General features: G+C 40.4%; 2 protein-coding genes, 3 long non-coding RNA genes and 1 pseudogene across 7 annotated transcripts; 5 read left to right on the forward strand and 1 right to left on the reverse strand.

Moving 5' to 3' along the window:
• Window positions 1–34780: 34780 nt before the first annotated feature.
• On the reverse strand, window positions 34781–113581 carry LOC146685908 (uncharacterized). 3 transcript variants are annotated; one of them, XR_014916837.1, is made up of 5 exons: window positions 113195–113581; window positions 82921–83009; window positions 35399–35502; window positions 35037–35283; window positions 34781–34960 (listed from the first exon to the last, which is right to left on the reverse strand). It is a non-coding gene; the product is annotated as an uncharacterized LOC146685908 (long non-coding RNA). The 3 variants fall into 3 exon arrangements; XR_014916834.1 differs by having other exon boundaries at window positions 34781–35283; XR_014916835.1 differs by lacking the exon at window positions 113195–113581 and adding an exon at window positions 86736–86845 and having other exon boundaries at window positions 34781–35283.
• On the forward strand, window positions 44789–52766 carry LOC146685909 (uncharacterized). Its single transcript, XM_085440612.1, has 10 exons — window positions 44789–45029; window positions 46966–47065; window positions 47365–47511; window positions 47744–47925; window positions 48169–48305; window positions 48427–48520; window positions 50159–50491; window positions 50681–50855; window positions 50945–51069; window positions 51268–52766. Exons 2-10 carry the CDS (start codon window positions 46981–46983, stop codon window positions 51592–51594), a joined length of 1605 nt encoding a protein of 534 aa, XP_085296738.1. The 5' UTR covers window positions 44789–45029; window positions 46966–46980; the 3' UTR covers window positions 51595–52766.
• On the forward strand, window positions 55331–58566 carry LOC146685910 (uncharacterized). The gene is made up of 2 exons (XM_085440611.1): window positions 55331–55593; window positions 55955–58566. The coding sequence occupies exons 1-2, from the start codon at window positions 55524–55526 to the stop codon at window positions 58060–58062; spliced, it is 2178 nt and encodes a 725-aa protein (XP_085296737.1). The 5' UTR covers window positions 55331–55523; the 3' UTR covers window positions 58063–58566.
• LOC146685911 (uncharacterized) lies at window positions 58658–62343 on the forward strand (annotated as a pseudogene).
• Window positions 76067–78292, forward strand: LOC146685912 (uncharacterized). Its single transcript, XR_014916718.1, has 3 exons — window positions 76067–76601; window positions 76857–76952; window positions 77498–78292. It is a non-coding gene; the product is annotated as an uncharacterized LOC146685912 (long non-coding RNA).
• Window positions 113582–114729: 1148 nt separating the features above from the next.
• LOC146685913 (uncharacterized) lies at window positions 114730–116859 on the forward strand. Its single transcript, XR_014916926.1, has 2 exons — window positions 114730–115872; window positions 116005–116859. It is a non-coding gene; the product is annotated as an uncharacterized LOC146685913 (long non-coding RNA).
• The last annotated feature ends 20211 nt before the right edge of the window (window positions 116860–137070 follow it).

Genomic DNA, 137070 nt, shown 5'->3' on the forward strand with positions numbered 1-137070 from the left:
GTTATGAAATTTGGTCGTCCAATCTAGGATCAGTAAAAGAATTTACCAGTGGGCTGCTGCCAGTACTTCTAGGGATGGTGGATATACAGTGGGGCAAAAAAGTATTTAGTCAGCCACCGATTGTGCAAGTTCCCCCACCTAAAATGATGACAGAGGTCAGTAATTTGCACCAGAGGTACACTTCAACTGTGAGAGACAGAATGTGAAAAAAAAATCCATGAATCCACATGGTAGGATTTGTAAAGAATTTATTCGTAAATCAGGGTGGAAAATAAGTATTTGGTCAATAACAAAAATACAACTCAATACTTTGTAACATAACCTTTGTTGGCAATAACGTTTACTATAGGTCTTTACCAGGTTTGCACACACAGTAGCTGGTATTTTGGCCCATTCCTCCATGCAGATCTTCTCGAGAGCAGTGATGTTTTGGGGCTGTCGCCGAGCAACACGGACTTTCAACTCCCGCCACAGATTTTCTATGGGGTTGAGGTCTGGAGACTGGCTAGGCCACTCCAGGACTTTCAAATGCTTCTTACGGAGCCACTCCTTTGTTGCCCGGGCGGTGTGTTTTGGATCATTGTCATGTTGGAAGACCCAGCCTCGTTTCATCTTCAAAGTTCTCACTGATGGAAGGAGGTTTTGGCTCAAAATCTCACGATACATGGCCCCATTCATTCTGTCCTTAACACAGATCAGTCGTCTTGTCCCCTTGGCAGAAAAACAGCCCCATAGCATGATGTTTCCACCCCCATGCTTCACAGTAGGTATGGTGTTCTTGGGATGCAACTCAGTATTCTTCTTCCTCCAAACACGACGAGTTGAGTTTATACCAAAAAGTTCTACTTTGGTTTCATCTGACCACATGACATTCTCCCAATCCTCTGCTGTATCATCCATGTGCTCTCTGGCAAACTTCAGACGGGCCTGGACATGCACTGGCTTCAGCAGCGGAACACGTCTGGCACTGCGGGATTTGATTCCCTGCCGTTGTAGTGTGTTACTGATGGTGACCTTTGTTACTTTGGTCCCAGCTCTCTGCAGGTCATTCACCAGGTCCCCCCGTGTGGTTCTGGGATCTTTGCTCACCGTTCTCATGATCATTTTGACCCCACGGGATGAGATCTTGCGTGGAGCCCCAGATCGAGGGAGATTATCAGTGGTCTTGTATGTCTTCCATTTTCTGATGATTGCTCCCACAGTTGATTTTTTCACACCAAGCTGCTTGCCTATTGTAGATTCACTCTTCCCAGTCTGGTGCAGGTCTACAATACTTTTCCTGGTGTCCTTCGAAAGCTCTTTGGTCTTGGCCATGGCGGAGTTTGGAGTCTGACTGTTTGAGGCTGTGGACAGGTGTCTTTTATACAGATGAGTTCAAACAGGTGCCATTCATACAGGTAACGAGTGGGGGACAGAAAAGCTTCTTACAGAAGACGTTACAGGTCTGTGAGAGCCAGAGATTTTCCATGTTTGAGGTGACCAAATACTTATTTTCCACCCTAATTTACGAATAAATTCTTTACAAATCCTACCATGTGGATTCATGGATTTTTTTTTCACATTCTGTCTCTCACAGTTGAAGTGTACCCCTGGTGCAAATTACTGACCTCTGTCATCATTTTAAGTGGGGGAACTTGCACAATCGGTGGCTGACTAAATACTTTTTTGCCCCACTGTATATATTTTACATTTTTTTTTCTTTTTTTGACCCAATTGTGCATTGCCCAGTATGTGAGATTACACAACTTGATTTCTTTCTGTTAGTCTAGGAATGTTGTTGGTATATGACCTAACTGTGTCCCACTGTGCATTATAGCCAAACATCTCAACTCTGGTCTCATTTGTCCAAAGAACATTGTTGTAGAAAACTTGTGACTTGGTCAGAAGCAACGTTGCAAACCCAAACCCTGCTATGATGTCACAAGCCAGTATTTTTTTTTTTTTTAATTTAAATTTAATGTTTTACATGGTAATTGAGGGCTGTAGAGTCTGAAATGTAGCTCTTGGGATTTCTGCTGTTTCTCTGAGCGTTGCACTGCAATGACCTTGGGGTAAAGTTGCTTGAATGTTCAGTCTTGGGAAGATTGTGATATTGTGATAACACCTTTTTGAGTGCCCCAACCAACAAACTCCTAAATGTCTGCTTTTATAAGGTGGAGAAACTTGCTAATGTTCAGTTAATCAGGTGTATTTGCTCAGCAGCCATCTCAAAGACAGGAATGGGAATAAAATTATTAAAACACACGCGCTACTGGTAATCACATGCACCAGATACCCACCTTGCGTAATAAGTCTAGCCACTGATGTCAAAACACAAAACTGACTTATGCCCTTGTATGGCGACCTTGAGTCAAGCCAGTCTTCATTGTCAGCTCAGTCTTCTGCCAGGACTGGCTCATTATATCCATACTACTCGTTATTGGTACCGCATTGGGTCAGCTGACATAGTAGCATTCTGTCAATTCCATGTTCTTAGTCCTTGTTCTATATAACTTGTTCCCACATCCCACTTCTCATCTTGTAAAGTTGATCACTTTGTTAATGTGTGTTGTTTCCACCCTGTTTTCTTAAAAAAAAAAAAAAAAAAAAAAAGTAATCATTATTGTTAATGTTCTGAAGGCATAAACAGGCAGAGTTCTGATCTGAAAATGTCAGGTGAGCCTTACAAGAAATAATATCACACTGGCTAGTTTTCAGTTTCAAGTCCTTTTTATTTCTGTTTTTGTTGTTACCTTAATTATAACCACTACTCTTTACATTATTATTTTCCAGGAAAATATGTGACCGCATTATATGAAGTCCTTTTGCCTGATTGTTCAGTTATCTGCTCTACTGAAGAACTTGCATCTGTAATTGCTGTGTGTTTGTGTATGTCAGTGTAAATGCCAACTGCATCATTCAGACTGAAGGCCAGACTTTTAAGCTGACCTTTAGAACCTCATCAACCTCTCTGTCTAAATACACACACTCTCTGTCTGTCTTTTTCACATGTATACACACAGTCTGACTGTGAAGCATCTGGAAAGCTTCTGTTAAACTGAACTGTTTTCACCTCCATTTAACCTGGAGGTAAATATCGCACAGTCCGCTAGCATCACTGGCAGCAATCTCTTGTCTTCTCTCTCTGTCTCAGGTGGGTTAATTTTTATTCAGTTCAGTTGCAAAAGCACTGAAATGTCATTCTTTGAGACAAAATACTGTTTATATTATTATAGGAGACACGTCTACATTAGTGGAGGTTCTCGAATTCCTTATTCCTGCCTTTTGTGTTGATAAATATGCTTCTGTCTAAACGGCTGACTGTAAAAATATTGGATCTATAAGGTTTAAATGGCTTAACGGTTGTTAAAGATCCTGCAGCACAGTGAACAGTAGCAGCCAGGCTGTAAAAACGACCTAAATACAAGGAGAACTAGCACATCCGCTTGACTGAGGGCAGGGTGTGGTTCATGACGTGGCTGCAGGGGAGACTGGCATACAGGAGCTCCATTGGCTCATCATGTCTTCCCTGTATTAAATGTGCAGGGACCAAGATGTTGGTTTTTTTTTTTGTGCGGGACGCAGCTGAAAAGCTGCAGCGGTGAGTTGTAAGAAGGAACAACTGGAATAAAGAAAGTGTGTAAAGTGCAAACTATGTGACCCGACCATAATCTGCTTCAATCAATGAATTTTCCTGTAGAGTCCTGGTGGAGCATAGGGCTGCAACAACACCATGCCAACGGACTCTGTTCTGGCCCATGTCATTCTGGCAGCCTTCACTTCGCTCTCGACAGATCTTCTCCACGTCTGTTTGGATCACTCCCACTCCGCCATTGCCTGGTCCCAAGTCCAGGATGAGAGAGGAGGGGGGTTGGGCGTGGGGCTAGCAACCCCACCCTCTTAAAAAAAAAAAAAAAAAAAAAAAAGAAGTTATGCTACAGAAACCGCAACATTATTCAAAAGTGAGATTAAAAAAGTTGAACTGTCTGAACTAAATTGTGACGTTAAGATTTAACCAACCATCAGTGATACACAGATTAAAAACAAATGTTAGGAGATAGATGCCACTGAGAAGGATGAGCTAACTGTGAACGGGACAGTAAATATGTCGTCCACCTCTCATGTGTGTCAGACTGCAAACCCTGATCAAACATAATGAAAACTTCTAACTGTTATAGAAAATCTTTCTGCATTTAGGAGTAATTCCTCAAGAATTAGAGAAACACATGGATGCACATATTAACAATGGGCATGGTTATCCATATCTGTTCATACATCCATGAAGTGTCTTTTATCCCCTCCTTCACCTACCCTTAGGACACATGTGTCCAAACTTGATGATCAAAACCTGAAATTGGTCCTCACTTTGTTAGCTATATAAGCTGTATACACTCACAAAGAGAAGGAGAGAAAGAATGATTTATCTGTCATCTAGCAGCTGTTGAGCTGTGAAACTGATTTCAGGGTTTGCAGTTATTTAATAAAGATCATATCCTGCATAAAAAAAATAACAGTCTTTGCATTTTTACTAATAACAGAGCCCAATGTCAAGAAAAGCAGACAATAATTCACTAAATGTAGTGGAGTCTTATGAATAAGATGATCCATGTCATTTCAGTTTTTTGCCTTTAACTTTCAGCTGTTTGTGTTTGTTTTGTTGTTTGTTTGTTTCCAATTTCCAACTAAGAGTGTCTAAGAGACAGCCACAATAATGTTACTGTTACTGAAAAAATGTTATCATAATCATAATATCAAAGGACTTTCAAAATGTCATTTGTTACCTCTTTTAGCTGTCCCATTGTGTTGTGATAGCAAAAACAAAAAGTCCAAACCATAACGTATTCTGACTGTTGTGAAAATGTATGACATCCTAACTACACTTTGGTGCAATTCACTCGTACTTCCTCTTTTGGCTGCTCCCTTTTGGGTGGTCACAGCAGATCATTTGGCTTCTTTAGTTTCCATCACTTTCTCTCACACCAACTCTCCGCATGTCCTCCTTCACTTTATCCATTATCTTCTCCTTACATTTAAACATTTATACTCTAATCTCCACACTCCTACTTTGTCTGAAGATGGCTTCCACCTCCTTTGTCTTCACCCTACAGTAACATTTTTCCAGTAGCAGCTCGGCACATCAACAGCACTGGTGGCAGTCCTTTTTGGCCTGGGCTGCAGCTGCTCCCATTTGGAAATGTCATTCTTGATGATCTTCATATTTAATTTGGCCAAGATTGTTAGGGTCATTGACCTTCCTGACACAATGTTCTCCATTTCTCTAGGCTTGGGACTGGCTTGTGATGGCTCTGTGGCTGCTTTTGTGCAAACCACCCCCAGTATCCTTTTATCTTTCGTGTCTCATGTACTGATATGAGCTGTCTGGTAATATATGCCTGCAGGCTGCAGGTTTCACAAGCATACGGTACAATCTGTCAAAGTATGGTTACACTGCGTGTGTTACTTTGGAGTAAACATCAGTACTGTGAGCTTTTTAAAGCATTTCCTTACTTGTCCAAGTTAAACAGCAGAAGAAATCAGAGATCATCTCTGGGCTTTATAACAATGTACCAGGCTTGTTTTGATACCAAAAGGAATGTAGAATCAAAGGCACAGTTACATTTCACATTTTCATGACATGCTATTGAGCAACAGATATCACAATCATTCTTTCTATATTTATTAACCCTTTAAGACCTACCATAGAACCAAGTCTGCCAGAGCTTATATTATATTTTTACATGGTGTGGAGCCATTTTTGGGAGCATTTCAAGTTGCTATACATCAATAGAACCATTATAGCCCAGATTTTAATAATATGTATTCATTAAGTGCATAGTAATTACATAAATTGCAAAAAAGTGCAATAAACTACAAAAAAATTGAAAATCGTTTTTGCTTTTTTAACATATATTTCTAGTTAGAGAAATTTAAGAGGCTTATCCCTCAAAACTGTAAATACAAAAAAGTTGCACAAAATAGTTTCCCACCACAGGAAATTTATTTTGAGTGTCTTCATAGTTTTATTTTTGAAATACACCAATTTTTATACACTGCAGGAAAAACGAAAATAAATATTATACTGCAAATTTGCAAAAAAGCAGCATATGCATCAAAATAAACTATTTCCAGCAGTGCAATATGAGTCCTAAGCATCCCAGAAACGATACAGAAAGTCATAAAGTCAAAGATAGCTTTTAAAAAGACCAGTATAGGCCCTGAGGCCCTGATGGTAAAAAAAAAAAACTACATTTCCGCGAAAATGACGTCACTTCCGGTTTCGGGCAGGTAATGGCGGAAATGCAAAAGTTCGCGCTGACGTCTATTCCAACGTAGGAAGTGTTATGAACAGCTGATCGGATCGGCAAAGCGTGTTTCTGGAATATTATGTTTTTGTTCCTGCAAGCGCTTTTTATGCAGTTTTTGCAAAGCTTTATGTGGAAGGAAACCGTGACCTAGGACAAGCTGATGGCATAAGATGTAAGTACAACTCCTCCGGTTTCATATGCAAAAGAAATTTTTGCGCTAGCTTACGTGGTTGCAGTGCTACCGGGATTTAAAAATAGTTACGCAAAACAGAGCGTGCCCGCTCCAATCGGCTGTAAAGGGTTAAACTACTCAGACTTCACTAAACCAGGTTTTTGTGGTACTTGATGTGGTGTGAAGCAAAATGAATAGTTTTGTATTTGTATTACATTCACTTTAATTTATTCCTCCTGTGTGAGCAGCAGCATTTTAATCAGCAGTACCACCATTATTGCCATTATCTAGACAATTTTGAAACTAAAGAATAAAATAATAAATCCAATAAAAAGCTCATAAATAGGACAATGTTTCATCAAATGAGAAGTTTAATTTGTGTCAGCTTGGTGAGAGGAACATTTCTGGGAACCTCTTCTTTAATTGAATTTGGTCATGTCGTGCAGTTTTAAATGCTGAATAAAAGTCTCTTCATTTGCCTTGAAAAGTTCTAAAAATAAATCATCTTTCTTCTTACTGTAGTCATCCACTTCCTCTCATGACCTCCATTTCAGTTTATCCATAACCTGCTTTATCAAAAAACAGCAAAATAAACCCCTAGTGTTAGATCTGTCTTACACACACAATCACACACACACACACACACACACACACACACACGAAGAGAGACAGACAACCCCCCCCCTGAGAGGTATTTCTAGGATTGTTATACATTCGTGGCTCAAGAGTTGGGTGTTCATCTTGTAATCGGAAGGTCGCCGGTTCGAGCCCCGGCTCAGACAGTTTCGGTCGTTGTGTCCTTGGGCAAGACACTTCACCTACCGCCTACTGATGTTGGCCAGAGGGGCCGATGGCGCGATATAGCAGCCTCGCCTCTGTCAGTCTGTCCCAGGGCAGCTGTGGCTACAACTGTAGCTGCCTCCACTAGTGTGTGAATGTGAGAGTGAATGAATAGTGGAATTGTAAAAGCGCTTTGAGGGGTCCTGAAAAGCGCTATATAAATGCAATCCATTATTATTATTGATCAGTGATATTGAAAATGGAGATTCGTGGCAAGGTTTAACAAAGGTTTAACAAGTTGAGCGCACACACACACACACACACACACACACTTATAACTTCCATTCCTTCACACATAAAGGGACACAACAGAGTTTCCAGTCCTTACAAATAAGAAATGGCTTAAGACAAGTAGATTTCTTCAGGTTTCTTCAAATGAGGGATTACTTTAATTAACACTGCAATATCCCAAACCCAAATATTGTTGAGTCAGAAATTTTTAAGATAGTTAAATTAGCATATGATAGTTCTCTGAGAAAGGCAATCTCCAAACTACTGTATATGATGTGCTCCTTCAAGCAAGGAAGGATACTACTCAAAATGTTAAGATTAAATGGGAATTGGAATCGGGGATGGGTATAACAAACGAGAACTGGGAGAGGATTTGTAATTTTCATTGGTACTCAACAAGTTCTTTATCTTGGAGAGACCACTGTTGGAAGAACATTATTAGATTTTTCAAAACCCCTCATCAAACTAAATATAAAAATGGGACAGCAGAATGCTGGAGAAGATGTGGATCAGAAGAGGCACATCATTATCATATCTTTTAGGACTGCCCTAACTTAAAAAATTACTTGCTGGGAATCCATAAAACTTTGTGTGAGGTTTTTAAGATAAAATTTGACATCAATTTTGTAAATTTGTACTTAGGCTTGGTTGCTGGCTTGGTCCGGGGAGGGGACACAAAACTCTTACAAGCGCTATTAGCGGCCAGCAAAAAAATCAATAACCAGAAAGTGGTTAAATCCAACTCCACCAACACTTGAGGATTGGTTTAATGTGGTTTTCGAAATATTTAAAATGGAAAAATTGACATTCTTTTTAAAAATTCGGAAAGACAAATTCTACAAAATATGGAATAAATGGATTAGTTTTGTGTCCCCCATCTGCCCTGAATTTAGGTAAGACCAGCCCTGAATTGGTGTAGCTTGGTGTATCTCCCATGTATCATACAATGTCAGGTTGACCCTCAAATTCATAATATGTACCTAATGTAGTTTTTGTAAATAAGTTAAACATGCTGCATTATGTAACACATTGTCAAGCCAATGAGTTAATTTTATTTTTTTGCTATCAGAATGTAAAACAAAAGGACTAAGAAAAAGGGTTTTGTTTTTTTGTTTTCTATTTTCCTTTTCTCTTTTTTTGACTAAATAATGTCAATGCACTTTATTGTAACAAGTCCCTTTTTTTTCTTCAATAAAAATATAATTAAAAAAAAAAGAAAATGGAGATTCGTGGCAAGGTTTAACAGAGGTTTAACAAGTTGAGCGCGCACACACACACACACACTTATAGCTTCCTCCACAACTCTCTCTCTCGTCCTTCTTAATATTTAACTGCTGTCGGGACATTTTTTTCTTCCACTTGTTTTTCTTCTTTAACAGATTTAAACTTATTCTTTTCAGACTTTTAAGACCCTTGAGAGATGGCAATTTCTCAGCTCTGAAGTTTCTATGATGCTGAAGGGATTCATTTTTGGCTGTGTTTGATTCATCAGAACTTTTCGGAAACAATTGCCTTAATAGTTAGAGGCCTCATTGTCTCAAGTGGAAAAATGGGAAAAATATGGAATTACTGCACAGAAATTTTTCAGCTACTGTTAGATTTGAAGCAGTGAAGAAATAATGGTGTTAAACAATACGATTGGAATGGCTACATCAGTTGAGTATCTTCTAACAACTGTTAGCTGTATTTTCTTGTTAATTATTCAAGAACATGTTGAATGAATTTGAATGTGTCTGCTGCATTATAGGTTTTATACATATGTCACTGACCACATGACATTAAGGTAGCTGCCATTTTGGACATTTGACAATCATGGTGACAATATAGGATCAAGTGAAAAAGGTCTCAGTCACACAGGCCTAGAGACTGGTCTGCAAAATTAGTATCCCCCATCTAGTTGCGATTGGTTGCTAGAGGTTGATGGCAGTTGCAAGAAAATGATTGCTAAAATCACAGTCATATTTTGAACATGTTGAAAAAGTACAACAAAATAGAATTAAAAGAGACAAATGAACAAAGGAAAACAAAAGGAAAACGAGCAACCACAACTCCAAATAACTTTCATGTTCAAAAAGGAGCAGGAAGAAGCATAAGCTTATTTAATCCCACCCCCTTTCCACAATCTAGTATCAATAGACTACAGAAATACCTCCTTGCAATTAAATTATATGTCATGTGTATTTTTTTTTTTTTTAAATATATATATATATATATATATATATGTTTCTATCTATCCATACATACGCATATACACATTTTCAATAACCCCATTAACACCTCAAGGATACACAACCTACAAATAAATAAATATATATATATATATATATATATATATATATATATATATATATATATATATATATATATATATATATAATCATTGTGGAGTTTGCATGTTCTCCCCGTGTTTGCGTGGGTTCCCTCCGGGTACTCCGGCTTCCTCCCACCGTCCAAAGACATGCAGCTTGAGGGGATAGGTTAATTGGAAAATCCAAATTGTGTGAATGTGCGAGTGAATGTGAGTGCGAATGGTTGTCTGTCCCTGTGTCCCAGACTGGCGACCTGTCCAGGGTGTACCCCGCCTCTCGCCCTATGACAGCTGGGATAGGCTCCAGCGCCCCCCGCGACCCTGAAAAGGATAAGCGGAAGCGAATGGATGGATGGATGGATATATAAATATATATTTAGGAAGACCAATTGTCACCTTTGCTACTGAAGATGAATTCATCCGAGTCACCAGCCTCACAAATCTCAAGTTTACAGTGTTGTGGGATTTCTCTTTAATGTATTGTCCTTTAATGTATTGTCTTGATGAAATGCTTTGAGGTAACTTAGTTTAGTATGTCTGGTTCACACCTCATTCACTCTGGGAAACAGACAGTGAGAAACTGGTGAATGTCTCCCAGGAGATGGAAGCCAGGAGACAGAAGCTCACACAGAAGCTTGCACAACTCTGTTGCTTGTGAAGCTCGCACACAAGAATTTCACTCACATGTACTGTACCAATGTACCTACACATGTGATGTGACAATAAAAGTGATTTGATCTGATTTGAGGAAGGCTTGACCCCAGAGTGGGGGAGATTCACACAGGTGATAGAGAGTTTTTCTGTTTAGAGCCAAGGTGTGAACTGCAACTGTAAAAGCCTTTTGTTCTGTGACTGTGTTTAAAAGGGACCTGAACTGTTCATTGTCAGAGACGACTTTCAGTGCCCCCTGACTGACGTTTCTCCTTATGCATGAGATAGCTGATCATCGTGTCTGCAGGCTTTGGTAATCAAATTTCCACAACAGCACCTCAGATTAGAGCCCAGATAAATGCCACATAGAGTTCTAGTAGCAGACACATCTCTACATCAACTGTTCAGAGGAGTCTGTGGGAATCAGTCATGGCTTCTTATCAGCTATTTGACCAGGAAAAGCAAAAAGCAGAAGAGATTTGTTTGGGCTAAGAAATACAAGGAATGGGCATTAGACCAGTGGAAATCTGTGCTTTGGTCTGACGAGACAAAATTTAAGATCTTTGGTTCCACCCACCGTGTCCTTGTGCGACGCAAAAAAAGGTGAACGGGTCTCTGCATGCATTGTTCTCATCGAGAAGCATGGAGGAGGTGGTGTGATGGTATGGGGATGCTTTGCTGGTGACACTGTTGGGGATTTATTTACATTGTAGGCACACTGAACCAGCATGGCTACCACAGCATCCTGCATTGACATGCCATCCCATCAGGTTTGTGTTTAGTTGGACCATCATTTATTTTTCAACAGGATAATGACCCCAAATACACCTCCATGCTGTGTAAGGGCTACTTAAACAAGAAGGAGAGTGATGGAGTGCTGCGCCAGATGACCTGGCCTTCAGTCACCCAATGGAGATGGTTTAGGATGAAATGATGGGATGAGAAACACCTATTTTCATTTGCTGCACAGCCTCTGGCCTGAGGGGAGAGGGAAAAACAGTCCACACAGGGTGACTAGAGTCTCTTGTGATACAGGTTGCTCTATGCTTGTATCAGCTGGTGTAAATATCAAGAAGAGGTGGGTGAGCTTTGTCGGAAGGTCCTCTGTGCAAACTTAACCACCTGCACTACCACACAATGATGCAGACAGTGAGTGTACTCTTCAATCATATATAAATACAAATATATTAATAAAATGTAATTGATTTACAGTCACATATAAGCAGTGTCCAGAGATGTGGGCTCACAATGCAGCCCTGGTGGGAGCCAGTTTTGAGGACAATGGACGAGAACGTGATGTTGTTGATCGTAACAGACAGAGTATATTAGTCAGTAAGTCCAAAATTCAGTTGAGTAATGGGGCTATTCCAAGTCCTGACAGTTTTTTCACCAGTGTGTGGGAGAGGTTAAAAGTGGAATTAAAATCCAAAAAAGAGAAGCCTCACATAAGAGTACTTGTTCTTTAGATGTGTGAGAGACTGATGGATCACAACAGGGATGGGATCCAGCGTGGAACATCTACAGGCATACTGGTGAGAGTCAGCTGTTATGTCAATGGACTTCTTTATGTGTGTCATTACCTGCCTCTTGAAGTACTTATCATTGCTGGAGTAAATGCGACTGGATGATACTCACTGACACAGGACACTGTCAAGGCCTTTGACACAGAGACAATAGTGGACACCTTGAGACACATTGGAACAGTAGTCTTAGACAGTGAGGTGTCATATGTGTTATGACCACTGATAGCTGGTATGTGTAGTTCTTCAGGACCAGGTAGGATTGGATTTATAAATCTTACTGGAACTGGCATACACACACGTGCCCTTGTTTGATAAACTAATCCAGTAAAAAAACATGAAAAACAAGGATTCACTTATAACCCTCTCAACTACAGTTTATTAGATACATCCGTTTAACTGAATCTTAACACATATACCGAATCAACCAATCACATGGCAAAAACTTTTAGGCATTTAGGCATGTAGACATGATCAAGATGACTGAGTATCAGAATGCAGAAGAAAGGTGATTTAAATGATTCTTTGGTATGGTTGTTGGTGCCAGATGGGCAGCTCTGAGGTGTTTTAGACACTCTTCATCCACTGGGATCTTTCAGGACAACCATCTCTTGGGTTGGGAGAATGGATATTTTCTGTTATTCAAACCAGACTGCTTTAAGCTGCTATGAAGGCAACATTAACTCAAATAACCATGCTATAACTGCTATTTGTTCAAAATAAAAGGTTTGAGTGATTGACTAACTGATTGACTGAACCTATTTCTGAAAGCTTAAAAAGGGTCCTACTTGTTACTGTCAAAGTGTACCTAATAAAGAGCCCCCTTTTTTACACGGTATGCAATTGTGTTTTACCGATATTATGGATTTTAGATCCATGTCCATTTGTCTGGATTTTTTTTTAATTGCTGAGTGAAAAGTTTCTTTCATAAAGTTTTAAAAGCATTCCAAAGGTGTGCAGTTATGTTTTCTGTGGTTCGTTTCCTCAGCTTCTAACAGAGAAAAAAAGTACAAAAAAATTACCCTGAAAATGCATTCAATGTCTCACTTTACCTCAAGTTACTGCAAAATATTGAAATGATGACTCTTTTCTTTTATTTACAGAAGCAGTGATTCTGATGTTGATACTGCATTAATGGCAATATAACTTTCCAAAGTTTCTAAACTTTGGAAAGTGGAATTAAATTCCTAATCATTGCTTATCAGTGTGCTCCTAGCAACTCGCAAGAATTTATTGAATATGATATTGTATATTGCAAGTGTATGCCACACTAATAAACAAGTGCTTCCATAAGGCCTTCCTACTTGGTGTCTTCTTCTTCTCTCATGGCTTTTTGCCTGCATTACATATCCCCCACCCCCTTTCTTTAGTCTTTCTTTGGTTTGTGACTCTAATGCCAATTCTATTGTGCCTTTCCCAAATCTCCATGCATTCCTTCTGTACTATGAAAACAGACAACAGTTGTAAATTTGCTCCCACTGGGCCCCCTTCTCCCCACCTTAATTACTTTCTTACATTCTATTCTACAATTCCCTACCTTCTTCCCACTCTCACTTCTTATCTCTACTCTCCACATAGTTCCCTCTTGCCTCCTTCCCACATCTCTCTCTCTCTCTCTCTCTTTCATTTTCTCTTCACCCACACCTAATACAAACTGAGGGTGTAGGAAGGTGTCGATATTGTTCTGTCATACTTCCAGGACACTCAAAATCCATTTTGGTCAGACATATGCAAGTTTGTGTATTACTAATGCTTTTTCTGTGCAGAAATATAGAGCTATCTTAATTAAGCCTGCTCTCATCTCTATAAAAGCCCAAATAAATTATGTCAAGAATGGAGGACACAGGAAAAAGAGAGACAGGATGGGTGAACAGATGATTCTTTTGAGGTAAAAGGGGGACTGAGCACAATCTGTGCTGTGCCTGATGTAGCAGGTCATGAGGTGTTGTAAATATTACTTTAGATTAAAAATCTGCAAGCAGTGGAACTAATGGGGGAATTTTCATGGAAATAGGCTGTTTTAAATTTGATGCTTGTCGCTTCCATGGTTCTCTTTCTCTTCTCTGTTGCTTGGTCAATCTCTGTACTTGTAACTAAGTAAAGTTACTAGTCTCTAAAATATATATTTTAAGCTCTTCATTTCTTATATTTGGGGATTAGACAATTTCCATTTTTATCCCGAACGATGGAAATTGAAATGATATGAAATTTTGTGCAGTCCTGTTTACCTGTTAAGCTAGCAGGTCTTCAAGTGTCTTTATAGTCCACGGTTATCCACAGTTACTCGGCAGCGTGGCAGCAGCACACAGTGGCCACTCCGGATCAGAATGGTGCCTTGTTTGTGTTTTGGTGCTTTCTATCACCTTAGCCACTTATCTGCAGAATCTCATACAGACTGTAACGGCAGTCTGGCGAGGAAGGAGTGGCTAGCAGGTCCAGCGGGCATGTGGTGTGGAGGTTAGCCGGATAACTTGAGGCCAGTAAGTTAAATCAAACAGCAGACCTTCATTTGACCTTAGCAACGTGAGACCATACAAGCCAGGTCTCAACACCTCTACTCCGTCCATACATACATGTGCTGGGATGGGTAGGTGCCGGTTCCAGCCCATTACAATGGTGAGGTCTCTCTTGGAACAGACACACGAGCAGCATGAAATGGCTGCCACTATACTCACACACCCACTAGGAGACTCCCCCAACTACTACAATAGTAGGTCAACTCCCCCTAGTGGTGCTATAACACAATAAGGGTTGTTATATCACACACGCGCACACACATAGGGCTTCATACACCAAGTGACTTTGCACAATACTCAGTCTTTTGCACATTTTACTGTCTTGTGTCTGTATTGTTCTGTTCTGTCTGGTGTTGCACTGTCTTTGTTTTGTTTTTTGTACATTGCACTTTATGTAGTTCTGTGTGGCAATTAAGCCATTTGATTCATGTTACAGCAGCTCATGAGTGAATGAACATGGTGCAACAAAAGTACTTTCAGAAGTACATTTTTCTAAACACTTAAATTTAATTGAGTAAGGTTAGGCGCTGCCACTTCAGCATGCAGTTAAGTTCTATGCTCTTGCTATTGACCTACAAATTCTATTCAGGTGTGTTGCAACAAGGACACATGGAAACATTTCAGGACACCGGCCCTTGAGGACTGGAGTTTAAGACCCCTGATCTACAGTTTATGTGACTGTGACAGCTAACATTTACTTCCTGGTTTCCGTCAGTGTATTACTGGCCTAAGCACCAAGGAAAAGTTATTGAATTTTTGTTGTTAATAATAATAATAATAATAATAATAATAATAATAATAATAATATTAATATTATTAATATTATTATTATTATTATTATTATTAAGTTAATAAATTCGTTTTTATTTGAGTTTTTATTGCTTGAACATATTTAGTTGTGGTTTATTTTCATTTGGTTTCACTGGTATTTTTTCATTTTTTTTAAATATTAGAGGATGAAGAAGATTTGTCACAGGAAAGATTTAGAAAAAGTCAGAATATGGTTGCAATAAAAACACACCACTTTGTGAAGACAAAAGACTCAGTTATATAAATAACTCAAATCTAAAGCATGTCCATCACACCCTCGTCATTCAGGTACAAGCAATTAGTTCTGGTGACTCAGACTCAGTCAGGAAATTGATAGAAATATGTTGAGAAAAAAAAACAATAAAATACACACTATTATACACACTATATTAATGCATATATTGATGTATTTTACCTTTATTGAATACTTTATATTAATTGTTATACCTTTAGTAAAAAAATGAACCATTTGTAGATTCCACTGCAAAAGTGATCCAATTACATTTGACTGTAAAAAGAGATGGAAAGAACAAAGACGATGGCCAATGGAGCAGAACATATAGAATAATGACCCAATCTTAACAAAATGTACAAATAGACACCCACAAAGGACATTTCATAGAAACCTTTGTATTGCTTTTAATTTCCCACTTTTGTGTTAGTACTTTTTGTCTCTTTGCCCTTCTTTTCAGAAGCACCACTGTCTCTGTAATTGGCTGTCATTGTCAAATCACGTCAGTGTAGTAGATAGCTGTGAATGTGTGTCCATGTGTTCATAGTAGGTGTTGCTGTGCTTGAATCCTTAACTACAGATAACCCACTAACAGTACAATACCAACAGTAACTGGGTTTATTTAAGTTATTGCAACGTAAATCTTTTTTCTTTTACTGAAAGCAGTTCTTGCAGAAACGTCTGTCTGGAAAGAATGCCCTTTTGAAAAGCTGACACTAAAATATGACACAGCTAATGAGTCTTGACAATGACACCATTGCATTTAAGTTGTCAAAAGACAACAAAGTGAACTTTTAATCACATACCGATCTGTCATTTCAAACGTGATATTTCAGACAATACAGCTGACAGCACATTTGTTTCTCCTCTGTTTATTATTTGGTAGAACTAATAGATTACATTATGGTTAAATTTGAGAGCTGCCACGCTCATGACGTTTGTTTCTGGTTCCAATTAAAGCTGTCAGGCTGTCGTTAAATAGATACAAATTTTTTTAGTTTAACAAGCAAGATTGGCAGGTGTTGGACAGGTCTATGTAAATTGATTCCAAGCGTTTTGTACATTACAGTTTTAGGGGTTGGAAATGCTGTTGGTCCACTACACTTGAACAAGAGTACTACCCAGGGCCGGCCTGTGGCATAGGCCATATAGGCAAATGCTAAGGGCGCCGTCCATCAGGGGGCGCCACGCCAGTGCCACAAATGTTGAGAAGAAAAAAAAAAAGTTGGTACTATTATTTCTAAATACAAAAAATAATCCCACGTTAATTAAAATGCAAAGTAAAGCTTATTTAATAGAAATATTATTTGTTACAACATTACGGTCTTCCTGTTGCCTCGACCTCAGCAGCACAACCCACCAGTTTTGCAGCAGCATCAAGCGGTGTTCCTGTTGCCTTATTTATATTGTATTTTTAATTTATTTTATCCAACTTGTTGACACGTTTTATTGTGTTTATGTATGTAAAATTTATTGTATTTCATATATTCATTTTTTTATTTTTTGTATTCATTTATTTATTCATATATTTTTTTATCTTGTTAATTATTCTGATTGTGAATTTGCTTTCTTTAAGTAAAAAAAAAAAAAAAAAAAAGGTCAAAGACAAAGCTATTCGGTTTCTTGTGAGTACATACACTACACTGCCGATGTAGGGGGGCGCCACCTAAAATCTTGCCTAGGGCGCCAGATTGGTTAGGGCCGGGCCTGGTACTACCGATAAACACTGGATGCATTTGCATGAAAATCATGGTTCCCTGAGAGTAAATTTTGCTAGTAGTAGTAAATCTTTGAAATTGTCTCTAGTGTCATAATTTATTAAGGGAATATATTAACAACTCTTAGATGAGTTCAATTCAATTTAATTCAATTTTATTTATATAGCGCCAAATCACAACAGTCACCTCAAGGCGCTTTATATTGTATAGTAGATTGTACAATAATAGATACAGAGAAAAACCCAACAATCATATGACCCCTATGAGCAAGCACTTTGGCGACAGTGGGAAGGAAAAACTCCCTTTTAACAGGAAGAAACCTCCAGCAGAACCAGGCTCAAGGAGGGGCGGCCATCTGCTGCGACCGGTTGGGGTGAGAGAAGGAAAAACAGGATAAAGACATGCTGTGGAAGAGAGACAGAGATTAATAACAGATATTAATCAATGCATTCAATGTCTATTAACACATAGTGAGTGAGAAGGTGACTGGAAAGGAAAAACTCAATGCATCATGGGAATCCCCGGCAGCCTGTCTATTGCAGCATAACTAAGGGAGGATTCAGGGTCACCTGGTCCAGCCCTAACTATATGCTTTAGCAAAAAGGAAAGTTTGAAGCCTAATCTTAAAAGTAGAGATAGTGTCTGTCTCCCGAATCCAAACTGGAAGCTGGTTCCACAGAAGAGGGGCCTGAAAACTGAAGGCTCTCCCTCCCATTCTACTTTTAAATACTCTAGGAACAACAAGTAGGCCTGCAGAGCGAGAGCGAAGTGCTCTAATAGGGTGATATGGTACTACAAGGTCATTAAGATAAGATGGGGCCTGATTATTTAAGACCTTGTATGTGAGGAGCAGGATTTTGAATTCAATTCTGAATTTAACAGGAAGCCAATGAAGGGAAGCCAAAACAGCAGAAATATGCTCTCTCTTTCTAGTCCCTGTCAGTACTCTTGGTGCAGCATTTTGGATTAACTGAAGGCTTTTCAGGGAGTTTTTAGGATTTCCTGATAATGATGAATTACAGTAGTCCAGCCTGGAAGTAATAAATGCATGAACTAGTTTTTCAGCGTCACTCTGAAACAGGATATTTCTAATTTTAGAGATGTTGCGCAAATGGAAGAAAGCAGTCTTACATATTTGTTTAATATGTGCATTGAAGGACATGTCCTGGTCAAAAATGACTCCAAGGTTCCTCACAGCGTTACTGGAGGCCAAGGTAATGCCATCCAGAGTAAGAATCTAGTTAGATACCATATTTCTAAGATTTTCAGGGCCGAGTACAATAACCTCAGTTTTATCTGAATTAAGAAGCAGAAAGTTAGCGACCATCCAGGTTTATGTCTTTAAGACATTCCTGCAGTAAAATTATCACATGTCATATCTAGTTCATTCCTGCAGTTTAACTAACTGATGTGTGTTACCTGGCTTCATGGACAGATAGAGTTGGGTGTCATGATGAGGTGGTGTAAAACTTTGCAATCCACATCACCTCTGTAATTCCAGCACAGTCAGTTGCTAGAAGAATAAGGTTCAATTCAAATGTTCTTGACAGCTTTTTTTTTCCTGGATCCAGGATTCTGTCACCCTCCAGTGTCACCTTTCCCTCCTTCCTTTAAATGAGTTAGGGGGTAGAGACATGAGACATAATGGTGGCCTACAAATGGAGAAGAGGTAGAGCCTGTCTTACAGTTTGACCCAGTAGCAAAAAAAGGCTTCAAGCCTTTATGGATGTCAAAAAACTTTAGCTGCATGCCACACTGTCTCCTGCAGACCTGCAAAAGATAACTGCTGATACTAGAGGTATCTTCGACAGTGTTGCAGAGAAGTTCTATTGGAGGGTCATTTATTTATATTGCTTGGAAAAATAATTTCCTCCTTGGATGAGACAATGTCTGAGATTCTGCAAATATATGGTTTTGTTTTTCAGAGGATTTACTGTAATGTTGACTGTTGTTCTCCCTCTGTAGCTCCATTTAAATACATGGTGGGGTATTGTCGTAGTCTTGGTGTTGGACATGGACACCTCAGTTTGTGAATGCGATAACTCGAGAATGAGGTGATATAGGAGATTCAAATTGATACCACAGGTGTATCTTCTAAAAATCTTGGATGAATTGAATTTTTCTGCATCCTTGTCGTAGAATCCACTACATTGAGAAGGTAGAGTAACAAAATAACATTAACCCTTTAAAACCGGTCAAAACAGGCACGCTTGAGTAACTATTTTTAAATCCCGGTAGCACTGTAACCACGTGAGCTAGCGCAATAATTTTTTTTGCATATGAAACCAGAGGAGTTGTACTTACATCTTGTGCCATCAGCTTGTCCTAGTTCACAGTTTCCTTCCACATATAGCTTTGCAAAAACTGCATAAAAAGCACTTGCAGCAACAAAAACATAATATTCCAGAAACACGCTTTGCCGATCCGATCAGCTGTTCATAACACTTCCTACGTCCATCAGCGCGAACTATCGCATGTCCGCCATGACCTGCCCGAAACCGGAAGTGGCGTCATTTTCACGGAAATGTAGTTTTTTTACCATCAAGGCCTCGTGAGCTTATACTGGTGTTTTTAAAAGTTATCTTTGACTTTATGACTTTCTGTGTCATTTCTGGGATGCTTAGGACTCATATTGCACTGCTGGAAATAGTTTATTTTGATGCATATGCTGCTTTTTTGAAAATTTGCACTATAATATTTATTTTCGTTTTTTCCTGCAGTATATAGAAATTGGTGTATTTCAAAAATAAAACTATGAAGACACTCAAAATAAATTTCCTGTGGTAGGAAACTATTTTGTGCAACTTTTTTGTATTTACAGTTTTAAGGGATAAGCCTCTTAAATTTCTCTAACTAGAAATATGTGTTAAAAAACAAAAACGATTTTCAATTTTTTTGTAGTTTATTGCACTTTTTTGCAATTTATGTAATTACTATGCACTTAATGCATGCATAATATTAGAATTTAGGCTGTAATGGTTGTATTGATGTATAGCAACTTGAAATGCTCCCAAAAATGGCTCTACAACATCCATCTATCCACCCATCTTCATCCGCTTTATCCGGGGCCGGGTCGCGGGGGCAGCAGCCTAAGCAAAGAGGCCCAGACCTCCCTCTCCCCAGCCACCTCCTCCAGCTTATCCGGGGGAATACCAAGGCGTTCCCAGGCCAGCCGAGAGATATAATCTCTCCAGCGTGTCCTGGGTCTGCCCCGGGACCTCCTCCCGGTGGGACATGCCTGGAACACCTCACCCAGGAGGCGCCGAGGGGGCATCTTTGTCAGATGCCCGAACCACCTCAGCTGGCTCCTTTCGATGTGGAGCAGCAGCTGCTCTACTCTGAGCCCCTCCCGGATGGCCGAACTTCTCACCCTATCTCTAAGGGAGAGGCCAGCCACTCTTCGGAGGAAGCTCATTTCTGCCGCTTGTATCCGCGATCTCGTTCTTTCGGTCACTACCCACAGCTCGTGGCCATAGGTGAGGGTAGGGACGTAGATCGACCGGTAAATTGAGAGCTTCGCTTTTACACTCAGCTCCCTCTTCACCACGACGGACCGGTGCAGCGTCCGCATTACTGCAGCTGCAGCCCCAATACGTCTGTCGATCTCCGGCTCCCTTCTCCCATCACTCGAGAACAAGACCCCGAGATACTTGAACTCCTCCACTTGGGGCAGGAACTCATCCCCGACCCGGAGTGGGCACTCCACCCTTTTCCGGCTGAGAACCATGGCCTCAGATTTGGAGGTGCTGATCCTCATTCCCGCTGCTTCACACTCTGCTGCGAACCGTTCCAGTGCGAGCTGGAGGCCCTCACCCGATGAAGCCAACAGAACCACGTCATCTGCAAAAATCAGAGATGAGATTCTGAGGCCACCAAAGCGAAAGCCCTCCGCCACTTGGCTGCGCCTAGAAATCCTGTCCATAAAAATTATGAACAGAACCGGAGACAAAGGGCAGCCCTGGCGGAGCCCATCACCCACCGGGAACGAGTCTGACTTATTGCCGGCAATGCGAACCAAGCTCTTGCAATGGTTATATAGGGATCGAATGGCCCGTAGCAATGGGCCAGACACCCCATATTCCCACAACACCTCCCACAGGACACCCCGAGGGACACAGTCGAATGCCTTCTCCAAGTCCACAAAACACATGTAGACTGGTTGGGCAAACTCCCATGCACCCTCAAGTATCCTGGAGAGGATAAAGAGCTGGTCCAGTGTTCCGCGACCAGGACGAAAACCGCATTGTTCCTCCTGTATCCGAGGTTCGACTAACGGACGAACTCTCCTTTCCAGCACCCTGGCATAGACTTTCCCAGGGAGGCTGAGGAGTGTGATCCCCCTGTAGTTGGAACACACCCTCCGGTCCCCCTTCTTAAAGATGGGGACCACCACCCCGGTCTGCCAGTCCACAGGTACTGCCCCTGATCTCCACGCAACATTGCAGAGGCGTGTCAACCAGGACAGCCCTACAACGTCCAGAGCCTTCAGGAACTCGGGGCGGACCTCATCAACACCAGGGGCTCTGCCACCAAGGAGTTGTTTAACTGCCTCAGTGACCTCGCCCCCGGAAATTGGCGGGTCATTCCCCTCATCCCCAGACTCTGCTTCCTCCTCGGAAGACGTGTCAGTGGGATTAAGGAGGTCCTCGAAGTATTCCTTCCACCGCCTGACAATTTTCTCAGTCGACGTCAGCAGCGCTCCGCCAGCACTATACACAGTGCAGGTAGAGCACCGCTTTCTCCTCCTGAGACGTCTGACGGTTTGCCAGAATCTCTTCGAGGCAGTCCGAAAGTCTTTTTCCATGGCCTCTCCGAACTCCTCCCACACCCGAGTTTTTGCTTCAGCCACTGCCCGAGCCGCATTCCGCTTGGCCTGTCGATACCCGTCGGCTGCCTCCGGAGTCCCACAGGCTAACCAAGCCCGATAGGACTCCTTCTTCAGCCTAGTGGCTCCCTTCACCTCTGGTGTCCACCATTTGGTTCGGGGATTACCACCACGGCAGGCACCAACCACCTTGCGGCCGCAGCTCAATGCAGCAGCTTCGGCAATGGAGACGCTGAACATGGTCCATTCGGACTCAATGTCCCCAGTCTCCCTCGGAATGCTGTTGAAGCTCTGCCGGAGGTGTGCGTTGAAGATCTCGCGGACTGGGGCCTCTGCTAGACGTTCCCAGCACACCCTCACTACGCGTTTAGGTGCACCAGGTCTGTCCAGCGTCCTCCCCCGCCACCTGATCCAACTCACCACCAGGTGGTGATCAGTTGACAGCTCAGCCCCTCTCTTTACCCGAGTGTCCAGAACATATGGTCGCAGGTCTGCTGATACGATTACAAAATCGATCATTGACCTACGGCCTAGAGCGTCTTGGTGCCATGTGCACTTATGGACACTCTTATGTTCGAACAGGGTGTACAACATGTAAAATATAATATAAGCTCTGGCGGACTTGGTTCTATGGTAGGTCTTAAAGGGTTAAAAAAAACTGAGCCATCAGTTTGTTTTTTCAGGTTTCCACCAAATATGACGTTCATTCTTTCTTACAATCTGCTGCTGAGACAGACATTGCATCTCACGCACGGCCCTTAGGCCTAAAATGAATTTCATAAGAGGGTTAAACAGATTAGAGAGAAACCATAGAATTTGCAGATGACACCGCATGGCACAAGTCAACTGCTCTTCTGATTTGTATGACCTGTTATCAGGAGTGTAAGTGGTCAGGACTTTTCAAAACCAGGTAAAAAAAATGCCATGTCAGTGTTTGATAGGTATTGGAGAATATGGTTATGTCAATGCTGTGATTTGCTGTCGACTAATTTATTATAGACTGCCCAAATTATTAGATTATGTAACAGAAAAACACATGTATCATGACTGAACCTTGTCTGAAACTCTTACGTATGCCTACAAGAGCCCTAGATGGTTTAGGCTACATGTTACATTCAATACAGTTGCAATGCAGATGTCTACATATTATGTCTGACCTGTAGCTGTGATTGAGGTTTTTTATTTTTTTCTCTTAAGTAAAGATTTCTCATGCAGGTCAGTGGTCAATTAACTGTTAAAACTAGCTTCCATGAGAAAATACAAAGTGTTTGTCCAAATGTATTTATTCATTAGGACAACGACCCTTAGCACACAGCCAAGATAACAAAGAATTCCACTCTCTGAATGTCCTTGAATGGCCCAGTCAGAGCCCAGACATGAACCTGAATGCACAAATGAGGCAAACCTTTTATAATAAAAATGAAAATTTGCAGTCAGTCACATCTTGATTGTTTGATTTAATATCCACTATGGTGGTGTACACAGGCAAAATTACAACAAATTGTAGTAATTGTAATTAATAGTTATCTAGATGAGAAACATGTTACTAGATGTACATGCACACAGTACGTGGTGGAAGTCCTGTTATAACTTCATAAAAAGCTTGTTGAAAATGCAATGAAATTACCCTTTACCAAAGGGACTGCCTTGATACAAGAGGATAGAGTGAACCTCATGACTATGTTTAACTGTGCTGGTGTACAGTCTGAATTCATGTGAACATCACTGAAGGGCATCTTGATGTTGATGAACATTGGGGACGCTCAGTTTCTTCAGTTACGACCATTTTTGGTCAAACAGGCTGTTGCACACAAGTGACTCATGAACCAGGAGCAAAATGCATCAGCAGAATAATTGGGAAAGGTGTCATGCCATTAAAACACTGCTAGCGGCCACAGCGTAAGCATCTGTTGCAAGAGTTGCAACACAGATGTTTTTAATGATTCACAGCTGCCTGCAACCAACTACTTTGCTGCATTGTTTCAGAATATAATTGCTGAGCATGACTGTAGAGGAATGACTTAAATGCTGAGTTATATCAGGGAAATTTAGATTCAATCTAATCTTTGAAAGCAAAACTGCAGAAGTGTGTGTGTGTGGGAGAGAAGTCTATTTAAATATTGCACTATTGAATAATTATCACAGGATGAGAAACATTCATGCTGAGCTGAGCTTTCTGCTGCTGATCAACCATCCTGAAGATGGAAAGAAATAGAGAAACCAGAAAACTGCAGAGGAGGAGATGAAGAGACATTGTTGGAGGGTGGCGGTGGTGGTGTGGGGGGTGTAAACAGTAAACAGAATTGAAAAAAGATTGATAGCATGAAAATCTGTCAAGACAGAAAGCAGAGTGGAAACGGAGCCGTAGTAATTAGAGTCATCTCCTCCCCTCAGCTCTTTGGTAAATAAACGAGCACCAATTAGCCACAAAGGTTTCCAGTTGCCTCACTGATGTGCCACTAATTAATTTAATCTTTTTTACTCTTGTTGCTCTTCTTTCAGTCAGCCAGTAGGGCGCTAGATGATAAGCTGACATTTGAAGTTTTGAATTAAATGTCTTGACAACTGCAGTGTTATAAAATGTATTACAAGTAATTAAGTCTGCTCTCAAACTGAATTTTAATGCCCTTGGCGACCCTTGCAAACTTGTGTGTTTTACTAAAACCAAAGTGGCCTCATTAAGGTGCTTACATTAGACAGTATACAGGTTCTTCAGAAATGATGATTCATTAATATATTTAAAAAGCAGAATATAAATGCAGAGTTGAGTTATATAATCACTGTTCTCATGATGACAAGTTTACATACAAATCGATCCATAAAAATTGGGCTGATATCAGATTTTAGATCATCTTTCAGGCATGTCCAGATAACTTGTGGTGCTGCTTCTATTTTTAGATTCCTCCCACCAAATCCAGTCCTGACTGCTTGCACTGCACACTTCCTCGATGAATCATCAATTTCTTTCAAGCTGACCTGTATTCCGTGCGAAGGATCATTGCTGGTGAGAGAGAGCTGGGCCCACAGCTACAACTGAGCAGTTTTCAAAAGGTTTCAGTTGAGAAGTAAACAATTTCCAAGCTTAAAGGCAGCACTTTGGGTGAGGAATGAGACCAGAAACACGTTCAGCTATTTTTTTTCCGAACATTTATCAGGTTGTGCAATGTTAACTTGTCCACCAGGGAGAATTCTACTCTGACGTCCCAAGGCATTGAAGGGACAAGAGTCAAAAAGCACCTAAATTGCATTGTGAACTATCATGCTATCTTTTGTCGGCTCAGAGCACAGTTAAAAAAAAAAAAAAAAAAAAAAAACATTTCTTCTTTTTCTTTTTTTAGCCTGGACCACTCAACTTTGCCCACTTCCCAAAACTGACAATATAAGATATCCACTGTATATCATGGAGACACCAGTCCAAAGTGATAGAACAGGACTTGAGGCTGACAGATCCCCAAACACTTCACTTTGTTTTTCTGCTCTTTCTCCGTACACTTGAGCAGATTTTCACCATCTTAAAAAATCTCCCTCTTGCTCCCGACAGTTAACAATTCTTCACAAGGATTTGGTTTTAACTTCTTGAAAACATCACGATTCTAAGACTTTTCTTAGAATTTCATCAGAAGCAAAACTTGGATGTTTTGTGAATATGTGCCCTAATGATTTCTCAAACAGCTGCTGGATAACGTTATAAAGTATGCGTGTGTGCTTTATTCAGAATGAGTGTCCTGAACAAACAAGTCAGACTGCGTTTAATATAAAATTTTGTGGGATGTTTATTTTTATATTTACATAATACATGTCTGACGGGGAACTTTCTGCCTTTACCAAATACAATTACCCTTTCATCAAGTCTATGCCGAGTAGTTCAGAGACCGTTTGGGTCATTTATTAATAATCAGTTCTTAGTGCCAGTTTTAGCTAATTTTAGTCTGGGATGTTAGCATCTCCAGCTCACATTTCTTAAACTCAAGCTGCACTTGGGGAATAACACGGAAGTATCAAAACCAGATGGGCTATCAGATAACTGTTTAAAGTGGGGTTGTGGCAGATGTGACCCATGCTACATCAGCTCAGTATTCCTGATTGCTGAGCTCTGGAGCTAAAGGATGAACTCCTGCTGGTTTATTGAACTCAAAGCAGGATTTCAAAAGAGGGTAAAAAGGTAATCATTACAGGTAACATGAGTTGTGACATGGAGTTAAAATATATTTTCAAGATTTTTAATGCAGAGATTTTTAGAACTATGAGTAAACACTGTGTAGCTCTATTACAGAGATATATCAGCAAACAAATCTTCTGCTGATGTTGCTTATAGCTGTATGCTTAATTGTAATATGAAGCTTTCAAGGAAAAATAAAATGACATCACACACAGGATGTGTCAATAACAAGAGTACTATAAGCATTCATTTAAGCACAGCTCTCACAAAGCTCTTGCCACAAAGTTCTGGAGTTTGATTGCATTTCCACTGCAACACCTTCTTTCCTCAGACATCCTGTTGTAGATTCAATTCTTTCCAAATGATCATGGTCCTGTTGCACGACCCAGTTTCATCCATACTTCAGCCTCTGCTTTGTTTCTACAATACTTTGGTATATAGATGAGCCACATGGTCTGTTCTCTGACTGTACAATGCCCAGGTGCTGTTGTTACCAAAACCAGAAGTAAATAATATACTGCATTTACGTTTTGTTATATGTGGCACTATGCATCCTCTTTGGTTCCATATCTCTAAATCTGAATCCGTTCCAGAAAACTTGTGATTTTATCAAATGCTTCCAGGTCTCGAGTGGGATAAAAAAAAAAAAAAAAAAAATTGGCTCAGGCATTTTTGGTCCAAGGTACCAACCATGATTGGTCAAAACACTTAAAGCAATGAAAAAGCTATACATGTGAAAAGTATATATAGTAATTAGTCACATTATTTTCTTTTTAAACGATGAATGACTAATATGCTACTGGTGGTAGTACTGCTGTTGTGATTTGGCACTATATAAACTGAATTGTGAAAAAATAAATTACTAGTTGCTGCTACTTCTGATGGTGCAGCTGCAGCAGCCCTGCCCATATGGAAAAGATATATATAAATATTATAAAGTTTTTATCTGTCTAGTATGAAACTTGTATGAAAAGCATACAAGAGTGAAAACACATATAAGATCCCTTGAAAAATTATATAATGAAACTTGTATGTTTTGTATACTTACTCAAAAAATATATGAAAGTAATGAGAAAGTGGCCACTTTCATGAGTAAATCATATATGTTTTTACTATTTCTTTTCCATATGGGTGACAGCTGACATGCTGATTATTTTTACAGATTTTGTTCTATTTCTTGTTATAGCACTTCAGCTCCACCTTTTTTATTTTATTTGTTTGTCTATCTTCATCAACCTTTTTTTCCACAATAAACTCTGTTCTACAAGTTGCATGAGTGCACAGGAAAGGTGCTGGTTAGAAGAGATTTGATTGGGCAATGTGGTGTCAGTGGTTGTAGGGCTGGTGCCCAGCAGCCCTTAAAGTCTGCCTGTAACCTGTATAATTATATTGACAAAGAAAAAAATATATATTGACCCAGATGTGTGTCACCCCACTGGGCATATTCCCAGTACTCACCAGTCCAGCCCTGCATGCTGGCATGCTTTTTTGTTTTTTGAGAAGATGCTTTACCTGGCAACGCTTCAAAATAAGCTGTGATTTTCAGTCTTTTGCTAATTCTAGTAACATGAAGTTTGACATTCAAAATGCTGTTTCCAAAATGTAGCTCTCGTGTCTTTTGCTTCTTTTTCTCTGAGCATTGCATTGACCATTTTCCTGTAATTGAGCACTGGGGTCACATTGCTGAGATGTCTGCATCTGGGAATATTGTGACAGCTAAATAAGGAGTGTGAATGTGAACGATCCGCGTCTGTTTTCATGAAGGTGGTGATACTTTGGCCTCTTAATGGAAGCAGTATGAAGTCCTGAGAAAACTTTCTTTTTCACTTTCAGCTGTGTTGATATGATTATGTTGTCTGTCTCACAAATCTGAGAGATGGGTTATACGGTATGAAATTACCCTACCTGTCATTAAAATTATTTTCAAAGTAAGCTAAAGGTTATTTTAAAGGTTTTATATTATTTGCCATTTAAATGTTTTGAAATTGTTCTCCAGTGCCTTTTGATGTAACGTATTAGTCCAGTGCACAGTCCTCCTCCCCTCAGGCCAAGTGTGCATGAGTGCGTTTCATCAATGTTGTTCCCAGTTTGCCCTTCAATGCCAAAAATGCATAAGTGATGTTTTGTGTACTCACTCATCTTTCATTTGATCCATCTGTGTGTGAGACAAACATGGCATCATAGAAACCCCACATGTCCTTGGCAAAATGTTATAAACCCACAGTGACTTTGTGCTAGCCAAGGCCTCCACACATACACAGCTGGCACAACACACATTTGGCTAACTGTCCTCTCTCATCTAGTCCTCTGACACTTCCATTGAGAGTGACTGTTTGTCTCTCCTGGTATTACATGGATTGATCAACCCTGCCATATTCAAGACTCAAAGTCTCTGTGGAATTTCCTTTTGACTGTGTTTCCTTCTTTTTAGCTCTCATTAGCTCCTTTGCCTTTTATAGTTTAATTTTCACTTTATGGTAGGAATTGAGAAAACATAACTGAACCTGGGATCAGATATGTGGCTTTTGACCTAGTAGATTTTGTGAAGCCATTTCCTTCAGAACTGACCGGGTTTGTACAATTTTAATAGCAAACAAACCCAAATGTCCTTCCCTGCCATTTGCTCACCATTTATTTACTATAAATGTTTGTGTTAAGCTGCAATGCTAAAATACAGTAAAGTCATGATTTGCAGTGCTCCTTTTTGGCATTGCACATCATAATGGCTACAGGCTCCACTAGCTTGAGGACCTGCTAAGAGAAGGATGAAAATTTGTTGTTGTTGCTTCTGATCTAATAAGAATCTGTCACTAATATCCATTTAAAAAATATATAAATAAATAAAACACTTCTCACACTGCAGTAAGCATCTGATGCTAATGGCAACTGCAGACCGTGTGGAGGGAGCACTCTGCAGGGGGCTGCCTCTCACATAAGCTTTTTTTATGCTTTTTCAACCCTGCAATTTGTTTGCTTACAAGGCTGTGAAAGCAATCCATGAGACCAACCATGTTATTCATGTCCTGTATAAACATTAGAATATACGACTCACCAAGGGATGAATCAAAGTAGTGGTATAGACAGTGTGTGCAGGTGTGTTATCAACACAGTGTTGCAGTCAGTGAGTCAACAAGTAATGAGGAACAATGACCTACACCATAAACCTCAAGTTTATTAATACACACTTATGTTTGCTCTTGGACTAACAATCGTTTAAACTGCTACAGTGTGCCGAAATCCTAAATCATAATCAGGTACAATACCTGGATCTTCAGTTAATCAATTTACTCTTACCCAGAGTCTCATCCCAAATGGGATCGGTGAAACCAGGAGGAGAGATCTCAAATTACAGTAACTTGGCTGAAAATCCGTGAAAATAATTCTTACTAATGGATGAAGGTCAGGGGAGATGCCAATCAGATCCTTTTCAGATGACTTCATTTTTGAACATGACAATGATCCCAAATGCATTGCCAGTGCAGCTTAAGCATACCTGGCTAGAAAGCATATAGTGGAATTGCCTCCGTCGAGCTGGGGCCTCAACATTATTGAAGCTGGATCTTGTAAGACAATAGAGCAAAAGGCAGTCAACAAGAAGAAAAGAAGACTACTTAAAGATATTATAAGAAAGCCTGAAATCTCTTAGGTAAGCTGTGTTGAAGAATAAAAGTGGTCATACCAAATATTGACTTTCAAGCTTGTAAGAATTACACAGACTGCTTTATATGCTTTATTTCCATGTCTGTTTGCAAATGTTTCAATGAACCACTCCACCTTCCATTTTCTTAGCAACAGAGAAATGAAGGGCTCTATGCACACAATGTTGCTTTATTTTATTTTAATTTAATTTAGTTAGACTGAACTATCAAAGCGCAGCTGTTGGTTTGGCGAGGCAGAATTGACACAAAGCTGTGGGGCAGAACTCATAGGCTTAAAAAGCAGTATGTTGCATTTGAATTCAGTACAAATTAACAATAGCCTGGTGCAGCATATCCTGGTAGAGAAACCTTGATTTAGCCTTCAGCCTGCCCTGAGGTGAGTTTATAGATATTAACAAATGAGAACTGATTGCACATGTCTTAAAGTCAGTACTTTACAAAGGTTGAGGAAATTTAGTCTACAATTCTCCTGCATGTTGTTGGCATTCAGGTCAAGCCTTTCTGTGGTTTACCTACTAACTTCAAGACAGCTCACAGAGAGGCTGGATGAAATGTTCTTTTTTTCCTACACCTCGTCCCACGGAGTACAACAAGACTTGTAATTAGAGCCCATTTTCTTTTCCCTATTTGTCCTTTCTTTGGGGTCCATTTACAGAAACTCTGCTATCTTAGACTATTGATTCCCCAGGTGTGCTTCCCACCACTTAAGTCTTGTGATCTTTGTCACAAGGATGTAAATTCCTAGAGAGAGAAAAGCATCTATAGTTTATCTATAGATAGTTCTGCCACCACAATTAAAGCTCAACCTCCTGTAATCAAATTAAGCCTAACGCAAGAAAACTTGGATTCTCATAATTTTTGATAAACAATCAAAAGAGTTTATATTTCCTTTTTAAATTTTAGATGGCCACAACTCTCCAGAGATAAAGTCAGCCCACACCATGCATGGAGCTCTGGTTCACGATTAACTACAAATTTTACCAAATTCAAAGTTTTCCCAAGCCCTATCTCTGTAAAAATTTTCATGATAATTAATTAAAAACTTACAGTAATCTTGTTAAGAAACAAACATGCAAACTGAACCATTTAACCTTAGGAAAGGTCAAATTGATCATTCATGCCACTGCCTACATTCTGTGCTTTGAATTTCTGTTGCCTTAGCTACTGTAATTCTCTCAATAGTTGGTGGAAATCAGACCACATCTCTCTTAAGTGCCTATCAATGACGTACACAATAGATTTCTTTAAAAAAAAAAAAAAAAAAAAAAAAAAAAAAAAACTTTGCGTAGTGCAAACAAAGTTTTAAAAACCCACAAATCTCAACTGTTCTATTGATTTAAAAAAAAAAAAAAAAATGTTATGCAGCAGGAACATTTGACCTAAAAACCCTTTTGACATATTAGTCAGCAAACTGAAAAGGGTAAGGTATCAGAGGGGTTTGGCTGAATAGCGTGATGAGCTACTTAGGAAAAATGTAGCAATTTGCAAAAAAAGGTTAATACAAATCAACCTGTTTCGATATATATTGTGCAAGTTCCTCAGGGGTAGGTCCACTTTTATTAGCATCTGCTGGAGATCTCATCCTGTTAAAAGGGAGTTTCTACCCATATACAGAGTGAATGAAGTGTAGCAAAAGGGAATAATCAAACAGCACAGAAAATGGGTGTAATAATATATATTTTAACTATACAGAGACAGACAGACAGACAGACAAGGTGCGGTGACTCCCAAGCTAGGCGAGTGGCTCCAGCAGATCCCGGGAACAACATCGGAGATCTCTGTCCAGAAGAGCGCAGTCCTGGGAACAGCTAAGATACTGCGCAGGACCCTCAAGCTCCCAGGCCTCTGGTAGAGGACCAGAGCTTGAAAGATAAACCGCCCGCAGGGGCGTGCTGGGTGGTTTTTTTGGGGTTTTTTTTTTTTTTTTTTTTATAAATATACTGGCTGAAAACATATTCCTAGTCACAGCTAATAACAGAACTTATCTGGCCTGGTTACTTCCTCCCACCATTAATACACATTCAGAAGTCAACAGGGATTGCTAGGCCCTCGTCTTCTCCGCAGGGCTCTCATTTTAAGAGCAGCAGCGCTACACAACATTTACAGGCTGTCATCATGTCATGACAAAAAGAAATGGAAAAACATTAAGGTGTTTTTCAGAAGGTACAAAAAAATTTTCTTCATGACAATCTATTTTGATTTTCATTTCAAAGCACCCACAGAGAGGAAGACAGTATTAAAAGCAAAATTGAAATGCTGTCAATTACTGGTGTAGAGAGTCTTCGAGTGATTGTTTATAATGTTTAATGCCAGTGTGCCCTTCTCTCTCATAGCAGGTGTCTTTACAGCCTTTGTTTATTGATTGACACTCAATAGCATGTATGTCAATGGGAGAAAGCAAAGCAGCAACAGTGATGCACTTGGCAGTAGAAGGTGAAGCTGTGTGAAACCTTTCACTTGTTCAACTGGCCATGCCTGTGAAAACCACAGCAATCAAATTTGATTAAGAGGCTTTCACCAGTCCATCATTCCCCATTTTTATTCCTCATCCTATAGATAAAGAGAGAGAGAGGGAGAGAGAGTAAATAAAGTACCCCCTTAAATTCTACTAGAATATGTGAACACATCATTATGGACAATCTCTACTGCAATGATCTGTAAAACCAACCAGCTGACCTACACCACAGCAGAGCTATCCTTGAGATACTTCGCTGCAAGATGAACAGCTACAAGATCCTTCATGGAGAAGGAGACTAGAGGCCAAGATATAGACAGCACAGGTGAAAGTCAGCTGCAGAAAGGTGTGAAACCAGAGGTATACCAGACAAAGAGAAGCCAGGAGAATAAACCAGCTGTTCTCCACTGAACCATCCAAGTTGTATGCTCAACAATAAAAACATGAGCAACAACAATATGAGAACCGCCCCATCAGAGCAGGAGACAGAGCAATACTGGAAGATTATATGGGAGGAGCTTTACGGTCCTGTACAGTATCTTTGTCTCAGGACTGCTCCTTGAGCTACTCACCCAGTTTGGGGAGCACTGCCACAAGTGCTCTGATTACTACAATGTTGCCTTAACCCTCCACATCAGCAAAGAAAACATCTGACTTTACACATTTATTCATTCTCTAAAAGTTCTTAAAATATTTTATGCAATGTGCTGTTAATAATCACGAAAGCCGTTAATAAATTAGCCACTGACAGAGGACAGGATTGGAGAAGGTTTGACAGTCCTGAAGTGGCCTGCAAAACTCGATGAGGCCTGGAGGATGTGAGAGCCTTCATCTTGTTGTGTAAAGTGCTTTGAGTTTCAGCGAGACTAGAAAAGCACTATATCAGTGCCTGTCCAATTCCATTCTATTCTTCTAGACACCTAAGGAGGAATAGTCCCTCTACAGGCTGTCTGGTAAGAGATGTGTATTTGAGAGAGAAATCTGATGGCATTGTCTGTTGTCCAAATGGCCACTGTTTCAAGGACGGACACACACACACTTTCAGACAGACACTTAACAGTAGGTGAACAGCCCCTCTGCTGACTGCGGCCATTTATTTCAGTTACCCATCACTGGTCTTAACACAAACAAACACACACACACACACACACGCTCATGTACAAGAGGACTAACTCGAGATGATCTATAGCTTTATTTTCTGTATGTGAGTGACAAAATGTTTGTGGAGAAGGGACAGATAATTCAAATAAAAGGTCCTTCTAAGCTTTCTGAAGTTGTAGCCTCCAGCTGTTTTAATATGTGGAAGAGGAATCAATTTATTTTTCCAAACAGGATTCAGTTTTTTCTATGTATCTAAATGCAGGCATGAAGAATATTATTTTTTTGGGATAAAGATTGTTATATTTGTCAGTATCCTTGCTGTTTAATATCAAATTTAAATTTTATATTATAAATATATTTATATTTAAATAAAATCATGAAGCTGAATCAACACATCACTGATACATAGTCAATAAAAAGACAGCAAAATACTGCTTACTAAATGAGTGTAACGAGTCTGTACCCTCTGGAATTAGCAGGTACAATTGTTTAAAAGAAAACAGTAATAGTGGCCAAAAGGCACTTTGACAAAACTAAACTGGTGACCTCTTCAATACTCTTCAATACTTATTTTAGCTGCACACCTATAGAGTTGATAGAGCCACAGCACCAACAACCTGTGGAAGGACAGTTTTGCACCAGTAACCATACCTTTCTACTTTTTTCTGTCCATGCAAATACCTCTTTCAGCCAGTAACAAATACAAGTAAACAATACAAGTTTTAGATTTGTGTTCTTCATATATTTTATCTTCATATTTCATTCTTTACCTCCATACAACTTTTTAAATGCTTTTTGCCTTAATTGAACCACAAAAAGACAGTCCTTGCTTCCAATATCCTTGAATTATCCTCGTTCAGAATCACAAACAGAACAAATGAAGTGAAAGAATTGAGGAGAGAAATTGCATTGAGTTCTAAACAGAGCTGATACATGATGAAATTGCCTTTGCAACAATGTGAAGTTCTGAATTGGTAATATTAATACATTATGCACACCAGTACTAAAATAATAACAGGCGTCTAGCTGAGTTTTGTACTGATTAGGTCCTATTGTTAAAGCTTAAAATTTTCACTTTGAAATCATTTTTTTTTCTTATTCTCTTTTTTTGTCTTGCATGTGGAGCATAAACATTGGAATTAAAAACTTCATAACTTTTCTTTTTATATTTGAATGCATGTGTACACACATATGTGCATTTGCATCAAATCTTTTGTCACCTGTTGTCACAGCCCAGAGGCCAGACCAGGTGAGAGCACTCAAATGCAAACACAGACAGAGGCACAGATTAAAGTGGAGACAGTGCTTTATTTACAAAGTGAAACAAAACCTTTGGATGCTGACTATGAACTGTGAAATGAGACAACCTGAAAAGTCAAAATGTGAAGCTTAATCTGTGAGCTAAAGTTTATACTGAAGTCCATGAAACAGGGCCAAGGGGAGGAGGGACTGTGGCTCGGGTGAAGGTGTGCAGAGTCACTGCAATGAAAGGAGACAGAGTCTGGGTTCCAGTGATTAACAGTAAGTACGGTTTGAAGTGTTTCTAATGGCTTACTCTTTGCAGGCATGGAATGACATGGAAGGAGGGCAGTCCAAGGGATCCGGGAGAGTTCCAATCCGGGGTGAGTCCATAACGTACTGTACCAAATGAGTTCCAGAAGCTAAAACAGGGAGGCAGGCAGGCGGTGTGCAGAGAGGAAGAGAGTGTAACCAGACTGCGTGACTGCAGGAAGACTGGCGTCCTAATGAAGGTAAGTATTGTTGTAAGTATTGTAGGGGAAGTGTGATGACCAGCTGGATTACTAGAACAGAAAGACACATGGTAAGAATACTACTTTCAATGAAATCACAAGAGAGCCTAACACCAGTTCACTGTAGATGTGGCAAAGACTTGTTGAGTGTGCTGGTCTTAAATACCACTAGCTTGATTGCAGACAGGTGAGACTGCTGAATGGAGACTCCTCCCAGAGGTGGAGCCCCAGGTCTATGGAAAAACACCACACTCAGCCGGACCATGACACCTGTACCAAACCACATGAATTTATATCCCTAAGTCAAAGTCATGATGGAGACACATACGTTTAGAAATGGCCAGTCATTACAATTCTGTATCTTCAGTTATGTAATTTGTAATGATATCTAAAAACTTTATAATAACTACTGCACTTTGTTCTTTTGCTTTTTTAATATGTACATATTATATAACTGGAAGAAAGTGTGGCATTCAATAAATGTTATAAAGATGTTAAAATTAAATTAGCAGATGCAAGGACTAGCTATCACTGCTAGCAATATCCTGTGTCAATAGACTTGCCAAGCAGAAGTGTTAAATAATCTTTTCTTTTGTTTTTTTGACCGCTTTTTTGTGTCAGTTACACAATATCCAGGAAGCCTGAAAACGCACATGAGATGTCCTTCTGGTAGTTTCACCCGTCCAAACCCTTGATGCATGGATGCTTATGTTAATTGTGTTCCCCCTGGCAAGGAAAATCAAGGGCAAGAAAAGCACCTGAACCATTTACCTTTCATAACACATTGGGTGGCAAAGAAAAAAACAAGGGAGTCCATTGTTTCGTCTATGGACCATCAATCTGTGTGCGGCACACCACAGTGAGCATGAGTCAGAGAAGGTGTGTGTGAGGATGAACGGGTAGTGAGACAAGCTGATTGATTAGATCTATCAAGTGGAAATCATCAGCAGCTCCATTGAAAAGCAACTCCTTCTCCTTCTTACCTCGCCTCTCATCTCATCCATTGCAGCTCTAATCCTGTATTTATGTCTCCTCCCTGTAACTTCTTGTCATTCTCTTCTTCTGTTCCCCATCAGTACTTCAACACACTTTCCCTCCACTTTTGCAGAGCTGTCTCGTAATCTTTCTCTTGACCCATTTTTGACTGCATCCTCATCTTTTTCCTTTTTTCATTCTTCACCTCCCTTTCTGCTATTGTCTTTAATAAAGGATTTCTGTCTGCAGCAGAGGATGTTCACTTTGTTCATCTGTCGCCTGTCACTTTTTTCCTCTCATTTTCATATAGCGTGTCTCTTTTTTTCTCTGCCCATAACTTTCAGCCATTTCGGCTCTTGTGCTGTCATGCTGAAATTTTCCCACTTTTCAATTCATCCATCTAGTTATCAGTCCATGATTCCCTTGTACACTTTTCCTCTCCTCACTTGTTCACATCTCTTTTTACTGCCCATGGTGACTCTTGCATGTACTCTCAAATTCACTTTTCTTTCACTTTTCCAGCCATCCCTTTACTTACTGGGACTTCCTAACTTTTTGCTTATCCCTTCTCTCTTTGCCAATTAAGCACAACATTTAATTGCTTTACATTTCTTTATTTATTCAGTTTCAAGGATATGGAAAATAGATCATTTAAATGTATTTTACATTGATAAAGTAAATGCATAAAAAACATGCAAACATAAATATAGTTATTCTGTATTTCTTTTTCAAGTGTTGATTTTAATGGGTTTAAATACTGTAGTATTATCTCTAAAATAGACATAAGATTGTTGTGCTCCATTTCCATTCCCTATTTAGAACAAGCTTACAGGGTCATTGTGAGTCTTTTTATTCTTTAGTGTAGAATGTAACTTGAGCTGAAGCTAAATTAGGTTCCTAAAAGAAGCTAGTAGCTAGTGTTGGTATGAGACTCAGAGGAAACATGATTGTCTGTCGTCAATATAAATGACTGTGTGCAAACATAGACAATATAAAAGATGAACCTTGCTGAGCTACCATGACTTCTGCCATTGGGTTCTGAAGTCCCATTTTGAAGTCGGAAGATGAGCCTTACAGTCATTACCATATTGGTTACAAAAACAACGTATGTAATAAGAAAGGGCACTGACTGTAAAAGCACATAGAGATGGGTACATCCATGCAGTTTCACACCACAGATAACTGCCCATTTTGAAATATGGTATGACGAATACTGACAAAACTTACTTCATTTTATTCGTATAGTCTAAATTGAGTCACTGGTGCTATAAGATCAACAGGAAAGAGTCTTTTTGCAACCACAACTTCTGCAATCTGCTGGCGATAGCTTCACATAGAAGCTATCAGGTATCTCCGCACTGGCTTCATTTTCCCTTTTTTGGAAGCCATGTCCATGTTTTATACTTTCTATGCACGCAACAGTTACAGTCATTGTCGGGTTGAACAGTATTGAAATGACTTTTTGCACACTAATACCAGATGGAAAGAGGGCTATTGGAATTATTTGGAATGTAGGAATGAACTGAAGTCATTTTGATGTGTGAACAGCAGGCTTATCGCAGGCTTATCTACCGAGCAGCTGTTCTACCTTATTTACCTCAAGCACCACTTCACTTATTTCTTACTGGTCTACACCTGAGCATCAGCAAGAGAAACTCTGGATTTTATTAATATTGTCACATCACCATGAGGAAGAAGGTTAGGCTTTCCTTTGCTCTGCTTGGGCAATTTCTTGAACACGAACACACACACACACACACACACACGCCAAATTTTGATATAGTTTAAAAGCTTTGCTTTCTCCTTTTGGCAATAAAAGTTCAAAAGTAGGAATACTTTGATATTTTGCAGCTGAGACAATCTTTCTTTCTTCCTTCTCAATCTTCAGTGATAATATCTGGTCTGTCGTGGTTAATTCATGAAAGACAATTAGAAACATCATCCCGCTACCATCTCAATAATTAACCACAAAGAACAGCAGAATGGTTGTGTGCCCCGACTTCCTGCATTTAGGACGCTATTTTCAAGTTTTGTTAATGGGTAAAATAGAGCTGAAGATCAGATAAATGTGCTATGGACATAATGTTATGTCAACAAAAGTGTCACAGGTGGGCAGGAAGAACTCAAATTAAGGACTCACAGATGCACAATAATGAACTAAAAACAACCCTTATATAGGATATTGAAGTCTATGAGTATAATGGAAAATCCATAGTCTTCAAAGCAGGAAAGAGGAAACAGACTGAGGACTGAAGCAGTTACTGAAGTGTCACAAGAAGGAATTAGGGAGAGTGGAAACACCTGGGGTAAAAAGACACAGCTGAAACTAATCAAGAAAATGACAACAGAAGTAAAATTCAGCACAAGAAACAAAAAGTATAGCTACCAAAGCTACTGGAATAAAATGGGATGTACGGCATAACTAAATAGGATTAAGAAAAACAACCAACCCCCCCCCCCCAAAAAAAACAAAAAAACCCCAACTTAACACTTGGAACACTGAAAGACAAAATAGGGACTGAAAGTTAAAATGGAAGTAAGTGGAAACAAACTCCACAAAACGATCTGGAACTAAAACTAACAACTAAAGATGTGCAAAGGAATACCATAGAGATTAGCTTAAAGCAACAAAAAAGAACTTATAAAGAACCTAAACATAAATCATACTCAAACCAAAATAACTATCAATCCACAAAAAACTCAAAACCCTGGGACCAAGACCCAAGGGCCATGACAGAGATAGGCTGTGAACTGAGGGAGAAGGAACTAAGCTGAATAAACAGCATTCATATGAGAAATAAAATTATAATAATGGTTATGTAAAGATATTACATTTGAAATTTAAATGTGTATACTGTATATTTAGATCCTGAGCTCAAGCATTGTAAAACTCAAGTTTTCTTGAAACTTAAAGTTGCTGTAAATTACTTTAAAATCAAGTCACATTCACATTAATCAAACATGTAAAATACTGGGAAGATTGGATTGTCTGTCATGACGATTTCTACATCCTAGTATTGAGGATTGGTCGAAAAAAATGAAAGTAGAAAACAAAATAAATGGTAAGTGCACTGGTACTCATATAGTGCCTTTCTACTCAACTGGGCAATCAAAGCACTTTCTACTGGAAGTCTCATTCACACAATCATACAGCACTTTTATCTGTATGTTTTCTAACAATTGCATACACACACACACACACACACACACACACACACACACACACACACACACACACACACACACACACACTCCAATGGATGCATTGGGGGGTGGTCACATTTCCTCATCTTGTCCGAGGATACTTCAGCATGCTTGGAGGATGATTCAGCCACTGAATCTCTGGAAAATGTCCGCTAAATTCAATTTAATTTTATTTATATAGCACTAAATCATGACAGCTGCCTCAAGCACGTACTACACAGCAAAAATGCCAGTGTTGATTTTTCAGTGTTAGTAGAATTCAACAGAGTTCCGAGTTATTTCAACACTTAATCGAGTTAAAATAACACATCGGGAGTTGATTCCTGAAAAGTGTTAGTGTGGATTTTAGTCGTTACTGCATTTTAACACTGTGGGTGTTAAATTAGACCACACCTTCATTTCCTGTGGAGCTCCGCATTTCAGAATCTTCGGTCGCCATTTTTTCTTGCTGCTGCGGTAAGTTTTATTCGGTTAAATATTAAGTTTTAGATTGATGTTAGAACAAGTAACATGATAACTAGTAAAAAAAATAGTATTTATATCAAAATACATCATCTTTAAGTGTCATATTTGAATTTTAACTCTTTTTGTTAAGCTAGACTACTGCTAGCTAGAAAGTACCAGTTACTTTCCTAATATTCATTTAGCATAATCTGGCTGTTGGCAGGCTGTAATGAATATTACTTGTCAAAGCCTTAGGGTCAGTGGTCTCAAACTCACGGCCCAGAGGCCACTTGCGGCCCACGTCAGGTGAGGTGAAGAAGTATAATGCAATTTGACCCTTAAAGTGACTTTTTTTGTCATTAGCCAAAATTAATATGAAGGCAATATGGGCAGAGTGTTACGGGCCCTCATGGGCAGCGTAGTCCATGCTGCAGGGAGAACGTGGAACTGCCCCTCCCGTTGTGTGTTTGAGCGCGAGAGAGGGAGAATGTAGGAGCTGTTACCGAGGAGAAATGGAAGAAGAAAGCATGTAAATATAATAATAACCACTGCCGCCAAAATGAGTGCCTGGTTGTAGGAAAGCTGTTAAGACTCGACTGTACACTGACAACCCCACGTATTAGCCAGAGGTGTCATTACCACGGTTCAGAGCCGCGGACCTGGCCGAGGTAACAAGAGAGTACAAACATGTGGAGGGATTGGCTTTGTTAATTCAGTGAGAGTCAAAAACTAATGTGTACACTTATTTCTGCATTTTTATTTTGTTAAATATGAACAAAATTACAGCAGAAGTGCTGCAAAGTGTCTGACCAGAAAGAGAGGACCATTGTGTTAATTTTGTAGTTCAATTAAAGGTTAGTTAAGAGTGAGAGGGGGGGAAATGCGTTCATATTTGCAGTTTTGTCTTGTTATACAATATTTGAAATTTAAACCAAGGCACTGGTAAACTGCCTTAATTGAAAAATTATCAGGTGTCTAAAATGTACATACATAAGGTGGAAAAAATGGCTGCTGGGGTCCTTTAAATGACAGTAATTGTGATCTTAATTCCTATTCTGTAGTTTGGGACTGCGAGGCGGCTGCCATCTTTTGCTGCTTCACTTGTCCAACATCTAAGGGAAGGACATCTTCAAAGATTAGCACATCAGATGCTGCTCACCACCTAATGAAATTCATCAAGGTATGATTTTTAGAATTGTATATTTCTCTTTTGATGAGAACAGATGCAAATTATCAAGGGCTGATATTTTAAGATGGCAAGGTGATCCAACCTGCAGCAGATGTATCTATCCCAGACAGGCCTGGTGTTGCAGGACTGACATGTCATTGTTTCTATTAAAACTAAATGTACACATTGAAACAAAAATAATTGGGTGCGTGGAGTGAAACATTTTAATATTGTCATAACTTCACGCAGCAATGCCTCAACATCAGATTATCAATTTTGTTTAATGTGAATCACTTGGTTTCTTTCTCTCCCTCAGGTGGGGGATAGCACGGAGGCTTTTCTTAAGGCTGGCCCCACTCAGCCATTCGTCCTGTGGAGAAAGAAAGAACACCATCCAGAGTTTCTACATTGTCCTAGATCAAAAGGTCATTCCTTGTGTGACACAGATGGGAGATGCAGGTTTTGACAAGGCAAAACTTTTCAAGGCACATTTTTTATTTGCCGTGTCCTTTGATAAGGCATTGGACAACTTCTACACATTCATCCAGACCACCGTGTATGGCACTGATGTTGGCAGCATGAAGGACAGTCCTCGGGTCAGGGAAACAAGAGCAAGTCTTCACTGTACTGTTTAAAAATATCCACTATTCAGCACTTTGACTGGAAATGTTCACCTGTTACTTTTGCAAGATACACCACTCAAGTTGCTCAGTGTTATTTAGACATTTGAAGTTCCAGCATGGTTTGTACCCAGGAAGGTTTTTACGTTTGACCTGTGGAGAGCCTGGATGTTCATTTATCTTTCGCACGTACTCTGGTTACAAGCGGCACTTATTCCGAGCACATGGAGACTGCGTTCACTCTGAGGTCATCAATAATTTTGAGCCTGTACCTAACGATGGAACCTCTGTTTCACAGCCTGTAAATGTGGCTCATCCCATGACAATAACTACACAGGTTCCAGTTGAAAAAAGGCAAATACTGAACATGTGCAGCTCTGTTATTTCTCAAGTATCAAGTGAGATGCCTTTGTTCAGTAAGATTGTCAATATAATTGTTAGAGATTGCAATGCTTATCTTCTAACTTGTAAAGTCTCAACAGACGATCACAGACTTTAGAGGGAAAACCAGCACACCGCAGACCACGGCCTCTCTGTGTGAGGATCTAAACGTATTTTACGCTAGATTCGACACAGCGAACACCATGAGACCGGACAGTGTGCGCACCGCGGATGACGTCAGTGCGCACACTGTGTCTGAGGAGGATGTGCGGAGGTGCTTCAGGAAGGTGAACGCACGCAAAGCTACTGGTCCGGACGGGATTCCCGGCCGCGTCCTCAAGTCATGCGCGGCTCAGCTGGCTGGAGTGTTCACGCACATCTTCAACCTTTCCCTCTCTCTGTCTGTAGTCCCAGCCTGCTTCAAAATGGCCACCATCGTCCCTGTACCCAAATCCTCCACCATCTCCTCATTGAACGACTGGCGACCTGTAGCCCTGACCCCCATCGTAAGCAAATGCTTCGAGAAGCTGGTCAGGGACTTCATCTGCTCTGCACTACCCGACTCACTGGACCCTCTACAGTTCGCATACCGCCACAACAGGTCCACTGATGATGCCACAGCCCTGACACTACACACTGCCCTGTCACACCTGGAGAAGAGAGACACGTATGTGAGAATGCTGTTTGTAGATTACAGCTCAGCATTCAATACCATCGTTCCCTCGAAGCTGGACAGGAAACTGCAGGATCTAGGACTGAGCAGCTCCCTCTGCAGCTGGATCCTTAGCTTCCTGTCTGACAGACGCCAAGTGGTCAGACTGGGCAGCATCACCTCATACCCCATCACACTGAACACTGGTGCTCCACAGGGGTGTGTACTGAGCCCTCTCCTGTACTCACTCTACACCTACGACTGCACGGCCACTAACAACTCCAACATCATTGTGAAGTTTGCGGACGACACTACAGTGGTGGGTCTTATCACCAACAGTGATGAGACAGCTTACAGGGAGGAGGTCAGCGCCCTGACCCACTGGTGTCAAGACAACCATCTCACCCTCAACGTCGCAAAGACAAAGGAGTTGATAGTGGACTTCCGGAGGTGCAGAGAAGTACACACCCCCATCACCATCAACGGCGCTGCTGTGGAGAGAGTGAGCAGCTTCCGGTTCCTTGGTGTACATCTGGCTGAGGATCTTACGTGGTCAGTACACACAAACAAAACAGTGAAGAAGGCGCAGCAGCGCCTCTTCTTTCTCAGGAGACTGAAAAGATTCGGCATGAGTCCCCGCATCCTCAGGACCTTCTATCACTGTGCCATTGAGAGCATCCTCACTGGATGCATCACCACCTGGTATGGCAACAGCACCGCCTACAACTGCAAAGCTCTCCAGCGAGTAGTGCGGTGCTCTGAACGGATAATTGGAGGTGAGCTTCCCTCCCTCCAAGACATCTACAGGAAGCGGTGCCTGAGGAAAGCGGGGAGGATCATCAAGGACTCCAGTCACCCCAGCCATAAACTGTTCAGACTACTTCCATCAGGAAGGAGGTTCTGCAGCATCCGGTCCCGAACCAGCAGACTGAGAGACAGCTTCTTCCATCAGGCCATCAGACTGCTGAACACGTCATAGACACCTCAGCTTCACTACTGGAACTTTAACATTATGCACTCCATACTGTACAGTAACGCCACTGTTTTGCACATGTCTCACTCTGTATATTTTATTTTATATATTTTATTTATTGTTTACTCTATTTAATTTGTAAAATATGTGTACACACACACACACACACACACACGTAGAAAAATATTTAGTATACACATCCAGAAATGCATATACTATTATATATTGTACATATATTTATTAGTTTCAGATGTAGCCATTCTTGTATTTTGCTTGTTTACATTATTGTATTTTGCACAACTCTGTTGCTTGTGAAGCTCGCACACAAGAATTTCACTCACATGTGCTGTACCAATGTACCTGCACATGTGATGTGACAATAAAAGTGATTTGATTTGATTTGATATTTCAATGACCACTTAAATGCATTTGTTATTGAGGATGGATTAGACTGATCTCTGTAGATGATCTGGTGTACTATAGACCTTATGATAGGCAATTTTCAAATGGCACTGATGACAAAATGTACATTGTCCCATACTGTAATTTTGTATAACTTGTTTACTTGTGGTGTATCTGAATACAAAGTATTTTGGAACGTTAATGTCTTGTATTTCTTTGTAATGGGTAGATGTTGGGGGTTAATTGTAGCAGTAGAGATATCAGAGATTAATGAGAGTTTATTGTAATCTGGTGGTATTAATGATTTGACTGACACTAGTGTTAGTGTTAGAAAATTAACACTATTCAGAGTTGAATTTTTAAACACCCGGGCTAGTGTAAAGTACTACCAACACTATTCGGTGTTAATTTTTTTACACTTAACACCAGTGTAGAATATTTTTGACACTGGTCAGTGTTGCTCAGTGTTAATCTTTAACTCTGTGCAGTGTTAAAATAACACTAGCTCATTGTTAAAAATATAACACTTTGAAAAGTGTTAATTTAACACTCAAAAGAGTGGACACATATAGACACTTTTCTAGTGTTAAATTTAACACTCACAGTGTTAATTTCACACCAGCGATTTTGCTGTGTATGCCACACACACTATTTGCCCTTCAATTTCTCATATTTGACAAAAGTCAAAGACATCTGAACATATATCATACGTGCTAATATGAATTATAAATACACAGCAAAATCCGAAGTGTTGATGTGAGTTAAAATTACTGGTGTTAAAAATTTCGAGTTGAAAAGTGTTGGTTTGAGAGTTACAGTAACACTAACGGTGCTGAAAAAGCTCTGTAGCCGGAGTTATTTCAAAGAGTCAATACTATAACACTCATTTGGAGTTGATTTCCACATCCGGGTTTTTCGCGCTCATGGGCATGAGGAGTCCGCCAGAAGTTTGCTGTCAAGATCGAGGAGGTTGTTCAGGTAAGAACTATACAACAAGACCTATGTTATTTTATCATTATTAAATATTGTAACTAACTAGCCTATAACATTATTTATCAGAAGCATGCAATATTTTCCTAATGTGGAGTGTATTCATCTGCGGTAAGAGATGGGATTCGTTAGCTTAGGTAGCTAAACTATCCTCTATAACAAGTTAATATTGCAGCGAAAATAAATGCGTGCTTAATATAATTCTCAATTCTAGTTAGTTCTAATGTCATAAGAGAAATGCTTTCCAGTGTTCAATGCTTATTAAATGAAACGAGGGAGGAGTTAGCTATCCTCTGGATATGTTAAATGTAATGTTAAAATTTGAATTTGTGGTAGCCTAGCTGGCAGCTAAGACAAATGCGTTTAGCCCACTGCTTTTAAGGGAAGGAACATTCGCCTCAGAAATATCCTATTTAAAAGTGAACTAAACAATCACATGGAGACGTTCAAGTCAAGTTTTGGAAAGCGTCAAGATAGGCTAATTACACGTGCTACCAGCGAGTTTAGCAGTAGCCTAGCCTACAAATCTTTGAAGTGGCAGGGGGTTATGGAATTCTGTTAGATGTTAGTGACCAAGCAAGGCGCGCTGCGTTTGTGCATGGATTGCTTGCTAACGGTTAGGATATATCATACATGTTGTAGTAGGGCTGCTCAATTAATCGAATTTTAATCACGATTACGATCTGGGCTTTCAACGATCATTAAAAATGACTGAGCCGATTATTAGCCCCTCCCTCGTGCTTTACTCTCGCGCTGCTCCGTGTGGCAAATCGAGCGCACCTCTCTGCATTTCGAACACGTGTCACAACAATTAAGAGGACGCGAGGGAAGCTCGGAAAGCTAAGCAGAAGTTATTTGGAGAGGAGAGTGACTGCCGTTGGTTGAAAAGAGAGGTAAAAAAAACTTCAGTGGTGTGGAAACATTATGGGTTCGCGGAGTCAGACGTGGATCAAGTAGACATAGTGTGTAAACTTTGCTACAGTGTTGTAGCTGCACCACAGAGCAACACTGCAACGTTCACTAAACATAGATGTTTACATTTTTCATTTATTTTTTATATTGCAAACATTTGCACTGTTATCAGTATTTGCACACTATTTTATATTATTTTTTGACAATCTTTAAAGTCATTATTCAATACATTGTTATTGTTAAATAAATATCGTCAAATAATCGAGATCTCAATTTCAGTGAAAATAATCGTGATTATCATTTTTGCCATAATCGAGCAGCCCTATGTTGTAGTAGGCCTAATCTAAGGGAACATTTTCCCCTTTTCTACAGTTTTAGTGAAATAGGCTACCATCCAGTGTTTAAGACAAAGCGGTATAACGACTGAGGGTCGTTGACGTCGCCTCCACTGATAATCCTAGCATGTCGTGTCACAAAACAACCACCACAAAGTAGCAACTAGCCAGACGGCTGTGCATGTGTCAGAAACTCCCGATATAAATGTAAGACTTGCACTCATTAATTTACAGTATAAGGGATATTTGTTGTCATAAGTGAAAGCGTGATGAAGGCAGGTGTGCGTTCAACAGGAAATTTTATGTGGATTATCATCCTGACATGGTTTAAACAGAGATGCTTTTCCCCAAGTAGGCTACAGCGATTTACTCGCAACATAGCAGAACTAAGTATCTAGCCTGCGTGCAGACGAGAAGATCGCCGTTGTCGTCTTATAAACATGTGGATGGGTGGATAATTCATTGGATGCTATTTCTGTGTACCCAAGTTCAGCTATTTTAGTGCGCAGGGGGAAGCCAAATTATGTTCCTGAGGTTGAAGTGGTCTGTCACCCCTTCACAGATCATCACACAATGTATAGCCTAATATTTTCTTAAAGTTGTCCGGATTTGTTGCCACTTAAGCTATGGTTTAAATATATGGTAAAAAATATTCTGTGCCCCCTTCTCTCCACCAGGTGCTGTTGTAAGACATGTTGCTGAAAGTGAAATACCTCAATGTAAAGAAGTACATTAAATTGCACGCAGGATTCACTTATCTAGAATTCATCAGTGAAGGTAAGATAACCTGGCAGAACAAAATTTGTTGCACATGTATCAGTTCATCATGTTTGCATCTCATCTATTTAAAAAACGAATTAAATGTTAACACATTTTATTTTAATGTGTGACATTAAAAACAGTACAGAGCAGTAGGCCTAGGCCTATATTGTTGCTGCAGACTTGTCTAATTTAACCATTTTAAAGACAGGTAAAACAGCTGTTAATAAATATTAGCTAAATAAAAAAGTCAAAATTAGTTTTTAAAAAAGTTTTTCAGGCATTTTAGGTGACATTATGCTTATCTTTTTGTAAAGCCAAAACCAAGTTTGGACTTCCGGATGCTGCTGACCTTGATATTTTCGATGAAACTGACACAGCTGTCGAAGAAGACATTTTTCTGGAGTTACTGGAGGCCCAACCAGACCTATGCCTGACAATACGTGAAAAGATTTCAGATGAAGGTAAATGTTATCATAACTTAAATTTTCAGAGTATAGCCCACTCAATGTAGAGCCAAGTTCTTTTGCTCTTGATGCAGATGACATTGACCTGTCTTCATGCAATATACATGACAGTGGACAGGGCTGGGTCATATTTGTATAGAATGTTGTCTGAACATGAACATTGAAATTGTGTTATTAATGGCATTGTGGAGTAGCCTAAAGAAAGTTAACCAAATCATCTCTCCCAAAGATTTTTGTCCTTTAGCTCATTCCACACCATCCTCCTCGGATACATTATCTTCCCTCACGGACACTATATCACTTTCATCAAGTGACAGTGACCTCAGGGAAAAGGGCATTCCTGCAGGCCGCAGTAGATCCAGCAAAGACAGTTCTGCACCAAATGTTTCTGTGTCAGAGGCTGCAAAAGAGGTAATTGAGAACAGAAAATGTCTTTTGTATTTTTGAGTTGACACCATTTATACTGTAGATTGTTATACAAATTGAAATTCAAAACATGGTGGTTCCCAACTTGCCCTGTATGAAAAAATGTTAGTAGAAGTTAGTGCTTCTTGCTAGATATGTCTTTCACAGGTTTGTTGACATTCCTCTAAACTTTCACCTTTACTGACAAACAAGTTTTTATTGTTATTATTTTCCCTTTTATATGAGCAGATGGTTAAAAATGCCTTGACTAGGAAACCTGGTGGAGAGGAAATTCTTGAAGAATACAATGCCGAAAATTCACTGAGCCACCGCACCCGGCGGCAGCTTGTTAACATATTGGCAAGTGATATGACTGAGAGACATGGGTAAGAGTAATAGTACCTAATAAAAAAGTAAAGATGGGCCATATGGAATATTCTTGTAATGTATACTGCAGTAAAGACACATACTTCTGATTTAACATTGTCAATTGTATTTCCTCTATAGCAGAATTCCCTCCCGTAAGCAAAAGGAGAAATATGCCCTTGGAATAATTACACTCTTTCCCTCATTGAAGGATCCATTTTCTCCAAACGGCTATGTAAGTCATGCAGTGATTGTAAAACAGCACATTATTTAGTTTTCATCATGGAATAATTACATCAGCTAAATGATTTAAAAGAAAAATCTTAATTCCTCTTTCGTAATAACTATTGTCATAAAACTGTATTGAAATTGTGGATGTTGTTTAACATGTATTGCACCTGTTACATAGAGCTGGGCGATATGAGATTTTTTCATATCACGATATGTTTTTTTCATTTCAGGCGATAACGATATCTATCACGATATAAGCCAAATAACTATATTTGTAAGATTTAAATGTGCCGTTGCTCACAAGTAAAATGTGAAATAATCAGCAGCTTGTTTTTATTTAAATATTTATTTCCCATAATAAGTTCAACAGGGTAGATGTACTTAAGGAACATGAGACTTTTTCAGATAAATAAAGGCAAATATTGCAAACTACACAAAAGGCAGCCGCTAAAGCGTTTAAGTTTCAAAATAGAACAAACGAAACAGACTAAATTGTCAATTCCACTTAGAAACAAAATATTAATTCTAAAAATAAATCTTAGTTTGTTTTACAGAAGAACAGACAAAACTGACTAACTTTTGTCAATATCAAATAAACTGAGAACTAAAAGGAAATTCTCAATCTCTCCTTGTTGTATAGCTGAGCTTTTCAAACAGTTTTAACAGTTACTTTAGTCTGACAAAAGCCGAATGACGAATTAGCGCTTCCAGTCAGAGACTGAGGCTACGTCCACACGTACACGGGTATTTTTGAAAACGGAGATTTTCCGTTTTCGTTTTAAAAAAATAATCCCGTCCACACATAAAGGCAGAAATGAAGGAAAACGCTGCTATGAACATGCCAAAGCAGCAGGTGGCGCTAGATTCCTAACCGTGCAGAAATATTGGCCAATCAGAAGTCTAGAAGCCTCGGTGGGAAAAAGTAAACAAAGCTGGGGCATAGAAGCAGAACAGAGTCGTATGTGTGGAGGGACAGTAACTGTGTGTATATGTAAGCATTTAAACACTGCAGAGAGTAGAATTAACAGTATTGTAGAAATTCATTTCACCGAAACAATAACGTGGCGCACAGTGTGACGCATGCACCAGTTTATTGTATTTCCAGACTTGCTTTCGGCACAATTTACAGTGCAGCTACTCTGTTTTTTGTCAGACTTGAAATAGCCACCTTCACACTACGGAACTTCTATGGCTCTTCCGTTCGACAATCTCTCCGGCATTGGAACCATCATCTGTTTTCTCTTCGGTCACGCTCGGTTGATTTTTCTAGTCGGCACACTCATTTCCTCCATTACGCGCTGGCTGCTTCCCAAACAAACACACGTGCGGCTTGGCACTTGTGCGGTAGGTAACAAGTCACGCGACGTGACTCTGCGGCTGTGATTGGTTCGGCTCTGCGCTACTTAATTTGGATTGGCTGACCTTTTTTTTTTTTTTTTAAGAGGACAAGAGCGGCGAGGTCTATCGCGATAGCTTAATTTCTCTATCGAGTAAAAGTTATATCGCGATACATATCGTTATCGTTCTATCGCCCAGCTCTACTGTTACATGATAATAGTCCTTGGGTTTCTTTTTGCTGAATCTGCAAAGTCTGTAAGATCGCATTTGATGTTTATTTTTCATCTATGTTTAAATGTGACAGGAGCATTTCTACGACGGAGTGAAAGGCACTGGATATATAGCGTGGCGCCTCAAAACCATGTCCAGGTCTACAACCAAACGGCCAGTGAAGGAAGTCCCAGTGCATCAAGAACAAGGGCCTAAGCGCAGAAGATTAGCAACCACATTGCCTCAGCAACTTGATGGAGATGCCTGCAAGGAGGCCATCTCATTTCTTGTTCACTCTCCTGATGAAGCAAGTGTATTTCAGAAGATGAAAATGACGTTCCAACATCGCCAGGATCTGGTGCATGATCCACAAAGAACTGCAGATGTCTTCAAAACATTTCCACGCTTTTTGGATGTCAAAGGACTAGTAAGTCAAATCACTTGATATTTTCAACTGTTAATCCTTTTTTTTTTTGTTTTGCTGATGTGGATGGCAACAGTAAAAGATGTGATCATTGGTCATCCCAGTCAGGCTATATCCCATATTGGTCAAAATCACATTGCAATGTAAACAATGTTGAGCACTGTCTTTATGTCCTGTGTGTATGATGAACAGGTCAATCAAGACTTCCTGCTGCTGTTTGGTGCTGAAACAGCCACCAAGTTGCTTGAGAAGTGGGACATGTCATTCAAGCCAAAGGTTATTAAAGAAGCCAAACAGCTGACTCAGTCAACTGACCTGTGTCGTTTGATAAAAGCTGCTGAGAAACCAACAGAGAGTGATGCAAATGGTAGGCGTCGCACCATGCTTGTTTGATTTTAATAATATTTATTTTTACCTGTCATTTTGAAATTGTTTTATAAATTCAACCATACACAGACTGGGACAGTGACATGGCCTCTCTGCTGCTACTCCTTCAACTTTTGCCACCCACAGCTGGACGAAAGAGGAGAACCAAAATAAGTCCAACTGATGCAGCACACAAAATGGTGCACTTTCACAAGGTAAATATGTTGTCTCACTTTTTAAAATCCTACAAAACACTTTTTCAGTTTTTGCACTTTTTAGTTTTCCTCTCCATGAAGTATGTGTCTTAGTATTTTGTAATAAGTTAGCAAGGCACATAATGTCAAACTGAATGAATGGTTCATACTCAGCAAGTATAAGCTAGGCCTATATGTCAATATCTCATTTGTTTTTAGTCATGCTGCAGCATTGATGAACACTTGCAAGCAAGAGATGGTAAACAACCATACATCCTCGCTGTTGGTCGAACCCAGAACAGCATTGACACCTTCTACATCGCAGTGGACAAACAGCTCATCCCCTGCCAAGCCACCAGCTCACTCAGTGCTTTTGATGAACTTTTCAAATCCCACTACGTGTTCAACTTATCTTACGACGAGTCACTGGTTCATCTCTACAGTTTTGTGCAGACCACCATATTCAACATTGATGCCACCTCAACAGATGAGTCACCACGTGTTCGTGAGTTGCGTGCCAAAATGTTGAATGAGAACCATGTTTAAATGTTTTATCTGTCAAACTCTGCATAGCACCAGTCAGGCTTTGATAAGTCATTTGCGACTAGGTCACAGTTTTTATCCAAGCACCAAATTTAATGACTTGTTCAAATTGTTGTATCCAGGTAGGAACATGATTCCCAAACACCACTTTATGTTGCACTACCCAACTTGCATCAGAAAAATTGGGCCATTATTGCATGTATGGAGCATGAGAGGTGAGGCTAAACATAGGGTGTTCAAAGACACCCTTAAGAACTTTAAGAACATCACAGTGTCACTTGCCAAAAAACATCAAACATCCATAGCATACAAGTGGGAGACATGTCCTTTAAGCCATGTTGAGTATGGGCCCTTGAAATCATTTGATGTTGATAGTGAGGAAAATAGTGAAATGATCTCCCTAGGCTTGCCTGCTGTTGCAGAAGAGGCTTTCGCTGCTAATTGGGTTAACATTAATGGGACTGAGTACAGAACAGGATTGGTCATTTGTTGTGGTTCTGAACATGAGATGCCGGTGTTTTGCAGAATAAAAACAATAGTTTTGGTCAATAGTCACACCTACTTCATAGTTCAGAAGCTTGTGGTTGAAAATTTCAGTGAACATTGCCATGCTTATAAAGTGTTTGAAACGGATGAAAAAGATGTTGTTAAAGCAGACTGTATTGAAATATACAAGCCCTTTGATTTGCAAAGTGCTTATGGTGATGATGATGGTCTGTACATTGTGCCATTATTTTTGTTGTGAACGTATGCTGTATGGTGCTTGGAATTTAATATTTATTAAAATTCTTATGTGACCAATTTTATGTTTTCTCCTTTTATCCTGTAAAGGGACTTAACAAGGACTTTCACTGAATGTAACACAGTAGTCATACAGTAATTGCACTTTAATGCATTTTTGTATTCAGACAATTAATACAGACTAGTATTTAAAAGCTCATATATGTCACTTTAAAGTGCCAAAATAACACTGTAAAAGTTACAGAATAACACTCTAAGTGAAAACAGTCAACACAATCCAGTGTGAAAATAAACACTTAAAAGTGTCATAAATAACACCATAGTTGTTGTGTAGTAACACCCTCAGTGAAAAGAGTTAACCCAAGCCAGTGTAAAAGTGAACACTTATCAGTGTCCTAAAACAACACTATAAATGTTAGGTAGTTACACTCTGAGTGAAGACACTTCACACCATACAGAGTGAAATTTTAACACTATGGGTGTTATATTTTTAACACTACAATGGAGTTAAAATAATAACACTTTGCAAAGTGTTACTTTAACTCTAAACCAGTGAGAATTATATAAACACTGGAAAAGTGTTAACTTTAACACTATAGGAGTTGAATTAACACTGGAGATTTTGCTGTGTAGTGGGCACTGAATGACAGAGCCTCCATGCATATTACTGTATGTGCAAAAAGGTGTAAGGTCCTCTTTCAGACCACTTTTAGCAAAAAAAAATTTTCACAATTATAGACAAAATGACATTGAAATTAGTTTTACCTTTTCATGCATGATACATTTCTTCTCTTGTATTTCCCTCTTCTGTTCTTGGTCTTGAGCTTGCCTTTATCCAGTTATCTTTCTTCCTCTTTTTATATAATCATTCTTTTATCAGTCAGGTCATTACCTCATTTCTCCTCTGTTGCTTAATATTCCTGTTTGTTTGTTTTTTCCCAGCTGTTTCTGATTAGTTCTTGCTAATTTAAATGGAAAACTTTATTTTGATTTTTTTTCCCAGCTACACCACACAGTATTTTATGCTTTTGTGATCAGATTGTTGAAGTATCTTTAATTTATAACATGCCAGTTTGCCTTTTTTTTTTTTTTTTTGCACTTGGATCCATTTTATTCCAGCTGTGGTGCTGACCTTGACTCTTGTTGGCACTTAAATTTGGCTCCACATTTCACGTACTGTTACACTGTAATCCCTAACAGTTGTTCTAGCTCATAACTAATAAGCTCATAACACTCAAATGTCGTTTTGTAGTTGAGCAAACTATAAAGTATTGAGCTCTGTTGGCTTTTATGCAACTTTAATTGAATAGGGCTCAATATCTTTTAGCTAATTTGTTTGGAACGCTCAAAAAGTTTAAGAAGCATATATTAGTGACGTTCTGGTGGGTGGAGTCTTGTCGCTCCCTCAGGAAAGCTGAGTCAGCCATCTTGGATTTACCTTGATACCGGGAAGATTTGGCCAGCCCGTGTGGATTAAGAGTCCCCAACTTCAACCCACCACGACCACCACCTTATTTATTTTCATCAACTGCTCTAAATTTGGTAAGTCTAACGTGTTTTTGTTTTGTTTAAATTTAATTTCGATAAACATTCTTTTATTTTTTACTGGAAATATATTCGTACTTTGTGCACAGTGAATGTTTGTTATAAATGAATTCGAATCCAAGTAATTGTAATTTTAGAAGTTTTCGAATGTGACAAATACGTAATGTTATTTCAAATTAGAATGGTGTAACGTTTTGGCGGTTTTCGGTTTTGACGGTTTTTTGGTGGGGGACAACATTTCCCATAATGCATTGTATTCTTGCCCGGGAAGTTGACGGTGGCATTTTTAGCTCCATGCGTTTGAACTTTCTACTAAAACTTTCTACTGTCCATTTCTACCGGTTGTCGTATTCGCTGGTAATGCACGTGCGTATTGTGAGTATACTTATTTCAATAAGTGTCCGTGTTACACAGTCAGTAGTTTACGCTGTTGAGCTATGTGTGTGTGTGTGTGTGTGTGTGTGTGTGTGTGTGCTAGCATGAAGCGAACAATAATAAACAACATGAGTGTGTTATCATGATGGTAATTAGACACGTTTATATTTTTTCGTAGTCTCAAATGTGTGGTTGTGAGATAATCTCGAAATCCTTTTAGCAGTTTAGAGGGGTATTCCACTAAGCGAGCTCGAAAAAAATGCATCGCCTGATTCAGCCTAACATTACACACTGGTCGAACTCGGTGCTACGAACGAAGTTCAGCTAAATTGTTCACGCTAATTCGACAAGGCTCAACCAGCCAGACTGAGGCGCCTCCTTGACACCTTTAAGCCAGACCCTATCGATCTTTGCTAGATAAATTGAAATGAAATGAAAATAAAGAGCCGCGTTCTGCTCCCAGGCTAAGAAAGAATCATTGATGCAGACTGTGTGGATCACAAATACTCCCTAACCTGTAAGGCACTTGTGTCAAGCCAGCCTCCAATTCGAGACTTGCAGTCAAGCCAGCCTCCAGTTTGTTTTACATTCCCTGTGTATTCAAAGTATTACGGGAATGGATTTGGAAACCGGATTTCAAAATAAAAGCCAACTTCGAGTGAATTAACAGATATGTTAAGAACATAATAACATATAATTTAGGCTTTTTTTTATTTTTATTTTTTTACAAACTCTAATGTTAGATCTATATGACACAGCCTTGTACCCTAATTGTGCCCTGTCACTATCAAGGCCATCTTATTTTGGATTTCAAAGTAAAAGCCCTGTGAATCTTCATTTTTGAACTACTCTTTCAACACAGCAAAAACTGGAGTGTTAAAATTTCAGGGTTAAAGATGTTAGAGTTGATTTCCACTCTCAAAGTGTCATATTAACACATTCTGATTCAAATAGTGTTCAGTGTTGGAGTTATTAAACAGTGTTATTCAAGTCCAAGCAAATGAACTCTGAAGAGAGTTATTTAACGTTAGCTTCATAGCATAAGTGCCCAAGTCATTTTTTGGTCAAATTGAGATTTTTGCCTAACTTTACTCCCCTACCACTGCTGCATCATCCTGTCCGTCTGCCTATGTCATTGGCCAATCACAACACTCATAAGAGTCAAAAAACATACTTGCCTAAGTCATTCATTTGACTTAGGCAGTTTTACCATTGGACTTAGGCAGTTTTGCTACAATCAATTTGACTTAGGCAGTTTTGATGTATGCAAAATGGCTGATAAGAAGAAGAGGTTGACCGCAAGTGAAGCCCTTGCTCTTCTTTTTGATTCATTTACATCTGGTAAAAGTTCATATTTTTTTAGTTTTTTGGTCACTAAATGTATTTTCATTCAATCAAAGAGGTTATGACCATGTTAAAAGATTACTTTTTTGTTGCAAACAAAGTATGATGGCTAGCTAACATTAGCGTTAGTAGTGTAGCATTAGCATAGTAATGTAGTACAAGCTAGCAGCTAGCTAACAGCAGCATGCTACCAGAGTAAATCTTTGGCAATTTCAAAGGCAATTTGAGCATTTTCAGCAAGTTTGCAAATTATATTATGTTTCAAACATTTGCTTTTTATTAGGAGGAGAGTCTAAGGACGGGGGACATTGTTAATTGTTAAATTGGACTTTATATTTATTTTCTGTTGTATCATCAGGAAAGGAAGTTGATGTGAACTTAGAGGAGTTGGTGGATATAGATGAGGGAGAAGGAGGAAATTATGTTGATATGGGGCAACAGACTGATAAGCAGCCAGAGGAAGGAGAGGAAGATGAAGGAGAGGAAAAGAAAGGGGAAGGAGAGGAAGATGAAGGAGAAGAAAAGGAAGGGGAAGGAGAGGAAAAGGAAGGAGAAGGAGAGGAAGATGAAGGAGAGGAAAAGAAAGGGGAAGGAGACGAAGATGAAGGAGAAGAAAAGGAAGGGGAAGGAGAGGAAAAGGAAGGAGAAGGAGAGGAAGATGAAGGAGAGGAAAAGAAAGGGGAAGGAGACGAAGATGAAGGGGAGGAAGAGGAAGGAGGGGAGGTGGAAGCAGAGGAAGAGGAAGCCAGTCCAACCCCCAGCACTTCTGCTGTTCGTCACAAGCGTCCACTGCCCCATACGTGGAAGAAAAATGTCATCAAAGAAAAGCGTCTGAAGGGAGAGAATTACAAGAATACAATGGGACAGGAGAGACCACCAAAGGCCATGGGCCCACCATGCACATCACAGCACTGCTTCAAGTCAACGAAAAGAAGTTGTGAGCTACTGACTGAAGTTGAGAGAAGAGGAATCTTCAACAATTTCTGGTCCATGCCTTCCTGGGAGACACGCAAGGTGTATATCCAGACTGTTGTTGAAAATGTGCCCATAAAACAGAAGAAAGGTGGTGTTGATTCAAGGAGAACAACATCTCTGCTATACCACCTGCAACTCTCAGATAGATGCAAAATACCTGTGTGCAAAAATCTTTTCTGTTCCACACTTGGTATTGCCCTGAGAACCATTGGATCATGGTTAACTGCAGGCATGAAACCCAACACTCATACCCAGCCCAACCCCAAGATCAACAAGACTGGTCCTCATATGCCAATATCAGATGGAGACCAGGCCTTCCTGAAAGAGTGGCTCTCTGGAATACCTACAGTCCCATCCCATTACTGCCGCCAGGTTCCCTCTTATCAGAACAAGAAGTTCCTGGAGCCAGGAACAGTTTTGAGAGAGCTTCACAAGGAATACCAGAATGCTGCCAATGAGAATGGAAAGCGTGCTGTGAGTGAGACATACTTTCGGAAGGTTTTTGGAGAGCAGGATTACTCTGTGTTCATTCCAAAAAAAGACCAATGTGACATCTGTGTAAGCGCCAAGGTAGGAAATACAGATGAGGATGCTCTTGCTACACACTTGAGATTGAAGAGTCAGGCTCAAGCTGAAAAGGCTGCAGACAAAAATGAATCCAGTGACACACTTTCAGTGTGGACAATGGACCTTCAACGCGTTCTTCTTTGCCCCCAGACAAAAGCAAGTACAATGTACTACAAAACTAAATTACAGATGCACAACTTTACCTGCTTCAACATGAACAACAGAGATGGGTACTGTTATGCTTGGGAAGAACATGAAGGCTCCCTCAGCAGTGAGGTTTTTGCACATCTGCAGTCCAACCACTTTGAGTCTGTCCTACAGGCCAACAGAAACATTGAGAAAGTCATTGTCTGGAGTGATGGCTGCGGGTATCAGAACCGGTGTGCTACCATCAGCAACGCCTACCTTTACCTGGCCATGAAGCATGGTGTCAGCATTGAGCAGAAATTTCTAGTTGCAGGCCACACACAGATGGAGTGTGACTCCATGCACAGTCTAATTGAACGGCGCATTGTGCAAGACGTTTACACTCCACGAGATTACGTTGTCATCTTTGAGGCTGCACGCATTAATCCATCCCCATACAGGGTGACTCAACTATACCACAATGACTTCATGAAGTTATCTGGCACCTATGTCACCAATATTCGACCCGGCAAAAAAGTTGGGGACCCCACAGTCCATGACCTCCGGGCTTTGCAGTACTTGACTGATGGACGGATCAGGTACAAGCTGGATTTTGAATCTGACTGGGAAGACCTGCCTCGGCGCATCAGCATACCCGACAACAAGCCATTCAAGTGGATCCCACTCTTTCCTGCTCAGTTGCCCATCACCCTGAGGAAATACAGTGACTTACAGTCAATGAAAAATGTACTACCAAGAGTGGCCCACAAGTACTATGATGATCTTCCTCATCAGTAGTATACATAGCCTACCAAATAGTACACACACACACACGCACGCACACACACACACACACACACACACACACACGCACACACACACACACCCGCACACGAAGAGAAAGAGAGAGAAGAGAGAGACAAACACACACAGACAGATACAAACACACATAGACACACGCACACCTCTTTTATGAGCCTACAGGCCTCCTCTGCAAATTAATGGGTGGGTGAGGTGAAGTGAGTAAGTCTCCTTACTCTAGCTGCCATTTTGTGATTAAAATTGAAAAGTTACAGTGTGTTATGGTTACATTATAGTATGTCATGTTCATTTTATAGTTTGAAGAAAAACTGCCTAAGTCATAGGCATAATCTGCCTAAGTCACTTTTATTAGACAAAAGAAATGATGTTGGGTTTTGTTCTTTTTCCATACTTTTCCTCACATATACTTAAATGTTCTGTGAAAATATCAATTAAAAATATGCATGTGATATTTAGAAAATTAGTTTTTTCTTGTTTTCCGAAAACACAAAAAAATGACTTAGGCAATTATGCTATCAAGCTAACGTTAACTTGGTAGGCCCCTGGGCTTCTGCCCAGGTAAACCCGTGGATCAATTAATAGTTTGCTCTGCCGGGCCGATTTTCCATGTGCTTCTGCTGGTTACACCGTGGTGGATGCCTGCCGTGCTGCTTGGAGTATTTTACACAAACGGTAAGTTATTCAAACTTATATAAAATTCACGGTATTCTATCGGCGCAGTGAGGTTTTCTTGATGTTTCTTGGTGTTCGGTTGCTGAAAACGAGCTTTAATAGAAGAGGAGATGTGTCGAAAATTCTATTTAGCCTCCAATGCTAATGTTAATGTTGCAGTCTTTTTACTCGTAAGTGACGGTAGACACTGCACGTGGAAGCGCCGCGCCACGTTCAGCTTTTCCCCTGTTCACACAGACACGTCTTTCTCCACGCCAGTTCATGAGCGTTTTTGCTTCTCTGTTTATTCAGAGTAATTTTTTCACAATTGATAAGTAAATAACATCCCAAAATAATTGAAGAGAGCTTGTTTTAGTCACTCCTGCTTTTACTTTGACATCGTTCATCGCTGACTTGTCTCTAATCTGTCTCTCTCTCTTTCTCACTCTCTTCTCCCTTTGAGACACCCGCCCCAAACATAGTCAGTTAGGCTGTCCCCTCCTTTGCTATGTGTTCATTTTCATCTCTATTGTCTCTTTTCATACACAAATCTGATCGCATTTGTCAATCGCAGTATTTTATTTTGGAGAATAGCTTTTATCTTCAAAATTGCCTGGATTGTCTTGTGTGTCTTGGTGTAACTTCCTGCGGAACATGCGTGGCCCACGCAAAAAATAGACCAGATACCGAAACAATCGCTTCGTAGCACTCCGTGTCTGGTGTAAACTACACCATAGATTAACGTGTATTTTGTATTGTGTTATGTATCAATTGGACTCCTGCATGGACAGACACAGGTTTATTTGATAACATTAAATGTTATTGCAGTGAAATTCAAACGCATGGTCAGTATTAATCACCATGTACGGTATATGTCAGTGTTTTAATCATTTGTGCTTGAATTGCTCTAAATGTCAAATACTATGCCATCTTTGTTATTATTTTATCCCAGTAAAATGCTGGTCCAGGTTCGATACTGCCAACAGCAGAAGTATGTGAAGTTGGAAGAGGTTGATGGGCGTTTTGAGTTTATGCAGTTTCATGAAAAAGGTTTGTTTATATCTTACCTAATTTTAGTTGGGGGGACAGAATTTTTTGTAGGGCGTTTCGCCAAGTCTCTTGAATCATACAGTGGTGTATCACTTTAGTGAATGTGAGGCAAGAACAGTTTACTTAAAAGGTGCACTCAGATATATCTTATCTTTTCCAGTCATCGAGAGATTTTGCCTGCCACCTGATGCAAAAGTAGTGTACAAAGATGCAACAGGGACAGAAGTTGATGAAGTGATTTTCAGTGATCTTATCAGCCAAGGCACTGTGGTCCTAACAGTTTTCTCAAGTGATGGTGAGAAATTTAAAGGGGCAAGCTCAACACCAGACATGGGGAAGGGCTGTGTGGCTGCTGGTTGTTCCAAATAATCAGGAGCACACAATTTGACCAATCAGCTGTTTGAACATTGAGATCAGTTAATTTAAATGAGTCAGGTCTGCAGTGTGATGTTGCCTTGTTAGTTAAAAATCTGCAGCCAGATTTGTTTTTCTACACCTTACAGAATAATGTTGTTTTTTCCTTTTAGAATTTTCTGATTACTCCTTGTCTTCTGCATCTGATTGTTCTGACTCAAGCTTCAGCTCAAATGCAAGTACATCAACTATACTTCTAGATGAGGGTCCCAGGAAGAAAACAAGAGTTGAGGGTACTGTTGATGCAGCATCTGCTAAAAAGGTTGTGACAAAACTCAGTTCTCATAGTATTTTTTCTACTTCATTATTCTTAATATGTAGAAAAGCTATTCCTCACTTTTTGCATCTTTTTTTTTCTCAAGTTAATTGAAGGTGTACTTGGAACCAATTCAGGTGGTGAAGAGGTTCTCCAGGAATATCACACAACACAAACTCTAACAGATGCTACCAGAAGAAAAATGGTCAATATAATAGTGGCTCACATGATTGATTGCCATGGGTATGTGTGTTCTATTTGTGCATTTTATTTTTTTTTTAAATACAAGTTACTATTTTGCCATTACTTAAGCATGTTAATTTAAAATCGTTTTTCAGGCACCTCCCCACCAAAGCTGTTAGAGAACAGTACGCGCTAGGGGTAGTGACATTGTTCCCATCCCTGAAAGACCCATACTCCAAGAAAGGCTATGTATAGTCACTACTATTGCACTTTGTTTACATAATTTTCATGCTGTGCATCATTGGGATTTGTGTGCGTTGACATTTAAGTTCTAAAAATTTTCAGATTGACAACACATTATTTTTGAATGTATTTACATTTTAGGAACACTTCTATGATGCTGCAAGCAGCACTGGATACATTTCTTGGCGTTTGAAAACGATACAGAGAAAGACTAGAAGAGGATCTGCACCACCAAGTAGCTCCACTGGCTTTACTCAAGGAGGTAAGAAATTAAGTGTCCACAAACTAGATAATGTGCTCATTTACATTAGATACTATTTTGTTTTCATTTACCTATCTGATCAGCACCTATGCTTTTATGTTTGTGTGTTTTTCTTCAGGGGGCCCAAATTACCAAAGGCCCATTAATGTCGACATGCAGCTTGATGGAGATGCTTGCCAGGAGGCCATCTCTTTGCTGAAACATACATCCGACACTTCCTTGATTTTCCAGAAGATGAGAGAGACCTTTCAGCATCGTCAGAAGGTCATCAATGATCCTGACAAAAGTCTTGATATCCTGTCTATCTTCCCAAGATTCTTGGATACAAGAGGATTGGTGAGAATATTTGCTATAAGCAGTTAAAGTTCAATAGCATCAGGATTCTATTAATAAATACCAATTCATTCACCTGTTAGCTTTGCTTCATCAGTTTTCTTTAGCTGTTAGTTTAATGTTTATGACAGCACATTTCAACTTTCTTAGGAAGTGTTTCTAGTTCTCCTTAAAAATTGCATTTGAAAGATTTGCTGTCAATTGATTCTTGTGACTCTTTGGCCGCAGCCTTTGACCAAGACATGGCCTCCCTGTTGTTACTGTTACATCTACTTCCGCCACCCCCAGGAGGACCAAAGTATCAAAAAATCAGCGCCTCTGATGCTGTTGAGAGACTTGTAGTCTTTCATAAGGTAATTTAATATTTATAGTTTTTGTCATAAGTTGTCATGTCACTGGTTAAGAGGTGAATGAAACAAATTACAGTTGAGCTTACAAAGGAGGTTTACATACTCATTTCTGTGATGCTATTATCTCTGACTTGCTCCTGTGTCTAATGCTCAGTATCTTTGTCTCAACTCCAGTCTTGCTGCAGTTTGGAAGAGCATCTCCAGAATCAGCAGAGTCAGCAGCCATACCTCCTGGCTGTTGGGCGCCAGAAGAGGAAGGTCGACAGCTTCTATGTTGCCATAGACAAGCGTCTCATCCCCTGCCAGGCCAGCCGCTCCCTTGGGGCATTTGATGAGCTTTTTAAAGCTCATTTTGTGTTCAATGTGTCTTATGATGCTGCACTTGTGAATTTCTACACATTTCTGCAGACAACAGTATACAATATTGATATGGGGAAAATGAAGGAGTCCCCAAGAGTGCGTGACTTGAGAGCCAAAATCCTTAACCAGGAAATTCTTCTCACAACCTAAGTAAAAATCATGCTGACATGTTTTTTGTGTAAGAGAGCTTATCTCAGCAGTCAGCAGCTGATTTCACATTTAAGAGGTGAACATGGTTATTATCCTGGACCTAAGTTTAAGTTATGTTGTTGGCAGCCAGGCTGCAGGCTTCAGTTCCAAACTTATGCAGGCTTTAGGAAGCACCTCAGTTTTCACAGCAATGTTGACCACAATGATCGAACTTCAGCCATTGCTTCTTTTTCTAATGACACAGTTTCACCTGCTTTGGAGGACCAGTTTAATTCCTCTTATCTTCCTCACAGTTCTCCCAGTGTTCTTCCAGAGTCTAGTTCTTCCAGTGTTCCAGTGAGCATTGATTCAGTACTTACAAGGGATTCATCCAAAGAAATCTGTGCATCCATTGTGGCCAAACTGCAGGGTAGTGGCCTTTCTAACAGTTTAGTATCCTCACTTGTAGGCGATTTGGAGGAATTAACAAGTGAGCTTCGCTCAGAAGCAAAGCAGGCCATTCTTTCTGCGTTACCCACAAAGGACTCCAGCATATCTTTAATAAATGAATGTTTTGAAAATTTTGAAAACCCTTTCACCAATCTGAACACAGAATGGAAACGAAATAAATACTTCAATCTAAAATGGGGAGTTGTAGAACCTAGAGAAATAACACTTTGAGTGAGGTATGACATCAGGCGAAATCAGAAGTTTGGTACTTATGATCAAGTACCTGTGAAGGATACTTTTATATATGTACCTATTTTGGAGTCTTTGAAGTTCATGTTTAGAAATCCAGAGATTTGTGTTTTCCTGCAGAGAGAGTGTAGCTCAGAGCCTGATGCTTATCATGACTTTTGTGATGGAAGTTACTTTAAAACTCACCCTTTGTTTTCAGCCAAAAGGCATGCATTACAAATTCAGCTATACTATGATGACTTTGAAACAGCCAATCCTCTTGGCTCTAAACGCGGAATTCACAAAATTGGCTGTATTTATTTTGTTATAAGAAACTTGCCCCCAAAATTTAATTCCATTTTGATGAACATTCATTTAGTGTCACTTTTCCACACACCAGATCTGCAAAAGTATGGTTTTGATGTTATACTGGAACCACTGATAAATGATGTCAAAAAACTGGAAAGCCAAGGGCTAAGTCTTCCATTTTCTGATGAGCAGGTATATGGCACAATATCACAGATCACTGGAGATAACCTAGGGATGCACTCAATTCTTGGTTTTAATGAGTCGTTCAGTAGCCGTCATTTCTGTCGCCTTTGTTTGATTGAGAAGAATGATTGTCAAATGGTGTACAGTGAGGATGATCCTAAAATTATTCTTCGTGGGAAAGATTTGTTTGACATACATTGCCAGTCTCTTCGGGAAGATCCTAAATTGAAGTCACTGTATGGGTTGAAAAGAAATTCTGCACTCAATTCATTGCAGTATTACCATATTTGCAATAACTACTCATTTGATATAATGCATGACCTTCTTGAAGGTGTGGCTCAGTATGAGGTCAAATTGCTTTTTGAGTATCTTACGCAACACTTCATATCAGAACAGAACTTGCTTTCTAGGATTTATGGTTTTGACTATGGATTTTTAGAAAGAAAAAACCGGCCCACTAAAATCATATTGGACAGTGCTGGCAATAGCATTGGTTTGAACTCTATCCAGACATTCTGTCTTGTGAAAAACATCCCACTTTTGTTTGGTGACATTATTCCTGCAGGGAACAGACACTGGAATTTGTTATTGTTGTTACTTCAAATAATGAACATTGTTTTTTCACCTTGTCTCACTCTGGGAATGACTATATATTTGAAGAATTTGATTATTGACCACCACAAACTATTTAAGCACACGTATCCACACAGAAACTTGATTCCTAAGCATCATTTTATGATTCATTACCCATCCTGTATTCGAAAAATTGGCCCTTTACTGTATATGTGGAGTATGAGGTTTGAAGCTAAGCACAAGTTGTTCAAAGATTATTTCAAAAATTTCAAAAACCTCACCAAATCGCTTGCTAAACGGCATCAGATGGCCATTGCTTATCACTGGGAAACCTTTTCTCTTAAACAGAAGGAGTTTGGGCCAATTAAATCATTTTCTTTAAGAGGTGAAAGTGTGGTCAATAGTGAAATGCTATTATCAAAAGATGTTTTCTCAACAAGTTGGGTTAAAATTGATGGTGTAGAGTACAAAGCTGGACTCGTTGTTTGCAGTACAATGGAGGAAGACATGCCAGTCTTTTGTCAAATAATTGATACACTTATGGTTGAAAATGACGTTTTTTTGTTGACACACAAACTCTTTACTGAAAACTTTGATGAACATCACCATGCATTCAAAGTAGTACAAACTGAAGAACGGTGTGTCATAAAAATAACTGAACTCAAATGTCACAGACCATTTGATATTCAAAACTCATACAGTGCTGCAGATGAAAGTTTGTACATTATATCTTCATTTATTATGTTTTGATTCACTTTCTGGGAAAAAGAAGCATGATAATAAATGTTTTTGGACAATGTACAGTTTTCTTGAAATTATTCTCATGATTGTACTTGTTGTCGTTAAAAAGTTATGTTAATCTATTACATAAATAGTTCTTTTAGGGATTAAAACTACCTTAATAAAAGATTAAAGAGTTAAAGTAGTGTTATTTTTCAATCTGTGTAGTGTTAATTTAACCCAGTTTGGTGAGTTAAAAATTAACTCAGACATGGTGTTAATAATAATTTGCTCAGTGTTAATTTAACCCGGTTTTAAGAGTTAAAAATTAACTCAGACATGGTGTTAATAATAATTTGCTCAGTGTTAATTTAACCCCGTTTTAAGAGTTAAAGAAGGAACTCTGACAAAGTGTTAAATAATTAACTATTTTGAAAATGTTAATTCAACTCTGTAGAGTGTGGAGCTATATAAACCCTGAAAAAATGTTAAAATCAACTCTGTGGGAGTTGATTCAACACTACAGTTTTTGCTGTGAATGACTTGATAATGCTCTTAAATGCAAAAGTCGTATTTCCAAATACTATTTGAACTTTATATCAACACTTTCCAACCACAGTCTTTTTCACAGTGATACCATATCAATATCAAGTCAGTCTGATTTTGCCTTTCATAGTAATGGCCCTTTGAAATTGCCGATATTTGACTTAATCTTCTAACGATTCAAAATGCTCTAAAATGAAAAATTCTTGTTTCCACAGGGTAAGTCCACTTTAGATCAACAGTATACAGCCCCACAGTGATACCATATCAATATCAAGTCATTCTGATTATGCCTTCCAAAATAAAAGCCCTTTCAAATTGAGCATATACGACCTACTTTTTAACGATTTCAAAATGTTCTTAAACAGAATTTTGCTATTTCCACAGGATGAATCCATGTTAGATCAACAGTATCCAACCCCACAGTGATACCATATCAATATCAAGTCATTCTGATTATGCCTTCCAAAATAAAAGCCCTTTCAAATTGAGCATATACGACCTACTTTTTAACGATTTCAAAATGTTCTTAAACAGAATTTTGCTATTTCCACAGGATGAATCCATGTTAGATCAACAGTATCCAACCCCACAGTGATACCATATCAATATCAAGTCATTCTGATTATGCCTTCCAAAATAAGACTTTTCAAATTGCCAAGATACGACCTATTCTTTTAAAGATTTCAAAATGCTCTAAAAATGAAAATTGCTGTTTCCACAGGATAATTTCACTTTAGATCAACAGTATACAACCTCACGATGTTACCATATCAATTTCAAGTCATTCTGATTATGCCTTCCAAAATAATGGCCTGTTGAAAATGCCCATAATTGACCGAACTTTCAGTGATTTCAGAATGCTCTAAAAAGGAAGATTTCAGTTTCCACAGAATAATTTCACTTTAAATCAACAGTATACAACCTCACGATGTTACCATGTCAATTTCAAGTCATTCTGATTTTGCTTTCCAAAATAAAAGCCTTTTCAAATTGCCCATATACGACCTACTCTTTTAACGATTTCAAAATGCTCTTAAATGAAAAATTCATGTTTCAACAGGATAATTCCACTTTAGATCAACAGTATACAACCCCACAGAGATACGATGTTAAGATCAAGTCACTCTGATTTTGCCTTCCAAAATAAAAGTATTTTCAAATTGCCCGTAGACGACCTACTCTTTTAACGATTTCAAAATGCTCTTAAATTGAAAGATGCTGTTTCCACAGGATAATTCCACTTTAGATCAACAGTATCCAACCCGACAGTAAAACCATGTAAATTTCATGTTGGTCTGATTTCGCCTTTCAAATTAATGGCCCGTCGAATTTGTCCATATGTGATATACTCTTTCAATTATTTCAGAATGTTTTAAAAATGAAAATTGCTGTTCCCTTTCAGTCGATTCACTCGGTACAACACATAAGTATGGGATATCACGCCCTCGCGTGTCCTGGCTGAAGAAACCTTTATTCACGCCTTTACGGCAGATGACGTGTGATGACACGCGCAAGGCCCCGCCCGCACATATAGCCGCTGCCATCACCGTCATCCCTCAGTTCTTACGCTCTTCACCTCGCTGAGAACACCTCTGCTGAGTTGGGCTAGCTAGCTACTGCTAGTTAGCTCCGTTGTCTGCCAACTTGAACCTAGCTTAACTGCCCCTGTTGGTGTTAGCCTCCACCGCCCAGCTGGTGCGTAGGCTGCCCGCGGAGCGCTATTTTCAAGTTTTTCTTGTGCAGCGTTTCGCTTTGCGTTTTGGGAATGGACTCCAAACCGAAGCGAGCAAAGCAGAAATCTTCTGTTCGCCCCTGTCCTCAGGGATGTGGTTTCTCTTTGCACGACAGCGACCAGCACGATGCCTGCCCTGTCTGCCTGGGGATCGTCCACGCTAGGAGAGCGTTGACGGAGCCCGAAGCTTGTGCGTTTTGTCGCCAGCTCCGACGCTCGACCCTGGAAAGACGGGTGACGTTTGTGGAAAGAGTGCTGGGACGCTCGGCTGTCGCACGGCATGACCCTCTTCTTTCCGAGTCTGGAGCCCCGGCTTCGTCCGAGTCCGAAGACGAAAATTTTCAGGTCGATGTCCCCGCGATTAGCTGGGCTGACCACATGGAATACGTTGACGGGTTAGCCGATGACGGACCGGAACCATGCAGGAGCGCTGACGGGCTTCAGCCTGGGTTGAAGCCCGCCAGCGCTCCCCAGGAAGACGATGACGTGCTGGACATCGGCCTGGACATCCATGGTTTGTCGGAGGATGAGCAGGAGAGCTCATTGTCGACCCAATATGCCGCCGCTGCTGCGCCGGTCGGCCACGATGACACCTCTCTTTTCTCCCTGTTTCGCCGTGCCGCTGAGAAGCTGCAGGTGGACTGGCCCTCTCCTCCACCAGCTCGGAAGCCGTCGCGGTTTGCGGGTTTTTTCCTTCCACCGGAGCCCGCAACGGCCAAAAACTGCCTCCCCATGTTCCCAGACTTTCTCTGCGAGCTAACAGCGTCATGGGACAAACCTCTGTCTACCCGCGTCACTGTGCCCGGCTATGGACAGTACATGGAATTGGACGGCGCCGAGGGAGCTGGTTTAGCTAACCCACCCCCTATGGAGCCGTCTCTGGCTGCTTATCTGGCCCCGTCCCATAACCATGGTGTCGGTGGCCCCGCAACTCTGCCGTCCAAGCACTGCAGATTCTCGGCCTCGCAGCTGGAGAAGATTTATCGGGCTCAGGCCGGCACCGCTCGAGCCATGAGCTCCGTCACCATGCTCCAGACGTACCAAGCAATGTGCCTGGCGGAGCTTGGATCGCTGGTTCCGGAGGACAGCCCGCTGTCACCTCTTCTTAACGAGGTTAGAGTCACCACGGATTACATCCTCCGTGCGTCTCGCTGTGCAGCGCTCTCCCTGGGCAGAGGGATGGCTTCGACAGTGGTGGCGCAGAGGCACCTGTGGCTGACCCTCTCCGACGTCCCTGATAGAGACAGAGCTGTGTATCTGGACGCACCAGTGTCTGCGGCTGGGTTATTCGGACATTCACTTGAAGCCATTCAGGCTAGATTCGATCTGAGGAAGAAGCAGACGGAAGCTCTGCGCGACATCATCCCCAGACGCCAGCCCCAGCCCAAGCCCACTGCTAGCTCTCACAGGCCCGCCGCTCCTCTGACAGCTGGCAAGAGACCGGCGCCCACTGCTGGAGTGGGAGGGCCGCCGGCGAGAGCACGTACTCCGGCCCGAGCTCCACGCCAGTCGGCCTGGGGCAAAGGCCGGGAGACGCAGGGAGACGCTGCTCTTACCCCTCTGTTGCCGCACAAGAGGTGCCGCTTAAGTTCTGTTCAGGTTGTCAGCCCCAGAAGGCGCTGCACTTCCCTATCGCGGTCTCCCAAGCACATAACCCCTGCACACGGTTCAGATGTGTTGAATGTTCAAGCGACCACATCGAGTGTTCCCGCTGTTTTTCATTGTTATGCCCCGGAAAAGGTGCACCCAACAAAATGTATAAATGTACATGTTCCCATGTTGCAATCAATAAAGAGTGTTGTTTACTCTCAAACAATCTCAAATGCTCAACCTGCAGGCGAAATGAGCCAGGTCAGGCAGGGGATGCAGTCCCCTGCAGACACACTGGGGGGCGACGGCGCCCCGCCGTCAGTGCTGCAGGCCAGTCGGCTGGCTGCTCACTTCCCTCAGTGGCGCGCTTGCGCCCCCTCTCCGTGGGTGCTGCAAACCGTTGCCATGGGTTACCGGTTGCAGTTCCGGGTCAAGCCGCCTCGTTTCCAAAGAGTCGTGAACACGATCGTCAACCCCGAGGCAGCCTTGGTACTCAGAGAGGAAATACAGGCGCTATTACAGAAGAGAGCAATACGGGTGGTCCCCGCTTCGGAGACGGACAAAGGTTGGTACAGCCGTTATTTTGTCATTCCGAAGAAAGGGGGAGGGCTTCGTCCCATCCTCGACCTGCGAGTGTTGAACACGTACCTGCGAACGTACAGGTTCAAGATGCTAACACTCAGACAGCTCCTGAGTGCAGTCGGCCCGGGAGATTGGTTTGCGACAATCGATCTAACAGATGCTTATTTTCATGTCGCTATACACCCGAAACACAGGCAGTTTCTGAGGTTTGCGTTCGAGGGCGTAGCCTACGAATACCTAGTGCTGCCATTCGGGCTGTCGCTCGCTCCCCGCACCTTTACGAAATGTGCCGAGGCAGCGCTAGCGCCCCTCAGGAAGAGGGGCATCCGCATCTTGGCCTACCTGGACGACTGGGCTCTCGTGGCTTGCTCCAGAGAACAGGCGGAGACGCAGCTGTCGCGGGTTCTGTCACACATTCAGACACTGGGGTTCTCTGTGAACTTTCAGAAGAGCTCGCTAATCCCAGGTCAACAGATCGCTTTTCTCGGTCTGGAAATATGCTCTCTTTCCAGCCGCGCACGGTTGTCAGAGCACAGAGTGGCCGCGTTTCATCGCTGCCTCGCTCAATTTCAGCTGGGACGCAGACTGCGTTTCCAGACGATATTGCGCTTGTTGGGCATGATGGCATCTATGATCGCCGTAGTGCCGCTTGGGCTGTTGAAAATGAGAGCGTTTCAACGCTGGACTCTCTCTCACCGTTTGTGTGCTTCGCGTCACCTCCGGAGGAGGCTGCCGGTAACTGCGTCTTGCATGCTAGCTCTCCGTCCTTGGAGGGAGCCCGGGCTACTGCACCAGGGCTCTCGGATTGGGAGGGTGTTGTTTCGCAAGGTGGTGTCCACAGATGCTTCCCTAAGTGGGTGGGGAGCGCTGTGCGAGGGTGCGTCAGTGAGAGGGATCTGGTCCGCGGCTCAGCGCCAGCTGCACATCAACCACTTAGAGCTGTTGGCAGTGTTCTTAGCTCTAAAGCGTTTCCGTCCAGTCCTGCAGGGCCAGCATGTCTTAGTCAGGACGGACAATTCAACAGTGGTGTCTTATATAAACAGGCAGGGAGGAACACGCTCTCTTCCCCTGTTGCAGCTGTCTCGCTCTCTGCTGTTATGGTGCAGTGTTCATTTTCTGACTCTAAGAGCCACCCATGTCCCGGGCCACCTGAACCTGGGGCCGGACCTTCTCTCCAGGGGGGGTCCTCTGGTGAGAGAATGGAGGTTACACCCTTCAATAGTGGCTCAGATTTGGGATCTATTTGGCGAGGCGCAAATAGATCTTTTTGCTTCCAGGGTGAATGCTCACTGCCCCCTGTACTTCTCCATAATCGACCACGATGCACCCTTGGGCTTGGACGCGCTAGCGCACCAATGGCCAGACGTGCTCCTGTATGCATTTCCCCCAGTGGAAATGATATCTCCAATTCTGGAGAGGGTGCGTCGGCATTCCCTCTCTCTGATCCTGGTGGCCCCTTGGTGGCCCGCGAAGTCGTGGTATGCAGAAATAATCAGCCTGCTTGCAGCAAGTCCTTGGCAGCTTCCTCTCCGCAGGGATCTCCTCTCTCAGGCGGGGGGGGAAGTGTTTCATCCGCGCCCGGATCTGTGGCACCTTCATGCTTACCTGCTGAGAGGTTAAACTTGGTTGCTAAGGGTCTGCCACCTAGTGTGGTAGCGACGATTCAGAGCGCCAGGGCCTCGTCTACTAGAGGCTTGTACGCTTACAAATGGCGAGCCTTCGAGCGATGGTGCCAGGACCGCCACACTCTCCCATTTCAGTGCTCTATTGTGGATGTTTTGACATTCCTGCAGGAGCTGTTGGATAAAGGCCTTTCGTTTTCAACGATCAAGGTTTATTTAGCGGCTATATCTGCTTGTCATATCGGTTTTGACGGGGTGACACCAGGTGCGCATCCCCTCGCCGTGCGTTTTCTGAAAGGGGTTCGCCGGCTGAGGCCCGTGCTTAAGTCCAGTGTCCCGGCTTGGGACTTGTCTTTGGTGCTGGAGGCCCTTTGTGGCCCTCCGTTTGAACCCGTTGAGTCGGTAGATATGAAACTTCTTTCGTATAAGACCGCATTACTTCTCGCTTTGGCCTCGGCGAAGCGAGTGGGGGACCTTCATGCGCTGTCTGTGCATCCTGCCTGCACACAGTTTTCTCCTGATGGCCGCAAGGTCGTATTGCGTCCGAATGCCGCCTATCTTCCCAAGGTCATGCCTGCATCTTATAGTTCAATGGAGTTTGAGTTGCTGAGCTTTTGCTCCCCTCCTTTTGAATCTGAGGAGCAGAGGAGGGTGCATTCTCTTTGTCCGGTGCGTGCGCTACGCACCTACATTGAGCGCACTCGGGATGTGCGTTTGTGTGACCAGTTGTTTGTCTGCTTCGCTAATCCGAATAGAGGTAGAGCTCTGTCCAGACAGAGGCTGTCCCACTGGATTGTAGAAGCTATCTCGCTGGCATACAGCACCGGAGGTTTTGCGTTGCCCCACGGGGTGGGAGCTCATTCCACCAGGGGGATGGCGACCTCATGGGCTCTTTTTAGAGGGGTGCCTGTGGCTGATATTTGTGCAGCGGCTAATTGGGCGTCGCCGCACACTTTTGTGCGGTTTTATCGGTTGGACGTTACAGCCCCTTCGGTGGCTCATGCTGTCCTTTCTGCTGGGTCTACCACTCACTAAGGATGTGGTGGTCCCGTTCCGGTTCGGTGGCTGCTCTGCGGGGCGTGTATATAGGTCCCATACTTATGTGTTGTACCGAGTGAATCGACTGAAAGGGAACGATTAGTTATGTCTATAACTTCTGTTCCCTGAAGGAGAGGAACGAGGTACAACACAGGGTGGCCCCACTGAGCAGTTGGCTCGGTGAAGAGCGGCTATCGAACTGAGGGATGACGGTGATGGCAGCGGCTATATGTGCGGGCGGGGCCTTGCGCGTGTCATCACACGTCATCTGCCGTAAAGGCGTGAATAAAGGTTTCTTCAGCCAGGACACGCGAGGGCGTGATATCCCATACTTATGTGTTGTACCTCGTTCCTCTCCTTCAGGGAACAGAAGTTATAGACATAACTAATCGTTTCAACACATATTGGGTTTTCATTTTGAAAAGCAAAATCAGACTCAATTGATTATGACAGAATTGAATCATAAAGATGATGTAAAAGGAAGCTGAAATTGCCAGTAAGTTATAATTGATAGTACGCTCATATTTCAAGTCTGTGGAAAGATGTCATCCTAAATAAAGAAATTACAAAACAGCTTGCAAACCATTTCCAGGGCGATTATTTTTAAATCCAAAACAAGAAAGACTTGATTTTCACAGTGTACAACTTTGAGGGAGTATATTATTGATTTAGAGGAAAAATTATTGGAATTATTATTGGATCTAACATGGATTCATCCTGTGGAAACAGCAATTTTCATTTCTAGAGCGTTCTGAATTCTTTAAAAGAGTAGGTCGTATATCGGCAATTTGAAAAGTCTTTTATTTTGGAAGGCAACATCAGACTGATTTGATATTGATATGGTATCACTGTGGGGTTGGATACTATTGATCTAAAGTGGAATTATGCTGTGGAAACAGCATTTTTCCATCTTAGAGCATTTTGAATTCGCTCCAAGAGTAAGTCATATATGGGCAAATTGAAAAAGCTTTTATTTTGAAAAGCAAAATCAGACTGACTTGAAATTGAAATGGTAACATCGTGAGGTTGTATAGTGTTGATCTAAAGTGGAATTACCCTGTGGAAACTGAAATCTTCATTTTTAGAGCATTCTGAAATCACTGAAAGTTAAGTAAATTATGGGCATTTTCAACAGGCCATTATTTTGGAAGGCATAATCAGAATGACTTGAAATTGATATGGTATCACTGTGGGGTTGGATACTGTTGATCTAAGGTGGAATTACCCTGTGGAAACAGGAATTTTCCAATTTAGAGCATTTTGAAATCTTTAAAAGAGTAGGTCGTATCTTGGCAATTTGAAAAGTCTTATTTTGGAAGGCATAATCAGAATGACTTGATATTGATATGGTATCACTGTGGGGTTGGATACTGTTGATCTAACATGGATTCATCCTGTGGAAATAGCAGAATTCTGTTTAAGAACATTTTGAAATCGTTAAAAAGTAGGTCGTATATGCTCAATTTGAAAGGGCCATTACTATGAAAGGCAAAATCAGACTGACTTGATATTGATATGGTATCACTGTGAAAAAGACTGTGGTTGGAAAGTGTTGATATAAAGTTCAAACAGTATTTGGAAATACGACTTTTGCTTTTAAGAGCATTATTAGAAGCTGGAAGAACGGCTCTAAGCCAACGACCCTGCGTCAGTGTGGAGGGGCCTGCAGGAAATCACCAGCTACAGACGCCCCCCACCCACTATTGAAGCAAACAAAGACCTGGCCAACGAGTTAAACACTTTCTATTGCAGGTTTGAGACGGACAGACTCCCACGCCCCACCCTCCCCTCCCCAGGGACATTGCTTCAGACAATGACCCCCAACACACCTTCCACCTCTCCCCCCTTCACCCTGCCCCTCCCCAATCAAGACTCAACGACCACCCCCACCCTCCCCAATCCAGACTCAACGACCACCACCACCCTCTCCAATCCAGACTCAACGACCTCCACCACACCTCTCACCCCCCTTTCCTCCTCCCTGAAACTAAGAATACACACTCAGGATGTGAGCCGACTATTCCAGAAACAGAAGCCCAGGAAAGCCCCCGGACCAGATGGCGTCTCACCCTCCTGCCTCAAAACCTGTGCTGAACAGCTGGCTCCCATCTTTACTCGCATCTTCAACAGATCCCTGGAGCTGTGTGAAGTTCCCTCCTGCTTCAAACGCTCCACCATCATCCCTGTTCCCAAGAAACCCACCATCACAGGACTGAATGACTACAGACCTGTCGCCTTGACGTCTGTGGTCATGAAATCCTTTGAACGACTGGTGCTAGCCCATCTGAAAGACATTACAGGCCACCAGCTGGACCCTCTGCAGTTTGCCTACCGGGCAAACAGGTCGGTGGATGATGCAGTGAACATGGGGCTGCATTACATCCTGCAACACCTTGACCGCCCGGGAACTTATGCCAGGGTCCTGTTTGTGGACTTTAGTTCGGCTTTTAACACCATTGTGCCTGAACTTCTTTCCTCCAAACTCTCCCAGCTCAGCGTGTCACCAGCTACCTGTCAGTGGATCACCAGCTTCCTGACAGACAGAAAGCAACAAGTGAGGCTGGGGGAGATCACCTCTGAAACCCGGTCCCTCAGTATTGGTGCCCCTCAAGGATGTGTCCTCTCACCACTACTGTTCTCCCTCTACACTAACGACTGCACCTCCAAGAACTCGGCTGTCAAACTCCTAAAGTTTGCAGATGACACCACTGTCATTGGCCTCATTCAAGATGGTGATGAGTCTGCATACCGGCAGGAAGTTGAGCGGCTGGTACTCTGGTGCAGTCAGCACAATCTGGAGCTGAACACTCTTAAGACTGTAGAGATGACAGTGGACTTCAGGAGACATCCCTCAACTCTGCTCCCCCTCACCATATCAGACAGCCCTGTGTCAACTGTGAAGACCTTCAAGTTCCTGGGTACAATCATCTCCCAGGACCTGAAGTGGGAGACCAACATCAACTCCATCCTCAAAAAGACCCAGCAGAGGATGTACTTCCTGAGACAACTGGGGAAGTACAGTCTTCCACAGGAGCTGCTGATCCAGTTCTACACTGCGGTCATTGAGTCTGTCCTGTGCTCCTCCATCACAGTCTGGTATGGAGCAGCCACTAAACAGGACAGGAGCAGACTGCAGCGGACTGTACGGGCAGCAGAAAGGATCATCAGCGCCCCCCTGCCCTCCATCCAGGATCTGTACCTCTCAAGAACCAGGAAACGGGCAGGGAAAATCATCGCAGACCCCTCACACCCTGCACACAGACTTTTTGATCTGCTGCCCTCTGGCAGACGGTACAGAAGCCTGCAGACCAGGACCACCCGACACAGGAACAGTTTCTTTCCCCTCACCATCTCCCTTCTTAACAGTTGACCTGTCACACTGCTCCCACTGCCAGACTGCAACTGCACCTTATGTACATTTTGTAGTATTCATTCCACCTCATTCATTTCTGTATTTTATGTATATAAGTTTAGATTCGTTATTTATAGTTGGTTTACACAGCTTTGTGTATGTATGTGTAATGTGTATATATAGACACTTGTGTGTGTGTGTGTGAGATTTACATTGCTGTGCTTGAGAGTTACCATCTACCGGAACCAAATTCCCTGTATGTGTCTGCACATATACTTGGCCAATAAACACGATTCTGATTCTGATTCTGATTAAGTCATTGAAAGAGTAGTTCAAAAATGAAGAGTCACAGGGCTTTTACTTTGAAATCCAAAATAAGATGGCCTTGATAGTGACAGGGCACAATTAGGGTACAAGGCTGTGTCATATCGATCTAACATTAGAGTTTGTAAAAAAAAATAAAATAAAAAAAAAAGCCTAAATTATATGTTATTATGTTCTTAACATATCTGTTAATTCACTCTAAGTTGGCTTTTATTTTGAAATCCGGTTTCCACATCCATTCCCGTAATACTTTGAATACACAGGGAACGTAAAACAAACTGGAGGCTGGTTTGACTGCAAGTCTCGAATTGGAGGCTGGCTTGACACCAGTTGTAAGGCAGGGGTGTCCAAACTTTTTTCACTGAGGGCCACTTACTAGAAATTAGGTAAATAACCTTAACTTTAGTGTATTAAAGTGTATTAAAGATCACAAAATCACTTAAAAGTGGTCGAATATGTTATATTGTTGAATATAATTAAAGGCAAAACTGCCTTCATCACAGCTTTCCATAAATGGATCTTTATTGATTCATTCAAAAAAAGCTTTGGTAGCTCATTTTCAGAACACCAGCCTCAGATTTCTTCTTAGACAGAAGATTTACAGCACAGAGGAAAAAACAATAAAGGGGAAAATAGGACGGGTAAATTTCAAGTTTGTTATTTAAGTTATTAAGCTTAGCAACACACCTATTAACATTAGTTTGAAACGGTTAACATTAACAGACTGAACTGGACTTAATAACAGGAGTGCATATAATCTTAGTAAATTATTGTGGTGAGTATCAGATGCGCTGGGTATGTAAATCGGGCCATCCAGCTGCGATGCTGATTCGACGTCACTCGTGCCAAAAATCTGGACAAATGTCACTTGATCAAGGAGCAGATCTGCATCAGATGAGATCAGCTGACTACGTGTGTGTGCTGTGCAAAAAATGTTTTTGAACATTAATAAGTTGTCTTTGTGCACATATTGTTTACAGATATCAGACTGCAAAGAGCGCTACAGAGAGTCAACATTTCACCAGTTGTCAGTGGGTGAGTTTTATAATTTGTGTCCTAATTTAAATAAAAAATAAATGCAAAGAAACTAGAGAATTTTGCCATGAATTATTCAAAATTTTTAGATTTTTTTGGGTTAACCTTCTAGATTGACAAGTTTAGCCCATTACACAAAAAGTTTGGACACCCCTGATCTATAACATTGACAATCAGAACATGGCTATCCAACACTTTGTTTTTACTCTGCATTTGTGTAAATACTATTCTAATAGATATTGTATGTTCATCTAGGAACAGCATGATGTAAATACAAGACGGGCCCTCGTCCTTCGTGCACTTCCTGTGTACCTGCGTGAAGATGCCTCCACATTATTCAGGACTTGTGATGTAAGTGTACTGGCCTCAGCATCAACCCCTTTGCCTAGCTGTTCAGTCGAACATATGACATCGCCCAGAACTCAAGTAGAACCAGGGTGTATATCAGGAAGGAGGTTCAACATCTGACTTGTTTTCTCCCACATATCAACTATTGTTGAATAAGATTGCAAGAAGATTGTTACGCATAAACATGAAAATAGTTGAAAGATTATTAAACAAAAACAAATCCACAGATAAAAACTCCCTTTTAAAATTCAAGTGTTCTATTTTTTTGGAGGTGCCATGTTGTGGTCAGAAATGTTTGGTAAATAACAAAAACAAATATCTTGGCATATATTTATTATTGAAAGCATTTATTTAAACATATGTTTTGAAACCAAACCCAAATTAAGATTATTGTAATGCATCATGATGTATCGCCATATCAAATTAAATCGTTGACATTATAATCCTAAAAGAAACGTGCGACTTGTGAAGATTCACACCTCTAATCAATAGCATGATTTGTGTCCTTGTGGGGCTGAACTCATTCTTGTATTATTTTTGTTTTGCAGTCAGCAGATGGTCCAGACCTCACTGACACTCCTGTGGCTCTGCTGTCCGTTGTCACGGATGACACTACTGATTCGGCCCTCTTCAGTCCCGAAAGCATCTGCATTGTCGTTGAGGATGAAATACTTGTGAATGGTCCCACAAATCTGGCTGAGTCATTTCTCCTGCTCTTTGGGTACATCTATGCACTAGACCTACAATACCCAAAGAAACTTGAGCTTACATTCACATTTATCCAGAAGGTTGTGATGTGCCTTGAGGACAACAAACCACTGAAAGGGCATCTACTGATGCTGAAGAATGATTTGTTCAATGAGTGAATCACTCAGAATGGGCTACTTGTTGAGCTGAGTATTGAGGAAGCTTTTTTTTTTGTTTTTTTTCCTAATCATTTGGCTTTTCTACTTCAAATTTAAAGTGAATGACTGCTCATTTTGTGTACTATTCATGTTTAATGTTGTGTTGCCTAATACCTTAATGCACTACCTGATGTTTGTTCCCAGTTATGTACAGTTGTATAAACCAGTACAAATCTGGATGCCTCATTTCTCCTGCTTTTTGTTCTGTGCACTAGACCTACAATACGCAGACTCTCGAGCTTTTATTTACATGTATCCAGAAGGTTGTGATGTGCCTTGAATACAACAAACCACTGTTAGGTCGCTTACTGATGCAGAAGAATTTGTTCAAGTGAATCACTTGGAATAGACAACTCGTTAAGCTAAGTATTGAAGGTTTTTCTTTTTTTGTTTTGTTTTACTTATACCATTTTTTTTTTTTTTTTACCATTTGCCTCTTCTACCTCACATTTAAGATGAATGACTGTTCAGTTCATGTTTAATGTTCTGTTGCCTAATACATAAATGCACTGCCTTGATGTTTGTTCCCTATAAGTACAGCAGTGGAAACCAGTACTGTTTTTTTTTTTTATGTATTTTTAAAAAAGAAAGTGAGCTGCAGCTGTCAAGGTACAGTAAGTGTTAAATGCCTCAATGTTCTAATAGCTGCAATTGCTGTTAATACTGAAAATGTTATTGAATTTTAGAATTGAGATGGAGACCCTTGGAGTCTTTTTCTCTTGTTTTATTTATTAAGCACTTTTTTATGAGTGAGCTCTGTTGTTTGTGCCTTTTTAAAAGCACATTGTGTTTAATAAAAAGTTGTTAAATTGGTAGTGTTGTTACTTTCATGTTTTCTAACACTTTTAGCTGATTATAATTTACTGGGCAAACAGTTATTTGTAAGTGTATTTCCCACAGTATTTTAAAAATATTGAAGATTTTAAGTGTTATTTCCCATATTATAAGTTAGAAAATATGAAAAAGTTTGAGTTTATTTCCAACATCGTATGAGTTGCAATATGTAAAATATTTTGAGTGTATTTTCCACCTTAATTAAGTTGAAAAATATTGAACATTTTGAGTTTATTACTCCCTAATTATAAGTTGAGGAATATCAACATTTATGAGTTAACATTGAGGTAATTTAAGGCAACTGCAACTATAATTTTTATTTTAGTTAAACTTAAAACTTTTAAAAACATCACTAAAAAATTGCTGTGTAATCTGTTACACAACAATTTTTGAGTTCTGTGAACTTATTAGGTTTTACAGTGTACCAGAATCAAAAAATAAAGGGTATGTCTGGAGTTTGAGAAAATATTGTGCAGCTCAGGTGATAATTTGAGTTTGGATTGGTTATCTAGAACCAAGTACAAACTTTAATTAGCCAAAATGGCTGAACACCATTTTAAAACACAGAGAAATCTCTCAAAGAAAGAACTGTTGCTGAACTGAATGAACTGGAAAGCTGACTGTTTTTCTTTTTGTGATATCTCTCCCTGACTGTTACACATTTGCATAATGCCACAGGCTATTTTGGTATGATTTCAAGGATGAGCAGGGATGTGGTTTGGGAACCAATCTTACTGAAGACCTGGAAAACAGTTTTATCAGTTAGTGATGAGCTATGCATATTCTCTTTGGCATATTCTTTTTTTTCTTTTCTTTTCTTTTTAAATTACAAATTTAAAAATCTGAAAAATAAAAACAGAAAATTGTAAAATTTGGTCAAATTAGCAGTGCAAATTACCATAACACCAGAATTGCACAAATGTTCTAACGGGAACGAAAAGTTCTGAGGGTGATCGACTAAAAATGCGTTAATGTCACGGTTCGGGGCAGCGGCCGTGTGAAGAGTGGAAGGAGGACTCAAATGCAGCACTTATTCAGACGTGAAGGGTGATTTATTAACAATACCAGACATAAAGTGGAGATGGCAAACAGAACTAAGGACGAACTAAACTGGGATAAACTACACAAAGGAGTGGCAAACCTGAACATGAAGGGAGAACAGCAGGGAGAGCACGCAGGGGATTTCACAAGGTATGAATACAGACGACGCGACGAGGAACAGAGGTAACACACACCATAAGTACACAGAGAGACACTGGGAAATCACACACAGGTGGGAGACACAGCTGGACCCGATTAACCTGACGAGACAGGGGAACACTAACACCAGGGACCAACAGAGGGAGCACAAACCCAGAACCCAGTATCTAAAATCCCAAAACACAAACCATCCCAAAATATCCCGTGAATAATAACAATAAAGAAATGGTAAATGGCCTGTATTTATATAGTGCTTTACTAGTCCCTAAGGACCCCAAAGCGCTTTACATGTCCAGTCATCCACCCATTCACACACACATTCACACACTGGTGATGGCAAGCTACATTGTAGCCACAGCCACCCTGGGGCGCACTGACAGAGGCGAGGCTGCCGGACACTGGCGCCACCGGGCCCTCTGACCACCACCAGTAGGTAACGGGTGAAGTGTCTTGCCCAAGGACACAACGACCGAGACTGTCCAAGCCGGGGCTCGAACCGGCAACCTTCCGATTACAAGGCGAACTCCCAACTCTTGAGCCACGATCGCCCCATAAAGAACACAAACACAAAGTCACTGAGTCATGGTCGCAGGACCATGACAGTTAATTTACAAAGCAAAGAGGCAGCAGTTCATTTCTGACCTACACAACTTACCAACACTGTAAATTAGTACATCAAAAACAAGCAGACTTAATGTGTCAGTGAAAAATGGACCAAAAAAATCATTTTAAATTTTATGGATGACTTTCTGTCTGGAAACATGACAATTTAGATCAGGATATGAGAGGGTGCTGAAGACAAATCCAAATGTTTTTGATTCAAAGCAAAATTTGGACGGCAGAAATTACTGGTGACTGTGTATAAATAAATAATGTGTATGATCCCCAGAAAGGTCTGACAGCTCACTAGAGGGGCTGCCTTATTTTAAACATACATTATGAATCAACTGATTATGTTTGTTTACAACAAAGAATGTTTACAAAATGGTAAACTCGTAAACATTCTTTATTGTGAACTTGTAGAAATTTGGTTCTAGAGAGAAGTTATGGAAAGGTTAACCAGTCTTTAGTAATCAGAGTAACCATGCAGTTCCATATCATGCTCAACATTTACAGAACTTGTGCTCCATTTCATCAAAAGCTGAGTATTACAGAAGACAAGAAATTTAGGGCGCTGACTTCTAAACATCCAAGTATGACATTACAACACCAAGGCAAATGTTTGGTACATCTCTTACAGGTCTGAGTCATCGATCTATGCTAATTACCACTCGTTAAAAAGAAAAAGTAAAGCAATCATGATGCTAACGATCATACATCTTTATTAAGTCAATTTCCTGCTGCAAACCTCAGTAAATCAGGTTTGCATGAATCAGATAAATACTGTGCTGGCAGGAACAAAGCAGACACTTTTACACTGGCACAGACTGCTAATAAATCTGACCCTTGGTCTGATTTAAAACAGAAACAGTTTTTTTCTTTTTTTCTTGCTGCCTTTTGTTAATGTAATTTATGTCAGTGTTAATTAACTACACAATTTTAAACATAAATGATTGGCGTGTGTGTGTTTGTGCGCGTGTTTTGATTTATGTGGACTAAAAGTCACAGCAGCATGACATACAGTATAGTAATGGCTTGCTTTTACAACAGCTAGTCTTTCAGAGTCCCTAGACATGATAATTGATTTTTTTGCATTGAAAAAGGAGATGGCAACCTACCACTGCATCTTTTATTTATCACACATATTTTAAATTGTTAGGTATCAAAATTAACACAGTAAATTAAACTGTTGTGTCTCTCACTTTCAAATGTGTGAGATTTTTTTTTCCCCCAGTTGTCATCTGTAATGGAGTCACTAACACAGACACATGCTCAAAGACATTTTGGTATCCATTGCATTGAAGTCTAGCTTGGTTGTGAGCTGGCGTTAAATCCTCCCATTCTGCACACAAATGAATATATTATTTGGTGAGGATTAGTGTTAAATTGCTCTTTCTCTCCTTCTCTCTCTGTGTAGACTTAATAGAATGAGAGAATTAAACGCCAACTACCATCCAAACAATACTTAACCAGACTGGATGGCACCATGTCTTATTTTGTATGTGCTGCCAGCTGTTTGTGTCTGAACAGAATAATTTGCCTGTGTCTGCACATCTTTGTATTATATGTTTGTAGACTTATGTATTTAATAGCAGAGTGATAAAAACTAGATGTAAAAATATGTGCAATGAGTAAAACATTGCGCTGCATTCAAGTGAAAATGAGTAGAAAGTGTCATGTCAGTGTCAAGTATATGTGGATTAATGGTATGTTAAAACATTTATTGGCACCTTCAGCTGTAATGATTTATCACACAGGTCTGAAATTGAAGCCCTGGGTTTCAGTAACCTGGTATTAACATTTAAAGCTCCAGTTTCTAGATATGTGAGCTGGATGAATAAATATTTTTTATGTTAATACTTTATCACACACTTGAATGATATTTAAAGAGGACATGAAACACTGCATATATAGAGGTTATTTACATCCTGGAGCCCCAACCACCAACCAACCACATGACTTAATGTTCAGTACTAACAGAAGATCGCGCTACACGTATTTTAAAAACCTAGCACTTATCTTGTAAATCCAGCTTCACGCCCAGTGTTACATCAGTTTTTGAGAGCCGGGCTCCATGATGTAAATTAACCTTTACATGTATATGTGTAGCTTTTCACATCCTCTTTAATGTGAAGAGTCACTTGCTGTCACAAAAAAAGAGAATAAAAAACATAGCCAACTAACCAAGTTTTTAATCATTTGAACACATTTTAAAGCTATTATTATTTATAAAGAAGGAGGAGGAGAGGGAGAGGGCAACACGCCCACAGCCTCACAGGATGTAACAAAAAGGAGCAAGTAAGGTGGTTTGATCACCTGGTTAAGATATAAACAGGATCACTCCTTTTGAATTTTTTCTGGGGATACCCAAGTAGGAGGAGACTCTAAGACTGGCACAGAAACCACTAGAGTGTTTATATATCTCAACTGACCTTGGAAGGCCTCAGGTTTTACCAGGTGGAACAGGAAAATCTGGGGAGAATCATCTGGAATACTCTGCTTAACCTGTCATCAGTATAACCTATGCAGAAGATAATGGATAGAAGTAAGTAAGATAATAGGGAAAAAAGTTATAGTTGTTTTATACATTTTGTGTTATGTTATACAAACTCACTTATACAGACACTATTTACAATGCAGTAATGACTTAAGAATCTTTCCTGCATTCTAGCCACTATGAGCAAAGTAGGAAGTGTTATTATGAAAAAATAAAGAATATCAGGCCAGAACACAAAGAAGAAAATAAGTGGATTACCAGGAGCACCTGATCTCCCAAAAGAAAGGAAGAGCGGAAATAATTTTTAATGGATGACAAGATAGGATGCACTTATGGATATGGTTTCAATATACCAAGTATTAGCCTCTTAAGTCTGACATCATTAGCTATTTCCAGGTCCAAACTCTTCTTTGGTTCTCTAACAAACACTATACCATCACAGAGTTAAAGAATAGCCCAAATACTTTCATCTTCACTTATCAGTGTGGCTGCTTTTTAACATCACGAAAAGGGGAAGTTAGCTAACTGAGTGCTATCTAAAACAACAGCTCTACTATCACTTTGGACATAAATGAAGACAAAAAACTAAAGAGCTGCAATGTTTGTATGGTTATTGAAGTTGGGCTAACACTTCTATATAATGGGGTGCTACCTGGTGGCTAGCTACAGAGATATAATAATAATAATAATAATGGATTGGATTTATATAGCGCTTTTCAAGGCACCCAAAGCGCTTTACAATGCCACTATTCATTCACTCTCGCATTCATACATCATATGGTTAGGCTAATATAAAAACTTGTGCAGAGCTACGATTAAGATGCAATCATATGACAGGGAAAAAAATTCTGAACAGGGAAAACTCAGTCAAGAAAAGACCTGAGAGTCGTGAATATGCTGCTGGTTTGGATGACTCTATTTGAAAACTTCCTGTTGCTAAAGCTTCATGTACCCATTGAACTTTTAGCCTCATAGTGATTCTTTTCTAAAGAATTCAGATATTTGGTGTCTTCCAAACCACAATCATGGCAGTGTTAATAAACACTGGACTCTGCACAAAATATGCATATGCACTTTGTATAAATGAGTCCCATTGTTGTCTGAATAGTTAATACTGCAGTATAAGTAATAAAGTTTTGAGTGTGGACAGTGAACATCAGCAATTGAATCAAATATATGTGCAAGTTAAGAAATGATTAAAAAAAATTTTGTTTGTAGGAACATGATGTAACTATCTGAACAACCAAACTGGGATCAGAAGTCTGTCATTACGGATTTTTGAACTGTTCTTTTTGATAGCGAATATTTGGATTAGAGGACCGTGTCCTCCAATAGACTATTGTTTCAATGCCTGTGTTGATATTGGATTCAGAAAACTGAAAACTGAATCTGAATATTATCGTCACTTATTCGTCACTTCTGATTCTAGCACTACACACAATAATGATATGAAAATGCTCATATTTCACTGGTTATAAACACACAAAGGCACTTAAGCTTATTCACCGCCTAAGAACAATCTCAAATCCAAATATATTTGGCCCGTGCAAATAAATAATAAACAACAAAATGCTAATGTCATTCACTATTATTGTGATTTAACTCAGACTTATGTATTCCATTATGTAATGTGATAATATAAATCCTATACCAAAAAACATTTCTTGAGATGTATTACTTGTTTTTCTGTCCCTTCTCTGCTTCTCTCTTCTTGTCCTATCTGTGTCCCTCGCAGAGCTGCAGGCAGATGATTGTTACCTCTCCTCCTTCACTTCAGTAACCCAGTCATTTAATCTCTTCTACTCACCTCTGTGACTGCCATTCACACTCCTCTTTGCCTTCCTCGTCTTTTGTCTCTCTGTCAGTCACATAGCTGTCCTTTTCTCCCTCCTTTCAACATCTTGTGTTTCACTCTCCTTCTCTATCATTTATGAACTTTATTATCAAACTTGAATTCAGTGATTTGTGTCACCTTCACTCCTCAAAGTGTACATGTTAATGGACAATACAAGACAGCTGGAGATTTACATGGACACTTATGTTAAGCAGCGTACATTATACTATGCATACCTTAAGAGTTTTTCTACATGTCAAGTCTACAGTAGTCTTACACTCATAAATTTTATATCTATCTATCTATATAGATATAGATATATCTATATCTATATAGATATATCTATATCTATATAGATATATCTATATCTATATAGATATATCTATATCTATATAGATATAGATATATCTCTATATATCTATATCTATATATCTCTATATATCTATCTCTATATATCTCTATATCTATATATATATATCTATGTCTATATATTTATATATATATATATATATATATATATATATATATATATATATATATATTAGGGGTGCAACGATACACAAAATTCACGGTTCGGTTCGGTTCGATACTTTGGTGTCACGGTTCGATATTTTTTCGATACAAAAAAATGTTCATGCCTTTTTAATTTGTCATTTATTAAAATTATAAATATATATTTTAACTCAAAAGTACAGTTTTTAAATTTAACCCTAACCCTTGTGCGTGTTTTTTATTTTGACAGCGAATGCGCACCTGCGGACCACTTATGTGCAGCCCTGGTTATTTAGCTCGTCATATTGCAGAAATTATTTTGTCCATGAAACCATAAAGCTGCACTTTCTTTTTGCCTTATAGTCTGATTTGTCATAACTTCTCCGTTTTGTGGTAAGCTTTTCTTTGGCTGTCACTTCTTCACCCTGACCTGTCTTATTTGGCTCAGCAGAACTAAAATATATATCTGTCTGTGAAGGTTCTCAGTCATCCAGGTCATCGTAGTCAAATATATATCCTGCTGCTTTTACACACGCACTCACATAAGCTCAGCGATTCTCTGCGCGATCAACCTCTCACATGTTTAAGCTTGCTGCGGGAGATTTCACTTGTCATGTTTGCATAGTAAGCTAACGATTAATAAGACGATGTCAGAGGAATTGGTGCACAAATTATCATCACTCACAGATCAGTGCTGTCGCTCTCTATACACAGTTCCCGCGATTGCAAAGTGAAAGCAAAAAAACAAGCGCAAATTCAAACGCGATTTCAATATGTCACATATTGACAGTGGCTCACCGATGCCAATGACATAATAACCCAGCTACATTTCCGAAAGAATGCAAAAGCATTGACATATATTTTTCCTTCCTACAATAGCCCGACGGGCAGGGCAGAGATAGATTTTGGTACCCCGACTGAAAAAATCGCTAGCCCCGGGCCGTTGGGCTAGCGATATTGCAAGCCCTGTATCTGATTGAGGAATCACTCATCTTTGGAAAAGAGAGTTTATTACAGAGAAATGTCTCTTTCCAAAATAAAAGCTATACTATCCGCTTCTTCTGGGCTATATTCTCAGCAGCATATTAAACAGCTGTCTAAATGACTCGGCTAAAGTTAGTAGCATGCTTGCTTTTTTTTGTCTGCTTCCACTTGTCTTTGCACTAGGATGATGTCGGCGTAAATGTGCAGTCATATTCGTTGTGTTCCCACTAGTGCTTTCAGGTTAATCTCGTTGAAATGACCTTAACGCCACAACACAGCAAATCTCCGTTAACGAGCTACCGCCGATCGCCCGTGCATGGGGCTAGACGGCCAACACGTTAACGAGCTAACTGCGCTAACACACTAGTTCCCACCCATGTAATTGAGCATTGCATGGCACATCCAACATACTGTTTTACTTTAGTCCATGACTCGCTTACCTTCAGGGTCATATGTCACATGAAAACCAAAATAATTCCAAACGCCAGATCTGAATGAGAGTGGGGGAGGTCCATGTTGTAAGGAGAGCTTAACTTCTGTCTCGCTAGCTTGCCCTGCGCTCTTCGTTCTGACGATGCTGTCTGTGTTGAGCGCTCAGTGAATCTGCGTTCGACTACTCCGCCTAGGTCGAGGCGGAGTAGTCGAACGCAGATTCACTGAGCGCTCAACACAGACAGCATCGTCAGAAGGAAAGTTGATAAAATAAATTACAAATTTTGTATTGTTCGATACATATGCGTACCGAACCGAAAGCACTGTATCGAACGGTTCAATATCGATATGAATATCGTTGCACCCCTAATATCTATATATATATATATATATATATATATACACTCAACAAAAATATAAACGCAACACTTTTGTTTTTGCTCCCATTCCCCATGGGATGGACGTAGAGACCTAAAATTCATTCCAGATACACAATATAACCATCCCTCCCAAACAGTGGTCACAAATCAGTCCAAATGTGTGGTAGTGGGCACATCTGCTATATTGAGATAATCCATCCCACCTCACAGGTGTGCCACATCAGGATGCTGATCTGACATCATGAGTAGTGCACAGGTGTACCTCAGACTGCCCACAACAAAAGGCCACCCTGGAATGTGCAGTTTTTTGCGCTATTGGGGGTCTGGGGACCCAGAACCGGTCAGTATCTGGTGTGACCACCATTTGCCTCATGCAGTGCAACACATCGTCGCATGGAGTCTATCAGATTGGTAATTGTGGCCTGTGGAATGTTGGTCCACTCCACTTCAATGGCTGTGCGAGGTTGTTGGATATTCATGGGAACTGGTACACGCTGTCGTATACGCCGGTCAAGCACATCCCGAACATGCTCAATGGGTGACATGTCCGGTGAGTATGCTGGCCATGCAAGAACTGGGACATTCTCAGCTGCCATCTGCCCTGAACAATGTGAACCATGATTCATCCGTGAAGCGCACACCTCTCCAACGTGCCAGACGCCATCGAATGTGAGCATTTGCCCACACAAGTCTGTTACGGCGACGAGCTGGAGTCAGGTCAAGACCCCGATGAGGACGACGGGCATGCAGTTGAGCGTCCCTGAGACGGTTTCTGACAGTTTGTGCAGAAATTGTTTGGTTGTGCAAACCAATTGTTCCAGCAGCTGTCTGGGTGGCTGGTCTCAGACGATCTTGGAGGTGAACCTGCTGGATGTGGAGGTCCTGGGCTGGTGTGGTTACACGAGGTCTGCGGTTGTGAGGCCGGTTGGATGTGCTGCCATATCCTCTGAAACGCCTGTGGAGACGGCTTATGGTTGAGAAATGAACATTCAATGCACGGGCGACAGATCTGGTTGACATTCCTGCTGTCAGCATGCCAATTGCACGCTCCCTCATTGCTTGTGGCATCTGTGGCATTTTGCTGTGAGACAAAACTGCACATTCCAGGGTGGCCTTTTGTTGTGGGCAGTCTGAGGTACACCTGTGCACTATTCATGATGTCAGATCAGCATCCTGATGTGGCACACCTGTGAGGTGGGATGGATTATCTCAATATAGCAGATGTGCCCACTACCACACATTTGGACTGATTTGTGACCACTGTTTGGGAGGGATGGTTATATTGTGTATCTGGAATGAATTTTAGGTCTCTACATCCATCCCATGGGGAATGGGAGCAGTAACAAAGGTGTTGCGTTTATATTTTTGTTGAGTGTATATATACCGTAATTGTCGGGCTATAAGCCGCTACTTTTTGCACAAGCTTTGAACCCTGCGGCTTTTAGTCAGGTGCGGCTTTTCTATGGATTGTCCATGAGCGGATTTGTTTTTGTTTGTTCCGCTGTTATACGGCACTACGTTGCCTGGCGGAAGGATCGGGGTTCAAGAGTGGTATGTTGGTCACATGTCCATCCGCCAGGCAACGTAGTGCCGTACGAAGTAGCACGAAAAACAAACTTCAAAGTAGCACTACGCGTTCAGCTGGAGGCGTGGATGATGAGCGGCGATAAACTTGCGAAAAGCAAGTTATGCCCAACTCCACCACTGGATTCTGACAGCGTGGGAAAGTGTGAAAACATCCACGATCACCAACGGATTTCGAAGGGCTGGACTGCTGCATGATGGAGAGGAGGACACTGCCACGGCCCTTCTGAGGGTGTTCGACTCCGACACTGACAACGAGGATTTCTTTGGTTTTGAAAGTGACAACGAAGGAGAGAAGCGGAGAGTGGATGACGAAGCCATCCTGAACCTGTTCGTTTCCGACACTGGAGAAGAGGACTTTGGTGGTTTTAGAGCGCAGGAAGAAGAGAAAGATGGTGATGAATGACTGACTTTTCTTCTTGTTAAAGCCATGTCACTGCACCTGAGCCCAAAAGGTAGTCTGAATCTATTTTTCTGGTGTGCTGTAGGTTATTGTTATGTACTACATTTGTTACTCATTTATGAAGCACAGTACATGTTTCGTACTTGTAATTACCGGTACTTGTACATATACCCTAAAAAGTTATGCAAATATGTACCCATAACTTGTTTTTCAAAATATTAATAAAAGTGATGTGTCTCCAAACAGCCGTCTCTTTCCTGACAATTCCCTTTGTGCATATTCTCTTACATATGATAAGTCAACATTGAAACACCTGCGGCTTTTAGTCAGGTGCGGCTAATGTATGTACAAAACAGGATTTTCCCCTGATTTTAGCTTGTGCGGCTAATATTCAGGTGCGCTCTGTAGTCCGGGAAATACGGTATGTATATATATATATATATATATATATATATATCATAATCTATCTGGGGGGAGGGGGGGATAACTAAAGTCCTTATTATACATGGTAATTTTAATATTTCCCCAGGGCAGCTGGAAATGGACAACTACTGTAGAGCTGAAATAATTATTAAATTAACGGAAAATACAAGAACATTACACTTTTAAGTTAATTTATCATTAAAATTATTTTCAAGTGAAAAGTACAACAATGTACTAATATCTGACATATCTGTTGACATCCACCTTTTCTGCTCTTTTGGGGAAACCCCTCAGTGTTTCCCAAGCCAGCCAAGAAATGTAACCTCTCCTACATGTCCAAGGTCTACACCACAGCTTCCTCTTGGTTGGAAGCACCCAGAACAACTTGTTGAAATCCTGATAGGATGCCTGAACCCCCTCAGCTGGCTCTTTTCAATGGCAAAGCATAGCGACTTCAAGCCTCTCCTCATCCTATCTCCTTCAGAGGAAGCTCATTTTCACCACTCACATCCACACACTCATCTTTCACTCCCTATCCAGAGGGCATGACGATATGTGAGGGTAGGATTGTAGATTGGCAAGTTTGTTTTTATGCTCAACTCTCTTCACCACAACAGACTGATGTCGTGTCCATATCACTGCTGATGCCACATCCAATACAACAGTTAATCACTTAGTCATGAACACGACCCCGAGATACTTAAATTCCTCATCTTAGGACAGTGACTCATTTCCCACCCACTCCACCATTTTCTTACTAAGCAGCATGGCCTTATAGTTTGAGGTCTTAATTTTCATCCCAGCTGCTTCACAGTCTGCCACGAACCTCTCCAGTGCCACTTTGAGATCATCATTCAGTGAAGCTAACAAAAGCACATCATCTGCAAAAAGTAGAGACAAACTCCTGAGACCACCAAGTCAGTCACCCTCTGCTTCTTGACTGCACCTAAAAATGTGCAGAATCAGTAGACAGGAACTTTGTTCCCCTCCCTGAGGTCACCTGATGGTTTGCCAGAATCACTTGAAGGCTGTCTGATATCTGCTCATATATGATCCTTCGTGTAAGTTAGTAGATTATAATATCATTTACATGTATTATTTTTGATATAAATGTAAATAAAAAAACTATGATAACTTTGGCTTCAGAAAATGATAAAAAGTATTTGTTCTTTCCACAATAAATTACTAAAAAGACAAAACAAAAACAATGACATAAATTATTTAGAGTAAAAGAAAGTGTTGGTTGTAGTTGTCTCTTTGAAATAGTTAAGATAAAAGAAAACGTCAAAGTGGTGACATACTATCATAAGATCAGAAGGCGACAACATAAAAATAAATGATAAAAGTTTTCAGGAACCAAAGATGGAAGATTTTGAGTTGATGTTATGCATCACTAGTGTCTGACAGATGTGCAACTGAGCAAGTTATGTTAAAAGTTATGGAATAAAGGGATCTAGAGCCCCTCGCCAGTTGTCGGCGCATCGTAGGAAGTCACAGTTTTCAAGATTAAAACAGATTTTGAATTGTACCTTCAAATTCACTGTGAAATTTATGTTGGCAATTCCTAGTGGTGATATAGCAAGCACAAGGAAAACAGTTACAGGAATTGCTTAATCTTTTTAAAAAATATAAACATAGAAGGGCTTGGTACATTTAAACAACTCTACACGTGTTAAAAAAAATGCTGACTTTCAGTTCTTTGTGATGTTCAGTATTTGATTTCTAGTAGGAAATTTCAGTAGTCAAATCTGTATCCATGCTTAAATCTCTACCAAAACACACATTTAGATTGATTATGAAATTGTGTGAATGCATACGTTTTAATGACATTAATCCATTCCAAACAGAAGCACAAATACAACAGCAGCTCCATATCTCATGTCCTTAATGCTTGTCATTCAAATTTGTTTGAACAAACAAAGACAGGAACAATTTTCAAACAAGTCCATTCTTGACCTCAATCTGTTAGTCAGTCACTCCTCAGCCTGCCAACTCATCCGGGACAAATTTACTGACTTGACCAACCCTCTGTGTATACTGCAGAAATAGCTTGTGTCTCAAACTGGATGTCACCTCACAAATTACAAACAACACATTAGTGGAACTTGCACATGGAAAAAAAAACGTGCTCTGAGTGCAGAGGCGTAATGGTGGATGGATAAGGCAGATTTGAAAATTTTATGAGATGACTGCGATGACTACAAATGAAAGCTGATTTAGTTTTGTTTTTACCGTCAGTGTGTTACTTGAGTTGTTTTGTCTGTAAAATTAAAGCTCAACTGAGTCTGTCAGCTAAATACAAATGTTCAGCCATTACAGACGCATTATGTTAAGCTAATGACCGTAATATAAAAAGAGAAGCCAAAGAAATGTCATTAGAGGCACTTTATTTAACAATAATGAAAAGTGACATATAAGTCAGCTGGAGAAGCTTTGGAAAGAGGTCAGAAGAAAGACAAGACCCCAAAAAAAGTTTATGGAAATGCTTGCGATATGATATAAACTGAGTGAGAAGCACTTTGAGAAAAGCCATAACAGCTTGCTTTGTGTGTGCCAAACACTGAGTGGCTCTTTTATTATTGATTAGCAATAGTTAGAGAAGTAGATTAAAAATGACAAGTACAATTTTGACTCAGACACAAGACACGCACAGGGTTCTCAGTATGAAATAGTCTCATAAATATGCATAAGTCTCGATATATTTATAGATCAGTATTTCTGGTGTTGCCTGTGTATATGTGTACAGCAAGGCTGTAGTCATGTTCATTGGATCCACCCACACAGTGACCTTAAACATCTCATATTAATCATTTTGAACACATTCTTGTAAATTCTTAAATGAGTAATGTCACATACACACACTCATACATACAACAATGAAATATCAGTGTTGACAACATGGCTTCCAGTTCCATTTACCTGTCTCCTTTTGTCACTGAAACGTTGTGTAGTGTAGCATAACATCTCTCTGGCTGTGTGTGTTTGTGCAGCAGAGGGTGTGAGTCAGTGCACATGCCTGTCTGTGACTGTATAATTTAATGAGTACAGACAAAAAAATTCTCCCTGCCTCCCAAGTTAACCTGTTCATCTACAACTTTAGCTATGATTGTGTTAAATGTCAAGTGATTTAGCAATTTAACATTTTGAAAATTGTGGATTTTATGCAGTTTGTCCTAGTAAGATTTACGAGTAACAGATTAAAGCGAGACCTAAAGCCTTCACCCCTGTACTGGGGAGCTCAGTGGTCTATGTTTTGCTGTGGAAGGTAACAGGTTTATTTTACAGCCCTCTGCTGCAAACACCCTGCCTCCACATACCCTCATTATCTTTATGTTCAATTCAGTTCGATTCAATTTTATTTATATAGTGCCAAATTACAACAACAGTCGCCTCAAGGCGCTTTATATTGTATAGTAGATTGTACAATAATAGATACAGAGAAAAACCCAACAATCATATGACCCCTATGAGCAAGCACTTTGGCGACAGTGGGAAGGAAAAACTCCCTTTTAACAGGAAGAAACCTCCGGCAGAACCAGGCTCAGGGAGGGGCGGGGCCATCTGCTGCGACCGGTTGGGGTGAGAGGAGGAAAATAGGATAAAGACATGCTGTGGAAGAGAGACAGAGATTAATAACAGGTATGATTCAATGAAGAGAGGTCTATTAATACATAGTGAGTGAGAAAGGTGACTGGAAAGGAAAAACTCAATGCATCATGGGAATCTCCCGGCAGCCTACTGTCACGGCCCAGCGGCACTAGGTAACGGAGATGGACACAAGTGCAGAAACCAAACCGGAAGCGAGACGGTAAGTGAACAAAGGATTTATTTCCACCCACAGTAAACAAAAGCGAACACAAAACAACGCCACCACGCTAGTGGCGCGCAGAAAAACCTCCAGGAGCTAACTCTGAGAACAAGAAAGACAGGTGAGTTGTCACACGGGTTCAGGACAGAGCAATCTCTCTTCACTTGACTAACATGGGATAGCAGATACTCAGGCGGTGAACGGTTGAGTGCGCAGGTCTGATATACTGCCGGAATAATTGCCCACAGGTGGTCAGCCAGGGAGGAGCAACCACTCTCCGCTTAAAGGAGGAGGAGCCGCTGTTGGAGACCTGAAGGTACCCACCCAGACCATGACACCTACGTCTATTGCAGCATAACTAAGGGAGGATTCAGGGTCACCTGGTCCAGCCCTAACTATATGCTTTAGCAAAAAGGAAAGTTTGAAGCCTAATCTTGAAAGTAGAGATAGTGTCTGTCTCCCGAATCCAAACTGGAAGCTGGTTCCACAGAAGAGGGGCCTGAAAACTGAAGGCTCTCCCTCCCATTCTACTTTTAGATACTCTAGGAACAACAAGTAGGCCTGCAGTGTGAGAGTGAAGTGCTCTAATAGGCTGATATGGTACTACAAGGTCATTACAGTTTTTTCTGATTGCTTAAGCACATTTTTTGTAACTATTGGCTAATTTTGCAAAACTCTTCACACAAATAAGAAAACCTGTCACCCAATCATCAAAACATTGTAGTTCTCTTGCAAAAGCAAACACAGCTAGATTAACTCTTCACACCTTCGTAAAAATGGTGTTTCCGTATCAAACAGTACACACAAGCCATCATCTACTAAGCACACAATGCGCCAACTACACACTGATGGTATGAATACAAAACACATCTGGGTTTTGCTTTCTCTGTGCACAAGGTAGGCTATGTCAGTTTGAGCTCATACTTCTGTCATAGATCCATAAGCATAGAGAGATCCAAACTTCAAGTACTGGTGTTTATTCAAACACATCAAAACAAACACAAGTGGTTATTTCCAAGTATAGGATTATTTGCAATCGCCATAATGACTATATGGGTTACTTGGTCTGCAGTGAACATGCTTCCTCTGCCCCCAGCATCTGGTCATCTAGCAATTCTGTAAAGTAGCAATTTCAGTATTTTTACATCAATGGTATTGGTGTGTTTCTCATTGGCATATGGCAGTGCTACAAATCTTTGTGCGAAGTGACTGTACTAACCGATTCTCATTTCAAGATGTCCTTATGGTACTGGCTACAGTGTAGCGGCTCGAGTTAGGCTGGACCCGTTGGCCAGCTACCCTCAGGGTCATTCCACGGTTGATTACATGGTCCACTATTGTAGCTCTGATGTCATCAGCAATTCTATTTCTTACTCTTCCTACCCTTCCTCTCCCCCCTCCTCATCTTCCTCTCCCCCCTCCTCGTCTTCCTCTTGCTCCTCCTTGTCCTTGTCGTCCTCTTCATCCTACTTCTTCACCTCCACGTCCTCTTCCTCGGCCTCCTCTACTTCTCACTCTTTCTGCTCCCTCCATTGTACTCCGCACACACAGCTTACCTGTATTATAGTGCTTAGGCTGATTGCAAAGTGAACTAATTATCTAAAAAAGTTTTCACATGTGAAAGTGTGCCAGACAGTTGGCAAATTAGTGTTAATGATAGCCATACATGTGTATACTTTTGCTAGGAGTGTGTTGGAAATTTGGTAATTGAGTGTTGTGCAGTGAATTGTGCCTACAGTTTTGCAAAGTGTGTGTTACAAAATTGCAAACTGAGTGCAAAGCAGTTTTTGTGCTTTTAGTTTTGCAAACTCAGTGAGTGGTTTTGCTATAAGTCTGAATAGTTTTAGAGATTGTGCTACAGGAATCACAGTTAGGGTTTAAGCATTCAGAAAAAACTGTAATACATCTGTAGTCCAGGTCCCTGCGTTTTTCCCTTTCCTGTCCCTATGCTCTCCATTTTCTCCTTTGTCTCCACCTTTGTTTTGAAAGTCTTATCCTACACAAAACCTAATGCAACATTTCATAGACTGTCCACTACTAAATAATGAATCAATGAATGCTTGAACATATTAGAACATAGGAAAGAAATATCTTTAAGGGAAGAGCTGAAATGCTGAAACTGAGGCCCTGGTCATTCACTGTCCCAGTGCACATTATTTAATTGCATTTCATTATTCACTGCTAATTTATTACGCTCTGTGAAAGAGAAAATTAATGCACCAGTTTAATTGAATTGTTATGTCTCTACACAAGTGTGCTTGTTAGTGGGCCCTCTCACTGTGTTTTGCTGTTCTGAATATGCGCTGTATCTTCTGGCTTAAAATGAATTGTGACAAGAACTTATTATACTGTCAGAGGAAAGTTGTTTTGGTTTTTTTTTTTTTTTTTGAAAACTTTGACAAAGTGCAAAACGAATCATTAGCGACTCTCACAGGATTTTGTCTGGAATTCTTTTCTGCTGCCTTAGACAGTTTCAGGCAGTTATTTTTATCCCAATTAAATTGGCATACCCTATAGGTGTTTAGCATTTTACTGCAAAGCATGGACCTGCCTCAGAGAAAACAAAAAATAAACTAATAAAATAAAATAAAAAACTGATTTGAAACAATGTGTCACAACAGCAGTTAACCTAAAAAATAAAAACACATAATTGTACCCACTTTATATCCATAAATGAACAAGTGTAAAGTAGAAACTGGCAGTAGACGTGTGCCTCCATGAATCCCACCAGAGGTGTGGACTCGAGTCACATGACTTGGACTCGAGTCAGACTCGAGTCATTAATTTTATGACTTTAGACTTGACTTGAAAAAATGTTCTAAGACTTGTGACTTGACTTGGACTTTTACACCAATGACCTGGGACTTGAATTGGACTTGAACCGGTTTACTTGAAAAGACTTGATATTTTACCCCAAATATAAAATTTAACATGCATATTATATAGAGATTGAAAATGTGACGTCATTCACGGGTAGAACCGCAAAGGATTCTGGGAACTCGTGGCAAGCGGTACTAGCGCACGCAGGCTTTCAATTGAAATCAGTTATACAGCGATAAAAAGAAACACAAAAATGTCAAGAAGCCGTTGTATTATTAACTGCAATAGCCGGTCGCATGACAGCCACGAGAAGCTGACGGGTAAAGCGATCGGTTGTTATCGGATTACGTCGTTGAAGAGAAATTGTTCGAGCCATGTTTCCGAAGTAACAAAGACGCGACGGATGGCCTGGATTGCAGCCATTCAAAGATCAAATATAACGTCCCAGAACACTCCAGCTCACAGGTTAGTCTGCTCCAAGCATTTACACGAAGGTCAGTGTTTTTTAGTAGTTAATACGTCATTTTCATAACATAATTAGTGATATAGGTTACAAGCAAGTCTGACGCTGAACAGAAATTGTCGCGCTATGCTCCTTTATTTATTGTGCATAAATAGTGAATTGTCCTGACACAATATTGCGTTTCGCTTCTGTTATTATGGTACATTGACAAAAACATATACTTTTATTCACAGGATAAAACAGTTGTTTTGTATCACTAATTGCCCAGTACGATTACAGCATACAATATTATTGTCACTGCTACATTTCTGTGATGGGTACCAGAAATTATTTCCACTACTAATTAATTACCGTTGAGCTCAAAGGTCCTATTAATAAACGGTTAAGGAATGTGTATTTATGACGACAATTTGTGAGACTGGTAAACTTATGATACGTACGATGGTCTTTCGTTCTACACGGTGCATTTCAAGGTCTTGCACCCATCCGTCGGTAAACTGTACCTGGGCTTGTTGCAGTGACCTGAAGTTACTAAACTTCATGAGTGTATGCACTCACTCCAAGAACCGTATGATTATAAATATGCATATAAATATGCTAAGATGAGATAGCTGACTTCATCTAACTAGCAAATGTTGTCCAGGCTACGTTGGTGATACAGTTTTTTTTAATGTGTATGATATTTTTGTCATGCGATTTTAAAGCCGGTCCTATAACCGCATCCAAGAATAACATGCAGCTTATCTCAGAACTGTCGGTGAAAATTATTCTTGGAGCTAGCTTTAATTGAGCTGCATTTTAAAGAGGTGCAATTTCACAATTTGTGTATATTTTCTAAGTTCACTATTTTGTCATGTGTTGAGAAAAACACAGATTTTAAAATTACATGGTCTAATATTTACATTTAGCATAACTGCAACATTATTTTTTCTTTTTTTTTTTTTAAAGACTCGAAAGGACTTGAAATTCAAAGTTTCAGACTTGTGACTTGACTCGGACTTTTACACCAGTGACTTGAGACTCGACTCTGACTTGCCTGACATTACTTGAGACTTGACTTGAGACTTGAGGATAAAGACTTGAGACTTACTTGAGACTTGCAAAACAATGACTTGGTCCCACCTCTGAATCCCACTGTGCTGGGATCTTTTGTTAACGCGACAAGAACACAGTGCAGCAAAGTAAAGCTCTCAGTGGCTTTCAAGAAGTTTCTTGACTTCTCTGTAGCAGTTCTGATGTTTGGGTTCCTCTGTTTTAAAAGTCTAGATATCAAATGAGGCAAACTTTTTACTTTACTTCTAAAAATAGTTGTGTAGTGCACCCTTTCCACTAAAATAAAAGACTCATGGTTCTAAGCAGATTTACTTTGCAGCATTGCACGGAATGAAACATGAAACCAAGAGATAACAGAAACAATCATTAGTTGGAGTCGATAAGATTTTGAATTGTGCCTTTGTTTGTCACTACGGGTCATCATGTCAACCGCAGGATATGCTGTGGTTTATGCAATTGTCTACAGTGTAGAAAGAGGGTGGCTGCATGACTGTAAAACTGATATTATGGCAGACTGGGACTGATTAATTACTAGCCTCAATTAACACAGAGTCTCATTAGTGTGTGGATTAGCTCTGTGACTTCCTATCCAATGTTCCCTCTAATTTTTCACGTGTCTGAGCGAACACACAAACTCCCTGAGCGTCCCTTGGACCACTGTGAGCAACAGCAGACGTGTGCAGTATGGTCACGCCAGCATCGAATCCATCCAAGTCACATGGTTTATTAAAATAATCAAATTACAGCGTTTATGTTAGACTACTTTTAATTAACTGCTTTAGCCCACTTACAATGAAAATTTAAAAAAAATCTTGTTCATGACCTGTGTAGCATGTTAACACTATTGGAAGTAAAATTAACTTGAACTCCAATCTTGAAAACACAACTTTCTTTTTTTCTTTTTTCTTTTTTATAAAGCTCTGACTTGTATTATGAGTATGAGTCTGTGGTCTGGGAGAGAGTCCTGTAACTCTGTCTTCAAAATACAGTAAATAATGACCAATGCTGGGCAATTAATGATATACCGTAGTTACTTCTTCAAAAAAGTAACAAAGTTTTTTGCAGCTGTTTACCTAAAAATGCAGCCAAGGCGTTTTTTTAAACAAACATTTCAAACTATTCACAGAACAATCAGCTGTTCTGCATCAAATCTGATGCCACACAAATGATTTGTGCCACTCCAAAAAATAATTTCTGTCCACTATGAGATAAAGGAGAACAACAGCCTGATACCCGCAGGCCTGACAACAGGAGATGTATCACTGCTGTAACACCTGTAACATTCAGCAGTCGTCTCATTGCTCTGACACACACAACAAAACTAGTGACTACACTGCACACTAACTACACAAGATTTGCGCTAAACGTTGCAAATCTCTCACATCTAAAAACACCTCCGTCACTCCTAACACTTCCCCCCTTACTTCCGTTTTCCTTATAAAACGCTATGTACTGCGGAAAAAATGGTGAAAACAAACAACGATAGTAATCAGGGAGAAAACCAACCATTGCACATATTTTTTTTATCATAACTCTGGTTTTACGTGGCCTATCAACACAATTTAAAAACTGGTATAAAGTCCACACTTTTTCTGTCAATTGTTCCGTCTGTCCTGCTCACATCTCCAATGGTTGTACACGTTGTCATTAACGTGGCTTCACTCCACATCAGCCGCTTTGCTAGCTAAAACACCGGTGTCGGCACATAAGGACGCTGTCATAGCCTGTGTATATATGGATGTGATTCGCATCATTGGCTGGCCTATGGGATAAGGTGGCATCGTTCTAATCCCATACGGGAGCAGCCAGTCACTTACTGACTAACACTGCGAAACAGAATTGATAATGTATTTATTTTCATTTCAATTCAGGTTAGATTTTTTTTGTGTGTGCAATGCAGATTTTCTGTGCGCAGAGACCGTGCCAGCAGTGCGCAATTGCGCACGCCTGCAGCTTAGAGGGAACATTGTTCCTATGTCTTGTGTGGGTGAAGTTTTTATTGCTTACACCTTCCCAACTCTACTCTTTCTCTTATGATTTGTCTTTCTCTTTCAAACCTCTATTTCTGTCTCTTTCTTCCCTCTTGTGTGTTTCTAACCAACACTAACTGTAATTAGTAGCAACTGTTCATCATCCCTGTAATGCATGTGTGCATGTGTTCTTATGCTGCGTGAGGGCAACTTTGTGTTTGTTAACGTGTTTGTGTCCTTATTCTCTATTCTAATTAATGAGATGGTCTTTGAAATTGCTAATTGCTGCCTTTTTGACCCAGCTAAGGTTTTATTAAGGTGTGCAGTTGCTAATGTGAATGAGTCAGAGTTGTGTACAAGAGCTCAGTAAATCATTCTAATAAATTGAGCATCTGAAAAACTGGCAGCCTTGTTCTTCTTAAAATATCATCAACAGGAATCTGTTTACCATTTCCTCCATTTTTTATTCACACTCAAATCAGATTTCATTGCTCTCCCACTTTGTAGTGTTTTCAAAACGAAATTGCCATAATAGACATGAAAGCGCAGATTGTAGTTCTCACAGTAATAGCTCTTTTGCACTTTTTTGTCTTGAAACAAGAGTTAACCTGATGGTTGTGCTTTGACAGTTTGCAATTCTCAACAGTCCTGACAGCTGAAGGTGGTGATGCAATGATGTGGGGAATGTTTTATCAGCTTGTGACTCAACAAAACCCTCAGAAACCCTCCTTTGACTACAAACCTTTAAAGTACTAGGCTGATATCAGACGGATCCGTCAACCCAGACTCTGAAGGCTATTCGGTTTTTGCTAACCAATCACTGGATCAAATGTATTCATCTGAATATTGCCATTTTAAGGAAGCACCAATGTCATGTACAAGTTTTGATTTTGATGTGGTTTTAAGAGTGGACCAGAGTAAAGAAAAAGCTGTTTCTCTCGTCATCATTTCCCTCCATTTGTCATTCAGTTGAAACCACAATGGTCTAAAAAACCCTTTTGTTGAGTACAGTTTGAAAAGCTGGAATGAGTAATATTTTAGGACGTCTAGGTTACAGGCTGATTTTCCATTAAACATGCAACAAAGAGATGCCTCGTACTTTTTGTAGACAGTTTAATATTTGTCAGTAAACCCATACCTTTAAGGCTTTGCTTTTAATTAGTATTTCTTACTGTGAGAGATGAGATCTGGGCCTGAGAATTGCCCCTTGTAGGGAGGACTGGGTTGTTTTCCCATTTATAAGCACAGGTGCAGGTAATTAGGGTCTTTCTCTTGTTGTTTAAACCCAGAGTCTTGTGCGGGAATTCCTGGTGCGAGTAGTGTGAGTCGTAGCATTTAGCCTTCTTAATCTTTCTAAAGGTGGATTGGTGGGGGGTTCATAGCCCCCTGTTGGAGAGGCAGGCTATAGAAAAATGTTCTGCTCGAGTCTCTGTGGAGTGTGATGGTAAAATCAGTTTTTACCCTTTAGGAGAAAGCTTTGTTTGATCCCCATATCTGTAGTGGACTGTGCCACCTCTTTTTGATACTTATCAGAGTGGAGTTCTAACCTGGAGACGGATAATTGAAAGACAGCTGTATCGTAGAGCAGGAGGGATATTCCTTTCGAGGTAACCTGCACAGTATGCTTATATCTTGCTTTAATTTACATATCGCCAAGCTTTTGCTTGTGGATTTCTGCTTGGCCATCAAAGACTTTTCTTACATCCTTTTTTTGCCCCTTTAGGGCTGCAGTGTAGATTGCCTGCATTCCACCTGTGACACAGGGCAGATTTTTTTCCTTTTTATATTCCCTGCAGTGCTTGTCCTTCATTTACGTGTCCGGCTACTTACTGTTTGGGGTTTTGATTTGGTCTGTGTAATAACTTTTTAGAGAATCCTTTAAAATTATGGAACGCCAGGACTGCCATAATGAATTAATTAAATACACCATTAAATAATTAATTAAATGTGGCAATAATTAATTAAAATTGGAATTAATTCATTAAATAAATAGTTATGACACATGTAATTAATTAATTATTGACACATTTAATTAATTATTCATGTATTTCACATTTTAATTAATTATTGACACATTTAATTAATTAATTATTGACACATTTAATTAATTATTTATGTATTTCACATTTTAATTAATTATTTACACATTTAATTAATTAATTATTGACACATTTAATTAATTATTTATGTATTTCACATTTTAATTAATTATTGACACATTTAATTAATTAATTATTGACACATTTAATTAATTAATTATTGACACATTTAATTAATTATTTATGTATTTCACATTTTAATTAATTATTGACACATTTAATTAATTAATTATTGACACATTTAATTAATTAATTATTGACACATTTAATTAATTATTTATGTATTTCACATTTTAATTAATTATTGACACATTTAATTAATTAATTATTGACACATTTAATTAATTAATTATTGACACATTTAATTAATTATTTATGTATTTCACGTTTTAATTAATTATTGACACATTTAATTAATTAATTATTGACACATTTAATTAATTATTTATGTATTTCACATTTTAATTAATTATTGACACATTTCATTAATTATTGACACATTTAATTAATTATTTAATGATATATTTATTTATTTCATTTTGGCAGTCCTGACGCCTGGCTCTCATCATGAAATAATTTTATCTGTCAGCCTCACCCATCAAACTCAGGGGGCGGGGTTAACGCTGATCGAGTCAAAACCATTGCTTTGGCCTGGTGGCCATTGTTTCTAGCACACAACAACCGGCATGTGGAAGCTAACAGAACTGAGCTTTGAAAAACCCTGTTTGTGTGTCACCAAATACCGTTTTAATATTTTTTTAGCCGAGAATGTAGTGGTTTAATCTTCATGTGTCTGGTCGGTTTGTCAAGATACAGCCTCTTTGCAAAAGTGTTTCGATGATTTCGGAGATGTCTGCCCAGTCTCACGGCAAAGCGTGGGATAGACCCGCTCGCCTCGCAAGCAATCCCACCGACAAAGCGCAGGCCCCGGTACACAGCTGTAGTAACCCCCGCTGACTTCTTTTACTGAGGTTATATTTATCGATGTTTTATTTCCTGATGTTCTTATGTGTCCTACGTGTTTCAGTCGCCAATTCTGAATTATAACTAACATTAAAAACATGTTTAAGGAGGAGAGAGAGCAAATAAATCTGTTTAACATCTGATCTTTGGGTTTTTGTTCAGTAATCAGCGTGACCTGTGTATAAACGCATAAAAGAGATAACGTTGGTGTTTCCGTCATGTAGTAACTGCTGGCTTTAACTGTACAAAGGTTGTTCGACACTATGAAACACATACAGACTTCATGATGTTCGGCTAATATTTTTATTGTGAATATTAATCATGCTGACCTCGCTCTGTACACCACGCAGCGAGGTCAGCATATCCACGATATCCTCAGCTCCATGAGTTAACACAAAGTTTCCCACCTGACTATCTAACTTCCAACTATTCCAGAGACGTGAAAATATACAGCATAAAGAAAAGTGTAAGAGACTCAGCAGCAGATTAGAATAACAGTTATAGATTTAATAAATCACCAAATGAATCCAAGAAACGAGCAAACCTGTTCCGACAATTTGAGTTTGTATTCCCTCAGCTGCAGACTCGCTGCTGTTTAAATGTTTGAAAAGGAAGATAAAAAAACGTCAAACATAGACTCAGTCTGCCTTCACATTTGATATGAGGCCAGCACGTATAGTGGCCTCAGCTATTACTGAAATACACGTGCTATATCATAAACTATGATATAAATAGGGAGGTCCTATTAACATGTTTAGTTTTAAAGGACACCTTCCTGCCTTTAGTCTCATTCATGAGCAGTATTAGTTTTCTTCTAACATCCAGAAGTCTGCACGATGTGTTTCATAGTTTGTAACAAGCCTTTGACAGGTAAACATAACATGACCGAAAAAGCAAAAAAAAAAAAAAAAAAAAAAGAGAGAGAGAGAGAGTGTTGACGTAAGAAGAGAAAATTCTCTCAATTATGGAGACAGGCAAATGGTTCATTTATGTTTGATGTGTGTTTATTCCTCCCTAAATATCGTCGGTGAAGTTCGCCATGCACGTCAGATTTTCCTGCGCATTTTTATACCTCTGCCAACAGAGAGAGAAAAAAAATCACATTCTAACAGACAGCTGGTGCTTAGAATACAGTTGAATAACTATTAAAAAACAGATGATATTTAGATGATAGTTCAGTCTAACACATGTGCCAGTGAACCATTAAACGTCTGTGAAACTATGTTATGAAACGTAACTTTAACCTCAGCCAAACCGATTTGTTCAGTTGTAAATAAAACAGCGAAGTAAACGTGACCCGACAGACAGAACCTGAGTGAATGAAGTCCAGCGTTTAACCACTGAGAGCTAAAACTCAGCTGAGGTTTCAAAGCTGTGTGCCGGTGATTGGACATCAGCCGCTGATGAAGCTGTTCGCCTATAAAGTGCTCTGTAAGGAAACAAGCTCCAGCAGCTCTGCGCTCGGGGAAAACACTATATTTACTTATCTTGTGCAGAAAAATGCGCTGACATTGCGTTATATCGAGCACCGGCTGCCCAGTTAAACTGTGACTATCACCAGGTAACTAGGCGTGTTTCTTGAATTAGCAGCAGGTGTTAAACAGCTGACAGATGAGGAGGAGGATGCATGCAGGTAAACTGAGGGTCTGTTGAGCTGATCGCTGGTTTCGTGAGAAAAATGTCAGCTCGTTCTTTATGTTACAGAAGCACAGAGACACAAGACCAGGCGGAAAGAGACGATCGTTCGGTGAAAATGAGAATCTGCGAATGCAACATGTGGAACACGGAGAGTGGAATATGTAAACAAACCGGTTAACTACCCCCTCGGTGCACTCTGCATGCTAATTGTTAGCAGAGCTAGTGAAATCTCTGAAAACATCTGAGCACTTTTGCAAACATATTCTATGTTGACAACCTGACCAGACATACGGCGCGACATTCGCGGCTAAAACACTGTTAAAAGTGTAGCTGGTGACAGAAAAACGGGGTATTTTAAAACTACACCACCATTGCTGCCTGTGATTTGATCTGCATTCTGGGATACCTGGCTGCCCCAAGTCTACACAAGCAATCGATTATCTAGGATCGACCTGTTTTGACTTACTTTGCACGGCAACCAATCAAATGTTAGAGAAGCTGCATGGGCAGCGTTAACCCCGCCCCCTGAGTTTGATGGGTGAGGCTGACAGATAAAATTATTTCATGATGAGAGCCAGGCGCCAGGACTGCCAAAATGAAATAAATAAATATATCATTAAATAATTAATTAAATGTGTCAATAATTAATTAAAATGTGAAATACATAAATAATTAATTAAATGTGTCAATAATTAATTAATTACATGTGTCATAACTATTTATTTAATTAATTAATTCCAATTTTAATTAATTATTGCCACATTTAATTAATTATTTAATGGTGTATTTAATTAATTCATTATGGCAGTCCTGGCGTTCCATATAAAATGACCATTTAAATCAAAGGAAATTAATACATTTATTTGATCAAAAGAAGTTGTTATGTATAGCTGTTAGTCACTTGCACTAAGACCAGAAAAACATTGTTAAAAGCAATGTGACGAATACTGTACAGAACTTGGGCGTACACTTGTCAATCTATCCTCCACCCGTTTAAAGCATGAAATATTGAAATCCCTTCTCGGATGGAAAAAAAAAAGTAAAATGTGACCAAATGGCAAAATTGTAAAGAGCTTTGAAGGTCTCGAAAAGTGCTATATAAATGCGATCCATTATTACAGGGAGTGCAGAATTATTAGGCAAATTAGTATTTTGTCCACATCATCCTCTTCATGCATGTTGTCTTACTCCAAGCTGTATAGGCTCGAAAGCCTACTACCAATTAAGCATATTAGGTGATGTGCATCTCTGTAATGAGAAGGGGTGTGGTCTAATGACATCAACACCCTATATCAGCTGTGCATAATTATTAGGCAACGTCCTTTCCTTTGGCAAAATGGGTCAAAAGAAGGACTTGACAGGCTCAGAAAAGTCAAAAATAGTGAGATATCTTGCAGAGGGATGCAGCAGTCTCAAAATTGCAAAGCTTCTGAAGCGTGATCATCGAACAATCAAGCGTTTCATTCAAAATAGTCAACAGGGTCGCAAGAAGCGTGTGGAAAAACCAAGGCGCAAAATAACTGCCCATGAACTGAGAAAAGTCAAGCGTGCAGCTGCCAAGATGCCACTTGCCACCAGTTTGGCCATATTTCAGAGCTGCAACATCACTGGAGTGCCCAAAAGCACAAGGTGTGCAATACTCAGAGACATGGCCAAGGTAAGAAAGGCTGAAAGACGACCACCACTGAACAAGACACACAAGCTGAAACGTCAAGACTGGGCCAAGAAATATCTCAAGACTGGTTTTTCTAAGGTTTTATGGACTGATGAAATGAGAGTGAGTCTTGATGGGCCAGATGGATGGGCCCGTGGCTGGATTGGTAAAGGGCAGAGAGCTCCAGTCCGACTCAGACGCCAGCAAGGTGGAGGTGGAGTACTGGTTTGGGCTGGTATCATCAAAGATGAGCTTGTGGGGCCTTTTCGGGTTGAGGATGGAGTCAAGCTCAACTCCCAGTCCTACTGCCAGTTTCTGGAAGACACCTTCTTCAAGCAGTGGTACAGGAAGAAGTCTGCATCCTTCAAGAAAAACATGATTTTCATGCAGGACAATGCTCCATCACACGCGTCCAAGTACTCCACAGCGTGGCTGGCAAGAAAGGGTATAAAAGAAGAAAAACTAATGACATGGCCTCCTTGTTCACCTGATCTGAACCCCATTGACAACCTGTGGTCCATCATCAAATGTGAGGTTTACAAGGAGGGAAAACAGTACACCTCTCTGAACAGTGTCTGGGAGGCTGTGGTTGCTGCTGCACGCAATGTTGATGGTGAACAGATCAAAACACTGACAGAATCCATGGATGGCAGGCTTTTGAGTGTCCTTGCAAAGAAAGGTGGCTATATTGGTCGCTGATTTGTTTTTGTTTTGTTTTTGAATGTCAGAAATGTATATTTGTGAATGTGGAGATGTTATATTGGTTTCACTGGTAAAAATAAATAATTGAAATGGGTATATATTTGTTTTTTGTTAAGTTGCCTAATAATTATGCACAGTAATAGTCACCTGCACACACAGATATCCCCCTAAAATAGCTAAAACTAAAAACAAACTAAAAACTACTTCCAAAAACATTCAGCTTTGATATTGAGTTTTCTGGGTTCATTGAGAACATGGTTGTTGTTCAATAAAATTATTCCTTAAAAATACAACTTGCCTAATAATTCTGCACTCCCTATATTATTAAAAGGTTTTTGCAATCAGTAAAATAGGGAATAACCAGGAAGTAATATTTTGATAAGATAACCAAATTATATGAAATCTATCTAATGAGAACGTATCTGTCACAGGAGATCAGTTTGACATCTTTAATAACCGCAGTTGCTGTGATAAATGGTGTATTGAGATGTGGCCATGCTTGTATAACAATGCTGTGTGCTGTTATATACGGGGCTAAAATAATTTTGGATTTTATCAGCAATGATTGTACCATACTTGGAATCGGTGTTTCGCTGCTTAACCCTTTCATGCATGAATTATGACAACCTCAATCAGGTTTTTTTTCTTAAGTATTTTTATGTATTTTCATTTATCTTCAGGCATGAAAAAAAGATTTCTGAACTTCATTTTTTTTAAACATGTATTTTTCAAAGAGTTTTTTTTACATGTCTACTTAGGTGGACAACATACATTTTGACTGGGTGGCAGGGTATGGAGGGACACAGTGTTCGATGTAGTGGTTTGTGTGCAAGTATACCATCAACACTGACACAAATGCAAGAAAACAGCCTTTGAATAGCTGTCCACTGTAGCGACCACAATGCGTGAAAGGTTCAATTATAATGCATAGTTTGTGGATCTTGATCAGCACTGCATCTTTACTGCAAACTTCCTGTGATAAACTAAATACCAGAAACATACCACCAGACTTTGCAGTTGTACTGCAGCATTTTAGTCTCGGTGCTTATTGTTTTTGGTTTTTTTTTTTTGGGGGGGGGGGGGGGTGAAGGGGCCATTGTGGCGCGAGAGTTGGGAGTTCGTCTTGTAATCGGAAGGTTGCCGGTTCGAGCCCCGGCTCCAACAGCCTTGGTCGTTGTGTCCTTGGGCAAGACACTTCACCCGTTGCCTACAGGTGGTGGTCAGAGGGCCCGGTGGCGCCAGTGTCCGGCAGCCTCTCCTCTGTCAGTGCGCCCCAGGGTGGCTTTGGCTACAATGTAGCTTGCCATCACCAGTGTCATAGCTGGACTGACCATCGGGCATACCGGGCATTTGCCCGGTGGGCCGCTGGCGATTTTTTGTTTTTATGGGCCGATGGATTTTTTTTTTTTTTTTTTTTAGGAAGGGTATATATAATGAAAGGTGTTGGATTGGCCAATTGGTCATGATCGACTCTGGGCTGGACCAATTACAGCCGAGGAGGCCGGATGCACCCTCTCCCTTGTTTAGCAATCATGTGATTTTCACGCATTGCATGCCGGGAACTCGTGGCAAAACAATCCAAGTACCGCATCAAATGCAAGCATTTGCAGCACCGCAAAACGTTCATTCTCCGGTTCCAATGCCTTCTTGTTTTTTCTTTGACGCACAAAAAGGAATGTACAAAAACAAAAGGAGAACAATGCCAGTCCGTACAAAGACAGACTCGACGAAAAGACAAAGAAAAGATACAAGGAAAAAATCAAAGGAGTGAAAGGGTTAGACCCTTACGAGCACACAGAGTGGACAAAAGACGTTAGCGTGCTGCCCAACTTTCACCACACTCATATTTATAATTATACGGTTCTTGGAGTGAGTGCATACACTCATGAAGTTTAGTAACTTCAGGTCACCGCAACAAGCCCAGGTACAGTTTACCGACGGATGAGTACAGGACCTTGAAATGCACCGTGTAGAAAGAAAGACCATCGTACGAACAAAGGTAAGTTTACTAGTCTCACAAATCGTCGTCATACATACACATTCGTTAACCGTTTATTAATATAACCTTTGAGCTCAACGGTAATTAATTAGTAGTGGAAATAATTTCTGGTAGCATTACAGAAATGTAGCAGTGACAATAATATTGTATGCTGTAATCGTACTGGACAATTAGTGATACAAAACAACTGTTTTATCCTGTGAATAAAAGTATATATTTTTGTCAATGTACCATAATAACAGAAGCGAAACGCAATATTGTGTCAGGACAATTCACTATTTATGCACAATAAACACAATAAACAAAGGAGCATAGCGCAACAATTTCTGTTCAGACTTGCTTGTAACCTATATCACCAATTATGTTAAGAAAAATGACGTATTAACTACTACAAAACTCTGACCTTTGAGGGAATGCTTGGAGCAGACTAACATGTGAGCTGGAGTGTTCTGAGACGTTATATTTGGTATATCCAGACCATCCGTCGGCTCTTACTTCGGAAACATGGCTTAAAAAATTTCTCTTCAACGACGTAATCCGATAAAAAAAAAAAACGATCTCTTTACCCGTCGGCTTCCCGTGGCTGTCATGCGACCGGCTATTGCAGTTAATAATACAACAGCTTCTTGCCATTTTTTGGGTTTCTTTTTATCGCTGTGTAACTGAGTTCAATTGAAAGCCTGCGTGCGCTAGTACCTCTTGCCACAAGTTCCCAGAATCCTTTGCGGTTTTACCCCTGAATGATGTCACATTTTCAATTTTTATCCTGGTGGGCCGGTCTCTAGTCAAAATGCCCGGGCCGATTTTTTGTCCCAGTCCAGCCTTGACCAGTGTGTGAATGGGTGGCTGACTGGATGTGTAAAGTGCTTTGGGGTCCTTAAGGACTAGTAAGGCAAGCCATTTACCATTTAATTTTTTTTTATCCTGTTTTACGTGCAGTATAAGTTACAAAAAGCCAGGGCCAAAAAATGACATGGCAAATGAAATATATTCATTTGTTTTCTAGTGTTTTTGTTGGTAAGTTTGGAGCCAAAGTAACAAAAGGAAAATGTAACACAGGATTGTCTGTGAAGGTTCTCAGTCATCCAGGTCATCGTAGTCAAAGGAGCACCGGGATGTCATGCTTGGAGAGTTTTCACCAAGCATGACATCCCAGTGCCATTTCAGACCCAGCAACACGCTCAGAAAAAAACTGGTTCACCCGAAAGACAAAACTCCAAAACACAGACTTAACAATGTGGTGTATGCTGTACAGTGCAGCGAGGAATGCCCAGACCTCTACATTGGAGAGACCAAACAGCCACTTCACAAACGCATGGCACAACACAGAAGAGCCACCTCCACAGGACAAGACTCACCACTCCATCTGCATCTAAAGGACAAAGGTCACTCTTTCAAGGATGCCAATGTTCACATTTTGGACAGAGAGGACAGATGGTTTGAAAGAGGAGTGAAAGAAGCCATCTATGTCCACTGTGAGCGACCATCTTTGAACAGAGGCGGTGGTTTACGACATCAACTGTCTGCAATCTATAATCCAGTCCAGAACGGAAGAAACGCAGCTGGGACAAATCTGACATAATGAGATGAGGGAAGGTAAAACTAGATATATTGACGTAGGATGCAGACTATCAAAAATAGACAGGAAATATGACACATACACACCACCACCATCCTCTCACTCCTGCAACCCTGGATCTAAAAAGGTCAGGGAGGGTGTTAAAATGAAAATTGATTTGCAATAACTGAAAATCATTTTGTGAATTTTTTTCTGCACTTCTAGTATCTACAGAAGGCGAAAGCAGGTCTCAGGAAAACCTCTTAGAAAACTAAATGTGTAAATCCAAAGTGAAGGTGAATCAAAATGAAGGAATATAAAGATATTTTCAGGCCATGTAAAATCCAGTAATAAATCTTTAGATGTATTGTATTACCCTGTGTTCAAAAGCTGCAAACTGCATTTTCTAAAATCTCACTAAAAGCAGTTAGCTGTTCTATTTATTCTTATTGTATTCTAATTTTTGCGTCATAACTTTTGCACTGTCCACTTCCTGCTGTGACAAAACAAATTTCCCACGTGTGGGACTAATAAAGGTTATCTTATCTTATCTTAACAAATGTCTTTTTCTGTCAGTGTTGGGAAGGTTACTTTTAAAATGTATTCCATTACAGAATACAGAATACATGCCCCAAAATGTATTCTGTAACCTATTCCGTTACGTTACTCAATGACAGTAACGTATTCTGAATACTTTGGATTACTTAATATCAGAGATGGGCAGTAACGCGTTACTGTAATCTGATTACTTTTTTCAAGTAACGAGTAAAGTAAGGGATTACTATTGCAAAATCAGTAATTAGATTACCGTTACTTTCCCGTAGGAACGCTGCGTTACTGCGTTACTAAAACCGTGATTTTTTTGCGAGAATGTCTCATGACAGTGACGTAAGCAAGTGCGACGTTGGTGACAGCAGCTGTGTGCAGATCAACAATGGATAATATATCGAGTGCGGGAGAGAGTATGAGCGTGCAGCGTTTAAAGTGTGGAAGTACTGACCTTACTTTGAGTTTGATTCCATAAAAAGTGACAAAAACATTAGCGTCCATCGTGCGTGGGAAGAAAACTTCTTTTTACAGCGAAAAAAACCCCTAAACTTCCGAGCAAGCACCGAGTAGCTACGACGTGATGGGAAACTCACAGAGACACTCGCGCGGATTCTTCAACTGACCGCAGCACACCTGCACCAGGGTAACCCTCCGCCTACCCTGCTCCTGCTTTACAGGTGAAAATAGAGCAAAAGGACCGCTGAGTCTTTGACTTTATTTATTTTCTGCTGTGTTTTACTTGCATCTGTTTGAAAGAGTGAGTGAAAACACAAAAAATATTTTATTTTATGTGCTGGAATGTGTAGAAAATAGGTTTAAATGTTAAACTAATTTATTCAAGTCAGAGAATGTTGCATATAATTACATTTTTGCTTGATGCATAAAGTTAAAAGATTAAAACTGATAAAACAAGTTAAAAAAAGAGACTTTTCCATTTGATTACATTTTGTATGATGGATTATGTAGAAAAAGTAGAATTGGGCTGAAAGATCTATCACTTTATCACCTCTTCAGGTTGTAAATCGTGTTTTTAAAAAGTAACTAAGTAACTAATTACTTTTGAAAATAAGTAATCAGTAAAGTAACAGGATTACTTTTTGGGGTGAGTAATCAGTAATTAGTTACTGATTACTTTTTTCAAGTAACTTGACCAACACTGCTTAATATATTGTGGCGAGTTCAGACAAGGAGGAGACGGAGGTATCGTTTGGTCTTGCTTCCCGTGAGCTAGCCAGGGAGCACAGCCGTTTATTACATTTGCAGAAGAACACACTGCCACTAGCTAACTGCTCAGCGCGGCAACCACAACACACATAGGGCGCCCTCTGACCCCGGAAGGACACACCGTCGCATTGAGAGGGCGTCACCCGTCACCATGGCAACATACACAAAACATAACTGTACAAGCAGAACCCCGAACAGCCCTGACCAGCTACAATATTATCATGCTTTTTACAACAACGTGAATGTACTATTGCTGTGTGATTTATTACTATTACTGAAGGTCCGCGACTCCGAACTGTAGTAAAGGGACCTCTGACTAATGCTGGGCTCACACTGTGCGATTTTTGGCCCCTTTTGAGCCGATTTTTGAGTCGTGCGATCGTTTTGGCGATCGGCCCGATTTTGGCCTTCATCGTGCGTCGTGCATCGTGTAGTATACGTGGGGTAACGAGAAGCGATTGACACCTCACGACCAGCTCCCGATCATCAATCGCTTGGTCGTGAGGGTGTCACCGCAGTTTGCCACACTGCGCACGCGCAAACACAAATGTCAGCGAAAAAGACGGCGTAGCACGGCAGTGCAGCGTGTGATCTGGACACAAGCGATGGAGGCACAACCTGTAGAACCATCCGAGCCCTTTCGATGTGGCCTCACAAAATTATCACGACCACAACAACCGTGAAAATAGTTGGATCGACACTGCTGCTCAATCACAGCTGCCTGACCAATGTTTTTCATTAGCAATTTAGCAAAGTTGATGGTGGTGGTGTGTCTGTGTGAGTGAAAGACGGAGAGGGAGAGCGAGCGACAGAATTTCTGTTATAACCTTCATTTTTATGGACGCACAGTGTGAGCACTCAGGTCGCATCAGAGCATCGGGCCGTATAGTGTGAGACCCTGCATCGTGACCTATGAACTTCTAACCCCTGCGAGTCAATCGTACAGTTTGAGCAGGAGCTGAATCGTGCGACTGAAAAAATCGCACAGTGTAAGCCCAGCATAATACGGCGGGGTCCCTGTCGGCTGGTAGCCGAAAAATAGCTCTACTTTGTTGTGTGGGTCAACTTTTCTTGCGACAGACAGAGAGAGGCGTTGAAAGGCTGCTCCAACGGAACTTGTTGTTTTCGGAGGAAAACACGAACACAGTGTACAGTCGAGTCTTAATAGCTTACTTACAACTGGGCTCGTCAGGCACTCTTCTTGGCTGCAGTGGTTATTATTATATTTACATGCTTCCAGCTCCCATTTTTGCTCGATGACTGCTCGTACCTTTCCACTCCCCTTTTTCTCCCTCCTAGCGCTCACAGACACATAACGTGTATGGCAGTCCATTCTCCCAGCAGCACGGACTACACTGAACATGATGCTACATTCTTTAGAGCTATGCTTGTAGCATTCTGCCTGTTAGCTTAGCACAACAACAACAACAACGAAAAGGCGCTCTCTCACCCAGGAAACACACAGTCGCAGAGAGAGAGAGCGTCGCCCTGTAACCATGGCAACCGTAACGCTGCCGCCTGGAACAAAAGAACGTAGCTGTCGAACAAAACCCAAACAGTCCTGACCCGCGACAAAATGAAACAGGAAAGTACCGCAGTGTAATCCATTTATTTCAACAAAGTAACTGTATTCTGAATACCACCTTTTTAAACGGTAACTGTAACGGAATACAGTTACTCGTATTTTGTATTCTAAATACGTAACGGCGGTACATGTATTCCGTTACTCCCCAACACTGTTTTCTGTGCATACTCTTGTCATATTACTTTAGTCTTCAGTTAGTTATAGACTAATAGCAAATTGTTGTGCTTGTAGACACGACCTGATTTTTCTTAAGTTGCTAAACAGCTCTACAGTAAAGTAGGAGACAAATCCAAGTCTATAAATGTTTGTTGTGATTTTCTTATTGTAAAGTTGGTTATTACAGTATTTCTTGTGCAGTTCATAAATCTCAGACACATACAAAAGCTACCACTGTGAAGAAAGACACACTAGTGTCAATAATAGAGGAAGGAAGGTACAGTATCAATCAAACTCATAGTTTCCAGTAAAAACGCACGCATGCACACACACAGAGACAATTCCACATATCCAGACAACTACATCCACTTACACAACAACAATGGTGATGGCAGCACTGTAAAATGGTCTATCACCAGATTATTGTTCATCACACGGCAGCTATGGGGATGATAGTTCTTTCTACTGAGCACAGAAAGAAATGAAAAAGAATGGACAGAAAGAAAAGGACATGTGACAGAATAGCAGGAGTTGCATCATCTGTGAATCATCCTGCATCCTGGAAAGAATTGTGCTATTGTTCATGTGCATGTGAGAGAAGGGAACAGGAAGCAAGAGAGAAAGGAAGGTAGACCAAGATAATGAGAGGCAAAAGAACAAAGGGAAGGGGAAAAGATGTAGATAAATAGTGGATATAAGCAATTTTTCTAAGTGCTGTGACCTTGGGCTTCCTGTATCTCTCCGCCTCATAGGAGAACGTTCTCATAAGTATAAGTGGATTTTTAGTTCCCTTGAAATTACATTCTTCTAAATATAATAAATCATCAAATGTATTTTGTCCAGCTCCTTTAAGTCTAATAATAAAAGTAAACAGACTCATTGCACCCTATTTTAGCTCTTTGAGTGGAATCTGGAATCTAACAATGCATGTAAAAGGTTTACCAGTTCTTTTACAGTTTTTTTCAGTCGCTAACAAGCGTTTGTCCAAACAGTTGTCACATTTGCAAAACTCTAAACACAATTAGCACAGCATCGGTCTGTTGTGGCCATACCATTCACACATTTCATGTCGTGTTCACCCAATATGCAGTCAGTGAACACATTTCCACAATGCTTACATTTTCTTAACAGACAAGCTATACCTCCCAACAAAATTATGGACTGTTTTTGTAGTATCTACGAATGTTAACACACAACATCCCACAATAGCAAAAACAATATTCCAAACCTTAGATACAGTATAAAAGCCTCTGCTTCTGCAATGATATCAGTACAAAAACAATATCAATATCAAAAATATATCTCAGCTGATAATAAACAAACAACTGAATAATTGAGACACAGCTTATTTATGTTGGGTAAATTGGGCCAACCACAGCTTCTTCCATTCTGGCTTAGACTCAGTGGGGTTTATAAGGCAAGACCTTGAGGAGTGATGTTTTTGGAAACAAAAAAAAGACAAACACTGTAATGTCTGGTCGAGGAAGAGTAAGAGCAAGGGGCCCAGGGAGAAGAGCAGGCCCAAGGAGAGGGCAAGGTAGAGGTGTAAGAATGCGTGGTGGTGGCATTCCAAGGGCTGCAAGAACAGTAGTCAGTGATGAAATTCGTGCCACTATCATTGACCATGTAATCAACCATGGTCTTTCACTAAGAGAGGCTGGTGAAAGAGTGCAGCCCAATTTGAGGCGGTCAACGGTTGCCTCCATTATACGCATCTTTCAACAAACCAACAGGTAAGTATTGCATTTTACATGGATTGTTTCTATTCTCACTTGACATGTCAATATGGTCATACAGTAATGCATATGTTGAATTTTTTGTCTTTCTAAAGAATGCAACGTCTTCCACCCTCTGGGGGAAGAGGAAAGCTCCTCAGTAATGATCAGGAGCTTGCCATTGTAGAAATGGTTACTGCAAATAATGCAATAAAACTGCGTGAAATTCAAACTAGAATTGTGGCGGACCATGAGATATTTGACAATATCGATAGAATCAGCCTCACAACCATTACGCGGACATTGTCCAAACACAGAGTGCGGATGAAGCAGCTCTACACTGTTCCCTTTGAGAGGAACAGTGAGAGGGTCAAGGAGCTACGACGACAATATGTCCAGGTATAGTGTATATTCAATCCAATGTCCAGTTCTATAAGCTTTGCACTTTGCAAGTAGGTAACCTACACAATACTAGGTTACAGTACAGTATGGTATACAGTAATAACATGACTTACATAAACTTTGTTTCAGAGAGTTATGGAATTGGAGGCCAACCAGGCCCCTCATGAATTCATATACATCGATGAGGCAGGATTCAATCTGGCCAAAAGGTGTCGACGTGGACGAAATGTAATTGGAAAAAGGGCCACAGTTGATGTGCCAGGACAGAGAGGGGCAAACATTACCATGTGTGCAGCAATTGCAAATGCAGGATTACTCCTTCACAGATGTCAGGTTGGACCCTATAATACAGAGCGCTTGCTTGCCTTTCTCAATGATCTCCACCAGCGCCTGGTTCCAGAGCAGGGTCAGGAGGGTGAAAACATGAGGACCTTTGTAATTACCTGGGACAATGTGGCTTTCCATCACTTGCAAGCAATAACAACATGGTTTGAAGTCCACCCAAGACTGGTAAGTCTCTTCCTTCCACCCTATTCACCTTTCCTCAACCCCATAGAGGAGTTCTTTTCTGCATGGAGGTGGAAGGTTTATGACCATCAGCCACATGACCAGATGTCCCTCCTTGAAGCCATGGATGCTGGCTCCAGGGACATCACAGTTGACGATTGCCAAGGGTGGATCCGACATACCAGGCGGCTTTATCCCAGGTGTATCGACTTGGATAACATCAGATGTGATGTTGATGAAAACATGTGGCCTAACCCTGAAGATCGCAGAGATTAGATGCAACTTTTTTGCCTTTTTTTAGCCCCCCTCCCCCCCTTTTTATCTTGGCTTTTTGCTGTTGTTTTTTTGTTCAGAATGCTCTTGTGTGTTTCATGGATATTTTGTTCACTGTAAGCAATACTGTAAAACTTTCTCTGTCCTATCATACCGTGTTTCTACTGTACCTCCTGTGGTAAACAGTAAAGAAACAAAAACTTGTTTGCTTTTTACTGGAATGCTTTTGAATGTGAACATTACTGTACATGTGGACATACAGTTACCAACCAAGACATTTCTGGTGTCAATATGGTGGATTGCATGTTTCGCATGCAAATACCTGTGAAACTGAAACATAAAAGTCTATGCAGTTTTTGTAATGTCAATAATAGCCAGTATTTTGAAACCTGGTGTACTTTGATTGACTGCATGTACCTTGTGAAGTGAAAACAAGTGTTATTCTTTGACAGACTGATTTCATTTTGAGTCAGATTTATAGTGTTTTTGTACAGTTAGTGTGTGCAGAGAAAGATGTGTTCTAATTTTGAAATGAGGAGTTAGTATATATTTAACAAAGTGTATTTTTGGGAAGGATATTATCCATTTGGCCAATTGTGTTTTGTAGGTGTGGGTCTGTGTTAAGAGTTTAGAAAAAGTATCTGAAGTATGGGTAGGCGCTTGTTAGCGACTGTAAAAAACTGTAATAAATAACATTATCAATGTGAATTCAGATTATTTACTTGAGTGCGGCATGTTTAATGAATTGGCCGAGGAAAATGGATATGACATTATTCTGAAATTGTTTTGACATTACAAAATAGTCTAAATAAATTGTTCCAATTTGTTTTTTCCAGTTGTTTGTTGACCAACTAATCAATTAAACAACACATTTTTAGATGTACATTTATACATGTATTTACATTATGGAATTTTTGCTAGCTTTGTGTTAGCATGCTCTTTGTGTATATGATTGCAAAGTTAGCAAACCCAGTTGTAAAATTCTGATTCCTTTAAACTGTTCCCCACTATAACTATACTGCTAAAGCAGAAGAAGAAAAGGCGTGTTAGGTTTTTTTTTCTATTGCCCGGTGTGCAGATAAGTACACTAACGCTTTACACTGAAAAATGTAATGTGATTACATGACACAATACACCAACAACTCTCCAGTAGTTAGTAGGTCACCTCAACCTAATATCACAATAGACATGCTGGTCCACTGTGTCCATTTCATGCATTGCCTCTCCAAAACATGAAATGTACACTCATGCAGAAGTTGCAGTCATCTGCAGTAACAGCAGAGGGAGATGTTCTATTTTTAAGCCAACATGAAAATAATAACGGGAAAGGGATTAATAGATTCAGACAATTAAGGCTCCTGGAATGTACTTAATATTTTTTATGCTCACTACTGACTTTGTGGCTTTAAATATATTATCTCCCCCTACTGGTAATGCAATTTCTGCATGCGTGTCCATCTCACGCTTAGGAGAGACAAAGCATGTCTTTTACACACTTTACAGTCAATTCACAGAAAGGTTTCTTCTGGTTGGCTCTTCTCTAGTTTGGCTCTGATGGATGGACACCCTTATCAGGGCAGTAATCTGTTAAATTTGCCAAATTTAGAAAAACAAACAGTAAAATTATGACTCTTCTTTTAATCTCTTTTTTAATATGGATGCATCAATTTTATTACCAAGTCATGCTTCTTCTTGTTGATGATCATTCTATGAGCTTGGCAATTAAGAAGCTCAAAATTGTGAAAGTAAGCATTCCTGCTACTCTTTTTTTTTTTTTTACTATTTATTTATCTATTTAAATTGTCACAATCAAACTTAAAAATTGAATAAATAAATACTTTCTGATTAACAGAGCCCATGTTTCTCCTTTTGCTGCCCTCAGTCTGCCTCCCAACTTGCATCCTTCCTAATTTGTCACCCTCTCTGTCAACCACTGTCTTTTCATTGTTTTCTTTACTCTTCCTCTCCACTTTAGAGCTCCTTAGTAACCCTACTCTGTTTCTCCCCCTCCCTCCTCTCAGTCACAGTATGATCCCTTCTTCTCTTCTTTTCATTTTTTCTCCCCCCTACTCGTTTGCTCGCTGGCTCCTTCCCTTCATCTCTCTGCATTGCAGTATCTGTGTCAGCCATCGGCAGAATGTCTGGTGTGTGTGCATATTTGTGTGTGTGGACACTGCAGTCCTTCCTACTGTAAGCAGCTGGACAGCAACTGAGACTGATAGGAGTTGTTCAACACTCTCTTGTCTTTTCCTGTTTTTGCTTTGTTATATCTTTCAAATCGTTTACCTCCTTTTTATAATGCACTTCTTATCTTTTTTTCTGCTGCAGTATACATTCTATATTCACATTGACATTTATTCTCATTTAACTGTCTAATTCTTTTTACTCTTAACATTTGTTGAACAGACATACTGCACAAAGCCTGACAGCTCATCTCTATTAATAGAATGGACACTTTTATCACAGCTTTCACATGACCATTGCTCAGTAGGACCACCCAGAGTGCCGACCAAATGAGAATATGCATCGTTCCCCTTAGCAAACAGACAGTGATCTCACCTCCTGGTGGTAGTAGACACTGGTATCTTTGTCTTCCTCCTGCCTGGCCAACTTGCTGGGTCCTGCTTGGCCTCCTTAGAGCTACTTCTCTCATGCAGTGACTAATTAACACCCCAAAACGCCTACATTTTAACACATTGCTACATTTTCTGCCCAAGAGCAAGTTTATTGTACTGTCCTTTATTGAAACCTGGCAGACATCTGCTATACTACTACTACTAAATGAAATGCCCTGAGGTGAGGAATTGAATTATTAATGAATAAATGTTTCTTTACTTTAAGCCGTATGCCAGAAAAGGAAATAGGAAATGTCATTATTGCAAGTCGTGGATGATTTTGAATTAATAATATATATTATTATTATTATTAAACAGATTTTCTATATTCATTGTCACTTTTTTGAGTAGCGCTCTTTCAGCTGGGACATCTTGACAATCATCTGGAAAAGCAACACCAGCTGCTTATTTCAACAACTCACCTTCTAATATCTGGATAACAGAACAGCTCGGAAAGTGTGAATAACAAGCATATTTCAATTGTTGTTGTTGTTTTTTGCCCAGTTCAGTTTAATTTACATGGAAATGTACCCCTGGGTATTTTTTAATTTTACTGTCATTAAAAGCAGTCTTTTAAACCTTTTAGTGCTCCAACTTGATGATGTTTAGCACTAAATCAAAGGAATTTCAGTCTAACTCAGAAGAGCTTTTTCCAGGACCAGCAATGAGGTTTCCAGTCACATTACACCACAATTTTAACCCAAATTCCAAATAACTGGCAAAGCCATCTTTTCATTCAGTGTTGGTCATTTGATTATCATAAGTTAAGTCATCAACATCAACAGTTGCAAATAAGCAGTATTATATGTGAGGATATGACATTTAATTAACTTAAAACAGTGCAAACACTAAAAATGTTACATTCTTACCTGTCTGCCATGTTTATTGTCAGAAAAGCAGCTTCTGCATGTTGAAGATTGGATGACTATTCAGAGTAACAATTATCCTCAGGCAAAAGTAACTACAGTGATTATTATCCTATTGTATGTTTAGTTCTTGTCTGTTAATAGCCAGGAATGGCATCAGATAGTGTCTTGACCTGACTGTTTTGCACCTTAAAATGTTTTTTGTGCAATTTGGATGGTTAGCAGGTTGAAGTTATCTTTAAATATTCAAATTGTTAGCAATCTGCTATTCTTTTCTGCTCCATCTCTCCAACACTGAAGCTAATTTCATGTCCAATTATGTGTTCATTATTTTTGAAATCCTGCTGCTTTTTGTCTCACAATCTAATACATGCAGCTGCTGAAGACCCATCAAACCCAGCTGGAGTAAATATAGCTAATGATTAATTTAGCATAGAATTCCCCCATTCCCATCATTTTTTTTTCATGCTGCTGTTTTTTAATGACTGGCTAAGTAGTGCAGGTAGTCATTAATAAAGAAGTGAATGCATACACTCCTACCTATTGATATATAGATGATAATGATGGAAAGACCTGATATGTGAGGCTGGGTCAGGTATAGGGCAAAGTCTGAAAACAGGCGTTTGCTTTTTTCTTCTTCTCATTTTAAAAATAGAAACTGTTTCTAATTCCTTGACATGGCAAGGCAGACTGTTTCTATAAAATGAAATGACCTACCACCTGCTCACATTTTGGAAATGACAGGGACGGTTAAGAGCCTGGCATTGCTGGAGCCAAGTGTAAAGTTGAAGTAAATTGGTTGGGTATTAGAGTGCAAGTCCATGTAATGACTTGCTGTAAGGATTTTAAGATATGCTGTAAAGCTCACAGCCTGCCAGTGAAGTGATGATCCCTCACCACCTCCTCTCAGTCTAAATGTTCTGGAAAGGTTGCAGATTACTCTGGTTGATGTTTATGCAGTTTAAGCTTTAAAAAAAGGGTCTTGTAATCAAGAGTGGAAGAAAATATGTGTTTTCATGTGCCATGGGTCAAATATGCCAGATAACACAAAAAATGCACACACAGGTCATTAGTCATCGAATGCTGCAGACACTTAGACAGCATATTGTTTATAATTGGTCACAGTTTGTCTGTGGAATAAAGAAAACAATTGTGACCACTCACGAGACAAGAGAACAGTTTTGATTTAATTTGTAAGAATTGTGCCTTTCAAGGTAAAGAAAATAAGGAAAATATCAATTTATGTGGGAGAAATAAGCAAGTGTGAAAGCCAGAGTAAGACTGAAACCAGAGGGAAGCGTCAGGAGGGCTGTGGTTTCTATTGTTTAGTAAGTCAAGAGCATATAAGACAAGAATAGTGGTGATAATAATAATAATAATAATAATAATAATAATAATAATAATAATAATAATATATTTTTTTTTTAATTTATGAGCGGCTTTCAAATCACCCAAGGACACTTTACAATAGGATAAAACACTTAGTAAAACAATGGCAGAATAAGAACAATAAAATAAAAGCACAAGATAAAATGAACAAACAGTGGATTCACAGTGAATATGCAGATTTGAAAAGATGAGTTGGGATTTAAACTGGGGGAGAGAACCAATGTTTCTTATTTCTGGGGGAAGAGAGTTCCACAGCCTGGGAGCAGAGCAGCTGAAAGCTCTGCTTCCCATGGTGGTGAGGCGGAAGGAAGGTACAGCAAGCTGGATAGAAGAAGAAGAACGAAGTGAACGGGCAGAACAAGTGGTGGTTAACAGGTCAGAAAGGAGGAGCGAGGTTATGAATGGCCTTGAAGGTGAGCAGAAGAAGTTTGAAAATTATCCGGAATTTCACAGGGAGCCAGTGAAATTCCTGAAGAACAGGGGTGATGTGCTGGTAGGAGGGTGTTCTGGTGATAATGCGAGCAGTAGAGTTCTGAACCAGTTGAAGCTTATGGAGGGATTTTTGGGGGAGGGCATGCAAAAGAGAATTGCAGTAGTCAATACGGGAGGTAACAAGACTATGGACAAGAATGGATGTAGACTGGGTGGAAAGAGAAGGAAGCAATCTTTTAATGCTACGTAGATGGAAGTAGGCAGAGCGGGTGAGATTATTGATGTGAGATTTAAAGGAAAGTGAACTGATATGACTTATAAGATGCGGTGACTGTACAAGACCTCTGAAGGTGCCTTATGGTTTATGCCACCAAGTTATTAAGCTGATGGAGTTTCAAGCACCCCGACAACCTGCCACTGGTTTACAGTATTTCAAATCATTAATGTATATACTTTATAAAACTGCTTCGGATTTATTGTTTGTATTAATTGTGGACTTTTTGTCATAAATGTGTAGTCTTCAAGTTGAGAGAAAAGTCATGTTAGAGCAAGACTTGACTTAATCTCAATTGCTTCCGCAGTTTGTTCTTCTCATGACTTGGTCTTCATATTCCAGATTTGCTTAAATGTAAGCTCTCAACCCAATATCACAGTGAAGTGTTAAACAGACATGCTGGTCCAACATGTCCATTTCACACGTTGCCACACTTATTGCCTTGTTGAGCTATGTTCTGATGTTGTGTCTGTAAGTGGGTGCTGCAAACTCTTGCAGCAATTTAGCAAATTTACATTTGCCCAACAAAAATATTTTATCATTAGGTCTTAAGTAATGCTTGCTTATATGCCATTAAAGTGTTATGATCTGATTGGGCAGGAAAATAGATTCATGCAGCAGATGTGAAATGAACTGCTATGGTCTCATATTAAGAAACTGCTAACTCACTGTAGCATCAGATAACATTACCCTTGACAATAGACTGTGTGTTCTGATGTCTGATGCTGAACACGGAGCTGTGAGCTGTGGGATTGCAGAGCATCTGAACTTCTCTGGGTATATGGATCTCTTCCTGCTATAGCCAATGTTTTCTCTCTGCATGTCAAGTCACTACAAGACTTCAAATAAAAACTGACAACAACGTGAAAAATTCAAGACTTTATCCTATTATGTTCTTATCTTTCCAGTCAGTGTTGTCAGGCCATGCTTTTAAATTAGTTTGGGGATAATCTGTAGTTGTTCTGCCTGTTATGGACTGGCTTGATGGTTGATAAATGGAGACAAGTGAACAACACATAATGTTACAGATCTGATCGACACAAAAACTGTTGCTTGTAGACACATTCATGAAAATTTGTTCTTAACCTACCAGAGCCCTCTCTGGAATTCCTATCAGTCAGTCATTCTTTGTCGACATCCATTTCGCTCAGTTTTCCAATCCTTTTATCCCAAATGTTCTATAAACCTGGGGAACCATCTGTATTGGTTCTATTCATCAATCATTGCAACCTTCTCTGTATCCCAATCCTTCCACTGTAGCTCGTCTTCCCCCTGTCAGTCAAGGCCTATTGTATGTGCAGACAGGCAGCTAGACAGATCGGTAAAGTGTTCAATTCATCTATCATTCAATCACTATCCACTTCTACATTCTCTGACTTGAATCTGCAAAAGAACTTTTTTCCTGAAACAGAATAAATGTCACTAAGACTTGGGGATCCATCTCTCAGTTGGCTAACAACTCATCATTTCAAGTCAGAGGTTTCTAAATTAGAGTTCTAAAAAAATACTTATACCAATTATAAATATTCTTTATGACATGGAAAATGACCAAACATGTTAGTGACAAAAATTTTGCTTAAACAAGTTAAGTTTGTAGCTGTGATAGGGTCCAGGCCCCCAGTGAACCTTAATTGGAAAAGTGGAAGAGGATAAATGGATGGAAGTTTAATGAGTCTGATCATATGAGCTTTTGTTGTCGTTTCTAGAAATGGCAGTGCTGGTGTAAGGATTGTGTTAGGTCATAAAAATCCTTTTGGATTTTAAGATTTTTAAGAACTTTGAGGAACTTGAACTTAAGAAGATCAATCATGTTAACTTTAGGAATTGCTTGAAATTCTTCTCCTATCACAGAAATTGCGTAAAAAGGCACTGATATTTTTTTGTTTTCTTTTTAATGGAACTGATAGTTCCCAGATGATGGACTTGGTGATTTGTTACTTTACAGAATCAATAACACTAATGTGTCTAACCCCCCCATTTACTCAAAAATGAAAGCAAATTTGAAGTAATGAATGGAATGTTATTTTGATTCTGGATTATCACAAATTCCAAAAAAAAAAGGGGGGGGGGGGGGAACTGGTCTATGCTCAAATGTTACTATCTGCTCTCTCACCCACCCAAAAATACACAAAGTGTGGTATATCCAATTACTCTAAGTGTCTGCTGTGGTCTGACTTCACTAACATAGGACTTTGCTGCTGCAACTGTATTGGTCCCATTGAGCTAGATAAAATCCATCAGTTCACCCACTGTAACTGAAATGGATTGCGTCTATTTTCACCAGCTCTCTTGACACATTGTGCAGTGTAATCTGACAAATAGGCTTTCATTTCAAAAAATACTTCAACCTTAAAACCTTAAAAACAAGCATACCAAAAGTAATGGGGTGTTGTGAGATGTGGTAATAGTCGAGAGTTTTCTGCAAGATTGTAATTGTGTCTCACAGTGTTTTGTCACATTTCTCTTCTCTCTGTGTTTGCAGGAGACAACTTCAGGGGGAATAGTGGAAAGCTAAAGCACCTTGGGCTAACAGAGACTCATACGTTTTACAGGAAATAGACTTGGGGGAAAGAATGGGGTGAAACTCTACCTTGTCAACATATCTTAACACTTCCTTTTAATGAACTTAATCTGCCTCGCTTTTTGCTTTCTGTTCACAAGGATATACCGTCACAGCGAGGTGGGCCGATGTGTTTGTTAAACAGACCCAAGAGCAGATACTGCAGGAGACGGAACTCAATTTGAACCCAAAACAAACCTTTATTTGGGCTGATGGCAGACGCACACATGAAAACTAAGGTGAAAATGATACAAACGCTAAACTGAGAAACTGGCTATGAAACTGGTGAAAACTAAATACAAACAAGGGTTAATCAGGGGGAGTGGAAACACACGAGGAAACAGCTGACACAAATGAACCTAACGACATCACAGGGGAAGTGAACCTAAACACAATGACAAAGAAGAAGACAAAGAAACCAGGAAACACTGAGAAAATAAAATAATCAAAGAATAAAACTAAAATACACAAAACACTGGGTCAAAAACCTGTGACATATCCATCCATTATTATTATTATTATTATTATTATTATTATTATTATTTACTGTATCTTGCATTATGTATGCATTTTTAAAACATCAAAAATAGGAGCTTGATCAGTCTCATACTGTCAAGTAAATATATTGTATTATTTTAAGATGGGTTATATATTCTTTTAGATCTTTGGTCAGCTATGACAACTGGACTGGAGTGCATTAGTGGAAAACACACCATAAATTAGGCTACATATCTAAATGCAATGTTAGGCAATGTTAAGCTATATCTGCCGGTTTATAAGCACTCAAAAAACTCATTGAGAGCGATGGGTTTAGAAGTGCATGTAATTCTGAGTCTGGGTTAGTAGTTTGGAAACTTGAGCCTTCAGATCTACTGGTCCAAGGTAGAGGAAAGGGGGCTTCAGTCATGAATACATACCTCAACACAAGGAAAATTGTAAAGCAGATGAAAGAAAGCACTTAAATCCAGAGTCAGATGTTGCTACCATCTGCCTTCAGCCTGTCAGTGACTCACTGTCACATGTCACAGACAAGCCGATCATTCACACAGCATTTTATTCCTCAAACCAATTTCAAAAGACGATGGTGCAGAAACACCCTGACTGAGAGCTAAGAGAAAGGGGGAACAACACAGGAGCTTTATTAGAGAAAAGAATAGGTTATACATATGCTTAGCAGACACGACCAACTTGTCATCAGTTAAAGTTCAAAGCAGTTAATCACATCTCTCTCCTGGTCTTTTCCTCCTTCCTTGCTATCTCTTTTTCTCTGGCTTCCTTTCTAAAGGTTATTGAGAGGAGACAACACAGAGGAGACTCTCGACAGCAATTTCAGTCTAGTATCTTCATTTATCTTCATTTAATATTACATTAATTCCCCCCCAAAGCAGTCTTAATTAGATAATATTCTGCTTTTAAATATAATTTCCTTAAACACAGCAGGAGAATTTGGGATTTGAACAGTATTATTTGGATATGCACAGAAGCCTTTGAATCTGTAATAATACACAAAGATCTATCTTTAGTTTTCTGATGCAGTAATTTGTACAGTAATCCAAATGACTAAAAAGTGAATTTATATGGTGAAACACATGCTGGATATACAAATGTTTGTAGAGAAGTGAAAAGTTTCGGCAATAACTTTTAATTGTAATTAGCATAGGAGAGACTTAAAAACTATCTGTTGTAATAATTCATGTTTGCTCATTAGAAAGATGTGAACTTTGCTCCAGGAAACTGCCCTCCAATTAAAGACAGACCCCAATGGATGGATGGTTTACCAAAACACTGGAGACTGCTATCTGTTTGCCTCTGAAAGAACTGGATAATTACTTTCCAGTAAGACAGGTGGAAAAAATTATGGCCTTGAAAGCTGCCTTTTTTTCCAACCATCTAAAATAAGTTCCTCAAAAAACTTTTGGACCTTGAGGAAATCAAAGTTCATTATTTCTTTGTAATCAACACTGGAGTGGTTCTTGCACTTTCGCTGCATTAGAGATGCAATTGAAGATGGAAAAGGTTAAGCCAGTTGGTGTCCTAACAACAACAACAACTCGAGAAGAGAAGAATCTCAAATACCAAGTTCATATTATAAGTTTCTCACCATATTTTTCATACTTGCATCGTGGTCACGTTTTGAAAGCTGAACTGCCTCGATATTGAATATTTACAGAAATATGAGTTCATGGGAGAGAGTATAAACTGCAGAGGCACACAATGCACAGAGCAGAAAGAGATCATCTGAAAATCAGCTGTTTGTGATGATGTTGCTATGACTCACTCAAGTTGCCTTCAAAACCCTTTTTATATTTTGTTGTATTACATATACCAAAACACACCCAGCACGCCCCTGCGGGCGGTTTATCCTTCAAGCTCGGGTCCTCTACCAGATGCCTGGGAGCTTGAGGGTCCTGCGCAGTATCTTAGCTGTTCCCAGGACTGCGCTCTTCTGGACAGAGATCTCCGATGTCATTCCCGGGATCTGCTGGAGCCACTCGACTAGCTTGGGAGTCACCGCACCTAGTGCTCCGATTACCACGGGGACCACCGTTACCTTCCCCTCCACATCCTCTCGAGCTCTTCTCTGAGCCCTTGGTATTTCTCCAGCTTCTCGTGTTCCTTCTTCCTGATATTGCTGTCATTCGGAACCGCTACATCGATCACTACGGCCGTCTTCTTCTGTTTGTCTACCACCACTATGTCCGGTTGGTTAGCCACCACCATTTTGTCCGTCTGTATCTGGAAGTCCCACAGGATCTTAGCTCAGTCATTCTCCACCACCCTTGGGGGCATCTCCCATTTTGACCTCGGGACTTCCAGGTTATACTCGGCACAGATGTTCCTGTACACTATGCCGGCCACTTGGTTATGGCGTTCCATGTATGCCTTGCCTGCTAGCATCTTGCACCCTGCTATTATGTGCTGGATTGTCTCTGGGGCATCTTTACACAGCCTGCACCTGGGGTCTTGCCTGGTGTGATAGACCCCAGCCTCTATGGATCTTGTGCTCAGAGCTTGTTCTTGTGCTGCCATGATTAGTGCCTCTGTGCTGTCTTTCAGTCCAGCTTTGTCCAGCCACTGGTAGGATTTCTGGATATCAGCCACCCCCTCTATCTGCCGGTGGTACATACCGTGCAGGGGCCTGTCCTTCCATGATGGTTCCTCGTCTCCCTCCTCTTTCTTGGGTTTCTGCTGCCTTAGGTATTCACTGAGCACTCGGTCAGTGTGTATATATATATATATATATATATATATATATATATATATATATATTAGGGGTGCAACGATATTCGTATCGATATTGAACCGTTCGATACAGTGCTTTCAGTTCGGTACGCATATGTATCGAACAATACAAAATTTTTAATTTATTTTATCAACTTTCCTTCTGACGATGCTGTCTGTGTTGAGCGCTCAGTGAATCTGCGTTCGACTACTCCGCCTAGGCTCGACAGTGCAGCCTAGGCGGAGTAGTCGAACGCAGATTCACTGAGCGCTCAACACAGACAGCATCGTCAGAAGGAAGAGCGCAGGGCAAGCTAGCGAGACAGAAGTTAAGCTCTCCTTGCAACATGGACCTCCCCCACCCTCATTCAGATCTGGCTTTTGGAATTATTTTGGTTTTCATGTGACATATGACCCTGAAGGTAAGCGAATCATGGACTAAAGTAAAACAGTATGTTGGATGTGCCATGCAATGCTCAATTACATGGGTGGGAGCTAGTGTGTTAGCGCAGTTAGCTCGTTAACGTGTTGGCCGTCTAGCCCCATGCACGGGGCGATCGGCGGTAGCTCGTTAACGGAGATTTGCCATGTTGTGGCGTTAAGGTCATTTCAACGAGATTAACCTGAAAGCACTAGTGGGAACACAACGAATATGACTGCACATTTACGCCGACATCATCCTAGTGCAAAGACAAGTGGAAGCAGAAAAAAAACAAGCAAGCATGCTACTAACTTTAGCCGAGTCATTTAGACAGCTGTTAGCACATGATTCTCCTTATGTGTTTAATATGCTGCTGAGAATATAGCCCAGAAGAAGCGGATAGTATAGCTTTTATTTTGGAAAGAGACATTTCTCTGTAATAAACTCTCTTTTCCAAAGATGAGTGATTCCTCAATCAGATACAGGGCACGCAATATCGCTAGCGATTTTTTTAGTCGGGCTACCAAAATCTATCTCTGCCCTGCCCGTCGGGCTATTGTAGGAAAAATATATGTCAATGCTTTTGCATTCTTTCGGAAATGTAGCTGGGTAATTATGTCATTGGCATCGGTGAGCCACTGTCAATATGTGACATATTGAAGTCGCGTTTGAATTTGCGCTTGTTTTTTTGCTTTCACTTTGCAATCGTGCGAACTGTGTATAGAGAGCGACAGCACTGATCTGTGAGTGATGATAATTTGTGCACCAATTCCTCTGACATCGTCTTATTAATCGTTAGCTTACTATGCAAACATGACAAGTGAAATCTCCCGCAGCAAGCTTAAACATGTGAGAGGTTGATCGCGCAGAGAATCGCTGAGCTTATGTGAGTGCGTGTGTAAAAGCAGCAGTATATATATTTTAGTTCTGCTGAGCCAAATAAGACAGGTCAGGGTGAAGAAGTGACAGCCAAAGAAAAGCTTACCACAACACGGAGAAGTTATGACAAATCAGACTATAAGGCAAAAAGAAAGTGCAGCTTTATGGTTTCATGGACAAAATAATTTCTGTGGCTGCAATATGACGAGCTAAATAACCAGGGCTGCACATAAGTGGTCCGCAGGTGCGCATTCGCTGTCAAAATAAAAAACACGCACAAGGGTTAGGGTTAAATTTAAAAACTGTACTTTTGAGTTAAAATATATATTTATAATTTTAATAAATGACAAATTAAAAAGGCATGAAAAATTTTTTTGTATCGAAAAAATATCGAATATATATATATATATATATATATATATATATATATATATATATATATATATATATATATATAGATATATATAGATATAGATAGATATATAGATAGTAGGGGTGCAACGATATTCGTATCGATATTGAACCGTTCGATACAGTGCTTTCGGTTCGGTACGCATATGTATCGAACAATACAACATTTGTAATTTATTTTATCAACTTTCCTTCCGACGATGCTGTCTGTGTTGAGCGCTCAGTGAATCTGCGTTCGACTACTCCGCCTAGGCTGCACTGTCGAGCGCAGATCCACTGAGCACTCAACACAGACAGCATAGTCAGAAGGAAGAGCGCAGGGCAAGCTAGCAAGACACATGGACCTCCCCCACCCTCATTCAGATCTGGCGTTTGGAATTATTTTGGTTTTCATGTGACGTATGACCCTGAAGGTAAGCGAGTCATGGACTAAAGTAAAACAGTATGTTGGATGTGCCATGCAATGCTCAATTACATGGGTGGGAACTAGTGTGTTAGCGCAGTTAGCTCGTTAACGTGTTGGCCGTCTAGCCCCACACACGGGGCGATCGGCGGTAGCTCGTTAACGGAGATTTGCCGTGTTGAGGCGTTAAGGTCATTTCAACGAGATTAACCTGAAAGCACTAGTGGGAACACAACGAATATGACTGCACATTTACGCAGACATCATCCTAGTGCAAAGACCAAAACAACAAGCATGCTACTAACTTTAGCCGAGTCATTTAGACAGCTGTTAGCACATGATTCTCCTTATGCTGCTGAGAATATAGCCCAGAAGAAGCGGATAGTATAGCTTTTATTTTGGAAAGAGACATTTCTCTGTAATAAACTCTCTTTTCCAAAGATGAGTGATTCCTCAATCAGATACAGGGCTTGCAATATCGCTAGCCCGACGTCCTGGAGCTAGCGATTTTTTTCAGTCGGGCTACCAAAATCTATCTCTTCCCTGCCCGTCGGGCTATTGTAGGAAGGAAAAATATATGTCAATGCTTTTGCATTCTTTCAGAAATGTAGCTGGGTAATTATGTCATTGGCATCGGTGAGCCACTGTCAATATGTGACATATTGAAATCGCGTTTGAATTTGCGCTTGTTTTTTTGCTTTCACTTTGCAATCCCGCGAACTGTGTATAGAGAGCGACAGCACTGATCTGTGAGTGATGATAATTTGTGCACCAATTCCTCTGACATCGTCTTATTAATCGTTAGCTTACTATGCAAACATGACAAGTGAAATCTCCCGCAGCTTAAACATGTGAGAGGTTGATCGTGCAGAGAATCGCTGAGCTTATGTGAGTCCGTGTGTAAAAGCATTTCAGTTCTGCTGAGCCAAATAAGACAGGTCAGGGTGAAGAAGTGACAGCCAAAGAAAAGCTTACCACAAAACGGAGAAGTTATGACAAATCAGACTATAAGGCAAAAAGAAAGTGCAGCTTTATGGTTTCATGGACAAAAGATTTTCTGTGGCTGCAATATGACGAGCTATATAACCAGGGCTGCACATAAGTGGTCCGCAGGTGCGCATTCGCTGTCAAAATAAAAAACACGCACAAGGGTTAGGGTTAAATTTAAAAACTGTACTTTTGAGTTAAAATATATATTTATAATTTTAATAAATGACAAATTAAAAAGGCATGAACATTTTTTTTGTATCGAAAAAATATCGAACCGTGAATTTTGTGTATCGTTGCACCCCTAATAGATAGATATATATATAGATATAGATAGATATAGATATAGATAGATATAGAGATATAGATATAGATAGATATAGATAGAGATAGATATAGATATATAGATATAGATAGATATATCTATATATAGATATATCTATATATAGATATATCTATATATAGATATATTGTGTCTTTTCTGTGGGGTTGTCATTTGTCATTTGATAATATAATATAAGATATATATCTATCTATATATATATATATATATATATATATATATATATAGATATATATCTATATCTATATATCTATCTATATATATATATATATATAGATATATATCTATATCTATATATCTATATCTATATATATATATCTATATATATCTGTATATCTATATATATATAGATATATATCTTATATTATATTATCAAATGACAAATGACAACCCCACAGAAATAAAATGATTACTGAACTGTAGTTCTTACCTCTTTCAGCTTTACATCATTTCTGGGATGCCAAAGAAGAAAACTCTTCTTTGGCATCCACTGAAGACTCCACTGTAGGACAATTAAGTCAGCATGGCCACTGAAGGTGACTATTTTCATGTTGGAACAAATTGAATATCACTGAATACCTCTCATTCTTTGGGAGACTATAATAAAAATAAAAGTTACCCTATGTCTGCTGGATATATTCAGCCAATTGAAGCAGTTTGATTTGGTGCATTATCCTGATATTAGAAGTCCTTTGAGGCCTAAATAAAAGCAACTGGTCAACAGTCATATGGAGGAACTCCACACACTGGGAGACTACCAGCAGCAGGAGCCTGGGCAGGTTGATTCACTAAGTCACAGGTTTGTTTTCCCAGTCTTGAGCTGTCCAGCTTAAGTGAGCTTGTTCGCACTGTAGCCTCAGATTTCCTTTTTTTGGCTGACAGTTGCAGGTCTACAGCTAACAAAAAGATTTGTTTTTCTCTCTAGAGGCTGATGTGATGACAAGCCAAGAGATCAGCAGTTTCAGACATAGCCTACTCGATCAGCCCGTTTGACACCAACAATCGGGGCACTTTCAAAGTCACTGAGAAATCACATTTTTCCCATTTGGAAGGATAAGTTGAACATTAAATGAAGTTTATAAATGTATTTTCATGATTTTAAAATTTCGTTTCTTGCTTGGTTCAAATAATTGTGTCTTTTATTTAGCCAAGTCAAATTGTCACTGAGTTTCAAAATGCCATTTCAAAAATTTATATATCAATATTTACATGTGGACCTCACAAGATGTAATACGAATGAATAGAGATCAAAACTGAAAAGAGAGGCTGGCTGATCGGTTCTTTTGTTGAGTCTCTTTCTCTTTTGGCTGCAGACCTCATGCGGCTAAACTCTGAGAAGCGAGGAGAGGAATAAAATCGAGATTAGGATTAACATCCAGCAGCAAGACCCCATGTAGGCAGATTCAAGAAATAATAGAAAGAAGGGAGGGTGGAAGAGATTTATAGTTGGTATTGAATATGCATGAATATCAGTAGCTCCGGACACTTGCACATGGACAGGGCAGCCTGATATTCTAGAAAGCAAGAAGAATTATGTATGACTGGGCTGAGCAGAATATCCCTGAAGTATGACTGTGCATGGCTCTCACCTTTTCTGCCTGTCTGATGTTTATTTAAACATGGTTCCCGGGCATATCGAGCCATACAGCCTCTTAACGTCCAGCTCAGTCACGTTCTCTTCACCTTACTTTATCTCTCTCTGTCACTTTCTTCTACATAATTCAGGGCACTTGACTGCTTGAGCAGGAATGAGAATGTGATTGAAAGGGTCACCTCCTTAAATCTGCAATTTCTAAAAGGAAATCTGTGTTTTCCATGCGATGGGTGCCAGAGGTTAACAGTTATTGGCAAGAGCTGCATAGCATCTGGGATGCCACCAGTGATGTTAAAGGAATATCAATGTGATGCTATGTTGTTCCAGTTATAAATAAAGCTTACAGACAGGGATGGATCCACTTTTTGAATCCTCACTTGTCATCATATTAAATTGTTACTTTAGCAGACAAAACACAAGGAGAACGCATAAAAATGAGGTGGAAGGGTTACTTATTTAACATCCATCCATTCGCTTCCGCTTATCCTTTTCAGGGTCGCGGGGGGCGCTGGAGCCTATCCCAGCTGTCATAGGGCGAGAGGCAGGGTACACCCTGGACAGGTCGCCAGTCTGTCGCAGGGCCAACACACAAGGACAGACAACCATTCACACTCACATTCACTCGCACATTCACACCTAGTGGCAATTTGTATTATCCAATTAACCTATCCCCACAAGCTGCATGTCTTTGGACAGTGGGAGGAAGCCGGAGTACCTGGAGGGAACCCACGCAAACACGGGGAGAACATGCAAACTCCACACAGAAAGACCCCGGCCTGCTGGTGGAATTGAACTCAGGACCTTCTTGCTGTGAGGCAACAGTGCTAACCACCGTGCCACCGTGCTGCCCAGCTTACTTATTTAACATTCAGTAAATATTAAATTAATGCAAAGCATGTGCTAGTTAGACATTGTGACTAAAACAAACCATGACCAATGTACATTTTTTAAGACTCATATTGATATCTGGTGAATTGGTGAATATCAGATTTAGGGCGACTGTGGCTCAGGGGGTTGGGAAGCGTATCTGTAACCGGAAGGTCGCCGGTTCGATCCCCGGGCTCTCTGTCCTGGTCGTTGTGTCCTTGGGCAAGACACTTTACCCTACTGCCTACTGATGTTGGCCAGAGGGGCCGATGGCGCGATATGGCAGCCTCGCTTCTGTCAGCCTGCCCCAGGGCAGCTGTGGCTACAACCGTAGCTTGCCTCCACCAAGATAAGATAAGATAAGATAGAACTTTATTAATCCCTCGGGTGGGTTCCTCTGGGAAATTCGACTTCCAAAAAAAGCACAGCAACGACCAAAGTTACAGTTACAGAACTGTTATATATATATATATATATATATATATATACACACACACATATATAAATACAGAGACAAATATAAATAAAATATACAAAGGGGATAAATAGAATAAATAGGAATAAAAAATAAAAATACAAGTGAATTGCACATTTCAAGTATTGAGTCTATTGCACTGTTGACTATTTACAAAAAGTATTGCACAAGGTATTGTACAGTGAGGTGCAGAGGCACTACAGCTTAGTTGTTCCCCCCTCCTTTGTCCTCCTGTTTCCCCTCCCTCTCCCCTCCAGAGAGGAGTTAAACAGTTTGATGGCGTGTGGGACAAAGGAGTTTTTAAGTCTGTTAGTTCTTGTCTTGGGGAGAAGCAACCTGTCACTGAACAGACTCTTCTGATTGTTTATGGCCGTGTGCAGAGGATGCCTGGCATTGTCCATAATGTCCATCAGTTTCTTTAATGTCCTTTTCTCTGCCACTGTCACCAGAGTGTCCAGCTTCATGCCGACCACAGAGCTAGCCCTCCTGATCAGTTTCTCCAGCCTGGATGAGTCCCTCTTTGCTGTGCTGCTCCCCCAGCACACCACAGCATAGAAAAGTACTCCAGCAACCACCGACTGGTAAAACATCCTCAGGAGCTTCCTGCAGATGTTAAAAGACCTCAGCCTCCTGAGGAAGTACAGTCGGCTTTGGGCTTTTTTATACAGGTGCTCTGTGTTGCATGACCAGTCCAGTTTATTGTCCACCCACAGCCCGAGGTACTTGTACTTGTTGACCACCTCCACCTCCTCCCCCTCTATCTGAACCGGCAGTGGACCTTCTCTGGACCTCCCGAAGTCCACAACCAGTTCCTTAGTCTTTGAGGTGTTGAGTTGCAGGTGGTTTGTGTGACTCCATGCGACAAAGTTCCTCACCAGGCTTCTGTACTCCTCTTCCTGATCATCCCAGATACACCCCATGATGGCCGTGTCATCTGCAAACTTCTGAATATGGCATAATTCAGAGTTGTAGCAGAAGTCAGAGGTGTACAGGGTGAAGAGAAGAGGGGACAGCACAGTTCCCTGTGGTGCTCCTGTGCTGCTGACCACTGTGTCAGACGTGATGTCCTTCAGCCTGACGTACTGTGGTCTGTCGGTGAGGTAGTCGGAGATCCAAGCCACCAGGCAGGGGTCCACCTCCATCCTGTTCAGTTTTTCCTGAAGCATACAGGGCCGGATGGTATTAAAGGCACTGGAAAAGTCAAGAAACAGGATCCTGACCGTGCCTTTTCCCCCATCCAGGTGTGAGTGGGCTCTGTGTAGGAGGTACAGGATGGCATCCTCCACTCCGACACCCACCTTGTATGCAAACTGTAGTGGGTCCTGGGCATGTTGTACCTGTGGTCGGAGGAGGTTGAGGAAGAGCCGCTCTAGAGTCTTCATAAGATGTGACGTCAGTGCCACCGGTCGGAAGTCATTCAGCTCATTGGGCCGGTTCTTTTTGGGGACCGGGACGATGCAGGATGTCTTCCATAGGGTGGGCACTCTCCCCAGTCGCAGACTGAGGTTGAAGACTCGTTGTAGCGGCTCCCCAAGTTCAGCAGCACACGCCTTAAGCATCCTAGGACACACCTTGTCTGGGCCTGCTGCCTTTCTGGGGCGAAGCTTCCTCAGTTGCCTCCTGACCTGATCCACTGTGACACTGGGAGATGTTTGGGAGGAGGGGAGGGGGGGAGATGTCTTGCTGCTGAGAGAGGGATTGGAGGAGGGGGGTGTCATGGTGTCAGGAAGGGGGGGAAGCGAGGGAGGCAGGAGAGTGGGGAGAGGACTCTGTAGTGAAGGTGAGGGTGAGGGTGGGGGGGTTGTGGGCTGGTCAAACCTGTTGAAGAAGTTGTTGAGTTCGTTTGCCTTCTCCACAGTCCCCCCCACTGTGCTTTTCTTGGTGTTGTGACCTGTGATGGTTTTCACACCATTCCAGACCTCCCTCATATTGTTCCTCTCCAACTTCTGCTCCACCTTCCTCCTGTAGGTGTCCTTTGCTTCCCTCAGGCAGCGTTTCACCTCCCGCTGTGCTGCTTTCATCTCCTCCTTCACTTTGCTCCTGAAAGCCTTCTTCTTCATGTTGAGGACAGCTTTGACTTCCTGTGTTACCCACGGTTTGTTATTAGGATAACACCGTACCGTCTTAGCAGGGGCGACTGTGTCCACACAGAAGTTGAGGTAGTCTGTAAGACAGTGTGTCGCCCCCTCTATGTCCTCACCATGTAGGCTCAGGAGCACATCCCAGTCTGTGGTGTCATAGCAGTCTCTCAGAGCATCCTCCTTTTCTGGGGTCCATCTCCGGATGGAGCGCGTTGTGACAGGCTGCCTTTGGACGAGGGGTGTGTATTGTGGCTGTAGGTAAACCAGGTTGTGGTCTGACTTCCCTAGTGGGGGGAGGGGGGTGGCTCTGTATGCATCTCTCACATTAGCATACAGTAGGTCAATTGTCCTGTTGCTCCTTGTGGGACAATTCACAAACTGGTGAAAAGCAGCCAGAGTAGAGTCCAGTGTGGCATGGTTAAAGTCTCCAGATATAATAATGAAAGCCTCGGGGTGTTGTGTCTGAAGTCTTGCTGTGACTGTGTGTATTTTCTCACAGGCAGCTGTTGCGTCGGCCCTCGGAGGGATGTAAACACACACACAGATCACATGACTGAACTCCCGAGGTAGATAATATGGCCGCAAGCTAACAGCTA

Source organism: Copadichromis virginalis, linkage group LG19 (genome assembly GCF_057382275.1).
Source record: "Copadichromis virginalis isolate Kocher_CV1m ecotype Utaka linkage group LG19, C_Virginalis_male_GT1.1, whole genome shotgun sequence".
NCBI lineage: Eukaryota > Metazoa > Chordata > Actinopteri > Cichliformes > Cichlidae > Copadichromis > Copadichromis virginalis.

Coding starts and splice junctions, on each gene's coding strand:
- LOC146685910 (XM_085440611.1), top strand. CDS start 55,524: ATGGCTGATAAGAAGAAGAGGTTGACCGCAAGTGAAGCCCTTGCTCTT. Junction 55,594..55,954: donor TTTTGATTCATTTACATCTG/GTAAAAGTTCAT, acceptor TTGTATCATCAG/GAAAGGAAGTTGATGTGAAC.
- LOC146685909 (XM_085440612.1), top strand. CDS start 46,981: ATGTTGCTGAAAGTGAAATACCTCAATGTAAAGAAGTACATTAAATTG. Junction 47,512..47,743: donor TGAAAAGATTTCAGATGAAG/GTAAATGTTATC, acceptor TCTCTCCCAAAG/ATTTTTGTCCTTTAGCTCAT. Junction 51,070..51,267: donor AAATGGTGCACTTTCACAAG/GTAAATATGTTG, acceptor ATTTGTTTTTAG/TCATGCTGCAGCATTGATGA.